Source organism: Strix aluco, chromosome 12 (assembly GCF_031877795.1).
Source record: "Strix aluco isolate bStrAlu1 chromosome 12, bStrAlu1.hap1, whole genome shotgun sequence".
NCBI classification, from domain to species: domain Eukaryota; kingdom Metazoa; phylum Chordata; class Aves; order Strigiformes; family Strigidae; genus Strix; species Strix aluco.
In genome coordinates, this window is record NC_133942.1 from 12,329,316 (window position 1) to 12,470,748 (window position 141,433).

The 141,433-nt window shown below is 48.9% G+C and overlaps 4 protein-coding genes across 18 annotated transcripts; all 4 read right to left on the reverse strand.

The window, feature by feature from the left end:
• Positions 1–21,930: 21,930 nt before the first annotated feature.
• KIF23 (kinesin family member 23) lies at positions 21,931–39,837 on the reverse strand. Of its 7 annotated transcripts, XM_074837497.1 has the most exons (24): positions 39,728–39,837; positions 39,549–39,618; positions 39,252–39,380; positions 37,752–37,857; positions 36,462–36,598; positions 35,675–35,784; positions 34,920–35,090; positions 33,931–33,972; positions 33,392–33,504; positions 33,122–33,243; positions 32,479–32,581; positions 32,086–32,165; positions 31,876–31,995; positions 31,213–31,372; positions 30,531–30,698; positions 30,141–30,298; positions 29,587–29,760; positions 28,727–28,915; positions 28,049–28,351; positions 25,956–26,186; positions 24,822–24,904; positions 24,467–24,548; positions 24,280–24,350; positions 21,931–22,724 (listed from the first exon to the last, which is right to left on the reverse strand). In XM_074837497.1, exons 1-24 carry the CDS (start codon positions 39,736–39,738, stop codon positions 22,709–22,711), a joined length of 2,949 nt encoding a protein of 982 aa, XP_074693598.1. In that variant the 5' UTR covers positions 39,739–39,837; the 3' UTR covers positions 21,931–22,708. The 7 variants fall into 7 exon arrangements, 6 of the variants coding, with proteins under 6 accessions (XP_074693598.1, XP_074693599.1, XP_074693601.1 ...); XM_074837498.1 differs by lacking the exon at positions 33,931–33,972; XM_074837500.1 differs by lacking the exon at positions 28,049–28,351.
• A 1,037-nt stretch (positions 39,838–40,874) lies between these two features.
• PAQR5 (progestin and adipoQ receptor family member 5) lies at positions 40,875–56,241 on the reverse strand. Of its 4 annotated transcripts, none has more exons than XM_074837419.1 (9): positions 55,908–56,241; positions 53,514–53,567; positions 52,892–53,105; positions 52,514–52,641; positions 52,166–52,371; positions 51,435–51,561; positions 46,019–46,115; positions 45,384–45,525; positions 40,875–44,564 (listed from the first exon to the last, which is right to left on the reverse strand). In XM_074837419.1, exons 3-9 carry the CDS (start codon positions 52,940–52,942, stop codon positions 44,317–44,319), a joined length of 999 nt encoding a protein of 332 aa, XP_074693520.1. In that variant the 5' UTR covers positions 52,943–53,105; positions 53,514–53,567; positions 55,908–56,241; the 3' UTR covers positions 40,875–44,316. The 4 variants fall into 4 exon arrangements, with proteins under 4 accessions (XP_074693520.1, XP_074693523.1, XP_074693522.1 ...); XM_074837422.1 differs by lacking the exon at positions 55,908–56,241 and adding an exon at positions 55,336–55,355; XM_074837421.1 differs by lacking the exon at positions 55,908–56,241 and adding an exon at positions 53,861–53,889.
• Positions 56,242–64,715: 8,474 nt separating this feature from the next.
• GLCE (glucuronic acid epimerase) lies at positions 64,716–120,309 on the reverse strand. Of its 6 annotated transcripts, none has more exons than XM_074837412.1 (5): positions 120,232–120,309; positions 102,207–102,306; positions 75,653–76,215; positions 71,659–71,904; positions 64,716–68,603 (listed from the first exon to the last, which is right to left on the reverse strand). In XM_074837412.1, exons 3-5 carry the CDS (start codon positions 76,200–76,202, stop codon positions 67,579–67,581), a joined length of 1,821 nt encoding a protein of 606 aa, XP_074693513.1. In that variant the 5' UTR covers positions 76,203–76,215; positions 102,207–102,306; positions 120,232–120,309; the 3' UTR covers positions 64,716–67,578. The 6 variants fall into 6 exon arrangements, with proteins under 6 accessions (XP_074693513.1, XP_074693511.1, XP_074693514.1 ...); XM_074837410.1 differs by lacking the exon at positions 120,232–120,309 and adding an exon at positions 119,841–119,919; XM_074837413.1 differs by lacking the exon at positions 120,232–120,309 and adding an exon at positions 101,835–102,024 and having other exon boundaries at positions 102,207–102,513.
• Positions 120,310–129,547: 9,238 nt separating this feature from the next.
• NOX5 (NADPH oxidase 5) lies at positions 129,548–140,298 on the reverse strand. The gene is made up of 15 exons (XM_074837364.1): positions 140,179–140,298; positions 139,588–139,738; positions 138,549–138,759; positions 137,654–137,888; positions 137,019–137,172; positions 135,856–136,031; positions 135,331–135,513; positions 134,477–134,609; positions 133,271–133,413; positions 131,993–132,037; positions 131,313–131,437; positions 130,524–130,608; positions 130,245–130,344; positions 129,952–130,118; positions 129,548–129,679 (listed from the first exon to the last, which is right to left on the reverse strand). Exons 1-15 carry the CDS (start codon positions 140,296–140,298, stop codon positions 129,548–129,550), a joined length of 2,160 nt encoding a protein of 719 aa, XP_074693465.1.
• Positions 140,299–141,433: the final 1,135 nt, after the last annotated feature.

The window sequence follows — 141,433 nt, forward strand, 5'->3', positions numbered from 1 at the left end:
GGCACCAGATAACAACGTGCACATGGACCTTCAATACACTAAAGCTCGCTGGCAAATGGCCACTTTGTCCTTTGCTCTGTGAAAAGAAAGATGTGTGCAAGCAGCACGGCCAGCACCGTGGAGAGCCAAACACCACCCACCGCCAGTTTTCCCATCACGTTTTACAGCCAGATTTTTGCAGGGGAGCAGAAATAATCCCACTGCAAGTTATTGGGAAGCTTGTCTGAACCTCTTAAACTGCTTTCAAGATCACCGCTGGTGGGTAAACAGGGATAATTCACCATATTTAGCCAAACAGCTTAAAACAAACATCACAGAGAGCAGCCATCCAGTTCATAGATAAACCAAGGATGCATCCCCCTCAGGGGAACCCTGCCCAGCCACTGAGCCAGCCCTCATCACTGCCAGCCCCGAGTGCTCGCAAGCTTTAACACCCTTCGCCTGGAAGCCCTGGGCCAGCAGCCAGGCAGGGACGTGCGGTGGGAGCGGAGCTGAGCCGGCAGCAGCAGAGATGCAGGTGCATGGAGATGAAGGGGTGATGGAGATGAGAATCAGAAGGGTCCCCAAATGATTTTTCCTTCTCTTCAAAGCACTGAGGTTTCAGACATCGCTTCTTTTTGTGCAGTACAAGCAGACAGCTCCAGCCTTTCCGCCCTCGCACCCCAGCTTGATGCTGCCCACATCCCCTTCACTGCCTGTTTCGGAGCAACCCTCCTCCTGGAGCAAGCCTGGCCCCTGCAGCCAGATCAGGAGACGGGTCCTGGGCTCCCCCAGGACCATGCACCCCCAGGTCACCCCCCATCAGGCACCTGGGAGTTCTTCCTTGACAAACCCTCCTCCCAACAAAAGCTGACACTAAAAGCTTTGCTAAAATCCTTGGCCAGCTCCCAGACCACCTGTTTCTTTTTTTTTTTTTTTTCTTTTTCTGCTGGGAATTAATCCTCCCTGTTACCTGCTGTGGCCACACACAAACCCATCACAAGTGTCCTTTAGATAAGGTTGCTGCCACTTAATTAACTAATATTTGCACAGCGGCGGGAAGATGGAGGCATCTCCCTCGGCGCTAAGCATCACTATGAGGTGGGAGTTGATCCCGGCAGCGGAGGAACTGCGGGCCGCTGCCGGCACCGGTATCACCCAGGAAGGGCACAGACCCAGCGGGCTCTCCCAGCAGAAAGTCACCTACAGAAGTTACATACATCCTCTCCAGAGGCTCTGCCCAGCTGCCCTCAGCCCCAGGGGAGCCGGGGATCTTCTTTTAAAGAATAAAGGAGGCGAGAGCAGATTGAACACAGGCTGGGCGGGCTCAGCACCGCTGCTCAGTACCTACTGCATTTCCAGAGACACCTTTGGGCTCTGCCTTAGAGAAACAGCAGATGAGGAGGAGGAGGAGGATGCAGCTCAAAGGCAGGAGGATGCAGAGGGGGTTCATCTCTCAGCCACATTCCAATGCTCCCTATGGCACAAATGCTGTCAGCAGCACCGACCAGCACCGGTCCCAGTACATGGGTTAGTACTTCATTTAGGGGCTGATCCTGCAAACAGGAGAAAGAAAGGAGCAGAGGGTGGTGTCTTAAGCTCCATTGGGAAATCCCAGAAAGCTTAATGATGCTGTATTTTTTTTTTTTTTGAGCTATTGATCCATATTCCATGTTAATATAAATATAAAAATTGCCTTGACAAGATGAATCCAGCAATTTGATTTTGTATTTCTTTAGGGACTTTAATTTCTTCAGTTTAAAAATCCCTGGAGCCACTTACATTGGAAAGGACAATACAGTGAAAATAACACAAGAAATTGGACCTCAGATTTACAAAAATACAGCACTGGCTGTTCCTTCACACCAGACCATCGCTGCTGCAGCCCTCGGGTGCTTCCAGCATCCATGACAATCCCCAAGACATTTTTTTGCCTTTCCTTTCACTATTGCCACGATAACATTGCAGGCCAAAACTTGAGGAGGCTGTAAACGCTTTGGAGAAAAGCTCCTTATGGTAAGGCAATTATTAAAAATATCCATAGTATTACCCAAATTGCAGGGAAAGCAACAGAAAAAGAGACAAATGCACAGAAACCCTAAGGAACAGCAGTCACATGTCTGGAGCATGAAATAGGATGGTGAGAAATCTGGGCTTTTCTCCTGGTTTGGCCCAAAAGAGAATATTTGGGACAAACTCACCAACTCTCAGTTTGCCACGTGTATAAAGCTTTCTCGAGGGAGTCCCACTCACCGGCTGCTCCCACCTCCCACAGGGCTCACACACGCCACGGCTTCAGAGCTCGGGTCACATTCCCTGCAAAGCACCGAAGGAGCACAAAAACGCTGGTGTAAAAGTGTAATTAGGCAATTGTATTTTTAATAAGAAATTTAAAGAGTTTGCTCATGGCTATCTGGGGTGGAAAGAGCTGTGCCAAACTCCACGCTGTGGGTTTGTGCTGGGTTTCACCCCCAGTTCAGCAGGATCTTGCTCTCACTGGGAATTTCAGAGTGCTGAGCAAACGGGTCTGGTTTTGGTTTTACATAGCTGAGAGTGCTGGCATGGGGCTGCCTCCAGCAGATGCAAGCACTGGGTTAGCGAAGCCTCACTGTAATTTATGTGCTGCTTTGGGAACCCACAAACCTCGAGGGATCATGTCAAATCCACATCATCTGCCAGAGCGCCAGATCTCGCCGCTGGATCCCTGCCGGGATCGGTGCTCTCTTGTTTCCCCCTCACCCCCCCCTGCCCACCAGCTAACCCACCTCGTGGGCTGGGGTGGTTTAAGACTGATTCCTAACCATCACTGGGGAATTTCCAGGTCTTACATGAACCACACATGGATTTTTCTTTCCGTCGTTTGGGATGTTCTTTAAACCCGGTCAGCCCTTCACATGCCACTTTGTACCGGCTGCCGCAATGGAGAAGGGTTCCACGTGTCCAGCTCGCCAGCTGGGAAGTGATGGAGCTCCCAAAAACACCCCCAGGGGATCAGAGCAACTCTCCTGCTGCCCTCCCACAGCACTGTGGTGGGCAGGACATCTGCTTGGTGCAGGCTGCTGGGTTTTGGGGAGAAGCACCTCATCCCTAGGGCTCTCATGAAGATGAGGAGCCACTGCTATAACACCTGGAGCCCTGCAGCCTGACACAATTCCCTTTCCCAGGTCCCTGAGATGGTAAATCCGTGTTTATCCACACCTAGCAAACCTCTCAGGTCTCAACTCTGGCCCTGGCAACACGGGATGCAGACACTCATCCATCCCAAAAGGTGGGAGAAATTAAAACACATGCAGGTTCCCACCTCACTATGTGAAGATACGTCCTGGCCCCTGCCAGCGCAGATCTCTTTACAGTGACACTTCGCTTTGTCCGGGACTCTTGGCAGATGCAGATGGGCTCCATGTTGACACATCTGGATCCCTCTGTAGCACCTAAATGGAGATCCAAGGATAACAATGATAATTCAGCGTGGCACAGAGACGGGCTCTGGCAAATCCACCTTTTACAGCCGCTCACAGGGGGCAAAACAGGTCTGCAAGGGGGGAGAACCACCGCTCTGGGAGAACCACCAACACCCCCATTAAAGAGCAGCACCTCACACCTCAGCTGCAGTGAGGGAGCAGTGGAAAACGTGCCCTGATTTACCAGCACCTCTCCAGCATCCCACCCTTGCCAGAGGTCCTGGTGCCACCCGGGATGGGGACACGAAGCACGAGGGACAGTGCTCATGCGCTGGCTGGGTGAGTGGTTCAGGAGGCGACAGGACAAGCAGCTCCTTCTCCCTGTTGTTTGTTTTTTTTGATTGGTTTTTTTTTTTTTTTTTATAGGTTTTGCTTGTGCAAGGTGCTGGATTAGCAATGCCCAGCTCTGGATCCCCAAGGCTGGCGAGGACCAGTGACATAGTGCTGTGCTGAGTCAAGGGGGCTGGGGAGGGCAGGGCAGCCCCCCAAATCCTACCTTCCCAGCCCGTAGCTGACACCTGGCTGCAGGTGATTAGCAGAAACCATCAGCCTCATTTCATGCATTTTAGTCAGACACTGATGACTTGAGGTCACAACCCCTCACTAATGAGAGGCTTTGTGTGCCTGACCGATGCCCTGAAGCAATTAGTCCCTCACAATGCTTATTATTTCTATATGAAACGGATGCTGCATGAGTTTTCTTACTTTTGGCAGAATTTCCTCCCTGTAAAGTAAATAAGTGTGGAGGTATTTACCAAAAGCATTCCTGAGTGCTGTGTCCCCAGCTGGGCCACAGCAGAGCATTGAAGAAGACGCAGCATCACTCGGCCACAGCTGAGCCAGGACACCTGTCTTTCTTCCCTGAAAGCCCTGGTTTTCAGCCCAAACCCCACGAGTGGGAGCAGCCACGGAGCCTGCAAGCTCTCTGTCAGGGATGGGGCGAGAGCAGCACAGGAGAGTTATAACCCAAACGGCAATTAGTTATCTCCTTAGGCAGGCTGTGCTTTGCCAGCACTTCTGGTCATCTCTAACCTTCAGCTAAAACACTGCAATATCTATTTATAAGACCAAGGCACTGTAAAAACCTAAATTCAAGCCCTGGAGCAGCTCAGCCAAGTCAACCACTGAATGCATTAACACCTCCCTCGCAGCCAGACCACACAAACCCAGGCTGGCAGCCTCTCCCCAGCCCACAACGTGCCGACCGCACGCACCACCCGAAAGGCCATGCTGGCTGCAAATGGCCCCTGTGGGCTGGAGGTGCAGCCCAGGAGCACCCCAAGGAGCCCCACACGCCCTCCAGAAGGGACCTGACACCAAGGGCAAAGCATGGCTCGGCAGATGCAAACCAGCCCAAGCAGGGAGGCAGCGGCTGCGGCTCCCACGCGGAGGTGTCCCTCCAAAGCTTAGCTCCCTGCAGTATTTTTTTAGCGTGGGGGCAACTTATCAGCTTGCAGTTTATAGGAGACTGCACTCCTTCAATGTCCTCTAAAGCACTTGCCTTCTGATTCGGAAGGGAGACTTGAAATAAAAATTAGAAGGCAAACAAAACCAGTGTCTCCACTTAAAAGCCCTTTAAAGGCTTGGAAATGATTAATGTGTTTAAACTATAAACTGTAGCTGTTTTAAGAGGAGATAAATACAAGATCAAGACTTCTGACTACACAAACAGTGCGAAAGCGTAAGTAAACAGCCGTGACAAGTTTAGCTCTCTCGTGGAGACGGAGTTCTGCAAAGGACACGTGTGCTCCGTGCCACTGCCAGAGGATTTAAAGAGGAAGCATCAGGCTGCCACCAAAAAGAGCACCGTGCAATTAAGCTTTTCCTCAGCTGGCTGCCCCACGTAGGGTCAGAGCCCCCTGCTCAGCCCAGGTCTGGGGGGTAGAGCAGCTGGGGATGGTTTCCAGCCAGAAGCAAGCAGAGCAGCAGTACCCCAGCTCGTTAGGAAGGTTGATGAGCCTTTGGCAGAGCAGGGCAGAGCCTGCGCGTCTGGGGGAGACGGGATGGTCAATGGACAACATGCCCAGCAACATCAGTGCACCCAGCTCAAGGCAGAACAGGTTCCTCCCCCGGCTCCCCACATTGCAATGCCAAGATTAGGGGAACTTCTGCCCAAAGAGTCACTGCTGACTGTTGCCAGCTTCTCCTTGAAAACCCTGCTCCAGATCTGTCCAGGTCTAGTTCTACTCAGCCAGGGACAAAACCAGGACCAGGGTGACAGAGGGGAGCCATCTCCTGTCTGGTGCCTCCTGCCACCATGGCAGAGACATCAGCCACGAGCCGTGGGCTGTGCCAGGCCTGGGCCAGGGCTAGAGGGCAGGAGGTAACACAGGCGGCTGGTGGCACGTCCCCTCCTTGCTGGGAGCGCGATGGCAGAGCTGTGATAGGCAAGATGCATCAGCTGGAAGGCACGGAAGCCCAGAGGAGGACTGACGGATGGGAGATGGGCAGAGGGACAGACAGAAGCCCCTGAGCAGTGCCAGAAGCACAACCTCATGTCCCCAAGAACTGGTTCGTCTGTTTTGTATCAAACAGGCACCTGAGACAGAAAAATGTGTGTGTCCCACACAGCCCTGGCAGGACCCCACTGCTCTCCTCCCCAGCCTGGTGAGCAAGAAAACTTCCCTCCAGGTTTGGCAAAATACTCTATAAGAGGAAGAAGGAAAAGAAGTAATAACAAAGTCGTTTCCACCACAGATGAGTAAAGATCCTTGAACTCCCTCCAGAAAAAGGCACCATGTCCTCCGAGGCGTCTTGCCACGCTCCGCCTGGCAGCTGGACTCCGAGCCCACACCTGGATCATCCAAATGGCCTCAGCACCAGCTCCCTTGTTGCCCATCTCATTTCCTAATGGAGAGCTGCACCCTGGCAACGTCGGGATTTACATCCTTCCCTGGGTCTGTATCCCAGCACAGAGATGCCATTTTGTCCCCAGAGCCGCTGTGCTGAGCTGCTCGCCCTCCCAGGAGCACAGAGGCAATCCTCAGTGCCCTTCCCACTACCAGATTTCCCCTTGAAATCAATTTTTCCCTTCAACATCTGAAGAACTCACCCTCTTTTTCCTGCCAGGAGAAGCACTAGAGCCGCTGCCTTTGGCACAGCCCGCGCCAGCCCCGCTGGACTGTGTTCACCACGAGCCATATCCCCATTCTCCGGTTTGTTGTGTTTTTCTCGGTGATCCAAAACAGAGCTGCAGGGACAAAGAAAAGGCACAAAACACAAAGACCACCAGACCTGAGCACAGAGAAACTCCTTTATCAGCTTTATCCTAAAGAGCAGGATGTAAAAGATGAAGAGAGCGCCCGGGCTGGGATCCTCAGTACTACTCCTTCCATGCAACCCATAGTGACATCCCAAAACGAACCCAGCGGGAAGGTTTTTGGGGAGCAGAGGATCTGTGCACGCACCCACAGATGGGGGGAAGGGGCTGACGCTGATGCCTCTTGTTCTGCAGCAGGAATAACTGGGTGAGCGTGGTGGGAAGGAGGTGACGGTTCCTTGGTGGATGGAAGGGAAGGGAAGCAAACACACATCTGAGAGGGCGGGAAGCAAAGTGATGCATTGGACTTTTCTGCTGAAAGATTCACGTTGAGTTCAATGGGCCATTTAGCAGGTAACTGTCACTTCAGACAACATGGATTATTCAGACAACAGGAGACAAGCCAGGGTAATGCTGCTCATAATCCTGTGTATGTTCAAACACTTTGACGGCTAGATAAATAGACTATTTAATTAAACCAACAAGTCATCGTTTATTTTCACATCACAATAGGTTAAATGGCTTTTTATTCCCATTTTCCATATCAACAGAGCAGACTTTTTGGTAATAAAAGCTAAACTCTAATTAACAGCTGGTGTGGTTGTACTTGGCAGCATTGTGAGTAATTCAGTACAAAGCAAACACATTTACTATAAATGGCTTTTGATTGCAGAGACCAAGGTAATGGATGTTTTGCGAGCGGGTGCCAGCTACCGCCTGGTTATTGTTTCAGAGGCGTTGTGACAGGACCAAGGACGAGGGGAGAGCGGGCATCATCCTGGCCAGGAAGGTGGGAGTGGGAAAACATCTAAATGATTTATAAACACACCCTGGGACGGTGGCAGCACCGTGGGTGCTGCTGAAACACCTCTTGGGGAAGGCAGCCAGACCCAACCCCGATAGTGGCGGGGTCTCAGGAGAAGCCCCACAGCAGGAGGATCTTGTTAAGAAATGAAAACACGAGGGGGACCAATCATCCCGGCCTGCCCACGGACACCCAGTGCTCACCCAGTGGGTAGGACCATGTCCCCCATGGCCCTGGGGTGCTCCCTATGCCCCCCAGGTGCTCCCCATCAGCTTTCTGCAGCCAGAGGAACAGCCAGGCCTGCTGCTGCAAATCAACGAATGCCACATCGGGATGGGATGTAAAATCTGCCCAGCTCATCATTTCCTATCATAACTTCTTTTTTTTTTTCCTTTTCCCCCCTCCTTTTAAATCAGCGCTGCTTTAATAAGCGGCTTCCCGCTGGTAGTGCCAGCGAGGAAGGGGCTAATGCTCTCAGCACGGGAAAATAAATGGTGTGTCAGCGGCTTCACCTGCCAGCAGCGTGATTTGCAGCGCTCCCCACACCTCCCAGCCCCGAGGTTTATCCAGGCACGCTGTCAGTCACGTCTACCCCCCTTTTAATGTTTTTCATTATTTATGCAGAAATATTGACAACAGCTTGAAGTCCCCAGCCATAAAAATTATTTAAAATCAATCCCTCTTGCTTCACTTACTGATTTCACATTTAAACGGTCTCTCTGTTGATTTAAACACCACGTCCTCATCCAGGCCTCCGTATTGATCCGCTGCTCGGACGGCGCGTGCAGGAGGGGGATTGGGACCCCCATGATTTGTGTCCCCCCCCCAAGGTAGCAGCTTCCCTATAAGATGCAAGATTTTCTCAAATTAAAACAGAGGAAACATTTCTTCAGAGATGTTATAGCAGGGATTTGACCTCCGAACCGAGATGCAGGTGTGGAGGAGAGATGGATGCTCCCCAGGGAGCCACGTGTGTGCTGCAAAATGGGGTCTGGGTCACCTCCAGAGTAGCTGCTACCTCGTTTGGGCTGGGAAGCTGGTTTGGGGGTGGATTTACTACAGCGTTGGGGAGTCAGTGCCGGTGTTTTACCACCCCTCTTACCCAAAAGCCCCTTCTCCAGCATGGCCAGTGCACTTGGCCAGCTCCAGTTGCCGGAAGGAAACTGGGAGCTGAGAAAACCAACAGCATCAGGTTAATGACTGTTTGGCTAGAGGTAAAATTATGACCCAATGGAAAGAACCAGCCTCTGCTTCCAAGAGCAGCGTGAGAGCAGAGCGGCTGTCGACCCCGCTCACTCAGGAGAGGGGGTACAGGGACGCAAAGCCCCCCCAAACCAAGGGAGCAACCCCACGGGAAGCTGCTCCCCGAGGGGCTAAGAAGGATGGGGAAACCAGGCACAGCCCGGCAGCACTTGCTTTCTGCCTCGAGTGATATTTAAGCATTGTACAAAGAGCAGGGGGGCTGGGGCTGGAGCAGGGTCTCCCCCAGGCTCTGTGCCCAGGGTTCAACCCCCCTGCACAAACACACCACGCTCACACCACCACCAGCAGCCCCCAGCTTTCAGGTATGGCAGCACTCAGATCCCCAACTCATGCAGCGGGGGGGCTCAGGCAGCATCCCGCTGGGAGCTCCTGCTGGCCTCTGCCAGGTGGTGATACCTGGAAAGCACCCAGCGTGCAGGGACTCCGCATATCACACAGGGACTTCAGCATGAGCAAATCCTTTCTCTGGAACCAAGAAACTATGCAGCGGTTTTTCCCCTTGTTTTTAAAGGCAACACATAATCTGATTATTTCGAGTGAGGCTGGTCACAGCAACAGCACAGAGCAAAAACCACAGTCTCTAAATCCCCAAAATGCTCCCTCCTGCCATTCTGCCTGCACGAGCAAACCCAGGAACAAGCAGCCCAGACAAACCCCCCCTTTCCTGCACCGAGAGCCTCCCAGCATGTTTTGACCAGCTCTGGTTTTCCTAGAGGAAACCAGAAAGCTGAGAAAACCTGCAGCAGCCGAAGGGCCGCGTTCAGCTGGAACACCACGGCGTAACCCACTGGAAACCCAGACACCATTCCCAGGGGCAGGAATGCTTTCTGGCCCCTGCCGTGACAAGGGCTGGCTGAGCAGCCAGGCAGGAGGGGAGGAACGAATCTGCCCGCTCTGAGAGCACTGGCACAGACCCAGGCGTTACTGGGGCTCCTTGGAGACCTCTCGCCGTTGCTCTCAAGCTCTTCCCCTCCACTCTTGGCACCTCAGGGAATTGTCCCACCTGCACCCTTCACCTTGGGCATCTCCCACCAGCATCTTGACATGGCCACAGGGCCACCACCCGTGTCACCCCAGGCAGGCCAGGGGGACAAGCTGCTGTCCAGACAAAACTCAGGGCTTTAGGGCACCCACCCCTGCAGAAATCTCTCCCTGCGCAGGAGGCACCCAGCTCCCACACGCTGCCTTCCAAGGCACTCGCTCTGCTCTCCAGGTGCCAGCGAGACCCTCATGGGCAGCCAGCCCTTGCTGGGAACAGGGAGTGCCCAGGAGACGCGTCCCCCTTGGAAACAACAGAAAAGTCACCTTGATGTTGAAATGGAAGCCCCAGGGGATTGTGGCACAGAGAAGCAGCTGCCTTGAGTGCACAGAGAGAGCTCTCGGAGGGGGAGTGGGTAACCTTTACAGGGAAAAAGACAAAGGTAGAAAAACAAGCGAGTTTGTGAAGCCGGTGCTACTGGCCCATCTTCCGCAGAAAGCATAGAAATTTTGGCAGCCTCACCTTAGTCTTCCTGGTCCATAGGATTAACCTGTACAGCTTTGTTAGGGTTATTTTAACGTCTAGCATGTGTTTGAGGGGAGAATACGGGACAGTTCCTCTGCCCACACATTAACAACGGAACTGGGGGAGAGGGATTTGTCTCCAACACCCACCACCAATAGCAGAAATCCTTCTGGATGTCAAACTTGAACCCTTCATGAACTTATGCACGTCTCTGATAGGCAAAGTGCTTTTGAGCAGAGCATCTTCCTCCCCATCCCCACCCCAGCAACGGGTTAGCTCAGTAAAATAACCATTTATTTTAGTTTTGGGCTGTGCACATGGGCTGGCAAGCCTGGCTCTGCAAGGGAGAATAACCGCTGGGCTCCAGGGGGTTTGCAAGAGGCTCAGCCCTGCACCAGCGCTGACAACTGCTCCGGTTGGACAGATTGCTGCACAGGCTGTTTTCTTCTGCCACCCCCCCAAAAACATGAGCTACAGGAGCACAGCACAATTCAGGACAACAAGGTGCAGATTTTCACAAAGCCCCACAAGCTGCAAAATCAGACAAAATCTTGTTTGATCCTAAAGCTCTGGTTCCCAGCGCTGAGATGGAAGCAGCTGGGTGCAGCGCACACGAACCTGGCTCGCTGGGTCGCAGGGGATGGAGCTGCTCCAGGAATCGAGGAGCCTCGTTAGGGGAGAAGAGCAGCTTTGTTGGGAAATGGATGGCAGGGCGTCGGGAGAGCCAGCCCCCGCAGCTCAGCCACTTGGCCTGCGCGCTTGCCAGAGGTAAGCGAGCCAAGAATGCAAGGGGCTGTATTAGGCTTGTCATCGTGGCCAGTGCTGGGGAGCACCACGCTGTGAGGAGCCATCACTTTTGGAAACGCTCGTTCCCAGCGAATCACATAATTACCTCGGTTGGAAAAGACCTTGAAGATCACCTAGTCCAACCATTAACCTCACACTGACAGTTCTCAACTCCACCGGATCCTTAAGCAATGTGTCAACCCTATGTCAAGAGCTATCGGGCCTCGCTTCCAGAGCTTCCCCATCTGCAGGCACCTGCCTGCACCGCCTTCACAGAGCCCTGCATGTGGGGCAGGGGGGTGCAGGGTGCAGCTAGATAACAGAGACATGTCCCCCAACCCCAGCGCAGACACCCGGAGGAGAAAGGGGTTTGTGGTCACACCAGCACAACTCATCAGCCACAGCTCTCCCAGAGCCAGACCTATATCATAACCTAAATGATACCTGCTGTACCTTACAGCTGCTGCTTGGAGGCGCAGGCTGCAGCTGCGCGGAGAGCAGAGGGCAGCTTTAAGCAAGACACCAACAGGCAGCAGCACCAACCCTCAGAGTCCCCACGAAGGGAAGCTGCTCCCTGCGACGGCGCAGGGGTGAACGGCCGCTTGGTTTTTTCTGGTTCACTCTCCAGCCTCTCGCAAGCATCTGGTGCAGTTTCTGCTGGCCTTGGAGGCTGTGCAAAGGAGGAATATGATTTTGTGTGGATTCCCCTCTTCCTGCTAAACAAGATCTTATTCCTCTTGTCACCTTTCATTTGCTCTGTTTGGTTTCAAAAACCTGCCAGGAAGAGAGTAAGGAGCTGCATTCAGGATGAATTACCCAACCTCAAAAAACACGGCGACGCTTTTAGAGCCACGTCCGCTCTGCTGATGGAGCAAGGCAAACTCAACGGTGAGGGGAAAGAAAAAAAACCACCCAACAAACCACCACCTGCATTTACTTTGTGTGACCTCTAGCTCCGACTATCGCTCACGCAGAATAAATACAGAGGGGAGAAAAAAATACCCTGTCCTAAAGCAAACAGCAAGGACAAGCTTGATGAGAGTATTTAAGCGGTTATTAGAGAGCGCTTGATTGCAAACCTTGTAGGAGCCCCACAGAGCATGTGATGTTTGTTTTACCAGCACTTAGCAGCTGTCCTGTTAAGGAAGAGAACAAAGTGTAGGTGTTATAAAGTCAATATTGTTACAAGGAGGCGTGTGACAAAGGGCCACCGAGCTGCAGTTCAGTGAAATCACGCGCTCATTGGGTTTATACAGCTTAGCTGAAGTTTATATTATTTCCCCCGAATTACTTTTCCAGATGTGTATGACATAAAAGATTAAGATCATAGCCCCAACATGATTATTTCTACTGATAAGATTAATGTGTGTGTTCGGGGTTTGTTTTTTTTTTTTTTTTTTTTATCTTAACTAGAAGATGGATTTTTTTGATTGAAACCAAAGCGTATTTTCAACTGATTTCGTATCCCCCTACGCAGCAGCCCAGCTTCAGGTGGGGAGCTGCTCTCCTCCTCCTCCTCCAATCCCACTTTTTCCCCAATCCTAAAAAATTATCCTTTAAATTGAAGTTTATCCTGTTCATTGTTGTCAAGAGATGTATTGAAAAGAGAGGCCATTGGCATCTTCTTGAATGGCTGGATTCTAAATAGCAACCTTCAGAAAAAATAAATAAAAAAAAACCAAACAAAATATTTTTTGCACCTGGATGATCAGAACATTATTAATTGCTCCTACATCCATTCCCACAGCAGACACCTCTGAGCTGCTAGTCCATAAAGTGTTTTATTTTAACACTTCCTTTTCAATTGCCAGATTTTTGGTGGCCTTTGGCAGAAACATTGAATTGCAGTAAAAAAAAAAAAAAAGCAACCTATTCACAGAAACACCCATGCCAATAAAGTGGATATTTTCCATTATGAAAATAATTCCTTCTAAAATTACGACCCAAATCACATGGAAGAAATCTGTCCCCCCCCAGGCAGGGGTCCTGCTCCCCAACTCCCCAGAGGCTGTGGGGTCCCCACCTTTAACCTGGAACCATTGCACAACACCCCGAAACAAAAAAAAGCACGGCCCATATTTCCTGCTTCCTTCACTCGAACTGCTGGGGCTGAGCCCTCTGAGTTTTATGTGTTTAAATTCTGCCCCGATGCTGCAGTCCCAGATTTGTGCTTTCAGGGGGGAGGATTAACTTTATCGATATTGCAGCTATTAACCTCTGCCTGTGAGGACACTGGAGGTAAATGAGTAACTTAATTTCTTGGGTAACAAGAAAATATACAATACTGTCACCTGGACACACAGAGAAGTGATTTTCTTTCCATATGCGAGAGTAAACACTTCTTTTTTAAACACCCTAGGTTTTTTTTTTAAAGGAACTTCCCAGTTTGCAAGTTTTCACATTTTTATTAGGCTGTACATCCATCAGGGGCTTGGCCTCCACTTCAGAGCCATGCTTTCTAATCCATAACTTATTTTTTCTCTTTATAAAACCAAAGGTGTCAAACCCAGACCTTGAGAGGAAGGTGGAAATCCAGGCTTGAATCCTAATACCATAGCCTGACCTCTTCGTCTGTATTTTGCACCTCTGGAAATACCATCAGCTAAACCCTGCTCTTCCACTAAGCACCATTTAAAGATGAAACTATCTATAGGCTTGGCCTAAATACCACGAAGGTTTTTGCAATACCTGCACTGTCTGGTGGGGTGGAGTCATCCCACCGACATCCTCTGCATGTGCATCTGACAGTCTGAGCCTCTCTGAGTAGCAGCAAAGAAACCCCAGCCCCAGAAATGGATCATTTTGGCCTCGTCAGCCCCAGAAATGGATCATTTTGGCCTCGTCAGCCCCAGAAATGGATCATTTTGGCCTCGTCAGCCCCAGAAATGGATCATTTTGGCCTCGTCTGGGTTTTGCTGCATTTTCCTACTGAGTCGGTCTCCCCCTGGCTCTGCAAATAGCAGCTCTGCCTTGTTTATAAAGGCAATGTTGACATTTTGTTATAAACGGTAATGTCAATTTGATAAAGTTAATTACTTATTATTTGGAATCTCATTTGCATAGAAGGTTGAATTAATTAAAAAGCAGAACTTGTGTTTAAACAAGAGGTGTCAGAAGCAGCTGTGGGGTTTGGGAGCAGGCTGGCCGGGCACGGGCAGCTCCCCACGCCCGTGGGCTCGGTGGGGTGTGCTCCAGCCCTGCTGTCAGGGGGTTTAACAACACAGCAGATGAAAGTATTAACGTGCCAGAGCTAAGAATTCCCGATGCAATAATGCATTCGGATAGTCCAAGCTCAAGTAAATATTTACTTTGTCTTATTTTTCAACTGAATTTCTTAAGGCGGCTGAGGAATTGCGCTTTCCAGCTCTGCTCTGGTTTCAAGTCTACAGCAAAACACCCTTCCTGCTCATGCTAATTTTCATATCATTATTACATTTCAAATACTTTTATTATTGCAGCATTTATTTTTGGGTTTTTTTGCACTGGTTCATTCCAATGGCATTTCTTCTAAACCTGGGAAACTCAAACCCTTACAGAAGGCCCACCCTGCCAAGCGTCCTCCTCGATTTCCAGCCACCAGTCATCCCTCCATCCAACAGCCCTGAAAATATTCAAACCAGTTGATTTTAGTGTATCCCATGCAGGAAAGCCCCTAATCCAGAACCAAATCCACATGCGCTCACCTTCCTCTCTTTATCTAGAGACAAACCCACATTTCCTAGCGAATGCATTTTCTTCCTAAACCCTCTGTGCTGCTCAGGTACCGTTAAAGTCCGCAGTGCATCCACCAAAACGCTGCTTAACACCCGCCTCTCCTCCCGTGGCTGCCTGGGGATAGTCTGGGGGATTCCAGCTGGAGGATACAACATAAAATGGGAGTAGCAAAGCCCCAAACCCACCACCAAATAGCAGGCACCCTCTCCAAAACTCACCGGGCACCTTGGCAGGACCCAGCCAAGGCACCCATGCCCTGGGCTCCAGCCCGGTGCCCCCCCCAGGTCCTTCCTCCCCTTCCTCCCAAGAGGGAGGAGCTGGTCCCCCCCGGACTGGGAGCAGGGGAGGAAGGAGGTAACAAAGCCCTGATGCTTTTTACAGACATAGCTTTTTGTAGCTTCACGCCCAGATCCTCTCACCTCATAGCATTTAGTCTGTAGCTTGCTGGAACACACGCAGGTGAGCGGTGGGTAGCAGTCACTTTAACGGGATAAATACTGCACGATAAATACACGTGTAAGGCCTAACAACCAATTAGTGCAAAACAACCACACTTAGTTAGGCATATTCCAATCAGAAAAAAGCTGCTGAAAGGGAGTCTGAGCTGGTTTTAAGGTGGAGCGTAGCAGGGAGAAGGTACGAGATGCTTCACAGCATCACCCCCGTGGCCAGAGCCTGGCCAGGGACCCAAAGGAGGACGACGCTTGTCCAGGGACCCCCAGCTTCTCCTCCAGCTGCCCACAGGAGAGGTTTTCCCTTTTCCTTCTCTCTCCTTGTTCCACTCCTCACCCCAAGGAACATCCGACCTGATGGGTGCTGTCATTCATGCTTAGTGCCTCAAAGCTTGTCACCCTTCTTCAGAGCATTTCCAACACCCTCATTAACTACCCCCAATAATTTTCTAGCTCTCCTTCAAATGCCACAGCCCCTGGGGGCAGGGGTGCAACCCCCTCGGCTGCCCCACAGGCTCGGGAAGGGGGAAGCACAGCGAGGGGCTGCCACAGGACCCCAAGTTCCCCTCCACTCCCCTTGCCAGCAGTTGCCAGGACTCAGATCAGCACAAGGGAAAGGCTAAGCCAAGCCCAAGGAGCTAACAAATGGTTTCAAAACATTTCCAAGTACAGCAGAAGGGTTAGTTCCCTTCGCATCACAGTAGGAGATGAGATTTACTAGGCCAAGCTGATGTTACTTACTATACGTGTTCTCTGTAAAGGTTAAAGCTCTGTGAGCCAATACGGGTTTAGGGGCTTCGTCATGACCCGCTGCTCCACATGCTCATTTAATTTAATTTCTCTGGCTTTTGTCTGCAGAACACCTTCTACCCCTTTCAACAGTAAGGAGCCAAAAGCCCAAAGCTAATATTTATGCCTTAGATCTCCTTGATGATGCAATCTAGTAACAAATCACTACTTAAATAATCCAGCCATTTAATCATCCAGAAATGTGTAGAAATAAGAGGATTAGCCTTCTATCCCAGGGAATTGTATTTTACAGGCTCTAGGTTTTTTCCTAATAAAACAACAAGAGCAGCTCATGGTATTCTAAAAATAAATCCAAGTATCCAAAGCTCCAGAACAACCGAGCTGGTAGGGCAGGAGGAGGCTTCTCCACTACCAGCTAACACTCCTTGCTCGCTAATTAAAGAGTTTTCATCTGAACCACGGGTTAAATGATGTGTTTAACTCTTGCACATCCAGTCTCAGGGAGCCAACGTGAACTCTTAGCAAGGGCAAAGTGGGAACCAGCCTTTCCTTGGGAGCTAACTGGGGGTGATCCAGCTGTGCCAGCGCTATCCCTGCCTCTCAATAGCGGCTCTAGCCAAGGCAAAGGACAAAATTCTTCCCTCCAGAAAACAACTATTGCTCCCCAGCACCACCCGAGCACCCTTTTACTCATCTTTTTATAGGCACTTTGTCCACAAAGCTGACTATAATCAGAGACAATGTAATTTTAGCATGTGGGTGGATTATTTTTAACAGCATCTGAACTCAACATAAATCATGGCAGACATTGGAGACAAATGCTATTTCTGGGGAGCAGGGAGCAGCTCGTTGGCAAAGATCATTACTTAGATGTCATTCAGGTCCTGCCTGGAGAAGGATGGCCACCAGCACTGCGGGGATCTCTGCACATAAACATCTGCCCTGTTTACGAGGCAGGATAAAGCCCCGTCCTTGGGACGCAGGCGCTGCCGCGTCGTCACAGACACCAGCCGTTTTTCCACACCAGCTGCCCTCCGCAGTAAGATCAATGCTTTTGCCTGAATTGGTAAGGTTCAAGGTGATTTTCATCATCTGCAAGGCCTGGGAGGCTGCTCCCAGCATCACCCCCACGCAACACCACCCCACTCTGCCAACAGGCTTTGCCATGTGCTCGTGGTTCAGCCGCTGCCGCGATTTTGTGAGGGTTCCTCGCGCCCGCCAGGATTATCGCTTCGAATTCTTCACGCTGTGCCGTGAACAGCGAGCCTCACGCAAGAAAAACAACTCCAATTTTAATTCCTTTGGGCAATCTAAATCTTATTGCTGCAAACTCTTAAAGAGTCAGCTTAGCCAGCCCCTAAGCACTGCTCACAGAGCATCAGCATGGATGTAGCTGGGGGGAGGCAGAGGCCACCCCTCCCCAGGCCAGCCAGCTCTGCCTGCACCCCTGAGCCACAATTCAGGCCACACACACTCTGCAATAATCGGGGTTGGACATGAGAGAGGAGACCACAAAAGGGAGTGGGAAATAGAAAACTATTCACTGCGAGAAAGTGTGTTAAAGGGAAAATAATCACTAAAAAGGTGAGCGTATCCCAAGCATCCCCCAGCGGCTGCTCTCTGAGCCCAGGCTGCATTTTGGGGGATGCGTCATTCAGAGCTGAATTCCTGCATCCCTGTTACACACCGAGCAATGTCTGACAGACAGGGCTGCAGCAGAGCTCAAGAGTTAAACCAAGATACCTCTTGGTATGCTCTGCCTCCATCACCGAGCGAGGCCAAGGCGGCAGCACCAGCCTCTGCCCACTGCCAGCACAGCCCGCAGCCCTCGGGCAGCATCGCTCGGCACTGCCAGCCAAAGCCGAGACGTTCTGCAACAACTTCGAAGCAAAAAGTTGACATCCACCCCAGCCAGCCTCCATTACCCAAAGCCAGTCGGGTTTTTTTAGCCACGTCTTTGATCCCTTCTCTGCAAATAGCTTCCACCAGGCAACATGGGAGGATCTGGAGCCCGCCGGTGCCCGCCGGCGCGGCCAGGCTGGGAACAGCTGTAGCCACTCGGGTCAGGGTCGGAGCATGTCAGCATGCAAGTGTGAAGCACGCACAGGAGCTGCCAGGTCCAAAAGCAAACAGGCTCCTCCGTATCAGCTTTTTCCTCCCCTGCTCTCTGGCAGCCCGCCCAGCGCACAGCCTGGGTTCAGCCAGAACGTTTTTCACAGCAGCAGAGTGCAGGCACCTTTTTTTTTTTTTTTTTTCCTTTTTGCAAAGCACTTGGCAAGAAGAGCAAGCAGGCTAGCGAGGTAGGCAATAAAACCCCGTTAACTTCTCTGGGAAGAGTTCAGCTAATCCTACAGGCTTCTGGTACTTCCATCCCTCACACTGATTCACTGCCGTGGAGGGGCAGGATACGACGTGGAAGAAGATTGGTGTCCTGAACTCTCGTACCCTATCTCGACCCGTTTTTAAGGGCAGATTTTGGAACTGCTGCAGTCCAAGAACAGCTCTGCTCCAGCTCACCATGTCTACAATTTCAGGGTTGAGCCTGCATATTATTCTTCTGCTTTTCATTACTCAGCAGAGGCTGCAGCCAGTTAATGCCAAGAACATCCAAGCACCACAGGCAACAGAGTCCAGAGCCTTCACCTTTTGCCAGTAGGAAACTCTGACGCTTTGGAACTGGCAGGAAGATCGGGCAGCGTTAGCTGCAGACTTCAGCCCGTTGTGGTAGGAATTTGTTACCTCAAAAGGTAAACACAAATTCAGTTTGGTATTCCTGACAAACGCTAGCTCGCTAAGGAGCTAAAGGACAAGCAAAGTGATCAAGATTCTCTCTGACACCAGGCTTGCTCACAGAGCAGGGTATCCACCACTCGTCAGCTCTCTTCCAGAAAGCAGCAGCTGACTGGAAGTGCTGAAATTTTGTAGGCTTCCAGCTACATGAACCAGCAATCACAGAAACGAGCCTCAGAACAAAGGCACTGAAGAGCTGTTTTCACCAGCAGGCTACAAGCCTTTGCAAAATAGCATGATGCGTTATGCTGGAGCACGGTACGATCCCGCTGGCCGACAGGACTGGCAGAAACAAGAAGGACCTGCAGCAAACCCCGTTTAAATGAAGAAAAGCAATAATCACGTAGCTTGTCGCGCCTTTACATCATACGGGTTGCTTTGTTTCCATGTATAACCGAGTTCTCCTCAGCAACAGGTTCAAACATCCCACCAGGGAGGTGAGGGGGCAGCTGCCTCTCCCAGGCACAGAGCAAACAGATCCTGAGCAAACATTCCTGCTGCTGACAGCGAGACCCCAACGTGCCCTCGGGTTTAGAGCCCCCGCTCTAGAAACCGCCCCAGCCCAATAAATTTGCTCTATTATTGAGCAATAAAAAATTCAGGGCTAGCCCCCCCCTTCTAAAAGCTCGCCTGCTTGAAGCTTGAACTCTGAGTTACTCCACAGGTTACTACCTTCGGGGAAGCGTTAGCTGCTATCAGTGCAAAGCTCAAGGGAAAAATAAAGGAAGGTATAAAGACACTACAAAGAAAAAAAACCCTGAGTTTCCAAAGATGAAAATTTTTCCCCAAAGCCCACTTGCTTCAAAAAGGGTTTTCCATCCTCGCTGACAGCAGACTGGCAGGAGGCAGCTGTGACCGACGTCAAGCGGGTGGCCTCGTGCAGCTCCTTCCCAGAGGAGCCGTGGCACAGGCAGCCCTCCTACTGCGCGCTGCTGTTTGTTTTAACGCTTCCCACTGAATGTCAACGGAGACTAAAGAACGACAAGTACACAGAGATACCCACAATAAATGCCAGACCTTGTTAGCTGAGTAAATTGTGTGCTTAGCTGAGTCTTAGAGGAGTCTTTGCAGAGTAAACACTGCCAGTACTATGCGGGCAAGTAAATATGCGAAGAAGACGCAAATACACCAAGAAGGGCTTCAGAGGAATGTGATCGGGTGGTGCCCAACACAGCTCTGCTGATGGAAAAGCCTTGTTAGACCCAGGCTAGGAAACAGCCTGATGGGCACGCTGAGCTCCTCCCACCATTGCTGCTGTAAGGGTCCCCAATGTCTTCTCCTCCCTCGAGCTACCAGGCTGTAACCTCACCCGCAAAGGGCCCAAGGCCCCATCCAAGTCCCGTTTCTTTCCAAACACAGACCTGGGGCAGCTTGCAAAGCTCCTTCTTGCTCAGTAGGTTCCAATCTTCAGTTCTCTATGGCGCCCATCCTGGGAGGCAATAACAGCATTTGAGTAATTAAAGATGTAACTGGTTAAGACAGGAGGTAGGAGCAGGAGGGTTGTGTTGGCTGCAGAGGCAATGACTAGTCAAGACTTCAAGCTGAGAAGAGGTGCCCAGCCTTCACCCTGCCCCTCAATTCTGCTCAGAGGCACCTGCAGCACAGTTCGCTCCATGACAGACCTCGAGGGCAGTGGAGGCACATGAAAAACAAGTCACCAACTCGAGACAAGTTGTTACCATGCTGCCACCCCCCTCACAGAACCAGCAAGGACAGATCTCCTCCTTAGCAGGGCCTTATCTTTGCGCTTTTGATTAACCCTTATAATAAAGTGGCTACAGCAACAGTTTGTGTTTAACAGCTTTCTCCTCCAAAATAAGGTATTTCCAAGCAAAGCTCTTGCAAAACATTACACTTCAAAACAGAACTAGGCAAGGACTGAGATAAAAACACTTTGGCCGCCTGTCCTTTGCCACCAGCAATATGAAAATCAGCATTTTGAGAGCCAACTCAGACGCTTTTCACATCGTTTTTGGAGTGACCCAAAGCCACATTCTGTAGCTAGATATTTTTCCTTTACAAAGCCCTGAATATCCGTTTCTCATGTCTCCCTCCCCAGGTTTCCCCAGTAACACTTTCAATATGACACACGCCCATGACAGGATGAATCCAAATCAAAGAGAGAACATGTTTGACAGCTTGCACATCATTAATAGTAGATTAATTATTTTAGTGTATGCAAAGGAGGCGATTTAAATGCCAGAAATAGAAGCATGGGCCTTATTTAAGCTTATTTTGTTATTTCTGCTGGCTGCCCTTCCTATCCCTAACCCCCATGGGGTAGCAGCAAAAGGCAGGAAGATGGGTGGCCGAGGGGAGCCCCCTGAGCGGCTCAGGGGTCTCCCAAGACTCGGGGAGGGGGGTGGGAAGGAGGAATTCCCTGCCTCAGGCAGCACAGCGCCTGCCGCCCTGCAGCAGGGCCGCGGGGAGGGACCCAGCGCCAGCCCTGACGGCTATTTCACACCATCTAGTGGCATCAGCTCACCATGCCGCTCCAGCAGCGTGGCCGCTCACCGGGGCTTGGAGGATTTTTTGTTTCCCAGGCCAAGGCAAAAGCCTCTGAAACCATCAAGCGGCACTGCCTGCTCCAGAGTAAGCATGCTCTGCCCCAGGCCTTCTGAGCGTGCTCGAGTCTGCTCTCAGCTAGGCGAACGCTAAGGCTTGCCAGAGCTTTCTGCTCCAGCTGTGGGCCAGGACCTGTGCAAAAGATGGTGTTTCTTTACAATATAAGCCTTTTCATGGACCACCTGAAAAAAAATTGGGTTATACCAGCTACAGGCACCCATACTGGTCCCTTTTTTCCTTAAAAAAAAATTTAAAAGGTATCCCCTAGGCATTATAAAAAAAATGTTTTTTAAACTTAGTCACAAAAGCTTTTTCTTATGCTGGAAAAAGCTCAAAGCTTCAACATCTTTTAACGATGCAGTCAGTCACTCAAAATGAAACCAACTGCCCTCAAAATCAACTGGCAGACACGAAGATAAGCTTGTCCAAAACACTGCCTTGGGATCCAAGTAGACTCCTTGGTTTAAACTTCAGAAGTATCCTAAAAGGTGCATTCATTCACAGCTCCTTGCACAGGACACAGCCAAGATGTTATGGCGCTTACCTTAGTTTCTGTAGCTGAGCATACCCTTAAGTAACAAGAACACAGTTTGTCAGAGTCATTGAATAAAAAAAAGTATTTATTTTAACATATTTGCAGAGCCACACACATAGAGTTGTCACCACATCTGTGAGCAAATTACCTTTTTACCCCATATCTACACATGTAAAACATTTATTTACTTGCACTACAAAATAAAGTAGGTCTGATGTCAAGTCACCATTACTCTTCACATCAGTATTCTTGCTTCGTTACTATGAAGGTTTGAAGATTGAAATGTTTTCACAAGCTGATTTGCATATTAAATAAAAGGTAATTCTTTCAAGAAGAAATCCATATTACCAAGCTGTTGCTAGTTATAATAAAATATGAAATGGCATAGAAACACTCTTAAAGTGCGTTACTGCATCTAAATAAATAGCAGCATTGATGCCTCTTCAAAACAGAGGACCTGACAAGGAAGGGATAGTGACTAGAATAGAAGTATTTTGCACTATAAAAAGAAAAAGCTGAAAAAAATACACAAGGCGAAAGCCTTGTCTCATTAGTCTATAAAGATACAGCTTAATAACAAGGGCTTCATACACACGGGACAGAAGGTGTCCTGCAGCTGCCCAGGGGACACAGCAGCAGAACCCCTCTACACCTACTGAAAATATACACACCACAGACATGCTTCTTTGGGATCACAAGAAATAGCTCCCATTTAACCACTGCCTAGTACAGGCCATTTGAAAAATATAGAGCTTGTAGTGATAACAAAGCAGTTTTTATCGAGTTTATCACTGGCATCAGTCTGATAAAAATCAAGAGCATTCCAACGCAGTAGTATGTTAAGTTCATGGCTTTCTTCGCCTAAAAAAGAAAAAAGCCACAAACAACTTTCAGATTTTACACAGCAGTTTTCCTTAGCAGCAGCAGAATAGGTAAATAGGCTATTGACTGTATACATAAGTCTCACATACCTCCTATGCTAAAAATGCAACAATTAACACAACTATAGAGCTTATTTATCAAGAAACACTTGTATTTTGCTTTTTTTTAGACAGCCGTGAGTGTAAAACAAAGTTTTATTTAAATTATTTAATAAATTAAGATAAATACAAGTTCCAACCCAATACACAGGCAAACTAAACGATTTACTACAATATCACAAGGCTGTAGGAAGGCTGCAAGTAACAGCAGCCACCTTGAGCAGGTCCCAGTTACTAAGAGATGTAATAAAGTGTATGAAAGGCACATATTTGTCATCTTATCTGAAAGGGGGATTACTGATTTCAGACACTCTCCAAAACACCCTTCCACCATAGTTCTAAACTCTCTGGATTCCAAATGCAGTAAGTTTAGCTGATTTTGGCTTCATAGAAACCTCTGTACCTCTCCAGCCCTCTCCTGCCTATAAACATGTCTTGCAAAACTGCAAATTTTCTTCCCCTGAGCTGAACAGGTGACTTCCACAGCACCGCCAGCACCTACAAGAGGCCAAATCTGGATACTGAATTCTGTTCTGCAAGACCTAGTTTAACAAAACTTTCTTATCTGAAGCATATCTTTTGTCAGTGAAGTGTTTTGTTAGATGTGGGTGCTCAGGTGTTGGGTACGAGCCTTACAAACCGCTGGATCATTTGGACTTTTTGCTAAAAATTGGGCCTTCTGCTTTGGTAAGCTTGCATTTATGTGTGCAACCACCACTGATCCCACCACGTTAAAGAGTGATGAGACAGCCCTGAAGAATTCAGACTGTTATCTGTGCACTGGAAGGAGAGGAGCTTCTTCTAGCATGACTAGAGCCCTTGCTTCCTTACAGGTGCCTTGACAATTACACAGCAGGTAGCAGCTGGAATAGGAGCTACATTCAAGTATATCATTAGGTATATCCCACAGTTTCCTCCTCCCTAAACTATACTGAAATGAATACTAAGGTATTTGTAATCTTTTTTAGATTCAGTTTATCTAAAGATATAAAAATGAATCTATTTTACTGCATCAGCACCTGCTAAAGGCTGGGGGTGGGGAGAAGAGGGATAGAGCTTCGTACTTTGTCACTGCCATCCCTAACCCAATGCCACTCTGGACCTGCCAGGCATCCTAGTTCCCAGTTTTTTTTACAGCCAAGAGAGCACAAGATCCAACCTGACATTTTGCTCGCTGCACCAAACACCAGTTTTACCCAGAAGACAAGTTAATAATTCTGCTTAGAGTCCACTACAGATCTACCCTGTCACCAGTTTCCCACACTGACTAGGCCTGCTTATCTTTCAAGAGGTATGCGCCTCAAACCTACAGAAGAAAGGGCAGCAAGGGCAAGGGGGGGGGGGAAAAAAAAAAAAAAAAAAAAAAAGAGTTCTTGCTTCAGATGTACCAAGGAAGACAATGCGACACCCCAGCTACAAAGGGGAAATGCACTTACTTGGGCTGAGCATGATGCTGATACCCAGGTCCAAGAGCCGATCCCGCCCTCATCTCCACGGCCACAGAACACTGAGAAGACACAGAAGGTCAGTCTCTACTGCTCACCCCCACCCAGCCATCAGCACTACCCCAACTCTCAGCCAGATCCAGCACAAGATGGCCCCTTTCTTCCTTTTTTAGCTTACTCTGGTTTCTACATCAGTCCATTCCGAGTCTGCAGCACCCTCGGGTGGGTCAGCATTGGAAGGTGATGATCTTCGCTTTCGACTGAAAGAGGAGTATGGGGAAAAAGAGTTACAAGCCTCACCTAGTTTGGCAGATTCTCACACACAAGAGAATACATTTTATACTTTCTAAATAAATACTTTGCTCTGAGCAGCCTTAAAAGCAGCTATAGTATCTATAAGCCTCTCTGAGTTACTTTTATACAATTTCAAGTTAGATGCAACTTCCTGTTCAATCCTCTGGACCAGAAGCACGCACTGTTGGAGTTACGTATCTCCCACAGCGTCAGAACCTAAAATTAAGACCACAACTCACCCAGTTGGAGATTCTTGCTTCAGAGTTTCAATCTCTGTGAACTGAACAGCCTGTCCACCACCCCTGGTTTTGAAAACATCACCCTGGAAACCAAAAGCAGTTAACAAGGCACGGTCATGAGGTCAGATGGCTACAGCACAGGTTTTCACATGAAAACTTAAGTGCTTACAACAGCCCTTTCCTTGCAGGTTAATAGCCAGCAAGAACATGTGCACAAATACACTCCCCCCCATTATATATCTTCCCTTACGACACACAGGACAGTAAAGAGCGAACACCATCTACCCTGCTGCTCAGGGAGATACCCCCAGAGCAGTCACTGCCACGACAAAGATTTCTGCGTGTGATTAAGTAATGCTGCAGAAATCACATCATGAGCTTAGTTTCATTAGTTCTATCCCACAGCACGAACAGGTTCTGTTGTCAGCTTTGCAAGACTTTGCTTTTGGAACTGTCGCTGGAACCTACAAGGTTATCTTACAGGAGTGAGAGCTTTTTTAAAACTAAAAAAAAGAAAAAAAGCAATATTGGAAGGCCCGTGACTGTAGGAAAAAAGAATCAAAAGCTTCTTGCTACAAATTACAAAGAGCTCTCAATTTGCCTTGGGTGAGTACAGTCAGCGTTCTGGGACACAAGCACTGCAAGTGTTCAAAGCTGAGGCTGTCTCACCAATTTGTTTGGCAGTTGACTACTAGAAATTATGTCCTGGAGCATTTGAGCATCCATCACTGCAGCAAGCTTACTCATACCACTAGTGGAAATCAAATAACATCACTCCGACAAGACTGACTCCACGAGATTAGCTGCAGCCGCCAGTCTAAGGAACTTTCACTACAAATGGATTATTGCATTTTACTAGAGGAAAAAAAAACTTAATTACTTTCAAGGAAAACGGTGACTGAGATAAACAAGCTTGTAACGGTTTGTATGAAGTAATGACAAAGTTCAGGAAAAGTATTTTCAGACTCTAAAAAGCTCCCTCGAATCCAACTGCATAAGTTTCAAATTTAATCTCTTAGCAGACCAAGTCAAACGTACCCTTTCGCTAGCCAGCACGCCCGCAGCACAAGCACACAGCCAGAAATAGGTTCTGACAGGGTTATCACAAGTTTACAACGAAGGCGTTTGCTTTACCTTAATGAGTTTCGTTTCAATCTCCCCATCAGAGGCTAGCTCCTGGTGCGTCAGCATATACTTGTCACACTTAGCTAGTGCCTTTTCGCTTGCGGCCGCTACCGTGATGGCGTGGGGGACGTGCGGCTGCATGACTGTCTCAGTGGGCAGGTTAGAAGGTGGTTTGTGATCCACCCACCTCTCCCCAGCTGAGCGTGACCGTCGGTGTCTAAGGCGAACCGGAGGCGCGTTCTGATCAGAGCGGAAGAGAATCAGGAGAAATCAGCACACAGTAAATCTCTCAGAGGGTATCATTAGCAGAAGTGAACTTTGCCGGTCTGGTTAAGATGTGTTTGTACGAAGCTCAAAACGTCAGTTCCTAAAGCGCTTCCAGAGCGCATCCCGAAAGGCACCATTACCAGGAGCCTTGCATAAAATTATTAATGAATTATTTGCGTGCCAATTCCTGTTTCTTGTAAATTTTAGTTAAGTGTTATCCAATCTGTTGCATTCCCCACCTAGAAAAGTTTCCTCAAGGAGGATTTCTTTGTTGAGTAATCCTCCTCCCACGTTTCCAAATCAAAACAGATTGCTGCAAACATATTAACCAACCAGAAAGATAAATTTATGTTTCCATAGATGCATTCATGAACCAAACCACATTTTTTGAGGTAGCAAAGCAAGCAGACTGAGTATGGATTTCCAACACCTCTAAAGGGTACAAGGCCTCATAACACATCTGAGTAGCTAGCACAGAGGAAGCTAGTGCTATCACTTCTGAACCCAGCTGTTGGAAATCCACAAGAAATCATTCAGGTTCATGTGGTTTTTTATTATGAACATGAACATTATTGCCAGTTGCTCAGGAAAATCAGAATATTCTGGAAACTTGTTTAAAAACCTGGGTCTCTTCAAGACCTTTGGGCTTTTGGAAGAGTATTTGTAGACTCTCTTTGTTCCACTGACGCACTAATTTTAGAGGCCTCTGAATCATGGTGAGGTTACATAACCCAGGCCCATGAACGCAAAGCCCATCCACTGTATTTTCAGGCAAAAGGCATCAATCAGGATTTCTCTGACCAACAGACACGTGACTGGCTGTACCCTTTACAGATAAACCTCTTACACAAGTCTAAAGCACCTCTTAAAAATTAAACATATAGAGGGAAATGGGGCTTTCAGCAAAAATCTTCCATTAAAATAAAAGAAAGAATTTCAACACTTTCTTCTCCCCCTTTTGGTGGGCAGGTACTTATTTCTGTTGATGGTTTTTTGAAACAATTCTGCCAAGGTGCCTTAGAAGTTACGTTCTAAGGAGAAGGCGTGCTACTACTGGCCACATTTTACTGTGGCAGAGACCACATCCCTTACTCTGCTGACCGTGGCTCATCTATTAAGCATGTCGCTGACTTCAGAGGTGACAAAAATTTTGAGAACACTCTCAAAAAATGACCCATACCCTGATAAACTTCCTTCCTCTCCAGAAGCTCTCTCAAGAGGCCGGGGTTATAGAATTCTCTCCGATTTACCTGAGCCACTGCGACAGCGCTATAACGTGACAGACACCACCGATACAAGCATTTGCACGCATCAGTTCAGTGAAAAAAAAAGTCTCCCACCTGTAGGCAAAGCCCCCAGCTTTAATGCAGATGTGAAAATTAGGGAAGACTATTCTAAGAGAGTTAAAGTCAAGCCACACAAGCGAGATTTCCAGCAGATATTTGCAGACGTGGCTCACAAAACCACCTTTTAAGCTGCCCAGACAGACTATGGTACATTGCAGGCTGCAAGATAGATTTGAGGAGACAGACACAAGTTAAAACACAAGGACATTCACAGCTAGAGAAAGAGTCTAGCTAGTTCAGAGGTCGTTACAAGTGCTATCTACACGCCAGCAAGAAATACACACGCTGCTTTTAAGGAGTTTCTAAATGTCAAGAAGTCAGAGAATGAACAGCGAGACTCAATTTGGACACAGTACTGTCCTACAAGAAACACATTTTGGGGCAAACTCCAATCTATGTTAGGTGTGCTCAGTGTAAGAGAAGTCGTAATGAGCTTTTGAGCCAGACTAAGCAACACTACGTTTAGCTTTTGACAGGAGCAGCACTAACCCTGCAGCATTGATCCTCTTCTATTTCTAGCTCATCTCTACGCTTGGAAACCTCAACGACTCCAGTCCAGCACATCCCTCGCCTTCTGTCTGAGGTGTTACAGCCTCTACTTTGTCCTGGTTCTTGTTGTCTACTCCTTGCATTAGGAGTGCCACTGGTAGGCTTGTGCGAAGGGGTTTTCTGCTCCCATTCCATAACACAGGATGCCACAGAAATGCTGCTACAAGAATTAGAACGTCTGTGCCCCTGCGGGTTGCTCGCAAGCTGCTGGCTGTTAGGGACCTGAGTAAAGTTACTAGAAGGCTAGAGAGAACGGGAAAGAAGTTAGTGAACACACAGAACTGTCAATTCATAAGGCAATAAAACAACGAATACTGACAATGTGCAGAGTGCCAATTCAGCTATTCAAGCTCATGGTTTTGGAGAGGTATTGTGTTGCAGTGACGGCATTAAGGATCAGGTATTCTTCCAATACAAGTAGCGTTAGAAGGTAGGAGCATGAAAAAAGAGCACTGATAAATACAACTGGAGACAAAGATTTCAAAGCAAGTTTAAGTTATCCAAATTCTGTGCTTGGGAACTATTTTCTAGCCACTAAAACAGACGTGGCCCACACTTTAATTCCTTCTTATAAATGTGCTTTTCCTTATATCAAGAAGCGTTTTAGAGGCAACTTACAGGTACTGGTGGAGGAGACACTGATCTCTGAACAGGCTTCTCTCGGTCTCTCTCTCGTGAAGGCCTCTCTGGCTTCTCTGACTTTTCATTTTTTGGTTCAGTAACAATGGCCTTCAGTTGCTTCAGTTTTTCATCTTTCACCCAAAGTTTGTTCTGCATCTCCAGCTGCTTTGCTGCTACACGACGCTCCTAGAGACAAGCGAGGAAGCATGAAGCACCTCACACAAAAGCACAAGTAGTTGTGCTGAGAGTTTGAAGGGAATTACATATCCACATGGAATGAAAGTCTTCCCTACTGAGATACAAGCTATTGGAAATAATGACATATGGAGCTAAAGAAAGACTTTCCAGATTATGAATCAGCACCATGTTCAATGCCATCATCATTTTGCTTCCTGAATTATGACAAATGGGAGCACGTCAAACTGTAGTTCTATCAAGGGTCCTGCAATAGTAACAGTTAATCCTTCAGATTTCCTTTCCTTATTGCTTGTCAAGTGCAGAGCTGAGCAAGATATTACATGAGAAAAAGCGGAAAAGCCTGACATCAGGCTTCTACTGACAACCAACAGAACAAGAGAACCACTCCTCAGAGTGCCCCAAACCCAAAAGGACAAATTCTAGATATTGAAATGAAGTGACACAGTGTTTAAGAGAGCTGCTCCAAAATTCCTTGAGGAATTTATCTTATCATACCATATTTATAAAAGTTCAAAAAGTCTCTGTTCAAGTCCATAAAGCCAAGCACATCTCCATTCTTAATGCTACCACCATATAAAAATCCCCCACAAAAACAAACCCCCAGCTCCCCCCAGCATTGCTCCGCTACATATGTCCAATAAATAGGGCACTGTACTTACACACTCCTTCTCCCATTTCATGGTTGTTTCTGCCACCATGCCTTGCAACCGTGCCTCCAACCTACGCTTGTCAGAAGCCTGACGTTGCAACTTCTGGCTCTTGTTTTCTAGTTCTTGCTGAAGATTACGCTTGTCTTCTTCATAAATTACTGCAGTTTTCTCTAAAATGTCAATCTGGAGGAAGAGAGGAAGGACTGGGCTATGCTTCTTAGAAGCACAACCCTCTAAGCCCCTAATTGCTAGTTATATTTGATTGTTAGCATCTACTAGATTATATTAGCTGTTGTACAAATACTCAGAGAAACAGTCCACACTCCAAAAAAGTTTCAGAGACTTTACAACTTTCTTATAAGTTGCCCATCTTAACATATTTAGAAAAACCTCACCTCATAAGAAAGCAAAAAAGCTAAAAGTGTTCAAAGTTCCTCACAAAATAACTTTTAATCTTGTTTCTAACATCCACCTCGCAAGCAACTTCTGATATCAAGAAGCTTGCCAAATGGTACGTAGAAAATGCATCTTGTGCTTAGCTTTAGACAATGAAAAAAACTGACCTTGAATTCCAAAGTTTTAATTTTCTTCTCCAGGCGTTCTAGCTCCATTTTCTGTCCTGATATTGTTTTCTCTTTTTCGGACAGTTTTCCTTGAATATAGTTTTCCTTGGATATAACACTGGAGTCAAATTCTTGCAGCATTGTTTTAAATGCAAGCACTGCAAGAGAATCAATATATTTTTATCTTCTCACCATATCTCCATAATATCAAAAGCAGGTCTGTTTTCCTCCTACCAATTTAACACTACCAGCTATTTCATTACCTTGAAAAAGGTTTTTTAAACAATCAATCTAGACCAGATACTTATTTCATGTTGGTACAGAAGAGATCCCTTAAGTAGCAATAAGGGCGCCAAAAATCTAGTTCCACATCGATGTTCAAATTCTTACCGTTTTTGGCAAACTCCTCTGACAACATTTGTCGTAGTTTATGGCGTTTTTCCAGGACTTCAATAAGCTTTGGAAGTGTTTGATCATCATTAACATCCAATAGCTCACATGAAGGCAGTGGAGGAAAGTTCTGCAAAAACATTTCTGAAACAGATTGCTCTTCTGTTTCTGCAAGATTTAAAGCCAAGAAAGTCTGTCAGCAAGCTACAGAACAGGAAAAATTCCATTTGACAATGCACAGCCACAGATCATTCATTCCACAGTACATGAAGCAGACAGAACTTAAGAATAATTAATGAGAACTAGAAGTTTTCAGAAGAGATGACAGTGTGGAGAGAAGATTAAATGTGACATTCTCGATTCATTGCTTTATCATACCTCCAGGCAACTTTTGATTTCTAAAGTAGGCCCTAAGCATACAAAAACATCAAAGTACCCTCCTCAGCACAATTTCCTTTCAGGAGCTGCAATAATGAGACCATGAATTCAACTCATCACCAGTAACAAAGAATTATTTTGTGACTTGCACAGTAACTGGGTTTAGCACTGCAGGATGAAGAGAGCAGCACCTATTGCAGACAGTTCAGTGAAGTTCCTTCTGCACTTTCACGGCTCAAATAGTTTGTTCTAAAATAGCCTTCAGCTCCTAACAGTAGAAACTACCTGACGTTCTAGCTTTTACCTCCATTTATTGGGCCACCCCGCATCTCCAGCCTCCGCGAGAGCTCCTCTCTGAAGGCCTGGTTCCGGAGGCGCCGTCCCGGTGTCAGGCCGCAGAGCGGTCTGTCCACAGGTCTCGCGACTTCAACCTCCTGGGTCATCTCTGCAAAGCGCATGACTTGCTACAAAAGAACAAAACCAAGCTTAGCAACAAAACTAACCAATGTAAGTTCGAAAGGGATATTTTAAGGTCAATAGAAGTATTAGAGGAGACATTATCAAGCTATAATCTCAAGTAGATCCCAGCTAGCTAGCGTGTGCTTCTGAAGCGATCCAGAAACCTTCAGAAACGCCTTCCCGACCGCAGCCCCCAAGGAACGACTGTGCAGCCAGCTGAAGTTTTTGCAAGTACCATCATAGTAGGGATTAAGCACCTAAACACGGTTATTTGGACTTCTGTAGATAAGAGAAATATTTCCTATTTTACAAGCAAATAGCGGTTCTCATTTTTAAGAGGAAAAATAAGACTTCGAGGGCATATTTGCCCTGCAATATTATATTTGATTACCTGAAGTGCCCAAACAACAAAAAATATTATTTCTCTCATCTACCAAACAAGTACAAGAATTCAGTGATAAACATGAAAGAAGAGTAGAAGGGGAGGCAAGATCTGCAAGGAAGTTACCAAGCTTTCCTCGTAGTCCTCAGCTTTAGGATTAACACACACAATCATACGCACTTTTCCTTCACCATCAAAATAGTTCTTGAAGAGATGAGTCAGTTTGGAATCTCTGTACGGAACCATCTTAAAATAAAGGACATGAAAGATCTAGTAAGCTTTCATTACACCAAATCATCATCAGATCAAAAGATAATTAGATAATGGGTGGCATACCTTATTTGTTCCATACATCTGGTTTTCCCGCAGAATTTCAATACATGTTCTTAATGTCATTAGTGACTGATTAATATTACCTTAAAAAAGAAAACACAAAACTCTAAGCAGCCATTTGGATCGTGTTCCCAAATTATTTAGCAGTTTACTTAGGAATAAATTGCCTGGACCTAAGTTATATTTGTTACAGATAACTGCTATAATTAACTGAAGTTTCAGAATAAGTGCTAGGAAGACCTTCTGGTTTCCAGACTGGAGGATTTGAGGTCGTCAAATCAGAACATCATAACAGAACACTTCAAACCTTCCCATGATGTCTTTACTAGGAGACAAGACTAACACGAGCATAAATTGGCACCTAAAATTACCAGACTGTCCGAAGCTGGTACATACCTGCTTCTCGCAGCCTGTTCCCTTCAGCTTTTGTTCTATTAGTCCTTTCACTTCCAGCCAGATCAACTAAAGACAGCTGGCTTAAAGTGATCTGTTCTTTCTCCTATTAAAGAAAACAAAATTACACTAGGTTGATGATTAGCTCTATATTCCTTCTAACAGGGTGGGGGGAACACCCCACGCCCCCAAACCTAAACCAGCATGCACACTTAAAAAGAATGTGTTGCGCCTTTAAAGTCTGAGGGTGTTTTACAGCCCTTAGTGCAAGCAGCTGTGCACCACTACCTTTTCTTGTGAAAAAGTTCAGCAGAGCCCTTCTGTCTCAGGCCACAAGATAGATATAACCACCGTGCTCATTCAAATCCTCAAAGTTTTAGATTAAGGTTTTGTTCAAAAGAAGCAGAAGTAAAAAACAAAGGAATAACCAGCTTCGTGCTCCATTTTAACGCTCTACTTTCATTACAAAAAGGAGACAAATTCTGTCAAAGACTCAAAATTTAATTTTAATTTCCTTCAAAATGGAATTGCTACCGCTCAAGACACAGTAACTGTTTTGGTAGGCCACGCTCCAAGGTTCACCACCTTTTCTAACACTCTATTCACACCCTGCAGTTCTCCTTTAGGAGCCCGCCCCGGAATTCACCTGCAGCACGTTATCTCCATCTGCATCCAGGGGGGCCTGAGCCAACTTGATAATAAAGACACTGTGAGAGCGACTGGATTCTCGGTTCAGCTGAGTGTTTGCAATGCGCCTCTTCTTTTGACCTGTTTAGAAGAACAAAAACAATCCCTCCAAAAACCTCTTTCATTTAACAGACTCACCACCTGGCAAAGCCAATTCTGTGTTCAGCATGATAGTGTAAAGGCTGACACATCTGTACTGAATTTACAAAGTTATATTTTAAAGATTTACCTCTCCAAAACACTTCAAAAGCTTCTTCTGTAGATTTCACCTCTACTTCTGTGCATCCTGTGACATACATGTTGTGATTCTGGTCCTCACGAAGGATTTTGGATTGTGGAGGTCTTAAGAACAGGGAGGAAATAAAACAAAAAACCACTAAATTTGAGTGGAGTTTTATGTACAATGCACTGTCATGCAAATTCTCTTTTGTTTAACTACAAAATTCAGACTGAATATGTCAATTATCCATACAGCAGATGGAAGAGGAAATACAAGTACATGGACACACATTCAGCCAAGATTAGTTACACTTCAGCTACTGCTTTAATTTAGAAGCTACGTTTAATTGCAATTCTTACTGAAAATCATGGGTTTGGATGGCAGCTATTGTTTTTCTACATGCATACAGAAGCAAGATGGCTTCAACAGCATTCTATATTCGCTAGTAAAGCAAGAAGAGATAGGGAGTCAGTCTGAGTTTATTTTCTGCTTCTACTAAAAGAAAATTTCACTTTCCAGTATTGGGAATAATATGCGTATGCACATACATAAAGTCACCATTTCGCACAGGAGTGTTGCAATTGTTCCACCTAGCAAAAAAACAGGGTTAAAAAAATATTAAGTCATTCAGCTTGTGTCTAAAAATCTTTCCACATATAATACACTGTAGCTTCCATAAACAGAAATAATCCAAAATTCTTTGTAGGCTGATTTTTGGACATAAGCACAATACTAACCAAATTATTTTATTCTTCTTTAAAAAGCATTCGCAGACACTCAAACCCTTTTCAAATCAGTACCCTGGAGACAGCTCTTGCTGTTTCAGAGACATAGCATGTTTTGCTCTAGTTAGCCTTTGTTAATCAGCCAACTCTTTAATTAACACATGTACCGATGGACAAGCATAGGGTTTTCTTTAATGGATTTCAAATTTTTTAAAAAAATTATTCAATGTTTAATTTGCAGACTGTTTTTTCTGACAGTCTCAAGACTTACTCATTGTAGACATCAGCTAAGTACCCTTCTTTCCAAAAAATACCCAGAATTTCATTTATGAGACAATTAGTTTCTGTTTTTATGAAAATTACTGACATCAAGTCAAATAATATGCAAACTTGCACTAACTGTAAAGCAACTTTTGCCCAATACACTGTTTCCAGGGAAAAATGTGTCAGCCACTGAAGGGCTGACTTCAAGCTGCAGTCTCCTGCTAGGAACTGTCCTCACAGAACAGCGTGAACAGACTTAAATCCCAGTGGGATACAACACACTGCCTAACAAATTAAATATTTGCTTATTAATCCCCCATTATAATGAGGAAGGGAGCACCAAGTCTTAGCAGCAACAGAACAACTATCAGTACTCGGCACACAAACACTATTGTCTGGACTCCTTTGCCATCACCTTTTTCTCACGATTTTTTTCAAGTGATTCCCATGAATTGAGCTAGACTCGCCAAGACTGCAGCTACAAAGACATATTGTAGTTCTCAGAGAAGCATAATTGAAGTAGGAGTAATAGTTTTCATAAAACTAACTTTGGTTTTATAGGCTCAAAGGGAGCTTCCTCCAAGAGGTCATATATGTAGTTGTTGTAGATCTCAATATAGGAGACAAAGACACCGTAGACATTATCTTCATCAACTTCTTCCACTTTGCAGTGATCTTGCACATTGATCATATCAGCAAATTCTGGATCTATTTGTCGCCTGTTGAACAGACAATAAGGGATTGTAGTGGAGTATCCACAGCCAGCTAACATGTCAGACAGCGACTCTACAGTTAACCAGCAAATCTACTGACAGGGAGCGTGATCTGAGTACGGGAGTGCTCACACTAGCAGCTACTGACAACACACCCAGTCACATTAGATTAAAAAAAGCACTCTGAAAAGTTTTAAGCACATAAACTTTCACCCGACACTGCTGTACTCAGCTGCAGGAAGAAATGCCTCACAAAATTCCCAGTCAACATTTCTATCCTCCATTCAGCAATCTCAATGTTTTGCAAGATATCCCCAAGTTTAACTTGACGGTATTCCTACCCAGCAAAGTCACAGCATTTGACTGGTTAATGGTGAAAATAGACTTCTGTTGCCTGATTCTAAGTCTTCTAATCAAAATACTTAATTATGCAATTGCTCAAACCACATAAAATATATTAACTTTCCATTAGTATTTTTCTTTCATTTTTTCAAGTGAAGGATAAAGAGACCAAGGTAAGTCAAAACCACAAGAACAGAGTAACATTTCCATTAACTGAATTCATTCTGCGTGTTACAATAGTTACTTACTTGCCAGATGGAGTTTTTGGAACAGGCATGGCATCTCTTTTCTGGCGCTCTAATAGAGCATCTACTTCACACTGAACATCCACACCGTTCTTGTCATCAAGCTTAAAAACCTGAGCAATGAGTATGTTTAGACAATATAATGACAAACACTAGAGAACATAAGGCGTTGGCCAGCAAAACAAATTATTTGATCAAGCTGTCTAGCAACCAGCAAATACCATGCCCCTCACTAACACTCGATCTGCTTGCTAATGAGAAGTAGATTTGACAGAAAACAGATATTTCTAAAATAGCTATATTTCATAAAAGCTCCCAAGCTAGCATGATAACAAGGAAAAGATTTCCAGTATTATTTCAAATATATTTAGATACCAAAAAATCCAGAGATGCTTGACCACAAGAAAAGCCTCACATCGCGTCCTATATTACTTTAGATATAGTTTCCTGTGGCTTTTGTATCTTGTGGCAGGGTTTCATTCCACAACGCAGAAAGCTTCCTCTTTCCTTTTTTACTGTTTTAAAGAAGTTAATTAAAGAATGAGCGACAATTATAGGAATAGCCAGACCATACATCTTGTGCCTGTGCCTGTGCTAGCTACTACACCTCCCTCCTTGGCCCTGCTCTTCAGACCTCATGGGAATGAGGGGTTTTTTGGCTGGTTTTCTTATTAAAGTGCTCCAGTCATGTGTCTAGACAGGATATACACACTTTGAACAGAACATTTTCTCTAGAGTTTTTAGGCTGTTACAAGCAGCGACATGAAGAATTCAGTGCCAAACTACTCACAAATCGCTTGGCCTGGAATGGGCCTATGCTGTTGAAGATCATATCCAAACACCGTGGGAGAAGTCCTCCATCACCTGGAGATCCTGTCATGGTGTGTGTTTTCCCGCTTCCGGTCACACCATAGGTAAAAAGAAGACCTAGGAGGGACAGGAAAGTTATGTAATGCTTGTAAGTTACACTTGCTGTCCCAAAAACCAGCTCAGTTCTAATCACAGGCCCTGCCTTTCCCAGGGCAAATGTATTCAGAAAGAATAATAACTCCTTTTGAACAGTTAACTGTAAACTATTCCAGCCCATCAAAAGCCACTGTCAAAACTAGAAGGGCAACAAAGCTGGTGCAGGGTCTGGAACACAGGTCTGATGGGGAGCGGCTGAGGGAACTGGGGGGGTTTAGTCTGGAGAAGAGGAGGCTGAGGGGAGACCTCATCGCCCTCTACAACTCCCTGAAAGAAGGGTGCAGAGAGGGGGGGATGAGTCTCTTGAGCCAAGGAACAAGCGCCAGGACAAGAGGGAATGGCCTCAAGCTGCGCCAGGGCAGGGTTAGACTGGCTCTTAGGAAGTATTTCTTTCCAGAAGGGGGTGTTGGGCGTTGGAATGGGCTGCCCAGGGCAGGGCTGGAGTCCCCATCCCTGGAGGGGTTTAAGAGTCGGGTTGACCCAGCGCTGAGGGATCTGGTGGAGTTGAGAACGGTCAGTGTGAGGTTAATGGTTGGACTGGATGATCTTCAAGGGCTTTTCCAACTGAGATGATTCTGTGAACTAGTGTTTACATCTCTCACTGCCAGCCACTTCACCTACAGCTGACAGGAGCTACCATCCCCCTGGAGAAGGGTGCATTTGGAAGCCAAAACAGAAGGAAGTCACTAAGTCTCAGGGGCAGAGGTCTGAGTTGTTATGCTGGTTACTGAGGGGTCTGACATAAGCCAGATACTTCAAGGACCAGCACCGTGATATCAAACCATGTCCAGGAGATCAAGCCCTACAAACTGCTTTCTGTGGTCAATCTTTAGGTGGATAAGTCATGCCTTTCCACAGGAAAAAAAAGCTTCTCCAGTTAATGGTGTACAAAAAAATTAGACCTTGACACATGTAACATGCAGGTCATAACAAAGGCCAGTAGTTAGAAGGGATGAAAGGCAGGAACAGCTTCCAAGGTTGTTGGAACAGCTGCTCTCATTGCACACAAGGTACGCATGGTTTTACCCAGACAAGCTAAGAAACCTTGAGACATGTAACAAGAAACTGCATGGTAGGTGTACAGAAAAGAGGGAGAGAAAAAGTACTCGTTTACCATTTTTCCCACGAATGAGGTCTTCTACTAGAGGTTTAGCCACCACGTCAAAAAGCTCCTTCTGAACAACAAGGGTGCCAAACACTTCTTTAAAAGAATACTGCGTCTGAAGAAAAAAAGATATACCATTCTAAACCTTGAGTTTCCCTGTCCAGAAGTTCCTTGCTTCAGAACTTACTCTGGTAAGATGGTGGAAAGCAGCTCTAAGATTCTACTTCAGGATTACACCAGTGTTTGAACATGGGCACTTGCCCCAGTGTAACTATTCTAAGAACAAGATTTGCACAATGAAGAGCAGTGACTGTCTCATTTTTGCAGAGCTTAAGTCCAGAAATAACCAGAAGGATCACAAAGCCTGGCATCCCAGCGACTAGAGAATCTCACAATTTACAGCTTCAAGCTCAAATTTCTGTTTGAGCTCCCACCATAATCTACCCAAGCACTGAGCAAAGGAGCACCCACAACGGCCAAAGTTGTTCCAGCATTTAATCATTTTGTTTTAAGCTTGTGTCTTTTTCCCAGTCTAGACTCATTCTCCAGTCACAGGTTTTCAGTACACTGTTGTTGTTGATTCTGGTCACTTTTCAAAACACCTGGTTAGGTAAATATTTAACCTTTAAGTTTTTGAGCAAAAGTTTGTTTACCAAAATCTTAATTAATCTTTGCCTATTTTATTTAAGCCTTTAAAGAGCACTTTATGTACTTCCTATAAGAATTTCCCATACTAAAATTGGAAACAAAGTATTCTACACCCCAATTAACTTTTTTTTTTCCTTAGAAACAGCATGACCTTGTCTCATTTTGAGTTACACCACTGTATTGGGAACCTGCACTTAACTGTTTCACTATGAAATCATAGTCAGTGCTACAAAACTCTGGCTCCTTGTTCTGTACACCTGATCTAAACTCTCCTTTTCCAGAAAACATTTGTATTGATCAAGTAACAATGTGAACTGCTCTGTGACCTGCTATCTACTTTTCTGCACTTCAGGACATTTCACCACTTTGTGTACATAATCTACAGCTTCACCCCTGCCCTCCCTATTCTATAAATAAGGAAACGTGGCTTTACATCCAACTTAAGTTTGGGATGAATCAACCGTTAATACACTTGTGTCTGGTTTAGCTTAAAGCTGGTTTCTTTCAATTCCTACATGAAAAAGTCCTTCAAGCAGTCTAAATATTTACCTGCTTTGCTTTTGTTCCTTTTACCCTCCTCCTCCACCCTACAGAAGCAACCTTTTTGTATATAGAGAATATATTTAATGGCTAAGGAAATGGTGCATTTTTGCTCTAGATGGTTTTCTGGGTTTGAGAACTCGCTTTTCTAAAAGCACAAGCTGCCGACTTGCATGCTGCACGCCACACCGCAAACCAACGGAAAACATCAACAGCCAGGAAAAGGACCTCGGCCCCCAATACCAGGCAGCCCCTTCAGCCCAGCACAGCCCCAAGGCGGAGGGCAAAGGCGCGGATCTGCCGCCCCCTGCAAGCCGTTACCTCCCGGTACTCCCCGTTGCGGAATATCCTGTATCCCTCAGGCGGGTGGATCTGCACCGTGGTCTCGTTGATCACCTCGATGCAGCACTCCTGGTCCGGCCGGCTGAGCGGCCGCACCCTGCAGTACACCTGGGGAGGGTGGGGGGACACACACAGGGCCCGTCAGCCCTCAGAGCAGCCCCGAAGGGAGGCAACGGGCCCGGGCCCGGGCCCGGGCCCGGGCCCAGCCCCACCGGGCCCCCTCCCCCCCCGGTGCCTCCCGCCCACCTCGGCCGGGCCTGGCGGCCCCGCACTCACCCCCACGGGATCCTTCAGGCTGGGGTTGGACGGTTTCTTCAGCGCCGGCCTCCGCGGCGTCTTGGCCCTACTGCGAGGAGGAGGAGGAGGCGTGAGGGGCGGCCCCGCAACACCGGCCCAGGCGGGCCCAGGCGCAGGCGGACCCCGCGGCCGGATCAGGGGGTTGGGGAGTGACTTACGCCGCCTTCATGTCGCGGGAAGGCCGCAGCAGGCGGAGCTGACCTGTCGCGATCGAGGCAGTCGCAGTCACCACCGCCGGGGGCTTCGCGCTGTCTCCAACCGGCGGCCCCGCGCGCTCGCTTGAGATTCAAATCGAACCAATCAGCGCCCGCGGCCCCGCACGCGTCACCGCGCAGCGCGTGCGCCTTACGTAACCGCGACACCGCCCGCTAACCGCCCCCCCCCGGGCACGTGGCGGGGGGGGGCCGCGAGCGTTGCCATGGCGACGTTACGGGCGCGGCCTGGAGCCGCGGGCGCCCCCTGCTGGGCCCGGTGGACCCGCGGCCGCCCGCGGCGGGGAGGAGGCGGCGGGGGGGGGGGCCGGGCCCCGTCACCGCGGGCCCAGGGCCCCGGAGGCCTCGTTGCGGCCTGCAGCGATCCCCGGGGCCGGGCCGGGGGAGCTCCCGCCTGGGTGGGCCCAGAGCTGGGCCTGGAGGCCGGAACCAGGCCCAGCCTCAGGGAAATGGCAGAAGCCACCGAGCCGAAGGCTCTGGGAGCCCCAGAGGGGAGCAGGAAACTGCCCCGCCACACCCCGCCTTCACACCCCGGGGCGGCTGGGCCACCAGCTTGAGTGGGGACGGAGACAAGATGTCGCCCGGGCTTCAGGCCAAGCCATGGGAGCCTCTCCCTGGCAGGCTGCCTGGCCTGTGTCTTGTCTTGTAATTGCCTGTTTTATCTGCTTAGTGTAAATAAAAGTTGGGGTTTAGGAAGAGGGGTGTAATCCAGCAAATTATGTAATGCCAGGCCCTCCCTGTGGCTAAACCACTACCTGCCTGGAGGTAAATCAGTTAATTCCTAGCCTGTAGGAAATGCTTCACGGTGGAAAACAAAGCTTAAAATGTGAAGTTAAGACACACATAAAAAACCTGGCCAAACAAGGCCACTGAAAGACCTAACTTCCTGATGAAGAAACGCACTTCTATTTTGAATGGGGAGACTGGGGTAAAGGATGAAGTAACTTGAGTTTTAACCCTGGGCAGCAGCTCTAAAGGCCTCCAGTGGCTTGAACTCAATCTCTCTTACACCACAGACTTCTCAGTTTTAGTGCAAGTTAACTAAATCAAGTAAGCTTACCCACTTAAGGAAAAAAAAGAAAATCCAAAGAAATCCCAACAAGCTGTCTTTTATTTTTCACTGTGACCGCTATCAGCAGATGTCAGTCTCCTGGTCCAACCTTCACTTCTTAAACAGTGTTTTAAAACACATTGAAACATGCACATTTCTTAATGATCTTGAGAATACCACCAGTCAAAATTGAACTCCCGGAGCAGAACCAGAGCCCCACACGCAGTCCCACCGTCACACCATGACTGTCCTTGCCCTGCACCCTAAAACTGATAAGATGGGGCTGCCACCCTCAAAACCAAATGGAATTCCCAGAACCCTGAGAACTAACGGATAAAAGTGCCTGAAGCTGCACTTCCCACAGCAAAAAACCTCTGCTCACGCATCTGCTGACTGCCACGGCAGCATCTTGCTTCTCGTGGATCCCAGACCGCTTAGGACTTAATAAATTAAACCCAGCATACAGATACCTGCCTGGAAAACGATACACGCAGGATGGATGAGAGCACAATTCACTCTCATCACAGGAGGAAAGGGGGTTTAACAAGCAAGATAACAATTCGCACAGCAGAACCTTTCCCAAGACTGAAGGTGCAGCAAGCCCGACGACAACACCCGCCTCGCCCGGGGGGGTGTTCCAGAAGACACTCCTAGCTCCTGCTACAATCACATTTATACCCTCATTCCAGCTCATTTAAATCCACCGTGTGCGTTATACTCTGGAAAAAAGACGCGCATCTTTTGAATTAAGTTATTCAGGAATATTCAGGTCCACCTTTTACCTTAACCCAAAGGAACTCAGCAGACCTAAAACTCTGCTGTATCTGCGTAGCTCATCAGCACAGTAAACTCTGCTCGGCTGAAGGGCAGATGACGGATGTTCTCTGGGATTTGGTCATAAAGGTAGTAGTTTTGTTTGGGATTTGCTTTGGGTTGGGCAGAGACACACAACAAAACATGTTCCAACAAATAAATGTCCTGTATTATTTACTCGTAACAGTTTGACACAGATTTTTTATTTCTTTATGTGAATAAAATTTAGTACGTTGAATAGATTTCTGGAGGCCTATCTCCAACTGAAGAAGAAATCTAGCTGACCTGGGCTGCTTCAAGATCAAACATTCACTTGCTTAGTGTATAAAGTATGTGCCAGAGAAAGGGTCCATGCCAAGGCGTTGCAGGATCCAGAGGGATTATGGTAGTGTATCATACTACCATACTTTTTTATTGTTATAGTGTGTAATACTACTACTGTTATATTTTTAATGTAGTTTTCCTAAAAATAATTTCACCTAAAGAGGATAAGAGGACTTCCCAAATTCAAAAGTTAAACAACCAAGAAAAAACGTATGACTCACGTAAATTTTACAGACTCTTCAATCATGTCTTGCACGCAGAGCCAGATTCCTTTCCGGTCACCCGAGTACAGAAGGTAAATAAGCTTTGCAATTATTAGCAATTATCTCTGAAGTGATTAATTTTCACAGGCGGTATTTTTATGAAACTATACAAATCAGGTTAGCATATATCAGAGCGATAGTTATATTAGTTTTCTCTTTTAATGAAATAAAACTGTTGAATAAACAATTCTGTTCCAGTGCTTATAAATATTAATATAAATCTTGGTCAGCTTTCAAAAGAAAGCTATTTTTCAAAAGATTTATTTGTCCCATAATATATTTAATGAGCCGTTGTATTGTCACTCAAAAGTGCATCAATTATACCTTGATAGAGGCAATTATACACAAAACAAATTATACACCCGTATGATTATCAAGAAGCTTGATAATATTCCCTAGCAGTAATCTTTGCATCGCGTGTTCCTGCACCTCCTGCGCGGCGTGAGATAAATCCAACGTGACAACCTCCGTTGCTGGAGCCACCAGCAGAGCTCTCTCCCCGTGGGCTGCCTCCCCCTTGCCCTGGACCTCTCCCCAGCACTCTCCACTTCTGCCTGTAAAATCCAGATGTGGCAGCAAAGGAGAGCAAGGAGCAAGAGCCAGATCACAGGGCTGTTGCTGGGTGAGCAGAGGTCTAACTCTGGAAATGCGTTCAAATTACACGTTTGGATCCCCCCGTGCGTGATCAGCTCAGCTGCTCTAAATCCTGCCTTTCATCCGACAGCACTCACGTCCCTACGCTGTACAGACTCCCACTTATTGCTCAACTGATGTTTTATTCTCCCCAGACACCCTCATCCTATCCGCTCAGGAAAAGAAAAACATTCTTCTATGCATGTGGGACCAGAAACTAGAGAGTTCAGAGGCGATGGCTCTACCATCAGTCACACCGTCAGACCAAGGGGCTGTCTAGCCCAGTATCCTGCCTCCAGAAACACCCAGGAGAGGATGCTTCATGAGAGGATATCTCACAAATTTCTCAGCCATTACCCTTAACAAGGTGACAAACACCTTTTTTGAGCAGCGCGGCTTCACGCCCATGTTAAACAGCACAAAACAGTGCTCCTAAGGAAGTCCATGTCATCACCTCGTGGGTGCAGGTATTTCTTCCTGTGGTCACGTTTGATGCCACAAATGAGGTCAGAGAAGGGGCCCGGCTGCGAGCACGGGACGGAGGTGACGGGTGCAAGGAGGGAGGGACGGTGCCCCCCGTGCTCTGGGCCTGGGGCTGCGTCAGCCACTGGGCCATTGCATCGCCTGCACGGGAGGGAGCTCAGCTCTCCCATGCAAACTCAATCCCCAGGACTTACCTAGGCACTGGAATTGGACAAAAAAAAAAAAAAAAGCTATTCTGGAGGAACATCCCATGGAGAGTTCTTCTAGAATAACTCTTTCTGGGTAATGATTAAAAATACCTGAATTTAAAATGTAGGCAAACTAGTCTCTCTCAATCCCAGATCTGTCAGGCACTTGGGTTTAGCGTAAGGCTGTGTAACACGGATAATTGAGGTTTTAATCTCCAAAATAATGCCACTTTTCAAGGTGAAAACCTTAGTTAGGGAGCCTCTGGGGGAACCCTTGCTCGTGCCTTCGCCAAGCCATCTTGGCTATCGGTCTAAACTGATGACAAGGACATCTGTGTCACCAGATGACCAGTGTTATCCACGTTCACTTGCCTCCCCGATTCCTCCCTAAGGCAAAGCTGATGAATGCCTATTGCTTTGGAAAGTATTAGCACTTATCTCCCTTTTACAGAAAAAAGTTAAGATTATTTTAAATATTTCTCGTGATGAACTAGCAACTTGATTAAAAGCGTTTCATAATCTGTTCCCAGCTTTAAAGCTATATGTACAAAAACCAGTGCAATACGTTTTGCTCTTGAGAAAATGTTGAATTTTCTCAGAGAGCGTAGGAAAATAAACTCCTCCTCATCCATACCATACCATACCATACCATACCATACCATACCATACCATACCATACCATACCATACCATACCATACCATACCATACCATACCATACCATACCATACCGTTTCGGGTCTCTCCCGTGGAGCAGCATAAACACTATCTAGACCCGAAGCCTAATACCCGTGGGGTTTTTCTCTCTGCAGAGGCTCTGGCATGAAGCGCAGGGACACGGAGCAGAGCCCAATGACAGCCAGGCTCACGGCCATGCCGATGCCCATCGCCCCGAGGGTCTGGAGGGAGGAGGGAAGCAGCGAGGGGGGCAGGAGCTGGTCATGGCGCTCGGCCATGTCCATCGTGATGGCCTCCATCTGGAAGTGCGTGCCGATGATCCCGCAGACGTGGAAAACTTGGTGGCTGTGCCCTGCAACAAAGCCAAAAGGCTCAGCAGACCTTCTGCATAGCATCCATTGCCTCCGGGCAATCACATTTTTAAATATTTATTCTACTAATTTCTGTGGCTTTTATTGCTGTGCCACCAGAACGCAGAGATCTTCCTTTCCAAAACAGCTGGCTGTAATGGAAGTGAATTCCCCGCTGCTGCGGTCCTGGCACACGCGAGGTGCTGAGGAGCACTGTGCTCATGCACAGCGTGCTGGGGAGAGCAGGGGAAACCCCGATGCTTGCGCCAGGGCAGGGTTAGACTAGATATTAGGAAGCATTTCTTTGCAGAAGGGGTTGTTGGGCGTTGGAATGGGCTGCCCAGGGCAGGGGTGGAGTCCCCATCCCTGGAGGGGTTTAGGAGTCGGGTTGACCCAGCGCTGAGGGATCTGGTGGAGTTGAGAACGGTCAGTGTGAGGGTCATGGAGCCATTGGACTGGAGGATCTTCAAGGGCTTTTTCAACCCAGATGATTCTGTGATTCTGTGACTGCCAATCCAGTCTCCTTGGTGGCTGCTGTGACATGGCGCTGTGAAGCACCGCTGTGCTACAGGTGAGGTTTTTTCCATGAGAAATGAGTGCTCTGTGGTCACAAAACCCTCTGTGAAACATTTTGGAAACAGCATGCTTCTGGAGCTGTTCCCACTTCACCTAGGCAGGACTGCTGTATCTCAAACGTAAAACTACATTTCCAATTTCCAGCAGGGAATATATTATAACCCCTGGGAGTCACCCATGCATTAACGTGCTTTCTTCCTGAAAATAATGAGAAAACAATGCCAGCTCACCCTTTTGGCACTTACCAATATAATCAAAGTGTCCTGGCGCAAGTCTCTCTGGCAGATGGCTCGCGAAGATGAAGCAAGTGAGGAAGGCAAAGGCGGTGTGCTTGTAGTGGAGCAGGATGGCAGCCTCCGTGCAGCTCTCCGCCGCGCACAGGTAGAACTGCAGCAGCAGAGACGTGTCCGCACAGGGAAGGAAAGAGGGGAACAACATGTTTCTAAAGGAGGCAAATCTGTTCCCTGAGCCCCCAGCGTCTCTGCCTGCCCATCACCCGACACCGGCGCTGCAGGACCCAGGGCTGTCGCCTCCATTTTGTGCAAATCCCAGTCCTGCACCTCCTGTCCTTACACCTCACTGCAGCAAAATTCCCACCCTGCTCCAGTTTAGGAACTGGAAAACTTGCAGCTTTCAAAAGCAGTAACTTTCCAGCATGGGCAAAGTTTGAGCGTGGCGCTTTGAAGTGGAAGGAATCTGCCTATCAATAGGTGCAGGAAAAAATAACCACATCTTTTCCTGCCGGAGTTTGTTTTCCTTGAAACAAAAAAAAAAAAGCGGCATATTTTCCCAAATATTTTCAGACTAAGATGAAGCAGCTGATATTTCCAACCCTGCAGCAAGCAAATGTCTTGGTGCCGTGAAGACAGGCTGTGCGTACCCTGTAGAAGAGAGGGATGCTGTCGAAGAGGTACGGGTACACGAAGGCCAGGGTGCGGGAAGCCTTGCTGAACCGGGGCCGCTCTGCCTCCAGAAACCTAGAAGAAAACACAGAAGATATTTCCCATGGCCCAGCACGGCCCATGAGGCCAATGTCAGCGCTGGAGTAGTTTGCTGGGGGCTGTGAATTACAGTGTTTTGGCTGCACCTACAGCCTCCCACGGACAACTCCGAATTCAGCCAGAGCAGGTGCGGGTTTTCCCTGCTGAGAGTTTGAAATTTGTGACCACCCTCAGCTCCCGTGGCTGCACTTCCCTGGCTGAACCCTGAGCTGGGCAAGGAAGGATTTAGGGGCCACCCTCCCCTCTTCTTCTCTTGTATCAGCAATAGCGTGGCCAGCAGGGACAGGGAAGGGATCTTACCCCTGTACTCAGCACCGGTGAGGCCGCACCTTGATGACTGGGTTCAGTTTTGGGCCCCTCACTCCAAAAAGGCCATTGAATGACTCGAGCATGTCCAGAGAAGGGCAACGAAGCTGGTGCAGGGTCTGGAGCACAGGTCTGATGGGGAGCGGCTGAGGGAACTGGGGGGGTTTAGTCTGGAGAAGAGGAGGCTGAGGGGAGACCTCATCGCCCTCTACAACTCCCTGAAAGGAGGGTGCAGAGAGGGGGGGATGAGTCTCTTGAACCAAGTAACAAGCGCCAGGACAAGAGGGAATGGCCTCAAGCTGCGCCAGGGCAGGGTTAGACTGGCTCTTAGGAAGTATTTCTTTCCAGAAGGGGGTGTTGGGCGTTGGAATGGGCTGCCCAGGGCAGGGGTGGAGTCCCCATCCCTGGAGGGGTTTAAGAGTCGGGTTGACCCAGCGCTGAGGGATCTGGTGGAGTTGAGAACGGTCAGTGTGAGGTTAATGGTTGGACTGGATGATCTTCAAGGGCTTTTCCAACCCAGATGATTCTGTGATTCTACGCTCGGGCTCTCACAGGTGCATTTCTGCAGCTCTGAAAACAATCTTTTTTACACTGTCCTTGCGTGGCTGATTTTGCTTTTTTACCATTGCTTATTAGCCATTACCTGTCAGCAGCTAGGAACAGAGCTGCTTTTTGAACAGCTGCTGCCCCTGCAATTGTTTTTAACTGAGTTTTCACTCTTGGTTTTGAATCCAAGCTTTCTGAGCACAGCAATCAGGGAGAACACATCTGCCTTGGCTTGGAAGGCTTTGTAGGTAGCGCGGCATTCAGGCTGTGATCGACACTGTTTGTTAATTAAGCTGTATTGCAGCTTATGTCTGAAATGCATGAAATGGCCCAGCATCCTTCTTTTTTACATCCTGCCGAGACTTTGCGATTGTCATTTCAGAGAATGCGTGGAGAGAGTTACTGAAATCACAAACTAAATTAATTAAACAAGTTACTTTTTAACAACATCACCGTTATAATGGAAGAAGCAGCCTGCTGGTGATAATCATACCATGTATGAGGAGAAAAGTGTATGTCTGGACAGGGAATAATATTCTGCAGTTTGTTCCCCAGGAAATCACGCTGCTGAAATGTAGGACATACTTCATAGCTGAAATCACAGAATAATTGACCACCCAGGTCCCCCCAAAAAAACCTTTTGAAAACCCAGAGCTGGGTCCTGAGCCCTCTGCTGAGCCCCACGCCTTCTCCTGCCACATGGGGAGAACAACTCAAATGAACCCTGGAGACGGAGAGCACGGGGGAGCCTCAGAGACACCCAGCAGCACCCTGCCTGCAGAGACTGGCACGGTCAATGCTCACCCCACACCAAGCCCTGCCCCTCCGGCCATGGGGGCAGGTGGGGGGGCAGCAGGGTGGGCGTCAGGATGCTCCCTACCACAGGGAGGGCTCCAGCCGTGAGTCCATCACCCTGCCTCCTGCCACAGCCGTGGGAGCTCCAGACCAGGAACAGAAGACCTCTCCCTCCGATCCCTCCCTGCTGGGAAAGACCAACTTTTGTAGGGTTTTAGCCCAATGTGGAAACAGGGAGACTAATTTAAGCAGAATTACAGCAGACCTGCCTGCAAAGCAGAAGGGCTCTATCAATACGACCCAAAATATGGGTTGAAACTCTGACAATTCAACACCTGCTCATGAGCCACTAACTGCACAAGGGCTTTCATCTTGCTCCCCCTCAGTTTGGCCTGCCACCATGGCTTGTGGCTTGCTCCAAAGACATCACAACGATGCTGAAGATGCCTCCTGCTCTGTTTTCTCCTGAATTTCTGCATGATTGCTGCTGTATTTTCCTACCGTGGTGTCCCCCACCCAGGGCTGTGCTCCTGTTCCTGCTCACCCACTGCTGCTGGGTGCTGTGCTCACCCTCACCCCACATCTTCCCACTCCTTCAGCCACATACCAATCCAACCTGAGCAGATCTGCTGCCAAAATAGAGCCCCTGTATCACAGCCTGGGTGCCTGGTAACTTGGGGACAGCGTCCTAGTCACAGAGGACAGCGTGAGAGGTAGCAGAGCTCAAGTGTACTCTGTTCTCATCCTGAAAAGCCCGTACAGGTTTTTCTGCTTTCACGGGTACGTCTGCAGGGAGATGCCAGATCCTCCAGCATGAAAAAACCTTTTGTGCAGCTGCTCATCCTGTGCTGGGGGAGGAATGCAGTTGGACGCTCTCCATTTCAGGGTGCAAGGTTTTTTTAGCGTCACATAAAGGATAAACACACCTATTTCAGTCCGTCTGCAAGTGTTTCCCTGTTTGGCAATTCCATGTTCCTAGGGCACAGGATGCAAAAACCAACCAAACAAAAATTCTTACTGTTGACTCATCAACCAGCCGTCTAGGATTGGGAAATTTTCCTGAGAAGTTGATGAAATTTGGTGCAGCAGCTTAGCAAAAGCCCTTTCTTCAGACACCCCGCTGCAAGTCGCTGCCTTCGTCACATCGCTGCATCCTCCTCTGCATCAACCCGTACTCCCGCTGACCTTCACGGGGTGGCTGCCGGAGGCTGAGCCGCTATGTTGGGCCCCGGTGCAGCAGCTCAGCCAGGCTCAGGAGCTCTTCCCTCCTCTGAACCTCTCCGAAATGGCCGGCATGCTGCTCGCCCCTCTCTCCCCGAGTCACCTCAGTCCCTGGCAGTGCCATGTGCACCCAGGGCCACCGGCAGCCGCGGGCCCTCCCAGCTCCTCGAGGCAGCCCTGCCCAGGGCGCGGTGCCAGTGCCGAGCCCTCGGTGAGCCAGGCAGGAGCGGGAGTGCCCGGGCAGCTCCCTTCCAAGCTCGGTAGCATCACCTCCCCTTGCACAACTGGGTTTCGGCTCCGTTCCCGTTCAACCCTTCCGCCTCGGAGGGACCTTTTGGCTGCTGTGACTCAGCCGAGGGTGACGCTGAGGCAAATGCCATCAGTGAGCAGCACCCTGTGGTAGGAAATGGGGGTGGTCCAGGCACTGGGGGCCTCGGGGGGACCTCCCCCATCCCCAACCCGCCCGGCACAAGCCACTTCCACAAGCCAGGGAAGCACCATGGCCGAGGCAGGTGCAAAACCAGTTTCCCCACGCAGCTGAGATGCTGCCACACCTGAGGCGTGCGGAGGGGTACGGGGCGAGAGCAGCAGCCACCGCAGGGATGCTGGCAGCCTGGCGTGCCAGGGCACTGGCCCTGTGGCTACTGCAAGTCCCAGCCGTGAGCCGGCACACGCGGCGGGGGGGCTCCTCTCACCACCGTGGGAGAAACCAGCAGCACTGCTGGCCCACACTGGTGTGGTGTATTCAGGACTCCTGCTCAGCCAGGGATGTTTTGTTGATTTTTTTTTTTATTTTTAAGCCTACATTCGATGGATTTCCTACTTCTCTAATGGAAATTACTGAGACAACAGGAATTGCTATTCTATCCCATAGCAATAGTTGCATGTTTTTCACATAACTGTACTTACAGTTCTGTAGTAGAGATAGGCTGACAATTAAATTTTCAGATCAAGAATTTTTTTAAACAATCCGAATTAAGCTGGAACTGATCTCAAGTTGCTGATATTTCTTAAGTGTTATCTTCAAGTGGTAAGTACTAAGATTAGCACATGGTCAGTGAACTTCATTTGCTAAGCCCATCTAATGAGACAATAAAGAGACGCACAAGACAAAATAAGAGGGGGGAAAGAGACAAAAAGAAAGAGAAAGAAATGAAGAATATAAGGAAAAAATACCAAGTCCCAACTGGCATCATCCACCGAGAGAGATCCTTGAGTTTGCAGCACTGCTCAGTGATACCAAGGACAGATCTTCCACCCCAGGGAGTTACTCCAGTGTGTAACCCACACACCAAAAGGTGAGTAAATCCTCCCATACTCAACACACACTTAAATAAGGCAAATTTGCAGGATCTGTAAGGAATATCGAGCGCTTAGTGCTCTCCCTCTCGGGAGACACTGAGCTGCATCCTACCCTGCAGCAGCCCCTCTCTTACAGCCGGGCACCCTGATTTCATCCTGCCAGGGCGTGGGAGCGTTTTCCTCTCTGCCGAGGCAGCAGCACGGACACACAGCCCTGTGCCGGGGCGGGTCCTGGGCAGGGAAAGGCCCCCCGGGGTTATGTGATGCTGTGACAAGCCAAAGACACCCCAAAATACAAAGACACCCTAAAACAGAAGGAAGGAGTAACGCCAAACGATTCTTCACGCTGCTTGAGGACACGGGAATTGTACGTTTCGCAAAGCAAACTGCTTGTCCTCGCAGCGAGACATGAGTGCTTTACAAATGCAGCCTTCGGGGAGGTATCTACCATGAATTAAATCCAAACCAGTCCAGCTGAAGATCTAGTGTGGCGTGGAGTGCTGGAAATCAGCCGAGCAGTTTAGACATTTTGAGTTATTCCAAACAAATCGTCTAATGCCGCTCAGGAACAAAATACTGTGCACGCAATGCTGCCCATGCTTTAAAAATTATGCAACCAGCTGTGAGGATGCTGAGCTTCCTCCTCCGCAAATCTGTTGTACGCACGTAGAAATGCACACGTAGGAACACACACGTAAACACACACACACACACAAATACACACATGCACACACACAGCACGTGCTTTTGGCAGGACCATGCTCACGTTTAAACATGCTTAAATGTTAGGGGCCCTGGAGCCCCCCTCCTTTTTTTCAGGTTATGTTAGAAAAACAACAGGCCAGGCAAGGTGCTGGAGGTAGATATCTTCCTGCCAGGCACGCGCTGTACAAAATCACCTCTTCAACTTTCACAAATTAACACTACAATTGTTTTGCATTTTTGATCATCAGACTCTCCTAGCGCCCACATGCAACATGTTTCCTAAACCAAAAGTCCTTTTCTTCCCCTTCCTGAGCTTAAGGCTCATACTGTTACAGTACGGCCTGTAATTGAAAAGCTTCATTCATAAAACTAATTAATGATTCTGCTGTAGCAGCCACGGCAGATAAAGCAGCAGCTTACCTGGAATAGCAGGACAGACTGGTGCTAACGACAGTGTTCAGCACGGCGACGGGGACATAACAGTGGTGGAAGGGGCTGTTGAGCCATTCCGCAGGGAAGACGTATGCCGAGTATGCCAGCGCCGACCCTGCAAGCACAGGAGGTGCCCAGTTGGCGCCAGGCCCCGCTGGGAGCCTCCTCTTCCTCCTGGGTGCAGCCATGAATCGGCGCTCGGGCGCTCTTGGGAGAGGAGCTGTGAGTTGAGGTGAAGGAGCAGCCGAGTAGCTCAGGGGAGCAGGAGGCAGACGCCCCAACTGCCAACTTCTGCAGACACCCTTCCGTGAGGAGCTGGTGACGTGCAAAGACCTCGGCTGCTCCTGTTTCCCCCGCAGCAAGGCACCACCAGTTTCACTGACAGCATTTCTCCTTAATGTGCTTTGTTTTTTAACTTATTCTATTTACTACAAATCCCAAAGTGTGTCATGCAGCCAGGCCTCCATCCCAGGGCTGCCCCATACGAAACCCAGCCCCAAATTATTATTTGTGGCAGTGTCAGAGATGCTTCACAGTCCCTCCCGAGCACCGGGCTGCAGGGAGGAGGAAGAGGAGGAGTGGAGCGACTCCAGGATGTCGTTGCTTGTCCCGTCTGAGCACCAGGGGCTCGGCCCCATCCCTGATACCTCCCTGTGCCCCCAGAGGAGCGCTGGGGACTGGCATCCCAATGAAACCTCCGCAGAGGTGCCCGCCCTTACCCAAGCTGTACATGCTGAGAGCCGCATAGTCGAAGAAGTAGCAGATGTGCCGGGCGTGGGTGGACATGGTGCTGAAGGTGTGGGCGCAGCTGGAGGCGAGGGGGTAGATGCAGCAGGTCAGCAGGTAGGCAAGGAGGGGCCAGGCATGAGGGTCCTCCCGGCCCCCCGGCCCCTGCAGCTGCCCCACCAGGGTCCACACAAAGTACCTGCGAGGAGGAGGAGGGTGAGCGTCGCACCCTGGGGTGCCCTCTTCTCCCACCCTTCCCACCCCCCGTGCCCTCTTCTCCCACCACAGCGACCCACCGCCTCCTCCCATGGACACTGAAGGCACAAGGGCATGGTACCTACCAGGCAGGCACAAAATGCGTCCAGATATTTAGGGTCTCGTTCGTCATTTGGAAGACGCTGAGGAGACAATCTGCTGCCGAGCTCCGGGGGGGGCGATACCCGAAGAGGATCCCCTGCTCCTGGTACCCCTGCAAGGCAAGGACTGGCACTGGGGGCAGGCAGAGGAGGAGGAAGGACAAGTCGGAGGAGAAGGAAGGAAGGTTGCCCATGATTCAGGACCCAGGACCCTGCTGTGAGGACAGAGCTGTGCCCCCCCTGCCCCGTGGGACTGAGCACTGCCCCAGAGGGGGGATAGTCATCCCAGCATGCTGCTCCCGCTTGTCACCTCCCCAAACCCCACTGAGCCTCAGGTGTAGGGAAGAAAAACTCCTCTCTGACCTTGGGCACTTGGTTGATGCTGAGCAGCCGGGGTAACTTGAGGCTCAGCATCGCGTGCGTCGGGGCTCCGGCTCCGAAGGATGTTTTTGGCTCGGGACGAGCCCTGGTGGTGCCTCACACCCAGCCTGGCTGCATCTAACACCCCGCAGGGGAAGTGAGGGGATGGGGACGGGACTGTCCCGTGATGGCCGAAGTGATGCTCAGGACAGGCAGCCTGGGGAAGACAAGGATTCATGGGGACGTGGCACAGTGTCCCAAACCCACATGTGACAAACGTTTCCGGGGGGGCTCCCATGGGATGGGGAGGGGAGACGGCATCTGTTGCTGCAGGGGATGTTGGGATCCCTCCCTCCCATCCACACCCCGAAGGGGCAAGGTGAGAAGGACAGCGTGTCCCTGTCCCCACCGCCCAGAGGGACTGAACCTCCCTGTTGTCACCCCAACAGAGCCAGGGGGATGCAGGAACAGCACCCATATCTCCGGAGCACCTCAAGGTCACACAGAAAGCCCCGGACACAGGCTGGGGGGCTGCAGGGTGCAGGCAGGTCCCCTCGGGGAGGATACAGTGTCCCCGTGGAACATTCCAGTGCCATGGTGCAGCCCCAACATCTCCATCTCTTACCTGCCGACGGCTTTGGCAGCGCCGCCTCTCCTCTGCTCCGCCTCCACCTCCGGTCTGTGAAATAAAGGTGAAAAAAATAAAATTATCCTCTCCTGCAAGGGACCGCCTGGCCCAGGGGAAGCCGGGCGAGAAGGGAGCCCGAGGCTGGGCTTGTGAGCTCAGCCTCCTGAGAGGCCGAGAGTGGCTCCAGCCATCCCACCACGTCCCACTGGGACACACCAAGCTTCAGCCGTCAGCACGCCTTGCCCAGGACTTGCCAGTCCCGAATAAACTCCCCTGCGGCCCTTTCCTGGCTGCTGGTATTGCCCTTCATCTGCCCCTGCTCCTCCTCCCCGCCCATACTCTACCTCTCAGCATGGCCCAGCAGCTCCGGTGCCGACACGGGCAAAACACCGTGGGGAGTGCCCGGAGAGAGGGAGGTGGCTGGGAGGTGGTTAGCAGGAGGGAAAAAATTAACGAGGCAAGAGAGCAATAAACCCAACATAAAATAAAATTGGAAAGGCCTTTAGTTAAAGATTAGACTTGAATCGGGAGCTTTTCCTTGGGTGTTGTGCTACAGGTGTGCTGCCCCAAAGCTACACTCAGCCTGCAGCCCCCCAGGATCCCCCCAGGATCCCCCCGGTATTCCCACACTGCTCCATGGTGGAAAAGGGACCTGAACCTTGCGGTGGCCTCCAGAGCCTCCAGACCCAGCTGCAGGGCAGGGAGTGAGGGCAGGGGGTGAGGGCAGGGAGTGAAGGCAGGGGTGAGGGCAGGGAGTGAGGACAGGGAATGAAGGCAGGGTATGAGGAGAGGGAGTGAAGGCAGGGGGTGAGGGCAGGGAGTGAAGGCAGGGAGTGAGGGCACGGGGTGAGGGCAGGGAGCAAGGGCAGGGGGTAAGGGCAGGGAGCGAGGGCTGCCGTTGGTTGTTTGCATGCTCCAGAAATCAAGGGCAGCCTGGCCCCACGCACTGCCCTCGCCTGCCCCCGCCAAACGCCTGATACAAACACAGACGAGGGTGACGACGCGACGGGGCACAACCCATCTCCCCTATCCCAGTGAAGCCGAGGAAGCCGCCCGGGCTCTTCCCAACAGGGTGCGGGAGCCCCGGTTTGCAAAGAGCCGTTGTACGGGTGCCCTGATCCCGGTGCTCTCTGCACCCAGGAAAACTGTGTCTGACACAGGGACCCCGGCCCCCACGCACCTCGCACCCCTCTGCCTCCGCAGCAGCACCCGGGCAGCCCCGGGCCTGGGCTTACCCAAGAACTTGTATTTTTTAAGAGCAAAATGAGTCACTGGAGCTGCGGGGTGCAGCAGCAGCCCAGGCACACCCTGCGGTCCCGTGTTTTCCTCCTTCTTTGGCTGATTTTTTCCACCCGGGGAGCGGCACTGAGGGATGGGGGCACATCGCAACCACGGCCGCTGCGAACAGCAGCTGACAGACTCTGCAGGGTCACCCAGCTGGCTGCAAACACACTTCTTCCTCCTCCTCCTCCTCCTCCTCATCCCCCACGGCCACACACCAAGCCCCGGGGGGACGTCAGGCACCGCAGGCTGCAGGTCCAGCCCCGGGAGCCTTTTTTTTTGCCAAGTTCACCCGGGGAAGGTTCCTGCCTGGCACCGGTTTTCCCTGTCAAAGGCTGCGGTTTGTCACTGGCGAGAGGAGCCCTGACACATCCCCCGTCACCCCATCACCCTCCGGACTTGGCTGCAGTGAGCGCGGAGTGTGGCTGCAGCAGCTCTCCCACGGCACAAGCTCTCCCCACCAAACCCCAGCCCGTGTCTTTCAACTGAGAGAAAAAAAAATTTAGCTGTTAATTATTAACTTTCACGACTTTCTTACGGCGGCGCAAGGAGAGCGACTCGTTGAAGGGTACAGCTAGTGGCCGGGCTGCTCTGAGCGCTCGGCACCGGCGTCAGCAGCGCAGGACATGCCAAGACCTTTTCCAGCAGAACAACAGAGGCTTTGTAGGAGGTTGTTGTTGCTGCGGGTGGCTGCTGGTATCTGCTGGGGATCGCAGACGAGCAGGCAGCTCTGAGCACACACATAAGCTTAAGGCTTTCCGATCGTCAGCGCGTCTCAGGCACGTGTTTGAGCCCTTTGCCAGCCCTAGCGCTTTCACCCATCCTCCTCGGGGCACGGCCGCCTCTCGGTGCCCCATCCCGCTCTTAAAGCGCAGCTGAGTGAAATTTCCATAAATTCTGCGAACGACCAGCGCGGCCACAAGCTGCTGGTGCCGTCGGAGGGCAGGGAAAAGCCCCGCGCCGCCGGCCCCTGGCACACGCAGCTCCTTCCACCTTCGTCTTCTGGCAGGCGAGCTCACACCCTGCAAACCCTCGGCCTCCCCGGGGCAGCGTGAAAAGCAGCAAAAACGATTGAGAAAGGGAGCAAAAAGCAGAGCAGCCGGTACTTACGGCGCTGCTCCCGGGAGCGGGGCTGGGTCGGATGCTGCGTTATCGCCGGCGCTGGCTCCGGGCGACCGCGTTACTCATCTGTGTACAAACACAGCCCACATGGCTGAGCCACGCTGGAAGCCTGGCCGGGGCGTAGGCAGCCGAGGGAGCGGGCTGGGGCAGGTTTGCCAAAGCCGGCAGCCCGGCAGGAAGGACAAGGGAGGATTTGCCAAAAGCCCGACGCGCTGCCAGCACCCGGCGGGATGGTCCCCGCACCCCGGCTGGGCTCGGGAGGGGGAAGGACGCGGAGGAGGTCAGCCCCGCCGGCTGCTTGCCCAGATTAGGAGCAAATTAATTCTGGCTCGTCTTTTAGTAGAACAGGAAAAAGGCAGCAAAATAAAACCGGAAATAACTGTGGCCAAACGCTCTCAGATTGTGCTCTGGATTAGCTTCAGCCGGGCTGCAAGGAAGTGGAATAAGGGCAGGAAAAAATATTAACTCACAGACCTCCCTGTGCATCTTCAGCTCCCAGGTCCCTCTGCTTTAGCACCGGAAAACACCCGAAACTTGTTTAACTGTCTCCAAGGTCACTGTAAAGTTAAAACCCTCCTGTAGATGAAGCGGGAGCTGCTCCCAAACTGGAGGTTTCTTACATCATTCCTGGATGGTTGGAGGATCACAGCTGGCCGGGCAACGGGGTCCCCTTGGCCACCAGCTCTCTCCACGCCTGCCCAGCTGCAGAACCCAGTGCGTTTCCCCTTCTCCTCCCCAACAAAGCCTCTGGTGTTACTGCAGCCGTTGGTAACGCATTTCACAATATTTGAATCGAGCGGCGGATTGAGGAGTGCGAGTGGCTGGGGAGGGACGCGCGGGTGTCGCTGCTGGGTTATTAAGGAGGTGGAAGAACTAGAGCCAGGCGTAACGCCCAGCTCGCAGGTTGTGGGGAGAAGCAATAAGGGACATCTGAAATCAGGGCTGGTGAACATGCGGCAGCATTTTAACGGCGAGGGAAAGTCTCTTGATAGCCATTTTGGGGGGGGTAAGCGCGTTAACCCTCCCCTGCCAGCACCACAGCTTTCCCCTCAGGCGGCGGCAGCTCCCCGAGGCAGCCATGGGGATTTGCACCAGTAACAGGTTCCTTAAGGAAGCGACCCCCATACAAAGAGCTACATCCCAGCAGCCAAACCCTGAACCCCACGGCCATGACCTCTGCTACCGTGAAACTCATCCCCGCAGCAACCAGGAGCACGGGGGCTGAGCCGGGGATGCGTGTGCCAGCAAAAGCCAATGCTCACACTCTGTCGGGAGCCCACGCAGGTCTTGGTTTATAAACAGCCTTTTCATTTGGGTGAAGAAGGTAAAGGCATCCCCGGGCAGTACAAGGAAGGCGATTTCATCACAGTGCTGCTGGGAGGAGGAGCTGATGTCGGGGATAACCGGGCGCCTCTGGGTCACCCGCTGCTCCTGCAGCGTTTTCCCCCACTTTGCCAGCAAATTGGCACAAAATTAGGATTTGTTTTGTGGGCACGGCCACGCTGGGCACAGGCACGTCTGCATCCAGCTGTGGGGCCGGGGCCAGCTCGGCTCCTGGGGGAGACTGTCACTGACTTCATCACCCCGTGGCCCCCATCCTCGCAGGGCCACGGGCCAGGGGAGCGGTGAGCGGGAGGCAAACGCTGCCTCCCTGCCTGCCCCACGCTTTTGGCACTGAGTGTGTGTTTTAAACCATCTCCTGGGCTTTTTTTCCCTTCAAATCATTGCCCGCCAGAGACCAAGATGCAGATTTACTCTACTTACCCCCTCGCCTGCCCGGGTTTATGAGCTGCAGCCAGTCAAATGAGCTGGAAAGGGTAAAGTCTGCTGCTGCACTGTAATAAAACCATGAAAAACCTTAAAATGACTCCTGATTGTTTTTATATGAGCATTGACACAAACCCATCAAATAATCCAGCCGCATTTATTTGCACTGGTGGCTCGTGCACCAGCAGCAGCTCTGCCTGGCAGCAGCAGAGAAGGGATCTTATGCCCGAGGACTTTGACCCTGCTCTGGGCACTACCTGCAGCCCCAGGCAGGACTTTCTTCCCAGCACCGTGCCCACGTAGGGGCATCCTGGGAACCCTCGTGTTTCCAAACCAGCGTTTCCAGCACGTGCAAAGGCCGTGCCAGCCCCGTGGTGCCTCCCGTGCCACGAGTGGGAACTTTCCAGCACTGAAGAGCTGAACCCCAGCCACGTTTTTTTGCAGCAAAATAGGAACTGACCTGAAATACAACTGTGGGAGCAGGATATCCCCAGGGTCTGGAAACCAGCAGCGAGCATGAACCGGCCGAGAACTTCTGCTGGCTCTTGTTCTTGGGGTGAAAGCGCTTGGAAAAGGCACTTGCAGAGGGGAAGCTCCCAGCTGCCTCCTGAGTCACCGTGCTCTGGGTAAAGGCCTTGCCGGGAGACGGGGTGCTGCTGGACGCCCCACACCTTCAGCGAAGGTCTCTGCAGCCCCCAAATCGCGTGGCATTAACGCATGAGTGGGACGTCCAGCCCTGCAGTGCGGCAGCTTAAATGGGGCAGCTGGAGATGCTGGGCTCAGCCCCCCCCGAGCGCCCTCCCCGAGCCTCACCGCTGGCAAGTGTTTGCCAAGAGCTGGCCAGGATCCATCCTGGTGGCATCAAGCTCCGCTCCAGCCCACAGCAAGGGTCCGCCACAGCCCAGCTCCCCAGCACTGCACTTTTACCGAGGGTGTTAAAAGCCAGAGAGGATGAAAAATTTAAAAATCGTTATTTAAGTGTTGGCCAGATCCTGCTGCTCTGCTCCAGCATTAATGGGGACGGTGTGAGCGGAGCGCAGCTGGGCAGAGGGAGCCCCGCTGATCTGGGGGAGTCCCAGTGGCTCTCAGGGCGTGCTGGGGGCAAGGGGCACCCATGGGAGAGCCCCAGACAGGGCACCCAGGGCAGGTTTTGGGGGGCCCAGCAGGAAAGTGCTGAGACCTGGGGGGTGAGCAGTGCCAGGGGGGACATCCTGCAGCTTGGGGACAGGGACTCACACAGCCCTTGCGCATCATCTGGCCCCCGGACACAACCCTGTACAGATGTGCACACTGGCCCCAGATGTGCACACTGGCCCCAGATGTGCGTCCCCATGCACCCCAGATGGGCATACACATCCAGATGTGTGCATCTGCCCCAGATGTGCACACCCACATCCATCCTCCAGATGTGCGCACCCACCCCAGCCATGCACAGCCACCCCAAATGTGCGCATCCACCCCAGATGTGCACATCCATCCTCCAGATGTGCACCCCACCCCAGCTGTGGTGCCCCCAGATGTGCAAACCACACCCCAGATGCGCACAACAATCCAGATGTGCACACCAGCCCCAGCTGTGCAGCCCCCCCAGCTGTGCACACCCGCCCCTGCAGATGTTCCCACTCACCTCCTGGGCCTGCACCCCACAGGTGTGCCCCTGCACCCCCCTGCAGACGTGACCCCCCCAGCCTGGGCCCTTTCTGGGGACTGCCGGTGTCCCCCACACATGGGAGTGGAGATGTGGCCGTGCCGTGGGTGCTAGCGCTCAGCCCTCTCCCAGCTGCCCCCCCCACGCCCTTGCCAGCACTGCACACTCTGGTTTAATCACTCCCTGGTTTTTATTTGCCTTCAAACTGGGCAGCAGGAGCGTAAAGGTGCCTTTTCCTGGCTGGCCGTACCCCAGAACACGGTCTGCGTTTGCTGAGCCGCGGACAAACATCCACCCTCACCAAAAACAAATTACTCAGTGGGAGCTGTGGGGCCCAACGTTGCACCCGGAGCTGCCCATAACACCCCGCCAGCCTGGGTAAAGCCATGACCGGCTGCCCAGCCCCCCAGCACCCCCAGGAAGCTGCAGGCTGAGCCCAGCTTTTAGGCTGAGCCCAACTTTCAGGCCAGCTCAGAGCACCCGGGGTGGGCAGAGTCCGACCCTCGCAAGGCTGTGCAGGGGCTGCGCTCCCACCGCCCAGCTCTGCCCCGGTCTGATGGCCGCGTGCTCCCGAGCAACTATTTCTTCTGCCTTTTTATAATTCTTTAAAATTAACTGGAAAATCCACGCACAGACTTTCCCAAAATTTCTGTTGAGGGGTGAAGACCAAGCGTGAGAAGGGCTCCCCACACCCCAGAAGCGTCCAAGCCTGTGACAGCCGCAGCATGGGGGGACCGAGGAGCAGCCCTGGCCCCCGCGGCCAGCAGGAGCTGGGGGTTGGGCTCGGCCCACAGTTGCCCCCAGAGCCAGGAGCCAGCCCGGGCAGAGACAAACCCCTGGGATCTCTCCCCCTTCCTCTGCCCAAAGCCTGGTTGTGGCCCCATCATCCCCCACCACCCCTGGGCGACGGAGCCAGCCCCTGCGCTGGATCTGGGGCGGTCGCCGTGGCCAGAGGGAGCCCAGTGTCCCCTTGTCCTCGCCATGGGGACCTCGTCCAGGCAGCGCCAGCTCGTCCCCCCCCTCCTGGGCTGGTGACCCAGGCAGAAGCCACCAGCCACAGGACTCCCCAAGCAGTCTCTGAATCCCACGGCATCGTGGCGGAGCCGCTCACGGGAGGTGCAAAGAAAAAGCTGGTGAATATTTAATTTAGCCCTAAGCCTGAACGTTTAATTACGCACGTTTAATTCTTCGCCGGGTTATTTACGCTCTACTGCAAGCGCCGCCTCTTCAGAGCCCCCCCGCGGCCCCCGCGGGGCCTGATCCTGCTGCACCCAGCGTGGAGCTCAGCACGTGTGGGTGCCCACGGGGGGACGAGGGCTCCTGGCCACAACCTCTGCCTGCGCCGCGACAGTGGGGCCACGGCGCAAACGCCACCATGGAACAATCGAGAAGGTGACAACTGCGGAATAGGAACACGGCGGTTTGTTCTGTTGGCCCCGGGTTGTTTTTTTCTTCCCATAAAAGGGAGTTTGTTGCCCGTAAAGTCAGTTGTTGTGAGCTGGGGCGGTTCTAAATGAAGACCGTGGGTTGTTCCAGACCGTGGGCTGGTGCGCAGCGACGTGGAGCCAAGCTGGTGATGGGTCCTGCTGGCAGAATTGCAAAATGTCTGAAGGTGATGCGGGGGCTGCAGTGTCCCGTGGCCCCTGGGGCCATGAAAACTTCACAGAAATCACTGCAAAGAGCAGGGTGGGGTGGGGAAAAGGTGGCGGCCATTGCGACCCGCTTCGGCAATGGGCAGGGAAAGGCGGGGTGAGAGGGACCAGGGGCTTCGCTATGGGATGGGGTCGCTCCAGCACTCAAAAAAAAAAAAAAATCTGAACACTTTAGAAAATTTTCAATTCATAAGAAAATGAAAATTAGCATCAGCAGCAGCTCCTCATCAGGGTGTGAGCAGAGAACCCCCTGCTAACGCCTTTGAGACCACCCCCCTCTGCCCTCGTCTCCTGGCCACCTCCGCCGCAAGATGCTGGGGGGTTGTGGCGGGGGGGGGGGGGGGGGGGTGTCCCCGGGGGTCACCGCCAAGCCCAGGAGGTACCTGTGGAGCAGCTCTGGCTTCGCTCCGGCGTTCCTTCCCCTCCAGCATCCCCACGTCTGGAAAGCGATGGGGGGAGCGCTGAGGTGGCCAAGCCTGGATGGAAAAAAAAGGCAGAGTCTGGCCAAAATCACCAGCCTGGCCCATCCCAAGGGGGGGCAAGTGGGACCTTCTGCCCTCTTAGCCCCCGCACGCAGCCAGCCCCGGCTGCTGACACAGCCCAGCTCATGCAACACATTTCTGGCTCCAACCCGTCTTAATTAATATTTTTAATTACAAAATGAAGATGCTGACACGTTCTGCTTACAGGGCATGCGAGATGGGGGAAGGTGCCGGCGCTGACCGTGCTGTTAAGTGTTCAGAGGACGTTGGGGTACGGCAGCTGGGACGCTGCGGGGAGGGAAGCGGGTGCTGAGGAGGAGCCAAACCCTCCACGGGGAAAATCACCCGGAAAGTTCTTCCTCACACCCTCCTCCTCCTCACTTCCCCAGAGCTTCAGGTGCAGCTGGATGCCGCTCCGCCCCAGCCGGGCCCAGCGCATTACAGGCAGCAAGACTCAGTATTAATATTTAATTCTCTCTCTTAAGCGGCTCAGCCCCGGGTTAAGCGCCCAGCAGCCGGCCCCGGGCAGAGGGAAATGGCATTTACCGCCAGCTGCTTCTGCTGACATTTGATTGTTCAAACAAGGCCCAGAGAAAACAAAAAGCTACAGTGGAAGATCAGAGCGTTTAATAAGATCCAGCCAAGTCCCGCGAGCGCTTAGGATAAAGACGGGATTTCACTAAAAAGGCTTCTTTATCATCAAATTAATGGGTTAGTATTCCCCACCCAAGTGATGCCATGTGGATTTTCTTTTTTTCCCCCTCCCAGTCATGGGCTTTGCAGAATTAAGTCTTTTTAGATGCTTCCTGCACACAAGCGTCTGAAGGTGCCGCTCGGTGCTCGGCGCCTGCACAAGCCTCTCCCTGAGCATCCTCAGAGCCTCTTTCCACACCCAGAAAGGTTGGGCCAAGGTTTCGCTTGCAAACAGGTGCCTGGGCCTGAGAAACGTGTCCGTGCAGCGTTTGTGTCTCCCAGTATGGTTGAAGAAGCCGCTGCCACCTCCGCTGTGCGGGGAAGCCGCTCCGTGCTCTCCTATTTCCACCTCAGGGTGAGAGAAAGCCATGGAACCACGATGAATCCACACAGAAGGGAGGGCCTTAAGGCAATGGCAGCACTTAAGCTCAGTGAGTCAAGCAGCCTGGGCTTATAAATGGGGAAAACTTCTTTTAGAGCAGCAGACAGAGGGGCACCAGGAGGCACACGAGGCGAGGGATGGAGCCACAGCGGGATGGTGCAGAAGGGAGGCTGTATGTGGAGCATTTTTCCCACTAGAAAATACTATTAATCTAGACTAAACTAGAAAAACAACCAAAAAAACCGACAGAGAGACACCTCACCTTCACCCCCACCAAGAGCATGACCTGGTACCAGCATCTGCACACACCGGGGGCAAGAGCAGAACCTCAAGTGCTGGAGGCCAGGCCAGCACTCGTGTTTCTTCTCAGACTCGGCACCAAAAGCGTGACCTCGCTGCAATTCGCCGTCAAATATTTGACGCTGTCGCCTCAGGGACAGCAGCAGCGAGCCCCCGGCACCCGGTTGTCCATGGCCACCAAAGTCTGTTGAGAAATAAAGTGCCGTTGGTGCACTCAACAGCACGAGGGCCCGCCAAGAGCCTTGGCGACGCCTTGGAAGGAGCAGGAACTCCTCTACGCCATGGGTGAGCAAACAGCAGACACAGAGTTGGTCCTGGCAGGTGCAAATCCCTTCCCGAGCAAGGCAGGTCCGCACGCTTGTCTTCTTCAAGATGGGAAACGCGTGACTACCTGAAGGGAGGGTGCAGAGAGGGGGGGATGAGTCTCTTGAACCAAGGAACAAGCGACAGGACAAGAGGGAATGGCCTCAAGCTGCGCCAGGGCAGGGTTAGACTGGCTCTTAGGAAGTATTTCTTTGCAGAAGGGGTTGTTGGGCGTTGGAATGGGCTGCCCAGGGCAGGGGTGGAGTCCCCATCCCTGGAGGGGTTTATGAGTCGGGTTGACCCAGCGCTGAGGGATCTGGTGGAGTTGAGAACGGTCAGTGTGAGGTTAATGGTTGGACTGGATGATCTTCAAGGGCTTTTCCAACTGAGATGATTCTGGGATTCTGAGAGCAGGAACCCTCTGCTCGTTAGTGGTTATTACTGGTGCTCCAGCCTGTTCATCTTCAGTCCAACCCCTCAGCAAGTTGCTGGGAGACACAAATTCCACAAGATGAGCTCTTAAAATATTTGGTGTCCTCAAGGTTGGAGCCGGTGAGCGCCTGGATGTCTTTCAACATTTGCACTTCGCCGTTGCAAAACTCCACCTTGTTGAATAGGCTGAAACGCCAAGTGCTTGGCATTTAAATAGCTCCTGCTGTTTTTGGAAGAGATTAGTAAAGTATAGAAGCAGCTATTTAACATTCAGGAAGCGCAACGCATACATGGGAGTTATCAGTCACTCCAGGCAGATGGTTAATGTATCTCCTTTCACCACAAACTGAGCAGCAAACATTCAAACTCATCACCAAGACAACATATTTAAATCCACTTCTATTTTCAATTCATACGTTTTTAACAAACTGCTAAGTAATGAAAAATCAATATTTTCACCCAAGCAGGTGGGAGACGGTCCTGAAGTTCTGCCCGGCTGCGGAAGACACGCTCTGGGTGTTTCAGGAATGCAAAATTATTTATGACCAAGTCAAACGTGGCATCCTGGGTGCAGGTCACGTTTATGGCCAAGGAGGCACCGACTTCCCAGTGACCAGCTCCGATTTACCGGCACTTCCACCAGGGTGGGAAGCACCACTTCAGGCACGGAGTGATCTCAGTCCCAATTTTGGGGGAGAATTTTGATGGGACTTGTATCTTTTTAGCTGAAAACAGGACTTAAGAGAGTGGGGTGCTTCTTGCACATCACAGGCAACCTCAGCTGACCACCCGTCGTCTCTGTTAGGATATTTTTTAGTGACTGATCAGTTAAAATTGTTATTTAACAGAAATCACTCAAAACAAGATGCATTTAGCAGAAATAACTCAACCAGCAATATACTGCGTGAACTTGACTTGAGCAGACAGAGAATATAGATCTGTGGTCCTTACCTCAAATCAGCAAACTCTTTAACTGCTGAAAAAAAAATAACGTTTTCCATCTTACTTAGAATAAAACCCTTCCTCAATACCCTAAAAGGAGACATCTCAAAACCACTACGATGATGCTCATCAGGGCTCACCTGTAACCGTACGTAGGGCTGAAGGTACGGACTGGAATAAATAAAATGCTCCACGTTTGTCTTAAGATAAAAAAATTTATTTTACAGTCTTATAAAGCAGCTTTACATTAAGCACAAACGTTGATCCATTTACTTTGTATATAAACATAGTAGAACCTTTCCCACTGCAAAAAGTCATGTCTTGCTGTATATAAAACTAACATGTGCACATTGTGCTTAAACTGCAAAGTCTGTACAGCTTTACAAAGGACTACCCTTTACAAGAGCATCCTGTAAACAATTTATTGCATATTTAACACATGGTGTCTATCCCACATGTAGGAAAAAAAAAATGTAGAAAAAATAAAGTACAATTACAAGGTGAATGAAAATAGCAGCTTTCAGTGAATGTCTTGCACAATGGCCGAGAGAAACAGCGCTGCCACACTTGGACAGTTGTGCTTGTGTGTCACTGGTTTGCATACACCCATGCGCACTACGCTTCCGATGAAGTCTATGTACAGTAAACCCCATGGAAAAATGAAACAGGTCTTAGTCCCTAAGACCTTTGTCAGTTTGAAGACTGAAAACAAACAAACAAGCCCCAACTTAAAGTGAATTCAATGAAGTTATGGGCACCGATGTCCACTAATCCTCTTCCTCTGCACAACTCAATCAAAAAAGAGTAACAGGAGAAACCCCACCCTCGCTCCCTTCGGTTCTACCACCCCTGACGGTGGTTGGTTTAAGTTACATGTGTGCTAAGGCCAACAAAAACACGACGGAGATGTTAAGGATAAGGTTGGTCTGACAGGATCGACTCCCTTGGCACGGCCAACCTACGCTTCTGAGCTCACCTATCTAACAGCTGCCGGGCTGACTCTCACAAAGCATGGAAAGATCAGCACCACTGCAATTTTTCAGCTGGAATTAAGAAAAAAAAAAAAAGAAGAAATTGTGGCCTCCGTAAGGCACCGATACCATCTCTTCTTGAGCAGTAGACCCAAAGAGTCTCTCTAGATTCTCCAAATCCAAAATGGGCAAAAGATGGAGGAAGCATGCAGGAGAAAGATGTTTCTGCGTTTGCAGTAAGGACCAGTCGTTTGTAAAGGAAGCATATTTTTCTGGGTTGCACGTGGGTGTGCGCACGCACGCGTGTGTGTATACGCACGTACGTAAAAAAAAAATTCACCTCTGATACCTTTGGTATTGAAATTTCTCCTGTGACATCCACTTCTCGTATTAATTGATATGATCGTAGCATGCGTTCGCAAAGATCAAGTAATTAAAAGTTGTTTCAAACATCTGCGAGAAAAAGCATCAAAAATAAAGGAAAAAAAAAAATCAAGATGTATATTGTCCTTGTGCCCAGCCTTTTTGTGATTTGAATGAATTCTGTCCTCAGTATGAACATCTTAAGCTTAACCCCCACCTACATGTACAACATGTAACAGGATCAGTGGAAAAACCCCAAAGCTGACACACGTCCTTCCCCCGCCGGGAGCTTTCGAGCCCAAGACTCTTCCAGCAAACACCAGCACCCCCCAACATTGCTGATAACCCGGTGTTTGCTACGCTACCGAACAAAACACCCCTGATCTAACGGTGCCATCGGTTGGGTTTACTCTTCTGGATCAACCAGGAGGCTACAGGCCGAGGAGGCGGAGGAACAGTGGGTGTAAAGGACGGATAAATAGGAAAAAGAAACCGCCTGGTTTCGTCTGCGTTACAACAGTCTGGTGAAAGCGTTTGGGTTCGCACGCGTGTGTTCGGTTATTGCACGGGTTCCCCTGCTCGCCTGGCAGAGCCACGAAGACAAAGCATGCCCAAGAAGCCAGCGCTGGAGATGTAACGACCCCTTACACTATGAGTAAGACAGCAGGCAGAGGTGAAACTTGGTATTAAAGCACAGGTGGAGCTGGAAAGCCTTCTGGGGTAATTTTAATTTTTAAAATGCTTGATATACTCGAGCAGGTTAAAAATTAAAATCACCATAGGAAAACCTTAATTAATTCCAATTGAATTTCCTGCGTGTTACTCAAAATTAACCCCACGTCGCACTCAGGAATTCAAGACAAGTCTCCCAAAGCATGAACTTGCCAAAGCACAGTGAAACCTCTCGGATGTAATTAAAAAATACTGTACAAAAAAATCAGGCTCCACGATAACAGACTCCAGTTACCAGGGAGGAGGCAACACCAGCAAACCTGACGGGCGATGGTAAATTTGGCTTTATAAAAGGGGGTGGCGTGGTTGCAGGTTTTGTGCGAGCCCCACCGAGTTGTGCTTACGTGACATGACTGCGAAGCCCGCACGCTGTCTGCGTGTCTTCCGTCCACGCGTCTGTAAAGAAACCATACAGCTAAAGGAGCTCCGTATAGAGAATTGGGGAAAAAAAAAAAAGTGTATTTTTCATCCCAAAAAAAGAATCTGTCTTAAAAAAAACAAACAAACAAAACACCTTTAAAAAGACACACTGTCCACTACCCAGGCTACAAGTAAATACACATTTACGGCGTTACACCACATGATCTGTTACGCTGTTCCAACATATACACATATAACTCCATTTTAAAAGAGGCCACAGACTAACTTTTCAGGCAAGTGCTGGACTTTAGAGACCTGTATGGCTTCTGCAAATATTTTCCTACAAAAAGGAAAAAAAAACCAACAAAAAAACCCAAAAAAACGTCCCCGAACTCAGGAGCAGAAAGGGGTTTTTCTTCGTGCGGATAGTTTTGCTGCGGAGCACTAAGGACAGATGAAGTTCCCAAATCCTACCCATCAGACCCAAATGTTTCCACGCTGGAATGCAATGATTTCAGGAGACCAGTTTTAAGGATCACTTCTTTGAAACAGTCCATAAAAAAAATTTAGGATACGACCTTTGAAAGCGTACCTCTGCGAGGCGGCAGGAGCAAGGGGTTTGGTTGGAAGCTCTAGTTGTGCTTTGCCCGGCCACCTCGCAGGTAGCTCTTCCACCTCTTGACAAACTCTTTGAAGATGGGTGACTCGTCTATGGTGCTGAGGAGCTGGAGCTGGTTGATGTGGGTGGTGTGATAGTCCCAGCGGGCCAGGTTGGGAGCGGTGCCGAGCATGAAGTGCCGAAGGTCGTAGATGGTCCCTGAGCCGGTGTCGTAGAGGGGAAGCATGGCCTTCAGGGACTCCATGCCCCGCTCGTAGAGGACCCGCGCCTCCTTTCCCAGCTTCTCCCCGGCCGTTTCTTTTAAGTCATACAGCCCGATTAAGGAGTACATGAAACCATTGAGCACGAAGGAGCTGGGCGAGGTCGGGTACTCCTCGTACCAGTCGTGCCGGTTCATGAAGACGGCCTTCACCCCACGCTGCTCCGAGGGCAGCTTGTAGGGTGCCGTCGCCCGCAGAGCCGAGCTGAGGAACGCGTGGTCCTTCGTCAGCAGGTACGCCCGCACCAGTGTCGAGATGGCCTGTCCTTGCGCCATGGCTGAGTACCAGCCCGGGTCCAAGGACTTAAAACCTTCCCCTAATTTCCTCGTCACCATGATGGGCCAGCCCCCTCTCTCATCCTGGTTCCTCACCAGCCAGTTGCTGGCAGCAAAAAAAGCTGCCATGTGAGCGGTGGCCGAGATGGTGACGTTATCAAGGAAGCCTCTTCCCTTCGCTACCAGTCTCACCACTCTCTTGGGCATGATTTTGGTTTGCTTCACGGCTTTTGTGTTCGAGAGGCCGACGCCTTTCCGCAGGTCGGTGACCAGGTCTCTGGTGAGGGTGCTCCAGCCAGTCCTGGGACCAATGCCGTAGTAGATGTCTCGGTCCTTAAAAGCGATGAGCTGGGTGTTGGAGACGTAGTGCACGGTGAAGAGCTGGTTCTTCTCCGTTGTCTCGAGAACCACAGAAACGCTCCCGTTCGTTACGAATTTGAGATCGAAAGAAATAATAAAATCTCGGGTGTTCCCAAGCTGCAGAGATACCCCCTCAGTATTTTCTGCAAAACAAACCAAAAAAAGCTCTGTTCAGTGGTAAAGCACTCATTTCTCTGAAGCATTCAAGCTACAGAGCACAGCTTCCAGAGGTAAACCCTCTTACCAGGCAGGATCCAAAAGCTCTTACGGCAGCCCATCAATAATTCAATCGCTCTTTCCGTGCACAATCATATATTATTTAATTAAGCATAAAAGTAAATCCGTGAGCGAAGGCCGACTCCCGTTGCACCGGGGAGAACTCGCTGGCATCTTACATTAAGGCACTGCAGCACTTTGCTGCAGAGCAGAAGTGCCAGGGCCTCGATCGATGGCTTTATCAGATGCTTCTGGTACCTGATCGATGGAGGAGCACAACAGACACCACAACCAACAACCAACCAACCAGCCTTTTGTTCCAAACCAAAAATTGCACTTGGCAGAAAAGACACCGAAAACGTGGTGCTGCTCGAGCAGTGGCATTTCTGAACAAAGCTCTGCTTTCAGCAGGAAAAAGCCGGGAGTGCCGAGAAGCAGGTATTTAGGATCCCCCTGCGATTACTATTTAAATCTGCCACTTTTTTCATTCCCAGCCTGACAGTTCCAAAAACCAGTGTGCTGATTAGTTTAGCAGGGGAAAAAAAAGAATATAGAAAGACTAACGTGCTAAAGTATTTATTAACTGCTCCATGGGCAAACCTTGTTTAATTAAAAAAATTTTTAAATAAAGCTCCTAGGCAATGTCACATAATAAAATCCAGGCTAGATTTTAAAATGTAAAATCAACTTCTCCTCAAAAAAGCCTATAGTAGAAGATCAAAGGGCTAATTAGTTTGTAAGGCTGTGTGCAAATCCTGTAGCTTTGAAAGCACGGAGGGATGATAAACACTTAAAGACAGTCATCTGAAAGGGCTTTCCACAGGATAAAATTCTCTCACGCGAGGCACTTGTTTCCTTTCTGCTACGTCTGGGTGTGTGAAATACCCAATCAACGTTTCTCCGTGGAAGCACCGAGTTCGGGTCAGCTTTTGCTGCCCAGCAGAGGCTATTCCCCAACTCCCAAACTGATCTGTGGCATTTTGCAACGTCTCCTGCTGTAAGGTGCCATTGTACACTTTACAGTACCATTATTTTGACTGAATGTCATGTTTTCCTGTCTTTTAAAGTAAAAGTTTCACTCCTTTGAGTTTTGGAGATCAGCATCTGCTTCGGGAGAAGAAACCGAGCGCTTTGTTACACAACATTTTGTTCCTATGAAAAAATCTAATTAAAAAACCCCGCTCGCAATTCCTGTCAAGTAAGTTTTATGGTTCCTCATAAATAAATGCCTGTGTGATAACGAAGTGAATTATAGTAGAGGAGGGGAGAGAAAAAAAGAGTTTTAAGAAGCGAAGGAGAACTAAAGGCTGCCTGTTGTTGGCACAGCTTTAAGCGCCTGTAAATCCATTACTTAAGGCCATCTCAGCCGAGTGGATGCACACCACGGCCTTCGAGCCCCGCAGATTACTCCGCCGTCAATAAAGGATGAGGAGAGAATACATAACAGATCTTTTAGCCTTTCCCCTCCCGGTATTTATCTACTACAAAGACACAAGAGTGTTCGACAATTTTTTTCCCTAGAGACCCAGGCCTAAGGTGCCAACTGAAAATTACTTCATTGTCTTTTTAAGTAATGGACTCATTAATTCTAATGGGTATTGATTGAGGAAAAATACATTACGTCCTTATTAATGAGCCTGTCCTAGCACAAAGGAAACTCCTGCATGAAATAATGAATTTCCCTGCTAAGTACAAAACAGAACACAGTAAATTGAAGAGACGGCAACAAAATGCATCTTGCAATCTGCAGGTGAAGGTGAGTGCCCGTATGCAGCCCCAGACCTTCACCATCCTCCCCAGCCCTCTGCAAATACCTGTGCAGCTGCTCCCTCTTCTCCCTCTTGCTGCCTTGGGCAAGGCAACGTGGGTTAGCCAGAACTAAGATTCCCAAATTTTGCAAAAATACTTGCATCCCAATGAAGAGAGAGATCCCAGGTCCAAGCGCAGAGCTGCACGTGCTATGCTTGCTCCCGGCTGAAAATAGACCTTATCTATCATCTGTCAACATCTGCTTATCACACGTCAGCGCCATTTCCCAGGCTTCATAACTGGTTCCATCTTTTTTTTTTTTTGCTTCTATTTTGAGACAGAAGCTGAAAGGCTCAGGAAACGTGACTGTAGCTTCTCATTGCCCTCCACGCATACATCTACTCATTTTTTCATTAAAATAATGTTGAAAAAAACAGTGATGGAGAGAAAACAGGAGAAAAGAAAATCTTCAGACGTAGAGAAACGAGACGACGTTCTCAGGTGAGGTCTTAAGGATAGGAAGTCATGCAGGAGAAATGAAAACACATGAATCCTGGCTTGTATCAGCAATAGTGTGGCCAGCAGGGACAGGGAAGGGATCTTACCCCTGGACTTGGCACTGGTGAGGCCGCCCCTCGATTCCTGGGTTCAGTTTTGGGCCCCTCACTCCAAAAAGGACATTGAATGACTTGAACGTGTCCAGAGAAGGGCAACGAAGCTGGTGCAGGGTCTGGAGCACAGGTCTGATGGGGAGCGGCTGAGGGAACTGAGGGGGTTTAGTCTGGAGAAGAGGAGGCTGAGGGGAGACCTCATTGCTCTCTACAACTCCCTGAAAGGAGGGTGCAGAGAGGGGGGATGAGTCTCTTGAACCAAGGAACAAGCGATAGGACAAGAGGGAATGGCCTCAAGCTGCGCCAGGGCAGGGTCAGACTGGCTCTTAGGAAGTATTTCTTTCCAGAAGGGGTTGTTGGGCGTTGGAATGGGCTGCCCAGGGCAGGGGTGGAGTCCCCATCCCTGGAGGGGTTTAAGAGTCGGGTTGACCCAGCGCTGAGGGATCTGGTGGAGTTGAGAACGGTCAGTGTGAGGTTAATGGTTGGACTGGATGATCCTCAAGGGTTTTTCCAACCGAGACGGTTCTGTGATTCTGTGAATCCCAGCAAGTTCAAGCTCCCCGATACCATCTGTGCCCACTAATGGACATGGCCTAGCTGCCACTCATTTAGGATAACCCACCTGGAGCAACAAACTGTTTGACACTCGTGAACTTGGCTTTATCAGAGACTGTGGACAGAGAGCAGCCTTTGGGCACCGTCCAGTCCGCGGACCTGCTGGTTTTGTCCTTCTCTTCAGCCGTTTCGTACACCTCGATATGGGGGGGTTTCTCCGTCAGGTTTTTACTGTAGTGACTCAACCCGTACTGTGCGATCTGGATGGGGTAGAAATAGCCTTGAGGTCCCCACTGCGTGGACAACGGCACACCTATGGGAGAGGAAGAAAAGGAGTATTTTAATTGGTACATTTTCAAAAAACCAGCGGTTTCAGCCCTGCACGTTCCTCCTCCTTACCCCATCACTCCTTCACTTCTAGCAAATGGTATTTCTAGGCTCCAACATTAGCTAGACTCGAGGAAAATCCTGCTAGAGGAGTGAATTGCTCCCATTTACATGGAGATCTGTGACTAGTCAAAACCAAGCAGATTTGAGTGGCAGAAGTCCTTATCATGGTCTTCCATACTAATTGTTTACTGAAGCATCATACTTATTTTAAAATAATACATTTAAAATGCCCTAACAGATTTTTTCCCCCTACCCCAGAGACCACTAAATCTCCAAACGATGTTACATCTAACACAATCCCTTTAAGGCCACATAAATCTTTGCAAATTCAGTGTATACGTTATTACTAGATTTTGGGAAGAGTTATTTGATGCTAAAAGAGCAATTTACCCAGCATCTACAAATCTGCTCCAATTACCTTGGCTCCCCTAAGAGCATTACAAGCGCAGCCTGAAGGGATGCCTGGGGAAGCCAGCCAAGCTCTCCATGCAGTGCCAGCAGAATACGCCCCAGTTCTTCCACCCAAAGCTGTCCCTTGTCCTTAGAGCTACTGCTCCAGCCCGGCCACCCCTGGGATTAACCCTCAACACATGACTCGCTGTCCCAAAAGCCGGTAGCCTCGCAGGAGAGCACACTTCTCACTCTTAATTTAGGGTTAGGATGATTTTAGATTGAAAAGTCTGCACAGATCAGAAGAACCTCCTGGAGCACCAGCTCTTTAGAGGATTCAAAGCAGGAAGACCATGGAGTGCATCTTCCGTAGCCTGACGCATTAAATTTCACATGCAAAACCCATCGAATGAGCTCAGACAATGTCATGTAGCCGTGTTGGATAAAAATCTTCCACCCTCAGACAATGTCATGTAGCCGTGTTGGATAAAAATCTTCCACCCTCTGTTACGATCGTTAGCAGAGAACACCCTGCCGCGCCCCGGGCTCTCCTCTGCTTGCCCTTCACCAGCTCCCAGGAGCTGCAGCCTCGGGGTTTGGGTGGAAAAACCCTCGTGCCAAAAACTGCCTATTGCATCACTGGTTGGGGGGAAATGCGAACAAACTGGGTGGAGGAGATTTATTTATACACGTACCTCCAGACGCAAGCAAGCACAGGTTTCAGATAGGGATAAACCCAGGATTCTCCTGAAGTCCTGAATTTTACTTGGGACAAATTCCCACCCTCTAAATATGAATCCAAAGTGGGAATAGACCACTAGGACCCTCTTACAGGAAACCAGGGATATTTAGCACTGCAAACCTTTGCATGCGCATCAGAAAAGAAGAAAGATGAAAACAAACAAGTTGGCATTTGCACCATTTTCCCCCTTGGCAACGTCAAGCTCAGAAACCAATTTCTTCTGAAATCTGGTATAATGAAAAGATTACTTAAACTGAACATAAAAAGATACATTTTCATACATATTTTGATGCTTTGTGTTACTAATAAATATTACCGATGAAGATGTGATGGCTTACTGCTGCCTAAAGAGAAAACCATCATGGGAGATATTTAAATACCACGTATTATCTCAACTCGCGGAAGCCAGCTCGTTCATTAACGCTAAGCATTTTCAGTTAAGGGTGCATTCACTGAGACTGAAAGATGCAAAAAAAGAGATCTGCTATAAGAGCTTTACTTGAAATTTATACAAGTTGACAAGATTAAATTCTCCAGGTCATAGGACATAACAACACATTAACCTTGCAGAAAGGGAGAAGGTGAAAATATAACACGAGGCTTTTTTCCATCATGCAGCAATATGAGAATCTCTAGGGCTGGAATGATGCAAGGCAAGAGCCTAAAGCTGTCTGAGAACATGTTTTAATATTAAAACCCCTTCCCTACAAACTACAACTATTTCTCTTCTCCGACCTGTTTGCTGGATGCCAATAACTCTATCACCTTTACAAAACCCACGCCCTGGCACCACGTTTCATAGTGACAGCTCCTAAATCACACGCTGCAAAACAAGCAAGGTTTATAGAAAAATAACCACATTGTCGAGCGTTAAACTTGCTGCTCTCTCAAGGCTTAAGTCATGAGCAGCTACGCACAGCACCCTGTGTCCCCAGCATGCACATCTGGCAAGGCAAGAGGCTGCAGAATCTGTCCTGGGTCTCAGTTAGATCTTACTGAATTTCAGGTTTTTGCTGAAGAACCTCACAAGACCTGCGGAGTCCAGCTGCAAGGGGCATCTTGCACATCTTCCACATTTCACACAAAAACTGGTGGGGCTCCAAGACCCAGGTCCGAGCCCACCCCCCAACAACAAAAGCAGCACCCACAGCTATTATTCATATTCACAAGCTGCATTTAATCAGCAACAACTGTACCAAAGAGAAAGGAAAGGCAACTCCTCATCCTCCCACAGTGGGTGTAAACCCTGAGCAGGACAACGCTCACACGTAGTCATGTGTAGCTACCAGGATGCATTTGCACCCTGGGGAAAGCTCTGAGTTTCAGAGCCCTGTTTTGCTTCCTCAGTAGATGGAACAAGAATGAGAGTTTAAAACAAATAATAAAAATGTGAGAGTAACCTTAAAACCAAAACCAACTGACATACCCTATGCATTTGTTTATGTGAATCCTTTACAGACAAATTAACTGCAAGACAGGCCAGCTTTCTGCAGTGACCGTATCATGGGAAGAGCTCACATCGACACAGCAGAGCATCACTGAGCTGCATGAAAATTAATGTATTTTATTCCTTAAGTGAAAGTTGGTCATTAATTTATGAGAGGTCACAGTGTCACATTCCATAACAGTTTTATAAAGTCATTAATTTTTTAATATGAAGCTCGACAAGACTTTTCTGCGATCAAATCTTTGCTGAGACGCTGGAAGACCTTGCGTACTAATTACTGATTGCACGGTTTAGCAAAAGTGCAAATTGGAAAGGTTTTACCATGTATTAATTTTACCCAGGGACACTTCAGTGGCTGGAGAGCTTTTTGACCACCCTCCAGCAGTTCTCCAAAACCTCCTCACCCTGCTGCGGGTGGAAGCACCTTTCGCAGGACAAGGCGAGGTGACGTCCTGCCTGCCCTGGGCACGGCAACACCGATTTACCCGGACCCATGCGCAGGACGAGCTTTAGCAAGAGCTAATCCCACGCAAGAGCTTAAATCCTCCCTGCTTGCTCTGGAGCAGCCCAGCAGGGAGGGTTTGACTGCTGTGTCTCCAGCACCGCAAGGAGATGGGGTATTGTTAAAGCTGAAGACAAATATCCGATGTTTAAGCCACCTGTGAGTGGCCAGGCTGTTCCATAGGTGCTGGCAGTGCCGTCTGGCTCAGAGTGTGGGGCTGTATCTGTGCCCACAGGGAAGCAGGAGCCTTCTCAGACAGCAGGGCCAGGCTCCTTTTAATTTAATTTTATATTTTAAAATAATTTTAGCTCCCCGACAGAGATGACAAGCGTCAACAACAATGCCAAAACCTGACAGCAGCGCTGTAAGAGAAGTGTCCCGACACCTCCAGAGTTTGCTGTAACCAGTAAAACCAGAGATGCAGGACGGGAGCAGGTAAACCTGGTACAAAGCAGAGACTGCGCTTGATTTCCCAGAGTAAGTGGGTTTTATCGACACTATCACGACAAAATTAAGATCACTTAGCATCTCAAATGATGGCAGCAACTTTTAAGAAGCATTTCAACTATTAAAAATAAAATAACACAAACCTTCAACACCACTTATGCACTTCACTCTGTCTCGAACCTCTACGTTGTAGCCCTCAAAGGACATGAAGACCCCGTCGGGGTGGTAAGGTGCTCGCTGTGTGTATACTTTGGAGTAGCTATGAGAGAATTCAAACCTGTCATAACCATCGTACTGAGCAATTTTCCCATAAACCTCAAAGTATTTCTCTACCCAGCTGAACGGCAGGAAGACCTCGTTGCCTTCCCTCCTCCCTTTAATGGTGTGCTCATCATTGATCAAACAGTCAATCTCCTCGTACTTCAGCCCCGGGGCTTTGTTGCTGTTGAAGGCTCCCGCGATGGGGGGAGCCTTCTGCTGCTCCTGGGGCGATGCCTCCTCGCTCTGCTGCCGGGCCAGGTCGCTCTCGGAGGCGGCGGCAGCTCCTCGGCGTTCGGGGCCGGCGAGGCTGCGGGGGAACGGGCCGGCTCTGTCAGAGGAGCATCGGTTCCAGAGCAGCACCATCACCAGCGTGAAGAGGGCGCAGATGATGATCAGAGTCTTGTAGTTGACCCGAGCTGCCAAGCAACGCATATTCACACCATACCTGCAAAAAAAAAAAAAAGAGAGGGGAGAGGATTTTAAGAAGTGGTGCTTACAGCAGGAGCTGGTGGTTCTGCTAATTGGGAGCCCCAGAGGGGCTGGTTCAGCAGGAGCATCGCCACACGCACACCATGACGGTGCTCGGTGCGACGGGGACAGGCAGGGACACCTAGAAGAAAATTTGGCTTTTTCCAGCTCTCCCTGAGCAACAAGATCAAACATACCAAGTCGTGATTCGCCTCCCCGCTGTGACAACAGATCGTTGCACCAAATGCAAAGGATGCAAAGAAACGGCCTCTAAATAAAACGGTTGATGTTAATGAGATGCTCGGCAGCCACCGGCAATCAACGAACACACTCTCACCGGCCTCAGCGCACAAGGGGAAGACAAATCCTCAGCAGAATATAACCGCCACCTACCCAGCACCGTGAAAAAGGGATTTCCAACAAAACAGCCCTATAATCAAAACCTGAAGCCTAGAGATAGTCACAGTTCACACAGCTGAAATCACTGAGATACCTACACAGAAAGGGATGGCTATTTTTGGCCTTTTTTTTGGTTGTTGTTTTTTAAAGCACAGGCTCTCTGAGAAGAAACTCAGTGTTCAAGGCTGGATCGATTCTTGACATTACTGCACCTCAAATGCACTTTTAAAACAATGGTGTGTATGAGGAGGAGCAAGCAGACTAGTAACAGAGGACTTCACAGCTGGAGCCCGGGTGGGGACGGGGCCAGCGGAGCCTCCAGAAGCAGTGAAGGAGGGACTGGGAAAGGTCAGGTCTGCCCCCGGGGACAGGACCTCCACGGACACACTCCGGGGCTCACGTGTCCTGGTCCCCCAGGAGAAGGCAGAAACTATGTAAAGTCTCTCTCGGGATTTTATTTTTTTCCTGCTCCATGAAGCATGCTCCAACGCCACCGTTACAGCCCCAACAGGGAGCAAGGCTGAGCAGCATGAAAATAAATCCCGAAATTGAAGCGATTCAAGCACATTTGCTCAGAAGACCCTGCTTTTGCTGAGGAATGAAGTCCTTCAAACAAATGACATGTGCATTTTTCAAATGCGCAAGAATATTTAAGATACACTTCATAAAATCCTTATTAAACCAAAGTTTAATTTCATCTCCCTAGTAAGCCGCAGCACCCGAGCTGCTGAGTTGAGTTTTAAAGCCGTTGCTTAATTGCAGCCCCATCTGACAGCCCTGGGGGCCGCTCGGCAGAGAGCCGGGGGGCTCATGCAGCGCCGGGGGTGCCGGGATGGCCCATGGTGACCTCAACAAGGTGCTACAGATATTGCTGATATTCTGCTGAGAGGCAAGAGTTAACCACACAGCAATTAAAAGGAGTTTCACCTCAAGTTTTACACCCCCTGTTTTAAATGGAAATAATCAATTATCTCTCACCAGTTTTATGTTGCCATACTGTAAGCACCATCTGGTCATTTAAAACTGGACTTTAAAAGATAAGTGTCTTATTTTCTGAAAGCCCAGTTTACTACAAGCTTTTAGAGAACATAAATTTATATATAATTGTATTTTTATGGAAATGCTAACAGAAGAATAAATCCAATTTTCTGCATCAGCAGATAATTTTTAGTGATGATGCTTTCAGGATGACCTCAACAAATACGCTCTGCTCTTTTTACACAAAGGGATAATTCACTTTTAAATATGGAATGACATCTCTGACACACTTCACCCCTACCTATAAAACTCAAAATTAATTAAGCCATCTAGATTACCAAGGGATGGGGAGAGAGGGAAGGGGAAACACCATCACCATACTTTTTACATCCCTATTACCCCACACCCGTTACTCCGTGGTTTTAAACAGGCGCCATAGCTGTGAAAAGGTCTTGGCTATGCCATTAGAAACAGATTTTATTTTATTTTGGTTCTGCTGCTGTGGACAGTAAAGATTTTGGAGCAGTGCAAAGCATTTCCTGCGCTCACCTTGCAGCTCCAGGGAAGAGCAGGAGATGCTGCAGGTTGTGTCCAGCCGCAACCGCGGCTTCCTGGCAACACTGTTGACATGTTTAGTTTTTATGAACTATAAATGAACTGAAGGGGGCTCAAAAAGAAAAAAAGTGGAGTTTTCAGAGAACCATCGCATTAAGTTTCACTAGTCACTGAAAAAGTCTGGAAATATCAGTGCAGGAGAAAGAGGCTTATTACACATTAAATGGATAGATGGATTTTTATTCAACTGCAGAAAAAAAGAATTCAGAATTTCAACAGTAAAAGGAGGTAATTTAAACCCACAAAGAGACTGTGTTAAATTGGTTTATTCCCTTGCTGCTCTTATGAAAAGGATTTCATCATACCATACTTAAAAGATTTAAGGAGTACAACATGGGAAAGTAGTTTTAAGTTATGAAGTAATACATTCACAAGATCCACGTGTGTTTTCTCCTCATTTTGCTGGATGACATACCTGACCTCTCTGAGGCTCTGCACCAAAATATTTCCTACCTAACTTTTAAGGCATAGGCTGTTTATCATAAAAGTTGATCCTTATCCCTCAAGTAATACTGGAGCTACAGGTTTTAAAGGGTAAATACTTCTCTAAAGTCTGGCTAAAATGCCTTTAATTCCTATGCTGAATTACTGGGCTACAGAAACAGCTGCAGCAGAGCGATGCGCTGCTGTTATTTACAGCTGGGATCGACCCCCACAGTGGCCTACAGCAACGCAAATAATCTATAAATTAATACTTGTTTAGCTCTACACTGTTTATGCTTACATAGCTGATGTACAAATCATTATATAAATTCTAATTAATATGCAATGAATAGCATTTCTTACAGAGTGAATAACTGGTCTCAAATGTATCCCAAAACAGGGGTACGATTAGAGAAACTTATTTTGCCAAGTGAGGTGTTAAGGCTTCCAAGGCACTGTTTTTAATATAAAGAACAACAGGGTTAAATAAAACAAAATCTTGATACTGCTGCTTTATTAATGATGCCTAGAAAAAGGACAAATCTTGGTATTCCGTGCTGTGAATTAGTAATCCAGTCCCAGTTGCGTATCTGCAAATGACAGATTCAGTTCTGGTACTCAGTTCTTACATAAAGCCGAGTTATTCGCATTCTAAAAATATATGTGTCTCTCTCTCTCTCTTAGGAAGTCTCTTACAAGACAGGGTTTTTTGATCTGCAAAACTGTGTTGAATATATTAAAAGTCAGAATTTCTCTGAAGTCCAGACTACTGCCAGGTTTCTGTGTACTCGGCCTGGGAACCATCCTGGTGCTTCACTCGCCGTTGCTCAGCTTCAAAGCCTGGGACAAAGATGGGAGGCTCCTCTCTTGGACACAACCATCTGTTTAGGCCATTTGTAAATCCAGCAGGCAACACTGTGGTGTTTTTGTGCACAGTTGTGTTTGTAAGTGATACTCTCCAGCACAGGAAAACCTTGGGGTATTTTCTAGGCGGGAAGACGCAGCCCCCTGTGCTGGGCAGCACCGTCTGTGCCTCCTGGGATGGGGGAAAAGAAGGATTCACTCTGAAAAACAATTCTGCTTTCCTAGTCTTGACCGATGTGATGTGGTAAATTCAAGTTGGTGTGGAAGCAACCTGCAGCCCCCTTGGGCTGGCCATCCCAATCTTGTTTCAGAAAGTGAGATTTAGCGTCGGCCCAGTGAGGGCGGTTCCTCTCCGGTCCCTCCTCGTGTGTCTGGCTTGCCACAGCCTGAACGTATTTCCAGTGGAACGGGAAGATTCTGCTGTGAGGAGGAGCCTGAAGCAGTGACACGGTCCTGCTGCCCAGAGGCCTTCTGAGAAAACACATCTTCAGGTGTTTCTCAGGTCTCACTGACATTGAGTTAAAAAAGACTATTAAAAAGTGGCACGTGCTGGCACCGGACACAACAGTTGGCGTAAGGGCTGATGCATTTTACCCAGGCTAGAGGCGAGAATTAAAGCTTTCCCACAGCTCCCATCTGCGCAGGTTACCAGTGGCACTGCATGACAGTGACAGAGGGATGAATGCAGACAGGAATACTGCTGCTGACCACATGCTTTTATTTATTTTTAACCATCGTGCCCGTTTAACCTGGGTGACACAGATACAAACTGCTCTTTCAGATAAGCACACGATACAAGCTGCTGGTGGCTGTCTTTTTTTTTTTTTTTTTTTGCTCACGTTGCATGGATCAGCTTTTAATAAACCAGATCAATGATTCTCCAACCAACAGAGATGACACGCGTTTAACTTGCATTAAAAGCCCTGGAGGATGCATCACGTGCAGCAAGAGCCCAGCTTCCATGGTTCTGCAACCACCCTATGAGCACGAGCAAAGAGCACAAAGTGTTTTAAGCTCGTTAAAAATACTAGGCATCTTCTTGTTAACCAAGAAACCACATCACAAAGTGCATTTCCCAAGAACAGGTCGGTTGGCAGCAAGTTAAAGCATTCGCATTTAAATTCTCTGTGGTTAAACAATAATCAAAAGTAAGTTGCCTGCTGAGTCTCAGAGGTCTCCAAATAGTCTAACACACCAGCTCGGTGTTTGCTTGGTAGGAAGAAAAACAGTATTTTTACTTAAGATCAGGGATTTCTGCTGAATAGCGATAAGCTACCTATTTACTTTGAAGCCTCTATGCCAGACTAAGCTATTTAGTACAGAGAAAAAAAACCACCTGAACAGTGACTGCTAATCTGAGATATGTTAAACTTAGTATTTAAAGAAAAGATACACCACACAATTTAACAAAATCAAGCAACAAGACCAGAACTTCAATATATACCCAGACCTAAAAGTTATACTCAATTACACACAAGCCTCAGACAGAAATTTTTTCCCCATTTCCTGTTTTTGACACACAGCAAAATACTATTTAGGCTAGTCATTACAATGTTATATAATAGAAAAAACAAAGAACTCAGGAATTGTTTTCAATAACTGTGGAAAATTCTTTTTGATAACTGTAATGACATCAAAATTTCAGATCCTTTGCCAAAGCTTACTTATGTCTTAAAATGTGATATTTATAAATCGTCTCACTTCCCCACAGCTCCACATTTCCCAAATGTTTTACCTGCGTCCTCAATCTGCTCATGTTGGCTCCTTGGACTTACTTTCTATTATCTGCTTCATAATGCATTTTTTTCTCTGCTACTCATATAAACTAACACTGTTCTGCAAAACACTGGACCTGGAGGTGTTATGCATTGAGGAAAGCCATTAAAAATATTCTGGCAATACGTACAATTTATCAGAATGCTAACCTGGGCAAGCTGGTTTCAGCAGACAAGCCTAGCTTCTAATATTTTATTTATACTTGATTTGCACAGAGCCTGTATTCAGTGAGTATTTTAATACATAGCGCAATGTCAAGATTGCTTGTTTTTTCCTTAACTGCTAGGAAACACAAGACTGTACAAACAGAAATGACTGTATCTACCACAACTGAATCTAGATTACCAGCCCCTCCACCGGCTCTTTAGCACAGATTTACTGTCTAATCCTCACCGCTTCCAGTGCTCCATCTGTGGATGATTAGACAGAGAGGATCTAAAATATAAAGTGAAGAAGCAGTATCCAGCAGCTTATCCTACAGTTTTCCAGCCCAACTACAGCCTAGTACAGTTTTATTTGTATCAACACATCTCCTATTAAACATCAGCAAAGTCTGTGGCTATCTAACAGTTAATTCAAAAAGTCAAAGTCCTTTTCTGTGGATACTGATGTTATCATTTCTTATTAGAAACTGAGATTTGCATCTAATTTCAGCACTGGGCGCTTTCAGTGCTGGTATCCATGCAGCTACACAGTTTGCAAGGTTTTCAAACAGGTTTAGCTGCTGCCTTGAGACACGTAGGGAGTGAGAGCAGCCCACCCTCGCCCCGGGATCGCCATCTTCTCCCGCCCTCTGGACAGACAGACGTTTCTCTGCACGTGAGACAGTTAACCCAGGTTTGAGCAAACTATTTCCCTACACGGGAGCAGGATTTTAGTGACTCACAGACCTCTGACCGTCATGCAATCAGGAATGTTTTATGATCTAAAATTGGAAAAAAATATTGTAAAATTGAAAAAAAAAACCCCAACCAACTTACGCACTTCATTACAGTAAAGTGGTCAAGTTGCTTCAAGGCTCGACAAGGCCCTGGATAATCTAGTCTAAGCCCTGCTTTCAACAGGAGGTGGGGCTAGATGATCTCCAGACGTCCCCTGCAACCTTGACTTTTCTCTGAATCCATAGTAAGAGGCACAACTTTAAGAAGGCACATTGATGTAGTCAACAGAACACACCAATCTGGTTATGGCTGGTCCTACACAGCCAACACTGCTCTTTCTTCTCAACTCCTGCATGCTTTGAAAAGTATTCATCTGCCTGTATTTAAAAAAAAAAAAAAATCAAGTACAGCTCAAAAAGTAATTGTAATCTAAACTAGATAGAAAAAAATATTTTTTTTTTCTAAGATGTTAGGGGGATCCTCACTTGTCCTGCACTGCAAACGATGGCTTTATCCGTGTTTCTTTGCACAACTGCTCGGCCCAGCCACTGCCCTCAGGCACCAAAGAGACTATCAAGGTGCCTTTGTTTTTCTAGCAAGTCTAGTATAGAATATCACTACAAAACTTTAAAGATATAGTTACTTGTGTATCATACTTCTATGCCATATCAAGAAAACCAGTTAGTAGGGACTTGCTGCTGTAATTCTGAGCCCATTTACTGTACAGTCTAATAAATCTTCTTGCTTTCCAGAGGGATTAAGCTATTAAAACCCTCACTAATGGCACAAACAATAACTCCAAAATCTAGCTGCTGCTTACGGAGGCATTACACTGCCTCTTCCCAAGCTATCAAATATTATATTGTTACTATGCAGATAAATGAAGCAAAACATAAAACCATTTCATCAGTCTGCCTTGTACTTAGGCTTTGAAAGCAATGCCTGAGCAAGTCTCAAGACGGCAGCATTAAGGGCTGTAAGAAGCCTCTCAGGAGGAGCCTTGCGATATGATTTCAGGGAGCTGGGCTCTCTCTTGGGGCAGGGAAGCCCAGCCCACCGCATCGCTGGTTTGGCAGCACCCCCCGTCCCTTTTTCTGTAGCGGTACTGTGGACGGCACAAGCGACGGCTGTGACTTGTCTCTCCTGGATACCCCAATTCAGCCCCTTTTCAGTTGTCTCCACCTTTGTGAGCGCGTACCCCACCGCCGAGGGAACGCTGCTGGGAGGGGAGCGGGGCAGCACACGCAGCCATCGCCTTGGGCTGCTGCAGGGATCGGGTGGAGGGCTGAGGAGCTCCCAGCAAACCCCCCAGCGAGTTGGGTGAGGTGCAGCAGCTTTAAGCAGTAACTGAACTGTCGGTTCTGCTTTCCAGCAACCCAGGGACCTACGGGGAAAAATAACTGCACCTGCCAACTGTATTTAACTTACAGGCGCCAGCACGGGTCTGTGCTCGGATTGCACTGCCAGGCACAGGCGTTAGAGCTGCCCGTTTTTCCGCTCAGCAACACATCATTACCTTCTTAGAACAATGTAAACCACATCTTTCTAACTATTTGTCTTCATGAAGTAAAAATACAACAAACCAAACAGGGGAAGCCCCATACGCCTTTTTCTTGACAGTGCTGTTTGGTGAGGTGTGATGAGTGGACCATCCAGAAAGGTCTCACTGGGGGTTAATTGTTCAGAGCAAACAAAAACCCATCTAAATAAGACAACTGCAGGCAGCAGTCACTGCTTTGTAGACATAGACATATCATCTACTCCTTCCCACCGTGCAGCCTGGCTGGCAAGAACAAGTAATTGGATCGTTTTGTTCCTCTGGATCATTAGCAACTTCCTCCTAACAAGGCATCTGATCACAGTCCTGAAGAGAAAGCAGACTTCACATCAAGGAAGTTAAGAGTAAGCACACGTCCCTCCTCACAGCCCTCTCCCGAAGCTCCCAGCTCCCTCCGCGCAGCAGCTGGCGGGCCCTGGGGTGCTGGGAAGCCAGGGGTGATGCTTCGGCCTCTCCAACCGAGGAGGGTACAGCAGAGGCACCGCAGGGGAGGACAACCAGCATTCAAACTACTCGGATCCTCAGCTGCAGTGAGTACAAGCAATCTGAAAGGTTCCTCAGAGCATAATTTGGCCAATTATTTACATTAATTTACACATGGTTTTACCGATGTGAAACAACACCATTTTTGTCCTTAAAAAACAGCCTCCGCGGTATCTCTGTTACCAGCTTCTCCAATCCTGCAGTCTCCGTACAGGTCACATTTAATCATCAGCGCTGGCAACTATTACATTATCGTGTCAGCTCCTATTTGTTAGTGACTTATTAAAAAAGATAAGCATTTTATACTGATGACAGACAATGGCAATGGCTATAAAACCCCATCCCCACTGGGCTCTGGCAGCAGCTCTCTCGCATACGTGTGCTACGGAAGCACGGGCACCTGCTCTGCCTGAACAGCACTGTGGTTTTCTCTGCAAGTGTTTGCCTTTCCCAAAATATAAGCATCTGAGCTCAGAAGTTATTTTTGTCCGAAAGTTACTTTAACTGCTTATTGGAATGAGCGTGATACAGAACATTTAACAGCTACAGTTACAGCTGTGATCCTCACAACACATCATACCCCAAACACCCACGTACCAGCTCTGTTAGGCAGGATAATTGTGAAAATGTGTTAACATATAAAGTGTACACATATTTTTGGCAGCACTACCTCTAACGGACTGATATGTTGATTTATATCCCAAGACAAGTTTGCTGACAGTACCTGCTAGCTGCTTAAACCATTCTAACCTTCATCTTAAAGGTGGGAAGGTATTTTACATTTAAGCCACAGTCAAAGAATAGTCAAATCACATGAAAAAGGAAGATAACACATCTAAACAGTCACATAGTAGCTCTCTGAGTAGCTGGATAATGCTCAGACAGGTATTGAAGGGAAGGCGTGAGTGTCCCAAGGTACGTGCTGTGGGGGACAGAGGGGACAGGAGTGCCCAGTCCCTGCCACCCCAGCCGCGTGCTGCCTGGCAGCTCAGATCTGAGCTTTCTGCTGGCAGCCAGCATGTAAGGCCAAATTCCTTCAATGCACGGACCGATCCAGTACAGCGGCAGTAATTTAAATTTTGATTGTACCGCTGGAGAGAGGATAAGCCACATAACTCATGGTCTATTTAGCCCTAAAAAGTCAGAACATATCTACTTTGGAAATCCTTTTCTGCAGCTCAACGTTACGCACGTACATCTTTAGGTTGGTAACAGAAAAATAAAAAGCATAGTTTTCCCCTCCTGCTTCCCTTTTCACAGCATGGTGAACAGCTATCAAACCTACACACCTGGAGTAAAGTTTCAAGGGTCTTTTAGAGAAGAAAAACACCTGCTTTTCAAGACACAGATACATAATTCCAGGCTGGATTTAGGAATTGTACAAAAAACCCCAGTGTTTAAGGTGCACAGACCACAGCAACGCAGGACAAAGCATCTAGCCATGCATCATGAGGTTATATATCTTTGCATATCTATAGCTTATAGCAACAGAACGGAAATAAAAACATCAACCCTGTGCTTAAACAAAGCAGCTTTAACAAAACAAAAGCGCCATGTCTTCTTTCACCCAGCCTGATATTATTGCCCACTTCAGGACAAGCTTTGCATGTCACACAGGGCTACCCCGATCTGGTTGTGGGTCCCTTACTGGCTGCTTACCAGTCTCTGCTGAAAACATAGACTGCATGAACTAAAACGCAAAGCCTGAAGCTTGGTTTCCATCAGTTTTGAAGAGAGGGCAAGCTCAAAAGCACCCCTCTCCGCCTGGCTGCCGGTGCAGAGCATCGCTGCTGCTGATTGCGCAAGCGGGTGTGTTTTCCCTGAAAATTAATGGCAAGTGAACGCATAACCTAGGATCAAAATGACATTTTTCACTATCGCTTTACATTCTACTGGCTTCTCAGAAATCCTTGAAAGTTGTCTCATGCAGTCACGTACACATTAGCAACTATATTCTGCAGCTAAATTCTTTCACCAAATGACATGACACCGAGCCAGCTCGCAGTTAAGCTCTCCATTTCCTTTGCTTTCCTAATGAATTGGGAAATAATGGCTGTAAGCATCGTGCAGCCAAAGCAACACTAGCTTCCTTCGTTCTGAAAAGCCGTGTTTATCTGTTTTTCTCTCAGCATATGCTCCAGGAGACCTTTTACATGAACAGCAAAGGCAAATCTTTTACCCCGGTGCCAACAGAGGCAGCACAGCTCAGTGACCCCGACCACGTAAGACCCGGTGACTCTTCTTGCTGCCCAGAAAGCCCCAAGTTCTCTTTGTGCTTTTCATTTCTTCCCTACCAAGTTCCCTCTAGGAGTTTCCACTAAAAAATCCCGATTATTTAGAACATCATCATTTTTTTCCTGCTGTTAAGCAGCCTGATACACAATACACATTTTAGAGGGAAAGACGGAGGGGTGTTTTCTTTCCTGACAGGGTTTCACGGACAGTAACAGAGCGGACAGAGATGCAGGCACTTCTGCTGCCAACTCATTACAACACCTACAAGAATTCAATACAAAGTGTGCTCCAAATTACAGCTTGGACAGCTGGCAAGTATTTGGCGTGCCTGCTCGCATGCAGCCTTCAAATAAAAATAGAAGAACCCTTCTAGTCTGAACAGTGCCACCATTTAAAAGGAGTGGGCACAAGACTTTGGAGAGTTTGCAAACCTTGCCCTAAAAATTACACCGTTCCTATCAAGCAGATGAACTTGGCAGACACGATCCACCCTCTTCACCAGAGCATGTTTTCGTTTAGCAATCGCTAGTGAGCTTCGTGTAATTTCTGCAGTTACTCATAACTTACCTTCCAGTAAGTGATGGATGCACATTCTGCAAACGACAGTGCTGCAAGAGCCAGCGTCAGAGCAGTCAATGCATTAGCAGTTCCCTCGCGCCCTGCTTCTAAGCGCTCCCCTGAAACCCCAGATCTCTGGGAAGCCCCAACCCCCCCCCCCCCCGGTTTTAGTTCACTGAATTTTACAGTTCATTACTGGCGTAAAGCATTCACAACCATACTCTTACATACTACTCTGAAGGCTTTTTCTTTCACTATGCAAAAAGCAGAGGTTAAGGAAGTAACACTGCTTATAGCAGAGAAATAAAATCTGGTTTAAGTTAGAGGAACTGGCTAAAAATGCCGCATTTTTCTTGCTTAGCAAAACCCTGGCGCTCTGTACTGATGGTTCTACAGTAACTGGTGGTAGTTATTCAACGGCAGAATTTTCAGCTAAATTCTGCTGTTTCACCAACTATTTCTAAAGAGAACAACCTGGACAATAAGCAATGCTGCTCAAACACTTTGTTAAAGGGATTTTGCTGGGAAATTTTGAAGCTTTGATTACAGTTGCTTTCACAGATATTTTCTCATGGTGTTCACTTCAAAAAAATCCCACTGAAAATACTTTTCCTCAAAGTACATCATATAATATATTAGTGAACCTCAATATTGGCAAACACAAGCTAAGCAGCAACATAAAGCATAAAGTTTTCCACACGTGATGGTTTGAACAAGAAATAGAGAAGGCAGAGACCTCGGCGACGGCCACCTCTGGGCTTTACAGCCTGGCTTAGACATGGCCTGGCTGTGTAAACCGACGCCGACGGGCACCAGGAGCGTCCGGCTGATGCGGAAATAAAGCAGTGCCTGTGCACGGCCCTGCTTCTCAACTGCTGCTGCCTGAGGATCAGTACACGAAAATATACGCACCAGGTAACGCGTCGAAGCTGCAGATAACGGGGAACAGCGTCGAAGCAGAAGAGCGAACACCCAGCAGCAGTGTTTCCGATCCACGAGACTTCTATTTCTGGGGAGAGGTGCTGAGTTTCCTTCCCTAATCCTTCAAATCAAGCTCAGTCTGGCACTTCATTCTCCAAGTAACAGTCTGTCCCAGCAGAGTTTATGTTTAGACTCTGGCATTAACCCTGGCAAATGTGTTTGGAAACCTTCTGTTTCTAGATTTTTTCCATATTCAGCACGCCAGAGATTACTCGGAGGCAGCAGCGCTGGGTACTGGGGAGACCAAGATAACGTACAAATCCTGTTTTTATTGAAGTTCACCACAAAGGCTGAGCTAGCTTTCACATCAGGCACAATAGTAACTTTAATTCTGTTTTTTAGAATACAGCCCATGAATGCATACAGGCATGTAATAAGGCCTAAAATAGAGATATCCTTTTATTTTACCTTTTTTCATCCTACTTTTCAGCTCCTTAGAAGAGTTGATGAAAAAGGAGGGCAGAACAAAATTAGAAGCGATATAAAAGCATGCTGAAAGCGACTTGATAGCAAACTGCTTTGGCCCTGAATTATTTTGTATAGCTATGACAGTGAATTATCTAAGTACAGGAGGCGATTACTATTAAACATCCAATAGACAAAAAGAATTACCAGTGAAAGGAAAGGTCAGGACGACTGCTGAGAAGAGATAAAACGTTTTCAGAGAAGATTTCTCTCTTCAGGAAGACACACAGGTCAGTAAAGTGCAAAGAACTGTTGTTGCATGGGGAGAGATGGAGTATTTTTGTCCATGGCTCCTGTTTTCTGCTGATTTCCGAGATTCTTTGGTTCTTTGCTTCCAACAAAACTGGAATGCGTACCTACAATTATTACAGCCTTGTACGCCCAACACAGAACGTAACGCAGGCTTGGCAGGATTTATAGCTTTAAAATTCTAGCAAACAAAATCTAATTTGAAGTTGATCAGTCGAAACAGCTTTTCTTTGTAAGGAAACAGAATTGCAAAATCTTCAGACTTCTTATTCAGGGGGACCAGAGCCACAATGCAGGATCAGAGATCAAATGCAGGGACCTGGCTGGGGGATACCACATGCCTATCTATTCTCCAGCTCTGCTCGGAAAGGCCACATCTAAGTTTAAATAGTTTTGCCAGCTGGAGCAAACAACAGACTTCATTCTTAAAGACAGCAGGAAATACCAGACTTTAAAATTCTGCTGTAGTGCCAAATTCTTCATTTTTGTGACTTTTTTATGCCTATCCCTACTTGAAAATAAATTCACATTTTGTAAGCGTTCTACCCCAATATTTTAAGCATCAGGATCTCAGTTCTTCTAATATTTATAGACAGGAGTATCTCCTCCACGATTTAAACCCACACTTTTAAAACTAAAACCAAAACAAGCCTAAGCAGCCACTCCACCCCACCAGGAACGAGTCCCAGAGGCGGGTACGATCTGCCCAAGAGCAGCAACACCGAGTTGCATCAAACTAGATGAACATGGAGGCATTTTCACAGGCAAGGCAGGGACGGACGCTGCGCATGAGCCGCTGCTCCAGCCGGTGGGTGCAGAAGGGCCCTGGGAAGCGACCGCTCCTGGAGATCACCAGCTAAAGCAGCGAGTGGAAGGGCACAGAGCAGCGTCTGCGGGACTTTTCTGCTTCTGTTGAATGTTTTTCACTAACAGTAATTATTGTCTCTATCATCCTGTATATCTGCAAAGCTTGGAAAACATGAAGAACGGTGGAAAATAGGATGCTTAATAAACTAAGTGGTCTGGAAAAGAAAAATTCAACAAATGCAAGTTATTTAGACTGGACTAACCAACTGCACAATGAGAAGACAGAAGTTGTCCCACTAAACAGGATGGGTTTGGGGTTTTGTTTGTTTGGTTGGTTTTTTTAAAGTACCTAGAGGTTATACTGCATTGCAAATTAAACTCTAGCAGGCTCTCGTGACAAAAATCACCACGGGATGGGTATAGGTATGGAAGTGGCTTACAGGCTGCAGGACATGAAGCAACCCCTGTGCTCTGCTCAGCATTTCTGGAGATGCAGCCAGAGCCCTGACCTGCTCCGGGTACCGCTCCAGCACATGGGGGGTTCATGGGGCAGCAGCAGGGACAGATCCACAGCACCGCTTTGCAAAGGCACGTTCCCAGCACCCTCATCAAGGCCAGGCATCATCATTCCACATCTCTACAGACACAGGCTCTGCTCCCCTGTTTGCATATCAAAACCAGTTGTTATAATCAGACAATGTTGTTTGGGTTGTTTGTTTGGGGTTTTTTTGACTATTTATGTCATTTCCTGGAGCAGTTGATTTAATTTCATGCCAGTCTAATGGGACTTCAGCAAGTTTAAGTGGTTTGTCCTTAGGAGAGGCAGCCTTACAGAAGTGTGTGCATGCATCCCCTCCAGAAACTCCTTTTTTCATGTCATTCACTAGTAAAGAGGTAATAATTGTATTGAAATAAGAAAAAAAAAAAAAAGATTATTTCACTGTGCTTTACAACCTTTAGAAACAGTTAATGGAGGATAGATGTTACAATAATGGCTCTATTCAGTTTGTCTAACAGCTTAAAGTGGAAGCTGTAAAGTATCAGTTTGTACTGTGGCAAAAAAGGTCTGCACACATTCTGGTGGCTACATCTTCCCAGTTTGTGTTTTAGAATTTAGGTTAACTCAGGCTTAAACTAACAAAAAAGTCCTAACGATCAATTAAACTCTCGCTTTCAAAGCAAGTCTCCCTTCTCTAGCTCAACCTCAGGACACAGTAATTCAATCCTGAAAAAGAAAAGAGTATCATCCTTTCAAGATAAAAAAGGCAAAAAAATGTTCGACTTAAACTGGATATCCTGGAACATAAGAAGTGGAAGTGAACAAGCAGTTCCCAAGGTGTCAAATATTTTTCTGCTGGTCTGTCTCTGGACATTAAGCCTAGGACTTGCCCTGCTAGCTCGTGGATGTCACATACCTATTTCTCATTTTTGTGGGAGCACAACAGAGTCGGATTTTGCTATCTCCTGCCACCTTCTCCTAATTATGAGAGGGACCACTCTGCTTCTGTGGGGATGAGGTGGGTTTGGGTTTTGCTCTCCCAGGTGACAGCCCTCAGGGGGTTCAGGAGATGGTTGCAACAAGGGGATGGATTGTTCCTGCAATGTGCAGAGAGCGAGGACGCCCAGCAGCGTGCGGACAGCCCTCCCGGGGGGTGCCCAGGGCAGGAGGCCATGCACCCTCCCACGCACCGGACCTTGAGCCTCGGAGGGAGCTGGAGGCACAGCTGCACTGAGCTGCTTCTCACAGGCTAGAAAAAAAAACAGATGAAATGGCTCCAAACTCCTTGGATTCACAATAGATTCAGGAGATGAGGCTTGCGTCATTTCCATTCGGATAGAATAGGCTTTTGATAAAGTTTATTTGCAGAAGGCGGCTCTTCGCCCACATGCAAAATCCTTGGTTTGCTATGAAAGATTGAGCAGCTTCTCGATGAAGTTTGCACAGTCCCTCCCATCACACCCTGGCTCGCTGGGCACTAACCATAACGAGTCCTGGCACCCCAGAAATTGTGAACTTACACAAATATCCTGATTATACACAACCCTTCTTCCTTATGGAACTCTGTTCTCCATTAGCCTTGTAACTAAGACTCCTCCCTACTTCCACCTCAATAATTAGGGGACTGAAGATGTCTTGACTGCAGTTTCTCATAGTCAGAAAAGAAAAGAATTTACAAAGAGACAATGCTCAGCTCCAAATGCAGATTTACAGTCAACGTTAATCCAGAGGGAGTCTCTAACCATCTCCTTTGGCTCCACTTCTCAAGATAGATTTTAGCTGTTCTTCCTGTTGCAACACACCAAATAATAATCTTATAACAGGATACTCGCTATTCTTTTAGAAGCGGCACTCAAATTTCTTCAACCTCCAAGCAGCCCACAGAATAGAAAGCTGCAACCCGAACTTATTGCTCTTGACAACATAATCTTTCTGCTTGGGATCAGTCTCATGCAAAAAAACCCCAGAGTCAACCATAGTGTCTAGCAATATCGTTAAACAAAAGACATGGACAACAGATACTTCCTGTGTTTCAAGGGAAATAACTGGCAGTGGAATAACCTCGATCCTAACAAGCACAGACTGACTTTGGTCTGCGGCTACACGATGGTTTCTATTTCCTCTACAGGCTCTTAGTTTGATTGGATTAACTTTAGCTGCAGGCCCTCCAGCAGTACTCCCAGTTGGATTTTCACATTAAAAAATGTGAGAAGGAGCTTTTGGAGCTGCTGTTGGGCTGGGATTGTGGGGCTTAATACCTTCAGTGCTATCAGGAGAGACTAAACATCATGCAGCCATCGAGTAAAGACTCTCGTGCTCAAGGATGCTGTGATGCCCCTACAGCAACGATGTCATTTTTAAACTATTTCAGTATACAAGCAGCTGCTGTCAATAAATTCTCCTAACTCACTCTCCTCCCTAAACGCTTCTGAACGTCCCAGATTAGCTGAGCTCAAGACCTAGCTGCATGTGATGCTTTTGGATCACATTTGCACCCATCCAAACCCTTGCGCCTATCACACTATTATCACCTGGCATGTGCAGCTCACCCCAGGATCAGTAACCTGATGCTGGATCTCCTCTGCTTTTTAAAATATCACATATTATAAAAAGACGGGTAGTTGGGGAGAAAACTACTGTCTCCTTCAGCCCAAAATACCATTTCACTGGGAGCAGGATCACGCTCAGCGATGCTCTGCCCTTTTTCCCAGGCCAAGCAGGCAGTTTGTTTTAAGAAGAGCTGTATAACAGAAAAAACCCTCAAGGAAATCAGCACACATTTTTTAATCTTTGACTCTTCAGCTCTATTTATTGTAGACTTTTTATTGGCTTGCAGCTTGCCATGCAAGTTAATCAAAACGCTGTGGGATTCTGGTGGAGACATGGTTACGGGAACAGATCAATTTTACCACCATGGACTGCAGATGTGCCCAACTTCAGCTAAGCATCTTCGCTTCCTGACTTTTCTCTGCACTACCTCCCAAGCCCAACATTTTTTTTTCTTCTAGTCTCTTCTTGCATCTTATTTTACACAAATTAACCTACCGGACTTAAGGAAGAACACAATTTCACTTCTGGATTGCAGATTTTTACCACGTGCCTGTAGGACAGTCCCTGCCTGAAGCCTGCAAGCAGTTCCCCCGTACCAGCGGGGAATCGAGGTGTCGGCCACACCAAGAGAACTGGTATTCCAGCTGAAATCCAGGCAGGCACCGGCCCAGAGCAGCTGCACACCAAGTCCTCCTAACTCCCTGTCAGTAAGGCAGGAGAGTTAAATTAGACCTCAATACTTACACCGAATATTTGGTGTAGCCCCATTTAAATCAGCAAAGATGCATTCAACACCCTCATGAAATTTTCACAGAAGCTGCACAATGTAAACCCTCAGAATCCCAAGATTTACCTACTACCTCTTACAGAATTCCATTTATGAAAAAACAGCTATTAACATGAAACAAGCAGGGTAAAGGCAGTTCTCTTATTCAGTTCTTTTCCTGCAAAAAGAAGCCACAATTCCCTCCATCTCCCCCCGGCACTTCAGGGGAAAGGGAACGATTTGCAATAGATGTGTGGTCTTTGATCACTGGTCTGAGACTGAATCTAATGGACTGTAAACTACCAACCTCTCCCATGTCAATAAATGATGTACAAATATGTATTCGTACAAACACGTATAATGCATTGGGACAGCAAGTCAGAACTGGCAAGAAAATATTCTCCTCTTTCCCAAACAGGTTAAATCATCACCACTTCGTGCACCCGCTCCTGTTGCTAAAAGAAACTCGGTTTTGTGGTTTACCTGTTTTTTCCAACGCAAGTTCTGTTCTGCAGAAGTAGGAGTTGATTCTCCTATTTTAAATAAACTGCTGTGAAACATCAACAAGCCCAATGCCTCCTCTCCCCCGCAAAGGTGGGCAGCATCGCTACCACGAGCTTAATAGCAAGGAGGATTTCAAAGAAGGAACAAACAGGAAGGATGACAGCACTTAGTTATTTTGGGGAGAAGCAAAGCAAACTTCAAGAAGCTTTAAGAACAGCCTAAAATTTAAGTAAGGCCAGTATCATTCAGAATTCCTTCAGTACGAAGTATCTCCAAAACGATCAGCACATGCAAAAATTCTATTTGCAAGCAAAAATCCCCAAGCCAACCCCAAACCTTTTCACAACCATTCTGAAGATAAACCCAATTCCAAGCACGCTCCTACGCTTCACTCCAGATCTGCGCCCTTGACCTTCCAAAATGTGACTTGTAGCCAGTGAGGTGTCTATGACTAAACTGATGTTTGTTTGTTTGTTTTTCCCAAACCCACACATTTTCCAATGGCAAAAAGTGTTGTCTTAAGACACTGGGGCAGAAACTTAAAACACACAGAAGATATTCTCCACAGCAAAGACAAGTTACAAATACTTAACAGAATCCACTGACACAGGAAGGCTGCCAAGCAGTCCAGTTACACGAGCACCAACCTTCTCCCTCCTCTCCACACCGTCTGCTCTAAACCATGAAACACGCAACTCATTGACAGAGGAACAGGGAAGAAGAGGAGAGGAGTCAATTAAATATTCCCTCCTGATCTGAACTACTTTTATTCAGTTTTCCTAGAAGACCTTTTATTATCAAAGCAAGAAAAAGCACATTTTGCAGCAGTAGTTCAAGCGCTCATCTAAATACAAACTGCACTACTTCTACCTATTTTTACATTATTATAAATATCTGGTTTTGCTGCACAGATTTTAGAAAAAGAGAGTAGTTCCAGTTTTAAACTGGCAGTAGAATATTTTAGTATCTTGTTTCAACCCTCTGATGATAATGTTTTATGTTAACTCCTGCTGGTTCACAAAACAACTAGCACTATTTGCTATTACAGAACAGCAAAAGTTAGAGATGTTCAGGTCATCAGAAGATACTCTAGAGACCAGAAGTCTCTAACTATTCTGCAAACAGTCAGAGAGGTTAAATGTTGAGTGTTTCAAGATTTGAATAGCTTTGCCTCTTTGGAGGAAGAGCTTTTACCAAAATGAAAATATCTTTACCAAAAAGATAAGAAAATATAAACTGTTTAACCTCAGCTAAATCTATTCAGAGTGAAGCCTCCAGCACTCAACAGGCTTAAGGAAATCTCCACTTGATGAAAATTCACTCAGCAGGTTCCCTTTTAGAGACTTTATGAGCATCCTCGTAGTTCAGACACTCAGCTCAGTTCCCCAGATAGGAAATTCAGACGAGGGTATTTGGAAACAGCACGAGCTGACCTCAAAACCTTACTCTCCAACGAATGCAGAGAGGAAAACTTCAGTACTTGAGAAGAGTGACCACAGTGAAAGTCAGCTTGCACAGCACCAGTTTATCCCGGTTCCCAGCTCTTCAACTTGCAAGATGATGAACACAGGAAATACAGAGAAAGAAGGAGAACAAGCACGAAGGGAGGAGAGCTTTATCAATCTGTCTATATACAAACATAACGATTGCTTTATAGACAAGTTATGTCTATCCGACAATGAGGTCATTAATCTAATGAAAATATATCAAGAAAAATGTGTTGAGACTGAAAACGACACTGTACCTCATCATTAATCCTGACCATATAACACCGCTACAGGCAAAAGAACTATTACGATGAAGACACTTAAATCACTCTACAGATGGAACTCATCACACCCCTGTAAAAATGGTTTATTAGCAATACACTTCAAAGCATTATCTGAAATTTTATCACAAGTTATTTAGTATGTATTTAATATCTGTTGTGGCTTTATTGTTGCATCTTAGTTACTTTTAAAAGTTTGTACTATTAATGATAGGTCTGCCACTGACAAATGGAGCATTGCAAGCATAATTTACTCACAAGTGGGTTCTTTGTGGGGAGTTTTTTCTTTTGAGCAACTGGCAGTGGCATTGCCAAAAAATTCTGCAAACATGCAAAGATCCAGTTAGCAATTAAGCATTAACAATAGTTTCGCTGATTATACTGTTTATGCAGAACACATTCAGCAATATGCATTGCAGCAAGAGACCGCATATACAGACGGGATAAAGTGATTCATAGCGTTTCTGTGCTAGCAGCTTTGCTGAAAATTTAAATAAAAAGAATTTTCAAAGTAAACATTTTAAGCAGAAACGTAAGCATTTAGTATTCTATGCATATACAAGCATTTCTATTTTACGCATTATAAGCATTTCTATTCTATGCATTATAAGCATTGACTAATAATGCAAATAGAGCGTTTTTGACTTCTTTCCTAGCCTCGCCGATAATTTTCAGAAAAGACGGTGCCTGGAAGATACCAAGTAAAGGCACGTAAAGCTAAAACTACTGGTTATTCTGCTCTTTGCATTGCTGACACCACCGGCTGCCGGGCATGACACAAAGCGGGTGGGTTCCTGGTGGTGCAGAGGAGAAGCCATCACCGCAGTCTGCCCACCCCAGCGTCCGGCCAGAGGCAGCCAGGGCTGCGGGCTGCCGCGCCGTCGCTCCGCCACGGAAAACACGTGGATCGGTATAAAATTTGTTAACTGCGACCATCAAGACGTGTAAGCAGACTAACTCCGTTAATGTAAGCTACTGCAGAGCAATGAGTTTGATCCAAAAGCATTTCCATTTTAGCTGGAGCAAGCATGCGTTACAGGAAGGGCGTTTGTAAGGGTTAACGGTGTTAGATGGATGCGAAGACAAAGTATTTACTTGTGAGCAAGATGTACAAAACGCCATTAGCAAAGCTGCCAGAGAGAATGCTAATGCCACCTTCCTCTCAAAGAAATTGTCAGTGGCTGTATCTTCCTATTCAAGTGGTTGCTAGTTCTCGAGAGTCACTTCCAGAAGACAGGGGAAATGCAATTACGGAAAATAGCGATATCTTTGTCAAAAAACAGCAAGCAATTAAATCTCCCCTACACACGGAAACATGTATTAAAGCTAATTATTGTACATCGGTCAATGTAATTGCAACTCAAATGCAGCATGGTCCATGTAATTAGTTGGCACTAATGGAAACCTCACAATGCAACAAATGTACTGAAACACTCTGCGTCGAGAGTATTTCCTCGCAGTATCAGGAAGTTGTGCTACTTCTGTTGTCAAATTTAAGGAGCACTTTGCCAGAGAGAAGACGGATGGATATCCCCCCTCACCTCCCCCAACAGCAACACCTGAAGTCACTGAGGTCCTCACACCTAAAGGAAGCTGCCCGGGACCTGCTGCTAGAGGCTGCAGCACGAGCTACTCTCAATATCTTGATTTGGGCACATCGGGTTACGAACAAGGCTATCAAAGCTGAAACACACAAGCAAAAAATATTTTGTTTTCCCTTTTGCTATTCTTGTTAGCTCAGCTTCCTTTTGTTCCGTTAGGTATAACCCTCACCGTTGAGAAACTGCTTACGCAACACCGAGATACTCTCGGAGAGGGCACGGCAACATTTCCGAGCCTTCAGCTGGCTACTGGGCCAGTTCCACTTTGATTTATACCGCTTGGCGATGCTCAGAGACACTCTGCCAAAGCGGGAAGATGAAGGAAGATTTGCGGCTGCAGCGAGTCCTGTCAGGACACCCAGGGCATTATTAACTCCTCAGGCAATGAGAAGACAGTGGTAGAATTTAACAACCATCTCTGCTGAGCCTGGTACCTGCTAAAGCATGAGAAGAACCACATGCTTACAAAAGAGCACACTACAAATCCCAAAATGTTGGGCAGAAAACAAACACTATTTTGTTGCAAGTTTCACAGAATTAGAAATAGTTAATCATTAAGTGATTTTACCCCTCCTGTCAGGTGCATTTCTCCAAGAAAAAAAACTAGTTTCACCTTCTGTGAAGGACACAGTGAAAGACCAGTTTTTGACTGCAATGGCAGATTTTTCTCCAATGACAGGGGACTTGTACTAGGCTGGGTGCAGCACGTAACGGTGCTCAGCTGGGCAAATAAAGGCTAGCATGTGCCCGGTGTCATCTCAGTGACCATCAGATGTATACTACCCTACAAGCCATGTCTGCAAGCAAACAGCACGAGAGATACTTTATAGGAGAAATGCTGAATTTACCAGAAAAATTCTTTGTTAGGCAAGTTTTCCTCAGAGCAAATGGCCAACACTCTCCTTTGTAAAGGCTGATTATTTGCAGGCTCCAAGAGCTGTAAGCCAGTTTAACATTTTGTCTGGTTTTGGTTTAGTTACAGATACCTGCCTGGTTTCTCAGTGGTTTTGAGCTTGTAATCCAACTTCACTGCTTATCCACCAGTAATACGCTCTAGCCTAACAAATGAGTGGTTTAACACACATTTAGGGTCTTATTTCAAGTAGGTACAAATTAACCAAACCACCTTTTTGCCATCTGCTTGGAGAAACAAATTCCCACATTAAGGTAATAAAATATGGTGATGTGACATTTCCAGGGTAGCTACAGAAAGGCGTGCTTGGGCACAGCCCCCGAAACACAGCCCATCTCACCTCCGCAGGGAAATGACACAAAATACACTGAGCTTGTGGAAATTTCCAAACAGAAGCTGGTCCTTTGGAGAAGAAAAAAAAAAAACAACCAACAAATCAAACAAAAAAACCACCCCGCTGGGGAAGCAGCGCTGGATGTGCCAATCTAGACTCTATCACGATCATAAAATACGGAGGAGGAAGGGAAAGCTTATGCATCTGTTTCCAGCAAGGGAACTAGGTCACTCGAGAAGCAATTAGCAGGCTCGCTGTGACGATCTCCTTCCACTCAGCCATGGTGCATCAGATCCCAGAAGCACCAGGATGGTCACAGGACTGAAACACCCCCCTTGTTTGAGAGGAGCTCAGAACAACCGTCTGAAACAACAGTTTTTCAGATGCTGCTAGTTAAAAGTTAGCTGAAGGCTGAATTAACACAAAGCAGAAATATAAACCAAAAAGCTGAAAGCTCCTCTGCAGTCTGAAGGCCACCTGCGTTTTACTGGGGTCTGATACAGCTGATCTTCAACTTCAGCAGGTGTGCCACAGATGCACAGACCCGGTTATTTAAGTATATGACAGATCAAGCGACCTATAAAGACTTCATCCTAATTATTACAGCTGAACAGTTACCACTGAAGCACAAGTAGAATAAGAAACCATCACAGAATTATTACAGAAAAAGCTAATTTAACAGCCAGATCTGGAAACATTAACTGAGGCCATCAGCAAAGATGAGAAGACTTCACAGAAGGGCATCAGCCTCCAAAAATAATCTAGAAGGCCCTTGCTGCTTTGGAAAGGGAATATTCACCTGGAGATGTTACATGAAAGACAGACTGATGGAAAACTCAAAGACATGACCTGGTATCCACGGGCATATTTACCACGAGGGTGCAGGCAGCGGGTTGCTCCTGCCGGTAGTAACCTGGGTTGCTCCTGCCGGTAGTAACCTGGCACCTCTAGTAGCAAGTGAGACAAGTGACACACAGACAAAACATTCTGTTTTCACCAATGTTCTAAAAGTTTCTTTAAGAAGTTGTACCTGCACAGCCCCACACCCTCCACTGCCAGGAACAAAGTATTCTCCTAAAGTTTCTGTCCAACAGCTGTTCAATATTCAAGCATACAAATAAAATTAATACTAACCTATTTTCTTCTGGATGCTACAGGCATCATCTAGAAATTCAAAGCATTCATTCTTTATTCTTTTCCAACCCCACTGACAGCCTATAAATTATTACTTCATATTGCAGGGCATCCAGAGGCTCCAGCCAGAGTCAAAGCAATGCACTAGAAGAGAGACACTGGCTCCAGAAAGCTTCTCAGTCCTGGTCTATCCAAATACCCTTTTAGCAGATGCTAAACCGCTCCCTGTTTGTATAAAATAAACTGTTCAGTCTATGTCAACAGCTTCTCTGCTGCTGTTCCCCCTGGCAGATTAATTATCAGTCCACCCAGATCTTCGCCTTCACCATATTAAATGATGCAATGTCACTTAAAACATATTAAATACAGCAATATACCAAACTTGAAGATCTGAATAATTCATGAAGGTAAAAAAAAGGTCTACACAAAGCTAGGAAATTCTGCAAACATCATTCTTTCATCTACCACCCTCCCCCGTATTTTTTTAAACCAATACTGAACTTCGGGGCAATTAATATCCGATACAGTTCTAACAGCAGCAAAATAATTTTTAGCATCTCCTTCAAACCACTGTTTCATACCATCCATCACTTACAGGAAAACACGATCAAGACTGGAGTCTATGAATAACTCTGCTTCTTCTCCAGGATTCAATCTAGACTGCTTCTAAATATGTATAATGCCTAGACTACATTAACACATTAAAGCTTTGTAGATTGCCATCAGTGCTTCTGCGGCTTAATTTCATCTGTCCCTCACAATTCAGATCTTCAACTACTTTCATCCTAAAGAAAAAAAAAAATCACTTCACTTTAAATATAAAAACTCATGATGCTCACATAAGCAGATTGCTAAGCATGTTTAAGAGGATATATATTTAAAACCTGGCAGCAAAACTTTATTCCCCTACTAAACAGGAGTATTCTCTTGGATTCTATTGCCTCAATGTTAATAAAAAGCATATTCTACGATCAGTTGAGCTTGAAAAAGTCTGGGAAGGATGATGAGTTTGACAAGTCAAACAATTCAGGAGTAGACTTGGAGAATACAGCAAGCGATAGAAGGGTGAACATTTTAAGCAACTGTTAAAAAACCCACCACAAGGGATTCAGCGTGTTTGTTTTTTACTCCAGCTGCACAAAGGATAGAAAGGCACAGTGCAGTAACACAAAATGGATGCTTTTTTGCAAACACCACCTCAATTTCCAAACGAGTTTGTCCAGTTAAAAATTCTTTTCCTACTTCTGACTGGGGGTTTTAATTGCTAACACAGATGCTCTTTTCTGCTCATTCAAAAGTAATGAGAGAATTTCAAACATTCTGTGCCCGAGACAGTCCTGCTGCACAAAGTAATTGGAAATGACAGATCACATACACCAGTGCAGGCTTGACGTTTGTACATCGAGTTCTGAAATAAACCTCGGCAGATTCACAGAAGTACTCACCCCAAGCTGAACAAATTCAGCAGCAAAGGCCTGAAAAATAAAACTTACCAATTTCAGATTAAGCACAGAAGAGCAGCATGTATTAATTATTGGGCAGAAGTTTAAAGTTTCCTTTAATCATTTTGAAATGCTTTGAAATCACTTGTCTGGTATAGCAGCTCCAAAAGAGCTTTTATCTTTCAGCTGTAACACAGGAGGCACACTGGAAACCCCAGACGAGATTGTCTACCTTCCAGTTTTGGCATCTCTTTTTGAATTCGGTTTCCTAAGGTTGTGCACAGCAAGATAAACATTTTCTTTACCAGTTTGTGGTGCAAGTACAAAAAATTAATCACTAAATTTAACATGAGGAGAAACTTCACTTAAAAATTAGTCACGGAAAGCCAAGCTTTAGTTTAGTACGTGTATTTTATATAGTAGCCCAAAGCCTCTCTGCAAGTACAACAGGTTAAAAATCCTGCCTCTTCTGTGCTGCCCAGCTCATGCTTACAGCATGGATAATTATATACAACATACAAAAGAAGGTAATTAACATACTTCTCACATAAAAACAAACAGCTAGGCTAATAGCATGCAGACCTGTTCTCATGCACCACCTTACCGGGAATAATTCACCATTGATACTTACAAGCACTCACACTGGAGTAATTTATGGATACCATGGTAACATAACTACAGCTCACCAAGTCTCACCTTTCATGAAATTCATGCAAGTACTACCTCTCCAAAGTGAGATTTTTTTCCACATCTCCACCCTATTTCCCCCCCTCCCCACCCAGCATCCTTCAGAAGTGACCAGAGCTTACTTACCGTCCAAACGAGGAAAAATAAAAACCTCTGAAAATGAGGTTTTAGGCACGACCAGCCCTTCAGCTGTACAACAAAACCAACCAGCTCATCTCTGCCCGAGCAGCACAAACAAGCTGGTGGAGTCCTCGCGCTAGGCAGCCTGCTTCCCTTCCTCTGGGCAGGCTGCGCCCGCTTACTGCCAGGACACCTCCTGTAAACACACAGCCATATGCCTTCTGCAGCTGCGAGTTATTAAATTGGATGGATGTTAACCATTTAGGCATCGACAGCAGGCTAAACATTTTAAACACATTACAGAAACTCCAGCCCGAGAGTTAACCGAATACAGACATTTATTAGGCAGGGAACAGGGAGAATCTGCTCCTTTCTTACCTTAAGCAAAGGGAGGTCTCTGAATTCTAATGCATCTCAGATTTTTCAACTTCAAAAATGTATCAGGTGGTGATTTAAAGTGATTTCCCTCTCAGATTTCCTACAGGGGAGATGTGGAGAGAAAAAAAAAAAAAAAAAGGAAAAATTGAAGTACTTAAGGATCTGCAACAGCCATCGGAGTTGAATTTTTTCCCCTCTATCTGTAAAAATCCTCTTATTCAGTCCTGTCTGCTCTTAAGACAGCACTGCTGACGAATTTCAAGGCTCAGCTCTTGACATGCAGAATCACTGAAGGATCAAGAGCATAAATGTCACTTCCTCTAGGCAGCACATCAACTGCAAAGGAGCCTAATCTGCTCTCCCCACCACAATCCTACCCAATTGAAGAGTAAATCCTGACATCTGCCTCATGCAGAGCTTTCATTAAACGTTTCTGAAGAATTCCAATTTAAAGCCCCTATCTAAAGGATCCCAGTTTTAGCTAAACCATTATGTAGTTTGACTCAAGAAACTGCGCAAGTGGAAGAATATAAACTGAAAAGCTAATAAAACAGAAGTCAAAGACTAACCTTGAAACAAATTACAGCTGGCTACATCTGAACGGTAGCAGAGGCTTGGAATTATTAAATGAGCTTCAGAAGAGATTTAACTAACCAAATTCCACTGCAATGCTTTATTTATGGTATGTGTGCCGGGCCCAGAGTATTTGCTAAGGTTTTTCCATCTCCTATATTGCTTTTGCATATTTCCTAATCAAATCCAACAGGTACAAACCCTGTGGAAGCTGGAAGAATATTTTTGTTTGACAGTATTTCCTAATGCAGTGGCCTAAAGTTCCTTAAAATAGAAATCAGGTGCCATGAACACAACATCCTAAATACATGCTACACGGGGATTAAACAGAAATCAGGACACCAGCATCGACTTGAAACACCATATAATTAACTCCTAAAATGGCATTTTAATGGTCTCTGCCCTTCCTCAACTTGGCAATAGCGTGTATAATTACTCTCTTATTAGCTCTCTGCATCCTTCCCTCGCATTCCCAATTTAAAATTAAACAAAAACTCTTCTGTTGGAGTTTGCCTTGAAGAAGTCTTGTTTTAAAAGGATTACCCGTCGCTAAAAGCAAACTGGATTCCATAAAAGGAGGCTTATTCATGCACTTCAAGTCTATTTCTTTAGGTATCCAATACATACCTGGATCATTTAAAAATCTATTTGAATTTTCTTACTGAATTAGCTCAATAAAGTAAATTTTATCGCCCATTAAAATTTATGCCAACGCAACTTGAGCCTGCACGGTATTTCTTCCTATAATCCTCTTGCTGGAGGCTCAATTTAATAAACAAAGGCAGCTCTAATAATTCAAATCTTACTTTCAAAGATGTGATGTGCCTGTCAGAAGCTTTCTGCAACATAGTCAGTACATTTCTTCAGTCTCTCTCCAAGGCTTTGCATACGTTTAAGCCTGCGTCTTGCCTTTTGAATGCTGATAACTACTGTGTTTCTTTTCTCTCCTTTAAAGGATTAAACGCAACCACAGAGACATTTTTATTAGTGCATCATGCACCATTAAATTGTCAGCTTGTCTTCCACGATTCTCTTTAAAAAAAAATAAATACGTGGCCTTGAAAACATCTTCACAACAAAATACTCATTTTCTTGGCACTTATTTATAAACTGAAGCAAACAAAGCCAAAATCCAACCACCAAAGCACCACATGTATTCTCCTTACAGCCAGGTTGCAGAAGACGAGAACCACTCTACACACAACATGTATTTTTAAAGACTGCGCAGTATGTTCACATAACATCGACCAGAAAGCCCTTGGCTTGGCTCCCCAGGAGATTTATTTTTATTATTTAAGAGTTCACCCTACCGCCTTCAAGAGGGAAGGCGAGAACTCCCTCATTTAGCGCTCTGGTCATATGGGAACACTCCCAGAGAAGAAATACAAGTTTTTAACAGAAGAAAACTGGTATTTTCATCCAAGACAGTCCTCCATGCACAAAGGATGGTGCCAACACACGTGCTAAGTGTCCCATGCCGAGAAGATGACAGTTTAGGATTCCCTGCAGTTACTTCCTAAGGACACTCAGGATTTTTAACACCTCCATTATTTTTTGTCAATATTTCTACCTGGGAGTGAATTGCCTCTTTTTCATAGACTGCAGCTTCCTTCTCTCAAACTCTAACTACCACTGAAGGTGCCTAAAATTTCCTTCAACAGGGCTGTGCCTTGGCACAATTTTCAACAAGCCTTGCAGCCCTAACATGAGAAAAAACAGCCAGCACTACAGAAATTCAGTTCTTGCCCAAATCAAACCCATCTAGAGGCTTCTGCCCATACACATCTTTTGTGTCTCACTACCAAGTTTTAAAAGTAACCAGCGTGTTTGATATGTTTGACTTTAGAAGGCACAAGACCCATTGACACTTTAGATTTGCACATTCTTTTTGTTTTCCAGCGTGGGCAGCAGAAATATCCCTGCCTCTCTTTATCGAGAAGAATTCCTCTCTAAAATACTGGTAAAATTCTAGAAACTGTTGCGGTCCTGTTCAACACTGATGCAGAGACCAGTGCTGGGCAAAGATCCCTTTGCTCCCTGCTGTCCCCAGCTGGGCAGGACCGCGCAGGTTTGTTACAACAGGTCAGCAGAGAATAAACAAGGAGCATCCCTGCAACAGCTTGGACACAGTCAGGAGAGTCAATCTGGCCAAGTTATGTTCCTGCCTGCTCCTGGCTTGCAGAAAGAACAGCTGCAGAGCCTGGAAATAAACCCAGGAGATTGCCTGAAGGCTGAGCACGAAGCAGCCAAGCAGGTGCGTTGCCCCCGTTTCTGTCGCAAGGCGAGAGGCAGCTCATGCCAACAGCTTGCACCGGGGGCTAGACGAGGGCATCGCTCCAACAGCGAAGAAATCCCTGCGGGTACCTTCAGGAGAGGGATGGAGATCCTGACGCAGTCAGACACTCAGCCAGCTCCACAAGGACTGCGGTAGGTGGAGATTGAGAGGACAGAAACTCAGCAGGAGAAGGTGCAAGTGACACTTAACGCTGCCCCGAGGGATGGAGAGCGGCTGTTTTCTGTTCAGAGGAACCCAAAGCCACATTGGAAGCAGCAGCCCAACATGCTGGCTTCTTCAGGAGGCACCTCGGCAGAAAATCAGTTGACTTGCAGGTTGAATTCACATACACACAGTTGCACATTTTCCAAGAGCTTTTACGAATACATGCGAAAAATGAAAGATTTCTAACCATGCAAGTTTTTGCTCTCTGGTCCAAGTCATCTGCTTCATTTTAAGCCTTGCTCCACTCAGCTTCACTTCTCCAAACTCAGCTTCAGCGCTGAAACAAAGCTTTGGATTCCTTTTGTTATATTTCTGAAATTATAGTGATTGCAGCACAGTTTGGTAAGTCATTAATACATGTACTGAGCGATTAGAAGCCTTTGCCTGCAACCTGCAATTTCAGCACAACCACAGCAGTGTTATCAGATAATGTGTTAATAACCTGCTGTGTCTAAATACGGCGTTCCAGCGATAGGCATGTGCTGGTTTCAAAACGACAAAACAAATAGCCAAGCACACAGATTTTACACAATCAATTCCAAACTCCTGACTGAAGATGAAATCGTGTTTCTAGATATGAGCTAACGCTTTATAAAACACTGCGGGAATGCAGTACCCTAAACCACAATTAAAACAGCAAGGACTTGCTATGCTTTTATTTACTTTTTTTTTCTTAATTAAAAAAAAGAAAAAAGAAAAAAGACCTACTTGTAACTGCCCACAGCTTGCCTTAGGGGGTACAGCCTTTCCAGTAGCAGGGTAAGGCTGGACAACAGCGTAACTCCAGCTTTGTACAAAGTTTTAAGATGTTCCCTGGAGGCAATCTCACATAGAAAACCAAGACTCTTCCATCTTTAATAGTGAAAGTTTCGACTAGGCAAAGCTAACAGGGGGGACAGGCTAATGAAAGCTAGAGAGCGGACAGGTACTCAGCCTCACCAGGAAGGACTTGCAATAGGAGAAGCAAGAGGATTTTGTCCTAAGGCTGTCAGGATACAGCCCAAAGAGATGGTCCAATCATATTGCTCTCATGAATCCACAAAAATAAGATTTTCTCCTCATGCCCAGATAGGAGGATTTTATCTCTTTCCTATTAAACAGAACAGTAAGATCTCATATTTTACTTTGGTGATCTATAAAACAGAATTTGTTGTTTCTAAAACCCAAGATTATCAGGAGAAAAAAAAAAATCTCTACTCCGCTTCCAGCTGTTGCACATTTCTGACAGAGCCACGTCTACAGGCACAGGCAGGACCCACAATTCCATCTCTGCTCTGAGTTTTAGCATTTTCCCATCTGAGTCAAGAATCTGAGAGGTTCAAGTTACATCTGACCTGGCCATAAACCCCCAAAATCTGAAATTTCTACTCTCATACAATATCAATACAGCTCCTCTAAACGTGTCGTGCCCATCCTTCGAGACAGAGATGGATGTTTTTTCCGTAACCTGGGGTTTCTGTCACCTCCCAGCTGCACAGAACAGTGGTATGGACAGTCAGAGCAGCAATAAGGAAGCTGCAACCTGAGGTCTCAGCTAAGATGCCAAAGGCCAGCAAAGACTCCGGACTTTAAGGTTATGTATCAGCCTGCTAGGAGAGGGCAGAGAAGAGACACAGGCACAGCAGCCTGCTTTCAGTGCGCTGAACACACCAAGTTTCACACCGACATTTGTCATTTATTAAGAGTGCTTTTCAATTTAAATAAGGTGGTTAAAGTGATAGCACCCAATTAACTGCTCAGTAGGAGGACGGCATTAATATTCATGAAACATTCAAAGCAGACGTGGGATTTGTAATTGTCTGAACCCACACACAACAAAGCTGCACTAACACTGTACCATTCCCCCTAAAAAATATTTTTTTAAAAAAATCAATATTCATTTCAGAAGCTGATTTGGGTTCCATTCTGATTTTTGCCCATTTAAACACCAGTGTTCAGCTTTACTCAACTCTGTTCCTGGTGAGAAGGGAATTTTTGGTCTCATAGAAAGAGGAACCAGCCTGACTCACACCTACGGTGTTAAACCCGACTAACCCAGGCACTGGCTGTTACACCAAGTCCCTCAATTTGAGCCAGCAAGGCAGTAAAACCGTCCCTCCCAACTGCTGCCATTCCAGTGTTCAGTCCCAACACGGCTGGTTTTTTCCAACTGCAACGCACTGCAAAATGGTTATTTAGAGTACAAAAAAAAAAGGTGCCCATTTAAGATTGATCTTGTCCTACAAGGTGGGGGTTCTGTTGAGCTACAGAAAACAGGATTACCAAAAATATGCTCAAACTAAATTATTTTGGAGGCAGTTCTGAAAGGCCCTGCCTTGCCTCTCATCACTGAAGGGGAGCAGGAGCTCCTGCAGCTCCCAGTGCAGGGGAAACCTCCGCTGAACCGCGGCAGCTTTACGAGCTTCGCTCTTGCAGCTACGTCGGTTTTACTGGCGTCTCGTTTTCCATCCTCATCGGCCTCGCGAGGCTCCCCCGGGCAGCCCCAGCCAGCAGGAAAAGGGGGTGCCAGGGGCTCTGCGCAGGCCGCTGCTCCCCATCTAGACAAATGTTAAGCTCGCAGTGCAGAATACGGGAATAATAATTCTTCTAAAGCACGTCCATCCCTGGCAGGAAGGGAGCGAGTGCCAGCAGAGGGCACTCGGATGCCAGGAGAGGACAGGCTGGCTGCCAGGCCGCACCCGGGGTGGGAGGGGCTGGCAAAAAGCTGCTTTTCAAACCGCCAACCTGTGGCAAGTGGGGTCCCCTCGGGATCAGTATTGGGCCCAGCGCTGTTTAACAGCTTTGTCAGTGATCTGGATGGTGGGATCAGTGCATCCGGAGGAAGTTTGTTGATGATACCAAAGCAAGTGGGGACGTGGACGCTTGGGAAGCCCTGACTGGGCTGGCGGAGGGGGCTAATAAGAACCTTCTGAAGTTCAACAAGGACAAGTGGAAGGTCCTGAACTTGGGAAAACATCACCCAGGAGTGCAGTCCAGGCAGGGATCTACCCAGCCGGGGAGCAGCTCAGGGGACAGTGGTGCTGGTGAGCACCAAGCTCAGTACGAGTGTGTTGCAGCAGCACAGCAAGCCCACGGGGTGCATCACTAGCAGAGATAAAGGAGTCATCATCCCACTCTGCTCGGCGCTCGTCAGGCCACACCTGGAATCCTGTGTTCAGTTTTGGTCCCCGCTATGCAAAAAAGATGTGGCCAGGCTGGAGAGGGCCCAGAGAAGGGCCACAAAGGTGATCAGGGGACTGGGCAGGCACGTGAGGAAAGGCTGAGAGATTGGGTTTGTTCAGCCTTGAGAAGAGAAGGCTTCAGGGAGAACTTATCACCATGTTCCAGTATTTAAAGGGTGGCTACAAAGGAGATGGAGATTCCCTTTTACAAGGAGTCCCATGGAAAAGACGAGGGGTGATGGTACAAGTTACTCCTGGGGACATTCCCAGTGGACACAAGAGGAAAATGTTCCACACTGAGAACAATCAGCCACTGGAATAATCTCCCCAGCAGTGGATTCCCCAAAACTGAACACTTTTAAGATTCAGCTGGACAGGGGGGCTGGGCCGGCTTGTCTAGGCCAGGCTTTTGCCAGAAAGGTTGGACCAGCTGATCCTTGAGGCCCCTTCCAACCTGCTATTCTGTGATTATATGAAACCCACCCTGCATGGGGACGGCTCTGCCAACATCTCCATGGCCCGGGAGAGATGAGTTTTGCCTTTAGTCCTCAAGCAGTTGCAAATGCAACATGTTTGATCCAAGTCTAATTTCAGACTCTTCCAGCCACAGCAAAACACCTCTGCTGCCAACTCCTGTTTTGAAGGGTCTCTGCAATCCCGCACACTGGACACGGGCGGGTTTGCTTTGACAGCAAAGACCAGAAAATAAGAAACTCCACTCCAGTCCCCAAGGAATCCTTTCACTTTGGGAAACTGTTTAAGGAGAAATGTGCAGTACTGTCAGCCATGCCAGCTGTTAAAATAATGAGAAAGCAGTGTCACAAGTCAAGCCAAGTGTCTTGTTAGGTATTTTTTACGCCGCAACATTTCACAAAGCTTAAATCTTTGTGGAGAAGTGGACAACTTTAGAGCAGCAAAATTTGAAATTCACTGTCAAGTAGGCAGGGAACTTGTTAACAATCCCATGAGTATTAAAACGCAGTGCATCATAAGTCATATCTCAGCAAGATAACCTCCATTTGCTCAAATGGAAACGGAATGTGAGGACTGAAACTGGTAGGACCAGTTCCAGTTGTAGTCATTTAGGGAAGAAAAAGGAAGTTTTATTGGTCAATGGTCCTTCTGGAGCAAGAAATATTTTACCACAGAGTATTACAGATGGTCATTTTAAAATAGTTGTCACAGCAAGGATTAAGCCTATAGGCAGTTACAGCATAGAGCCCCACGCAAATGCAATAAGCTGTGCCCAGTATAGAATATGTGAGTTGAGAATTGCACCCTATATAACCCATGTCAGGGAAAATACAACAGTATGGGAAAAGGGGCAGATTCATAAATGTATTTTTTTCATTTATGTAGGTTAAACTCATAGGTAAGACAGGTTTTTAGAATCACACAGGTGGGTTTAAGGCCAAATCAGAATGTGTCACTGACAAGAGTCTGCAAAACCAAAACCCTGTGTGCTTCTCCACCATCACAAGAACATGCACCTTGCCAGCACTATACCCCCAGCAAGCGCTGAGAGAGTAAACCTGAGTGTCCAGGGCTTTCCAGGCACTGAACAGAGCAACTTTTGACCTCCTGGTACTGTGCCCTTTTTATAAACATACATGTCAGGAGATGAGGCAATTTAGTGTCAGTGAAATGCAGCATCACCTTAAGTCTTCTGAACATGAAAAACAGCCATCAAAATGTGGCGGTTCTGCAAGTGATCTGTAAGCTTTCATTTTCCCAAGACACAATAAAAAAAAAAAAATAATAAATGTATTTAGGTAAGAGACTTGAGAATTATATCTTTAAAAAGGTGAGAACCTGATAAATCTCACTCCTGCAAGAAAGCCAATTTCTGCAAATAGCTAAAAAACGTGTCACAATTATGCATTACCATAGAGCCTGCAGTGTTGTGGCAGGTCATTTGCATATCTATTACTCTATAAATTTTACAGTCCACAAATACCAAGAATACTGTTACTGAACGCCGATGCCAAGACTTGCCTTTCTAAGAAAACTCAGAACTGTGCAAAATCCTTCGTCTGAAGCATAACATTCACTGCTGGTATTTACTGTCATTCTCAGCTCTGTGACCCATTCGGCTTAAAGTTTAAGAACAAATTCACCTTTTATATATGTAATACTTCTGTAAGATATAAGGCACCAAATATTTACTTCTAAATGTAGTTTAAAGATCAAATATGAGTTTAAGGACTAGATGTGTACTGTAACCAACTTTCTCCACGTTATACCAACAGGGATGCATAACCTCCTGTCCAGAGCAGTAATATACTACACATTCAGTGACAAAAAAGCCCTCCATTGGAACATCTTGTGGAAATAAGACCCGTGACTATTGAGGAAAGCATCTGGCAGACATTAAATCCAAAAGCACACCTTTCCTCCCATCTGTCCATTCTCACCTCTCAGCAAAGTGCTGATCCTACTCCTACCAATGAGTGGTCAAAGGTTTTGATACTGCACAGCAAAAGTGTGTGTGTGTGCATAGAAGGTGACTTCCCTACCCAAGGTAAGCAAATATACACCTTTCAGTAACTGCAGAGGGTTAAACGCCAAGGCTTGAGTGTACCTCCCCTCTTTTTTCCCGGTGCGACATTATTTTGTATATTATGCAAAGGAGTCCAACTGTTGCATTAAGTTTTTCATAATTCTTCAGTTTTCGTGATAACATAACAGAAACAGTTCTTTTAAAAGTCTAATTCCCGTCAGGCTTAATATGAACATTCTCCGAGAGTGCTGTTCATGCTTAAAAACAGGCATTAAACAGCTAAAACATTTGATGTTTGGAAACAAAGTTACCCATCTGCCAAGGGTTTTGGAAGCATTACATACCACGAAGGATTTTCCTGTTCTAAAACCATTTCATGTTAAAGAAAAATCTCCAGACGTGCAAAGCTTAAAGCTTAAAAATAATCCTTTCCACTCACTTCTAGTTCTCCCTTGCAAAAGCATTTGTTTACTGTGGAGCACCAGTTTTCCGCTGCAAACAGCCATCCATCGCACAAGACCGAGTATTTAGACCTACCTTACCTCTATGAAATAATGGCGTTTATAAATTTATCATAACACTTAAAAATCTACACAATAATGGCATTTATAAATTAATCATAACACTTAAAAATAACTGACCTACTTTGCTTGGCCACCTAGGATTCACCGCGCGCAAGCATCCAAGCTACGAATTACCCCCGTGCCGCTGGAAGCGCGACGGTACTGCGCATCAAGCTGAGATTTCACAGCAAGATGCTGCCCAACGTGGGCCGTGAGTGTGCTCAGCCGCCTTCAAAATGCTGCTGCAGGGGGTTGCCAAGCCTCCCAGCGGGAAGCTCTGGTTACCTCCGTCAAGTTTCCTCAAAAAAAGCGCGACAGCCCGGCTGACCCCCGCATCGGCGGCACACTCTTACGCACCAGAGGTACTCGAAGCTTTGGCTACAGAGCAGGGATTTGCAGAAAGCTTGTTGTCTGCTGAGGGATGCACTGAAAATAGCTTAAAAAAAAAAAAGATAAAGAACACATCCCTTGGTTGCAATGCACCCATGAGGCTTCTAAGCAGAGCGGCTGGAAGGTGAGCCCAAGAGCGGGTTGCAGGGAGCACCCAGGTCACAGGGTGCACAGGGTCAGAAATAGCCCCATGCTGGCAAGGCCACAGGCCTCAAGAAGCATTTTTGCAAGCTAAAGGGCAACGGGACATCTGTAACACCACACACTGAGTGCTGGGGGTCCTGGGCTGTCTGGGCTGTGGAGGTGATCAAATTCTTACCCTTTTCTAATCCTAAAACCCTGCTGGCTTTAATTACTGCTAACATATGGCTGAGCAGGATGAAGCTGTTCCTCCCACCTACCCAAAAGCAAGTAGCTTTTCTGACAGTTTAACTTCCTGGGAAATTCAGATTTTTCTGGAAGAATACTCAGTGCATGAAAAACAGAGCAAAACCCACTAACATGTGGAAGAAGGTGGCTGTCATCATACAAAGCATGCAGATCTCCGACACCTCGGTTGTGGGACGGGCACATAATAGAGATTTTATCTAAATTCACCTTCTGTATGGCAGCTCCAGTGCAAATTTGTCATGTGGGCAAGGGAAAAACCCACTTTGTTTCACATTGTACAGGTTTTGAGGTGCACAACTCTAAGAAGAGACTAAAAAAAAATAAATCACAACTGCAATTATACTCAGCATCTTCCCTGCTCTTCCACAGATGCCTCATCCTTCATTTTCCTCATCTGTAGAGCAACCCTAGTGCTGTTCATGTTGTTCATTACATTTTTATTATCAATGAGTAGAAAACCTCGCAAGCCATGGGAAAGTTATTTCCAGCAGTTTGTTTCTGTGGTTGGGAGAGCCAGCAGCACCAAAGCAAACCCTGGCCACGCACCCGCGGGGACAGGAGGCTGCCGGGTGCGCACAGCCAGCCCTGCCTGCGCGTGTATTTTCCTCTGGAGTACAACCAGACGGTTTGAGTACAACCAGACGCATCACCAAAGCGCTTGCCTTCTCTGCAGTATGAAGTATGTGATCTGTTTTGGTTTCTCAGCTACCTGGAGAAACAGTATATAAAAAAAAAAAACACCAAACAAAAAAACCCCACATTGAGAAAATTACTTCTCCCTTACTGCAGCAGAAGATGCTCTGATTCCATTTGTTGACATTTATCATTAGGAAGAGAGACATCTGAAAGCCCTGCTAGGAGAGGAAAGCTTCTTAGGGTTTTTAAGAAAGCCTACATTAAACAGCAGGGATGGCAAGAGCCGATTAGTCCTTGAGATACACAGTACAGTTAACACAATTTTATTTTTTTTTAAAAAAGAATTTAACAAAATCAGCTAAGACAACATAATCAGCAGCCTTCTGTACCCAACTTTGTATTCAGGTACCTTTTTAACAGGAGAGCTTGATGAATAAATAGGTCATGAAGTCATAGCTCTATTTTCCCAAAATCAAAGTCAACATTTTTAACAATATATCCTAAAGAAGAGAATTTCTGCTTATCAAAAAGCAGAAGTGTAAATCAAACAGGCACAGACCCAAAAAAAAGTATTTTCAAACGCCCCTCTACTTCCAACCACAAGCCAGAATCCTGTTTTTCAGAGTACACTGATTTGACAGAGGCTTCTGCAGAGATATGACATCTTGTCTCTCTAAAGTCTTGAGACACTCAGCAACTAAACCCATCCAGGTCAGCTCACTACCTCTGCTCTGCTCGCTTATGACAACTGGTTGCAATTGCAAACCATGCTCTTAAACAGTCAGCTCAATAAGCAATTTAAGAATTAATCCTTGTATCTCTTCAAATGCTGCTTAAAACAAATCATTACAAAGAAAATTAAGCCAGCAGCCTTCCATTATCTCCGATTCAGTCAAAACAGTATGTAGCCATCTCCTGTAATATCAAACTACAGAAGGCAATCCAACAGCTTTTCAGGGAAAATATGAATTAAAAAAAAAAAAGTAAAATTCAATATTGTGTGAAGGTTACCTGACTGGATAGCCTTCAGGTCCATTTAAACAACTCAATTCTATCTAAAAATGTGGCAAATACCACAAGTATTCCAAAATGAAAAGGAGATACCAGCCGTCCAGGTTAGGTAGCCCACAGATCCAAAAGCTTCAGGCACTTTGTGGGAATGTATCCCACTGTAAGCAACAAGAACTGCACTGTTGGGCGTGATTTTTAAAGCTGATTTCCTTGCCACAGCTGCCTTTGCAGCCTTGTAGCCGAGCTAACGGGCTGTTAACGAAGCATGGTTGACATTCACCCATTTCGACTGACTGATAGAAACAATTTTTTATTTCTTCAATCGTTTTTTGCAGGAATTAATTGGTATCTTTTGGTATTGAGAAGATTCCTATGGGAAATTCAAATATCATTAAATATAATAAATGGTAAAATAAGCTCGTTCTGTTCAGATTTAGACTCCCTTTTTTCTGTAAGAGAAGGAAAACAGCAAAAATACTTCTTCAGGACAACCCCACCCAGGAAAAAAACAGGGAACTCATTCCACTTTCAACATGGAGACCAAATTTTAAAAGGAACAAAACTGCCTTGTCAAGCACCAGACACACTTACTGAAGGTGAGATCAACCAAGATTGAGAAGTACAAATAAATATCCCAAGTTTTCACCTCCAAGGGAAGCCCCACGGCCTCAACGGCTTGAAGAGCTCCTGATCAGTTGCTTTTGTTTCAAAGCTTTCTGGAATTTCCTGCATACCTTAATGCAATTAAAAAGAGGAAAAGACACACACCAACAGCCCCATTTCCCGTGCTAGACCAGCCTGGGGACACTAGCAAACTTGCCTGTTCAGAAGGCTTCTCACTGAAACACACAGCCTAAACTAAACTCACAAGCACCCTACAAGGGACACAGAAAAAGTTCTAATACTCTGGAATACACTTCACTTTTCATGCCAAGAAGCAGGACAGAAAACACTGAGCTTGAATGAAGCCACTTCAGAAGCTAAGCCAAGTGTTGATCTTCCCATATGTGGTGGGAACTAGGAAGGTTAAGTGCTCTACCACCAAGTCAAGCTCATTTTATGCTCAGTCACTTCAGCTCTGTTCTTACCTTGCTTTTTTGTGGGTTTATGCATTACCCCTAAACCCTAGCAAACGCAGGCCAGCACCACTCCCATTTGCAGGGCACGTGCTGAACCATGATGCCTCCCCAGCACCTTCTCCGGGGAACATCCAGGAACATTGGACCCTGCCAGACACGGAGACCCTTTGCTCGAGCGAGCTTCGTTAGGCAGGCTTTGCTCCTCAATCCAAATCATCTCTGCACCTCTCAGTCTGGATCCAAACTACATGCACGCTTGCTGAAATTTAAAAATATCACCTGCTATTTTACATAGTCTTAAACTAATATTGCCGTGGAAAGCCCATTTGAAAAGAACCTTAATCAAATAGAAACCTTACTGTTCTCAACCTCACCAAGGTCATTTTAAAGCACAAGCTAAATGGGTTTTGGGGGTTGGGGTTTTTTTTTTTCCTGAGTGGCTAACCTTACTGCTTAGCATTTACAGCTGCTTCAGAAAATTCCGTTAAGGTTTTTATAATAATGAAACAGGGAATCTATCATTCCTGAAAGAGCTGAGATTCAGTGCTCCAAAGTCTCTATCTGTATGGTAGATACTGCACGGGCAGCAACATGGGTATTCCCTGAACATCTTAATTTCCAAAGGCGCGACTTCAGACAACAATAAATTCTAACTCCTGAAAACATGGCCAAACCAATTTATTTTGTGATCAACAAGCTACATGTAATCAAGAGTCTGTAAATCAGATTTTATAAAGTGACACCAGCCAACTGGTTCCCATATCAGGGGACACCAGCTGATCTTTAACTCTATAATACAAGCAATATAAATGAGGAAAAAAGAAAAGGTGGCATACTCAAGATAAGACACTAATTAAAAGCTCATTTCCTTTGGAATTAGCAGCGAGCTTTCTTTAGAAGGATCTCATTACCATGCATTTTATCTGTCACCTCCAATATTTCAAATTCATATTAACATTTAAAACACAGCTGAGAAGCTATGTGTGGTCTGCAAGTAAACTTTGTTAAATATTAGCTAGATCCTTGCAAAGTCTTTCTATCCTGCCGCAGGTTTGCACAATGCTTCACCCAGATTAAAAGCAAGTGCCGAGGCTCACCTGTGGCTCTGGCAGCAAGTACAGCACAAAGTTCTGCGGCGAGGAGGGATTAAAAAGCCAGCAGCCCGCTCATCACACACAGAGGACATGCCACGTTCCAGCGCCAACAAGACACCTTGAAGGAGCAGGAAGCAAAAAGGCTGCCAAGAGATGAGATGAGGTGAAAAAACAGAAGCAAAAGCTGCAAGCGTGGAGCACGGGGCGGGGAGTCAAGAAAATAGCGAGTGCTGATAGGAAAGCAAATTTACATTTCGTTCTAGAAATGCTAAGTGAAAATCCAGCGTAACTACAGAAAAACTAAAGTTGCACTAGGCTTATTTACATGGGCAAACAGACCCCAGATACAAACGTTTATTCCCCAAATTTTATTTAGGAGCATCAGAATTTTATCATTAGGGGAAAAAAATGAAAATCACAAAATGGCAATACTGTAAAAGGGGAACATCTTCCGACATTTTAGGTCTGCAGCACAAGGCTAAACTGATGAGTCAACTTGCTTTGAAAACCAGCAGAAATTAGATCTTAAAGTTTTGACTGCGGCTCAGACATGAAAGCTAGTTCATTAAAAACATACCCAAATACTAAAATAATCCGTTTAAGAAACACCACAAGTAGATGCCTTTTAATCTTATGGCTCAGTTAAACGTTCAGGGAAAGAGAGCTACTTTAAAGGTAACCTCAGTGAAATCCAACTTCTTATTTCCCTTTTCTTACCGAAGGAGTAGAGAGCCTGGACAGGCAGAAAGAAGAAAACCACCAAAGACCATTAGGCAAAAAGACCACAAAGCAGCAGTTTTGAGTATCACCTGCTCATGTTACAGTGGTATCTCAATCAACCATTGCCACTCCTGCCAGATATTATTTTGGGGGGCTTTTGTGGTGGGGTTTGTATTTTTTGGGTTTGTTGGGTTTTTTTGTTTTGTTTTTGTTTTTTTACACATTTCACCTATTTCTCCGAAGGAGTCACCCAAGACCTCTTGTTTTCTGCAGCATGTGCACTAGCCAGTGACTAGCACACCTCTTGTTTTTCCTGCTGGAGCAGCACTATAGACTCAGCATTACAAACGGGAGCGCTATTGTTAAAGAATCAATTGGACAATGAAAGAGCTAAGGACACTTGTCTTACAGAAAATTACTGTCAAATGCTGCCAGACCCAGCTTTCCCTCTTTCTGGGCCACCAGCCAGATACTAATCATTTCAGGCCCCTACTAATTTTTAGCTGTGTAACACGCTGCAGGATACAAAAGGGCCAGCTTCGTCCAGGCTGTGCTTTAGGATTCTTTTATTGATTATTAAAAAAAAAGAAATAGCTACCATCCCAAATGCAGACAGTGCCATTATTACCTCATGAAAAGTTAAAGGACTTCCCAAGGCACCACCTGAAGGGACACGTGCCAGTATCTCCTTAGTCTTCCTGCCTTATTAGAGCACAATGGCAAAAGCCATTCCACAAGCTGGGCGCACAAAATAGTCGTAGAAGTTACGCTGTATCTTGGTAAGAAGGGATTCACTTTTTTAAAAAGGTACAAAGAGCACCTGGATAACCGAGATACCTTTGACCACAATTATATTCTTCGATCACCAGCTGTGTCAGAAGGGTTAGCAGTTCATGGAAGTGAAAACAATGTCTTTAAATAAACAGAGTGCAATATTTCATCCAGATTTCACAACTATGCCAAAGAACATTTCAGTGGGGCAAGATGCCTCTACAAATATTAAATATTGTTCAGGCTTGTTACAACTGGCCAAGTTTAGAGGCGCGTAACGTCCTTAAAAACCTTTCTTGCTTGGCCAGCTCTAACTAGGAGAACTATTAACTACTGGCAACTCCTGTGTCTAATGGAACAAGCCAAAAGGCTCAAGTTCCTAATAGTCAAAAGAATGAAAAAAAAACCCAAACGCCCACACTTTTTGGGCTGCACTCCCCCAAAGCCAACAAGCATCATGTGGAAGAACTGGAAGATCACACTCCTGTGCGTACACTGATCCTCCTCCACTGCCTGGGAAGCTGTGAGGCATTTGCCTTTGCAACATTAAAATTTTGCTTAAAGGCAGAATATATTAGCTAAAACTTTGCATCATAATACTACTATCATGCATCCTTCTTGTGCATCTCAAAATGGGCAGAAGCAGAACAGCCCACAGACGCTCAAATCTATCTACAACTACAGCATAAGCCCTGCTCATCTGTGTTCTCGTGACTTTGCCTTAAAATAAAATTGTCCAAAACCTGTTTCGTTATGAGACATCGTCCACAGTTTCATGCACAAGGTCTGTAGCAGCTGACCTGCATGTTTTATTCTAAAGGAAGCCAGAGTATATATGATCCTGGAAGGTAGTGTCCTCATTATCTGAATACTCACCTGCACTCCTTCTAGCACCTACAAAAAGCATGGATATTATTTTCATTTTCCCCTTCCACAGAGCACGTTGATCAGGTTTTCTCCTCTTCATGCTGTTCAAGTGGGTGTGAATTCCAGAAGGCAAGATGAAGCGCACATATAAGCCCCCCCTTCTTTGAATTAAGTCCTATTAAGGAAGGTGACTGTTCCCATACTCACGTACCTCCAGCACAAACCCACTTCGCTGCAGCCTTCCTAACAAAGCTGATTTCCTCTCGGGACACTCGCTACTGCACTCTCTTGGAGCACGCAGCAATCCCCCACGTAAATGAGTTTACAGGTGGCTGTTACTTCACTGATTCCAGAAGCATCAGGAAACCTGCTGTTTGCTGGTACAGAAGCAGTGTCAGTTTGACAAAGTCTGACGCACCTTAAGCTCCCAGAGAATAATTAAAGAATAAGAAAGTATTCCGAGTTGAGTTTAGCTTTATGGACACCTCACTAAGCACCTCAGCCTTACTACGAGTGCTTCATGTTGGTTTTGTTACACCTCGATGTCTCAGGTACAGACACAAATGCATGAACAACACCTTAAGGAGGAAAAGAGCAGGAACAACCCAACATCCGACCGGGCCACTTCAGCATCTCCCTAGATATTTATTCAGACAAGCTGCCTGAGCGGTGCACCGGGAGCCAACCTCTGACAATATTCACCCCCATCTCGCTCAGCAGAAGCTTAGTTGCACTACGGGATTAAACACGGTTCCTTATCAACCTCCAAGCCTACCCAGATACACAACCCCCACCGCATCTCCCCAGGTGACACCCCCGTTACGCTGCTGAGGCAAAGGAGGCAGCTTTGCCTCCCCTCGAAGAAACACACCCGGTTTTACCAGTACTGGGAGGCCTCAATTAGCGCAATTACCCCTTCCAGAGTTGGGTTCACCTTGAATTGGAGATTTTCCAGGCAGGACTGACAGCACTGGAATCCCACTGGGTGGAAAACAGAAGGGCTGCTCCGCGTATTCCTGCAAACCACTGCCCTTATTCCTGCGTTTTCCTTACCCAGAGAAATCCCAAACCTCCCAACTTGGGCCGACCACGTCCAGGCACGGAGGGCGCGGGGTGAGGCCGGCTGCCCCCGGCTCCCTCCCCAGCCCACCGGGTGACACAACCCGCCGCCCAGAGAGCCCCGAGGCTGCCGTTACCGGCGACTCGCTGAGGGAAGAGGGGGCCGCGGGGGGCCCGCCTGGGGCTGAAGAGGGGGCGCGGGGCCGTGGCTCCTCCGGAGGGGCTCCAAGAGGCCTCCCGGGGGGAGGCGGAGGGGTGCCGGGCCCCCCGCGGGGCAGAGGGGTGGGCACCGAGCGGCGGGAGGCCGGGCCGGTTCCTACCTGCGGGGGCGCGGGGCCTCGCTGGCGGCGGAACCCTCAGCGCCGGGGAAGCGGGGGCGCACGGAGGGGCCGCGCCGCGCCCCGCCCTCCCGCCGCCCTGTCCAATGGGAGTGCGGAGAGGGCGGGGCGCGCCGAAGGTCTTGTCCAATGGGAGCGCGGAGGGAGGGGCGCACCGAAGGCTCTGGCCAATGGGAGCGCGCGGCGCGGGGCGCGCGGCGCGCCGTGACAGCGGCGCCGGCGGGGCGGGGAGCGGCGGGCGGGAGGGGCCGCTGCACCGGGAACACCGGGGCCGCTGCCGCCCCTCCCACCTCCCCACCCGGCAGCCCCTCACGCCGCTCCCCCTCAGCCACGGCCTCACCCCACCCCGCTCCAGCTACCGGCGCGCCCCTACCTGCGCGGTACCGCCGACATGGGGAGCGGGCGGCGGGGCCTCCCGGGAACCGGCAGCGCTCAGCGGCCTCGGCGGAACACCAGCACCGGGAGCTGGGGGGGGACGGGGGGGGGAGCGGGAGGGGGGAGCGGGTGGCCCGGCCCCGCCCCTACTTCCCGCGAGAACGGCGGGGTGGGCGGGGCCTTCAGACGGCCAATGGGGTGCGCGGGGGCGGGAGGCGGGCCTGCCGTGTGGGGAGGGCGCTGCCTATTGGCTGCGCGGCGCCACGCCCCCTTAGCCGCGCGCGCACGCGGGGCGGGGCCGCGGTGAGGGGTGGGCGGGCGCGATAGCGGCGCTGCCTCTGCTTGGGCTGTTTTTCTTTAATTAAAATAATCCGTGAGGTTTTGGGGTTTTTTTAATTAAAATTATCTGCGAGGGGTTTTTTTAATTAAAATAACCCGCGAGGGTTGTGTTTTTTTAAATTAAAATAACCGGGAAGGTTTTCAGCAACCCTGTAGCAAACGGTTTTCCTGGGGCAGGGCGGTGGGTTTCCTGCTGAGGGGCTGACACCCCTGAGCTGTGCTCTGCTGGGGCGCGGCACCTGCCTCCCCCCTCCCTGCTCTGCTTTCGGCGTGGAAAATCTGCCCATAACACCTGGTCGGTTTGCAGCTGCGCCGCGGCTTCCCAAACTACTGCAAACTTCACCTTTCGCAGATTTTCTCGTACTTCTTTTTGTCTAGTTGTCTCTCGAAGGGAAGGCAATTACCTGAAACGTGAACTAAATTTTGTCTGTTTGTATTCAGCGTGTAGAAATCCCCTCCTTAACCCTTTGCCGTGACGTTGGCCGACGTTAACTCGTGTGCCAATGTCCTCTGTGTTCTCAGGGATACCCAACTCATCTCTTCAGAAATAAAACAAGACGCCAGATTTCCCTTTAGCAGCTTTTACCTTTCGCCTGCAGCTTCTGTAAAGCTGGTTTGCTTCGTGCAAGCAGTACTTGGCCATCCGAAGGCTGGAGCCTGCCCAGATGGGGTTGGTGCAACCTTGCATGCTGCTTCTTGCAAAACCTTCGTTTGCATTGTGCAGCTTTGCCCTCGCTGCTCCTTCCCCTGGATTGACCCTCCCAGCCCGCTCCGTGCGTGGGTTGCAGGGGGATTCACCCCCACATGATCCAAACCCATCAGCCTCGGGGGCTTTTATACCCCCGCAAACTCCCCGTGCTAAAATCCAGGTTTAAGGAGCTCCAGCTGGAAATGGTGGATTGACCTTCCACAGATTTTAAATTAACCGAGTCAGAAGACACTCAGTGAGTGTCTTAATTACAGCGTTATCTTCCTCACTCATTAACAGACCCAGGAAGGTATTTACTGGAGGCGAGGACTTGGCATTGCCACGACACCTTCAGCGCTTCGCCCTGCGGTTGCAGAGCCCGGTCCTTCGGTTTTCTCCAGTGCAAATACAGGAGAGCAGCCAGTGTGCGAGGTCTGGGAAAGAAGCAGCAGCAGAAAGGGGGTGTGTGTGTCACTCGGTGCCTTACTGGGGTGCACTGAAGTAACCAAGAAGGTGTATAAGAAGTGCCGAACTGGATGCTGACCTTTGGTGATGTTGCATGAGCTGGTGAGGGTCGTGTGCTCCAGGGACCTCTCAAACGTTGGAATTCTGGTGGCTTTGCAAAGCAGGAATAGTCTTAAAAGAATTATTCCCTTAGCTTGGCCCAAAGATTGTTTCCATGGCAATAAACACACATACACACCCCACTCCTTTGTCTAAGTTATTCATTAGTCTTATTTGTCACACACCGTGAAAACAAAATCATAGGGTAAAATGCAAAGAGATTTTAAGATAATGAAAGGTTATTGCCTTCCGCTGTTCCTCTTTGTGCGCAGAGGGAGCGTGCGACCGGAGCCAGCCGCGCCGAGAAATTTCCATTGCAAATGAGATCAAAATCCCACCAATGCTTTTGCATGCTTTGGCGGATGTAAAAGGTCGAGCAGAATACATCTTTCCGCTCTCATGTAAGAAGTTCTTGCAGTGCTGTACAGGAGGTATCGTTAAATGAAAAAAAAATAAATCGGCAGTTTCCTTCATTAAAATGCGATAGTAAAAATAAGGGTCTAGGTAAAACTTCAAGGTCCTGTCCTGCCTGCCCACGCCAGCGTGGCACGTCAGCTGTCCTGGCTTGTTTTAAGTGCTGTTATGAGTCTGTCCAAAAGCAAATAGTGTCCTCAAAGTTTATTGTAAAGAAATATCACAGGTGCTCTTGTTCCAGCCCGGGAGAAGGGATTTCAGCAGAGGCCCCGTCTACTCTAATGCATTTAAATAGAGCTTAAAAGATGCGCTTCGCGTGCTAGCGTAAAAAAATTTACATTGCAATTATTATCTTGTTCCAGATTAGCTGCTGTGCCCTGCCTGCGAAATCCTTTCTTTCCACCAGCCCGATATCAAGCTCAGTTATTCTCCTTTCAGCCTCCTCCTGCACTGGGCTCTAAGCTGATGATTCATGTATTAATATGTGGTTATTAGATGACTCCTCTACCTCCACTGCTGCTATCTGTCTCTGGCAATGGAAGGAGGAAATGAATTCTTAAAACCTCAGGAACAAATAGTCCAAGCACGGAGATCAATCCTGCTCCCGCTGACGTCAGTGGAAACATTTCCATCGGCTTCAATAGGGGCAGAATTAGTCCTATATATCAGATATTAACTTGATTTATAACCTCGCAAAACTCCGTGTAGCTGAAGGGAGAAAGCTGTATCTATTAAAAATAACTCGTGGGAATTAAGTGACTGTCAAAGATATTTCTCTTTCGGGGGGTGGGGGGGGGAAACAACTCTTAGGGCTGTTGGTTGTGAACGGGGGGCTGCCCGTGATGTGGGGAGCATCCCAGCCCCCCTCAGCTGCTGCCTGTGCTGAGACCCCCAGCTCTGCAAGTGGGGGTTGTAACGAGTAACGAGTTACTGCTCTTTAATTAACAACTCCATCTCATCCATCTCTCCCCTCGAAAGCCGAGTGGGAGGGCAGCAGGGAATAGTGTGGCCGCTGATGGCCTCTCGCTCCCCCCTGACACGGGACAGTCCCCCACCCTCCTCTCTGCAGGGAATCACCCACTTTCAAAACAGTTTTTACTGCCTAAAAATACTTAATTTAATTCCGAATTTACCACTGTGGCCACACACGGTGCATTGAAGCAGCCATGCTGGGCATTAGCAAAGCGAAGCCCCAAATATCCTCTGCTTACCACGGGACAAACGCTCCCTGGGCTTGTCACCACCCCCATCCCATTGGCGATGGGGATGGGAACGGCAACAGAAGGGGCACAAAAAAGCTCCAGTGCCCTTCCAACCCCACCGCAGCACCCACCCGGCTGCAAACAACGTGGGATGGAGCCCGTATCAGCCCCTCCAGCTGCGCCCAAGGAGCGTCCAACATCTGGGTGCTGCCACCTTAATTTGCAGGACCCCCTTCATCCTCCTACACCCCATGGCCTGTCCCTGGCACCTCCTGCTCCTCAGTCCCCAGCTCCACCAGTTTGGGACCAGTTATGCTGGGGACAATGTCCCCTCCCTGTGCAAAATTTCACACCCAAACTCCCGGCTCTGGAGTGTCTCCCTGCCCTGCCAGGTAGAGGGACCAGAAAGACCCAGAATTCACCATCGGTCCTTCTTTTCCCTAATTAGAAGCCACTAGCTAATGAGATATCATCCAAGCAAAATATTAGGAGTCGCATAATAATTATATCAATGAAATCAACAACAATTTAACAGCAAAGGTTAATTACATTTATTTAAAAATCTGATAGACAAAATGATGCTCAAACAGTTGGGCAGACTAATTGAAAGCTAATGTTGCTCCTAAATTGAATTTCAAATGAATTTTACATCCATAGTTCATTTTGCTAATTTCATTCCCTGTATCCTGTAATTTGTTGGCAGTGATTGATTACTTAAGTGAATAATATCTATGTACCAGGACCACTTAGTAATAGAATATGCCAAGTGTGATCATACTGTTAATAAATACAGTTCCTTTAAGGTTTCCCTCTCTGTCTGGATTTCGGAGGGACACGGTGCCGGGGGAGCAGAGGGCTTTTGGCAGCTCTAAGCTCCTATTTTAGTTTCTTCTTAACAACAGGTTGCAAAACCCTTCCTGTGCCACCGGCAGCTGCCCCTCGCAGTCCTCCAGCAGTATTGGTACCTGGCAGCTTTTCATCCCCTCTCAAACCCTCATTTTCATTTGTCAATGGATGAAAATTTAGCTGCAGAGGGTTTGTCAGGGAATATTCTGCACGCGAGGTTCTGTGCAGCACCCAGAGCCAGCCCTCTCCAACCTGAAACCCAGCGCCCAGCCCTGGCCTGGTGCCCCCTGCGTACCCCTGGCACCCCAACACTGAGACGTGGTGGCCCGAGGCTCAACCACCCCTCGAGACCCCATCAACGGGGGGCAAACGCAGCGGAGCCCCGACAAGCACTGCCGCCTCTTCTCGGCATCTCTGAAGCATCCGCTGCTGCGAGATGAATGCAATTATGTCTTAATAAAATTTTAATACAGGGAATTATGCACTTTGCATCCAACCAACAATTAGCTGTTGCTATGCTACAGCCAGAGTGTAATCACAATAATGAAGCCAGCCAAGGGAAGGCATTAATCAGGAGGTATATCATTAGCCAACCTCACCCCCTGCCTCCCCAGCTCCTGATTCAGAGCCTCCTGTTGCTTTCACATGAAAAACAACCCCAAAACAAAGCGAACCCCAGGTTTGGAGGGAGCAGCCCGTCTCTGGGCACCGTTTCCTATCCCTGCCGTGGCTTGGTTTGGCCAAGGAGCCGAAGCGGTCTGTACCCCACTGCTCCAGCGCCGAAACCGCGTGAGCAGCAGCAATCCCCCCTCCCCAACTTCCACATCTTTTGATCATTTATTCCTCGGATCCAAAGGAAACATCCGACGAACCGGAGATGTGGGGGAAAATGGCAGCTGACAGAGCTTCTGCGGATGGAATGGGAAGAAATTCATTAATTTTTCATCGCCATAGCTGGGACGTGAGCAGCTCAGTATTCATCATGTCAGCAGTGACCTTGATGCTGCCTCCAGCCCCCCTTGGAGAGCGTTTCCCCACCATCTGCTGAGCATCCGCCTGCCCTCCTGCCCACCAGCGATGGAAAACATCCCGGGGTGGGAGTGAGTGCAGGCAGGCGGGTACCGCTGCGCAGGCAGGGAGCAGGCAGCTGAAAGCCTGCAAGACACTTGCACACTCCGGGGCAGCCAAACTACCTCCTGCAACGTGCACCCCTCCGGCATGTTGCAAGCCCTGAAACAAGAGGAGCAACCAAATTCCTCCCAACGAACCACACGCCCAACTGCAAGAGGCCAGCGGGGTGTGCGCTGGCGGGCAGCTTGCCAGTTGCAGAGTGGCCCCACTGGACGCCTCGGTGTCCCCAAACACCAACGCCTTCCTCTAAAGGGAAACTAAAAATCAAAGCCCACCCAGCTTGTGAGACCCTCCTACCCTTCGAAAGCACGGCTACGTGCTTCCCATCAGGGTGGTGTCCCCCTTTCTTGGGTGTTTTGCATGATTTTCCCCCCAATCCCTCTGCTTTTGGATGCCCTGGTGCCACAATGCTCAAAACGAGCTAAATTTGCTTGGGTTTTGGTTTTTTTTTTTGGAGATGCTGCAAGCATCAGAGCGCATCGGCACCCTGCAATTCAGCGGGGATGCGGAATGAAAATGATTATCAGCAGACACATAATGATTCATTCTGTTTATAATTGCTTCGAAACGTAGGGAGAGCAGGGAGATGTAATTAACTCTTCTTTATGATTGAGTGTGTTTTCCTCGGCCACGTGACGCTGCCACATACAGCCACAATTTTTTTCTGGCATCTTTGGCAATGTGAATGCGTAGATGTATGCATAGGAACGGGAGCGTGGTGGAAAGACATCCCCAAAACACCACAAGTCCCTGGGCAGTGCGGGTATTTATTTCCCTGCGAGCCCCGGGAGGCTGCAGCTGTCCCGATTTCCCCTTGGTTGTGGCGAGCAGGATCTTACATCATCCCTTGATTGAAGCAGCCCCTTAATTATGGTGTTGCTGGTAAACGGGTGCCTTGGCCCACGGCCCAGGGGATCAGCCCATGGGTCTGGGGTCACATCCAGGCTCCATTTCACAGCGTGGATCTCTAGCAAATACCCCGCAGGGGTTTGGTGTCTTTGGCTGAAGCTTGGAAGGGACACGGAGCCGCGATGGGGAGCACAGAGCTGAGGAGGGTTTGCAGAGCGGGCGGAAGGTGGGGAACACGTCACCAGAAGGATGCAGTGGGATGAGGAGGAAAGGGGAGCCCCTCTCCCCCGCTGCCACCGGAGGAGCTCAGTTCAGCGAGCTGCCCGACATTTCCATCCCACCGCTCATCGAGGAGGCACGAAGCCCACATTAGCCAGGGTTAAGAAAAATGTGACACTTGACTTTGGGATCTTCACCCCGTGCTGCGTGTTCATGGGGCGCCAAGAGTTCGCTGCTGCCTCTCCATCCATCACGCGTCAGCCCGGGACGTCACCCAGAGGGGATCATTACCCAGCCCATCTATCACGCTGTCTGAAGGAGATTCAGCCATAGAATTTATGTCATGGCTCCACGTCAAATGATTTCTCCTCCCCGGCTCCAGATTTCGCCGTATCGCCGGAGCCGATTGCGCAGCCCCGCATCAGCCACTGATTCAGGCTCAGTGAGAAGGTCGGTGCTCCCTGTGCCGGCAGCTCAGGGGGGAAGTAGATGGACACCACGGCCCAGGGGGTCCTGCCATCACCCCAGTGAGCTCCCCACCCCCCTGCAGCTCATCTGCCCTGTTGCCTCATGCAGGAGGGGCTGCGGCAGGGCCTCTCTGGGGTTGCAAGAGAAACAAGAGCAGGAAGGTGCATGTCCCAGTTTCAGGGGGTTTCTGCCTCGCTCAGGCCATGCCTAGAGAAGGCAGCGGAGTGGCAGCTCCTGGCACTGGGGACAAGGGGGCACCATCCTGGGCCTCCCATGGTGCTGAGGCTTCCCATGGCCAGGACAGGGCTTTTCTGGGGGAAACAAGTGCTCACAGGCAAACGTAGAGGCAAAACAAGGAGCACTGGATGCAATGATCCAGGATGGGGGTGGATGCTGTGGTGGGCCCGGGAAGGCAGCGGGGTTCTGCTGCCCAGTAGCTGATGCCTGCAAGCAGTTGGTGCTGCAAATTGAGGCGTATAACAATTAGTGATAAGAGAAGCGTCCCATTATACCTTCAGTGGTCATGTTGTACCCAGTTGTGTATACCTGGAAGTCTCAAAGCGGGGAATATTAAGAAATTCTTTTACCACACAATGTTTAACTTTGTATTTAACAAGGCCTGAGTGATTAAAATGTACAGAGAAGATATCCTAACCTTGAGAACAGATACACCTGGGAGAAATGCTCAACCAAGGTGGATAAAAAAGAACAGCTTGGCCGGACGACAGAGTTGGGAAACATCCATGAAGAAGAAATTGTCCTCAAAAGACTGTGACCAGAAAAGAGAAAAAGAAGTAGGGGGGTAACTCCCCAAACGACCACCCAAGACCCCTGTGTGTGAGTAGTGTAGTTTTGCAATGCCAGCATGATGTAAATGTAGTAGATAGGCAAAAAGATGGAGACTTCCTGGAAACTATGTGAATATTCACGTCTTTAAGGTATATAAAGGATGGACTTTTGGTTTAGTGTGTGCATGTTAGCTGGAGTGATCCCCCGTGCATCCAGCACTGCGATGCAGAACGCCTGCCTTCGAAAACTTCAGACTGAGCCTCAGAGGGTTCTTCTGAGACTGAATTTACAGTAACAGTTCGAGCACCAAATCCCGGCCAAAATGGCCCCAGCAAGGAGGAGGGAGGGAGCAGGAGGGAAGCAAAGCAGTGGACGGGGCGAGTGCCAAGGGGCAGGGCAGCACCACTCTGTAGCCCAGGGCATGCTGAGTGCCACGCCAGCCCTGCTCGCCCCTCCAGTAGCCACCCCAATTGGCACCCATCCTGCACAGCGTGATGGCCCAGCGACCGCGAGGTGCAGGGTGCTGGATGCTCCCCTCCACCACAAGCTCCCACCGCACCGAGGGGTGCGATCCTGCCCCGCAGCACGGCTGGGTGCTCAGCACCTTCCCGGGACGCAGGTCCTGGGGTGTGGGTCCCCCAGCACCCCTGTTGCACCCCGTCGTGCTGGCACCGGGCCACTCCTCCAGCTCTCGCTGAGACTTCGCTTTCCCCACGGGCACCTTTCCCACCAGCCGAGTGTCCCATCGACATTAATCTTTCCTTTTTATTTTTTTTTTTTTCCCCACACACAAAAGCACCCGTGTACGGCACAGGTGGGCCATAAAAGACCGTGTAAATCAGCAAAAGCAGCGTCACACCAGCATTTTTGAACAGCGATGGGTCCCTGCAGGCCACTGCTGCTCCCAGCCAGGCGCGGGGGCACCCCGAGACCCCCCATCCCACCAGCCATCCCGAGGTGAGGGGGGCTGTTCTGAGCCCCCTCTCCACCTCCAAAATATCAATTTTCCTGGTGCAAAAAACAGTCCAAAAGTCCTTCTGCGCTGCAAAACGGGGCTGGGATGGAATGGGGAGGTGCTGCCAAATTATTTGTATTTGCAGAAAAAGGTTCGGGGGCCTCTGAAGAGGAGCAGCTGGAGGTGCTGGGGCTCCGCCGGGGTGCGGGCCCGGTCAGGGGGGGCCAGGCTAGCTCAGCCCTGGCCCCGGGCGGCTGCCACGGCCCTGGTTGCCGAGTCTGCAGTGCCCTCCTGTGGGCACCGCTCCGCGGGTGCAGGGCCCGTAGTCGTCCGTCCCCCCTCAAAAACCCTGCAAGGTGGTTCAGGACCCGTCCCCCCCCCTCCCAAAGCCCTACAAGGTGGTTCAGGACCCGTCCCCATCACCCCAAAAACCTTCAAGGTGAGGGAGGACCCGCCCCCCACCCCAAAACCCTGCAAAGTGGTTCAGGAACCGTCCTCCCGCCCCAAAACCCTGCAAGGTGAGGGAGGACCTGTTCTCCCATCCCAAAACCCTGTAAAGGTGGTTCAGGATCTGTCCACCCCACCCCAAAGTGCTCTGGGATGCTGGTTCTTCCCCCTCAAACCCCCTGCACAGATGCGCCAGGACCCCCGGACCTTGTCCCCTCCACCCCAAAGCCCCACGGCCCAGCTCAGCCCCTTCCCCTCCCTCTGCATCCCCCCACAGCCCCCCAGCTCTGAGGGTGTGCAGCAGGATGCAGCCACCGGAGCCCATCACCCCGCACCAGGGCTGGGGGTTGGGGGGGGGGCAGGCGGGGGAGCAGGCAGGGGGGCGAGGGTGTTTTCTTGATGCTTAGAAGTTTTCTTTGAAGAAGCGGAAGCCGAAGCGCTCGCAGTGCACCCTGATGACTTTGGCGAGCGCCGGTGAGCCGCAGAAGAAGACCTGGACTTTCCCTCTCTTCTCCTCCGCCACCTTCCCGAATACCTGCGGGACAGGGGATGAGGAGGGGGGGCACAGCCCGCTCCCACCCCAGCGGCAGCCAGATCCCTGCCTGCTCTGGTCCCTGCCCGCAACTCGGTCTCCCCCTGCACCCCACAGCGCTTGCTTTCCCACGGGAGGGAGTAGCTGTCCTGAATCTGGACATCCCAGCGCACCCTCCCACTCTGAAATGGGTTGTGGCCCCTCCCAAAGAGCAGGTTTGAGGAGCACAGCTCCCTTTGTGTGTGTGATTTTGGGGGGAGGGGGGAAGCCCTCACCTTGATCCAGTCAGGGCGGCCAGGCTGGGTCCTGGTCCGCAGTCCCGTGATCGAGTCCCTGTGCTCCTTGGTGGCCAGCAGGTCCAGGGCCATCTGTAGCCCGATGGCCTTCATGTCGTTCTTGCTGAGGGCCGACGTCATGTACATATGCATCTCCAAAAACCGCCCTGGGGGTTCAAGGGGAGCCCGGCTGCAGACAGGGGGGGTGGTCCAGCCCCTCACTGTACCCGCTCGGGTCCGGTCAGGCTCTGCTGTGGGGCAATGGGGGGGTCAGGGGGGTGCCCCCCGCTCACCTCCCGGCTCCTGCTCAGCCTGCTCCATCTCCAGCTTGGTTAACAGGCTGATGAACCACTCAAAGTGCTTCTGGTCCCGGTTTATCCAGATAAAATCAACCTGGAAAGGCCACAGTGGCCGCGGTGTTGGAGCTGTGGGCCAAATCCAGCCACCCACCTCCCCAGACCTCCCGGAGGGGGAGGGATGCTTGCGGTCTCTCCCCCCTCACCCCCCCAGGAGCCTGCAGCCCATCCCCAGGGTAAATCTTGGTCCCGCAGCCTCCCTCCGCCTACTCCCACCTTTCGGAGCATCATCTCCTCGTCCCGCAGGTCCTCGCACCACGAGTAGTGGCAGCTGGGGCAGCTCTGCTTTCGCCGGCGGTACCTGCGTGGGCAGACGCAGCCCTGCCTGCCCCTCTGCCCGCAGCCCTCGGACCCCAGCAGACCTTTGCAGGACCGCCCCAAGCACCCGTTCTCCCCCCAGCTCTGGAAAAACATCCCAGGGTGGGAGCGAGTGCAGGCAGGTGGGTACCGCTGAGCAGGCAGGGAGCAGGCAGGGAGCAGGCAGCTGAAAGCCTGCAAGACGCTTGCACACTCCGGGGCAGCGAAACTACCTCCTGCAACGTGCACCCCTCCAGCACGTTGCAAGCCCTGAAACAAGAGGAGCAACCAAATTCCTCCACACCTGACTGCAAGAGGCCAGCGGGGTGTGCACGCCAGCGGGCAGCTGGACACCTCAGTGTCCCCAAACACCAACGCCTTCCTCTAAAGGAAAACTAAAAATCAAAGCCCACCCGGATTGCGAGATCCTCCTCCCCTTTGAAAGCATGGCTGTGTGCTTCCCATCAGGGTGGTGTCTCCCTTTCTTGGATGTTTTGGAGCAGAAACTCCCAGGGACACCGTGGGAGCACCCAGCTGTGGCCGTTCATTGCAAGTCCCGGGATTGGAAGTGAGAAGAGCCAATGCAGAGGCATTGAGGACGTGTCTACTGCGGCAGACATCACATCTTGTGCCTCCCAAAGCCACATCGGGGCTTGTTTTGGGCTCCATCGGAACGGCCACAGCCTGAGCTGCCACAGCAGCACCAACCTGTGCATGATGCTCTGCAAAATGGAGGCGAAGGGGGTGATGCCAATGCCCGCGCCGATGAGCACGGCGTGCTCCGAGGTGAAGATCCGCCGTGTTGGGGTCCCGTAGGGGCCATCGATGTAGCACTAGGAGAGATGAGAAACTCAGGGAGAGATCCAGCAACCCCAGGGTGCTCAATGCTTTGGCTGCGGAGAGGAGCAGGGTTTGTGCGCAAGGTGGGCTGCAGAGCCCAGACAGAGCGTGGGGTCTGGTGTGGGAGTTTTGTGGGAGTAAAGGAAGAGGAGGATGGGGTGGGCAGGAGCATGATGGCCTCTGGCAGCGCAGGGTTTGCATCAGCCCCATCGGGACCCTCCGTGCACATGGGGTGGCCAGGGACACACGTGGAGTGACCAGGCACACATGTGGGGTGACTGGGGACACGTGGCATGGCTGGGGACACGTCTGGGGTGGCCAGGGACACATGTGGGGTGGCTGGGGACATGCATGGGGCAACTGGGCATACACACGGGGTGACCAGGCACATGTGCAGGGCAACTAGGCACATGTCTGGGGTAGCCAGGGATACATGTGGGGCAACTGGGCACACACGTGAGGTGACCAGGCATATGTGTGGGTCTCCCCGGGGGATGCCAAGCACAGCCCATCTCACTGGAGCCAAGAAGGCCAGAGGCGTCCCTCACCTTGATGCTGCAGAGCTGATGAGTCTCCCCCAGCCCAGCAGAGACCTGTGAGGTGAAGAGAGCAGCGACCATCTCCTCCCCACCCCTGACCTGCCCTGACAGCTCACGCTGGACCTGCTTGTTCCCCAGGTTTGGTTTTGGGGTGACTTTTTCCAGCTGGGTTGATCCAGGCTGCACACACGCTGCTTGAGCCAAGCCCAGCGCTGTGCCCGCACCTCTGGTGGGACACACCAGGAATGTGTCACCTGATAACGTTATCTGTGTCGTAATCAGTTTGAGTATTGATTAAAAAGGCAAATATCCAAATCCCGGCACAAACTGGGGGGTGAATAAGAGGTTTCCAAGGACCACTCGGGAGGTGGGAGTGGGGAACCTCTGCTCACCAGGGGACAGATTAAAGGGTAAGGGCACCGGGGAGAGAAACTCATTAAAAGTGGTGCATGTAAATTCGTTATCTGCAAGGGCTGCTCCTCCAGCCCAGACAGAATCAATATCCTGAAACCTTTTCATGTCGGGGGATAAAAGCTGCTAACGGTGGCTCTCAGCATCCTGGCATTGCCATGATTTATATCTGAGAAGTTTCTTTTTTTTAAAAGAGCTTTTTTTACAAGCTTTGGCCCACTTGGGATGGAAGCGACGCTTCCCCTCCTTTCTCCAGGATGGTTCTCTGGCCATTGCTGTGGTGATGAAAGCAGAGACACCCTCCCCTCCCCACCCCGCTGCCCCTCGGGGAGCGCAGGGAGCTCAGCGGTGCTGGGCAAGGGTGGGAGATGGTGCTCACCCTCTCTGCCGGCGGGTCCTCCTCTCCAGGGACAGCAGCTCCAGCAGCTCTGTACGACGTCAGCTGAATGGCTCCGTCCCTGCCAGTGGCCACGGCCCCCCACTCCAAGCCAGCCTGGCTGCAGAGACCCTCCTGGAAGCCAAAGGCCAAAGAATCCCTGGTTAGGATGCCCACAGGCACCTGGTGTCCCATCCCTCAGGGCCACATGGCCTCAGCAGAGCTTCCAAGGCCACACCAGCACCTCGCAGGGAACGTGCACCATGAGCGATACCCCAGCACCCAGCTGAAAACCAGGGTGAGTCCGGGGGGAGCTGCTCAGCAGAGAGTGTCCAGCCTGGACCTGGCCTCGCTTCTGGGCTTTTTTGGAGCTGGCCAGAGCCCTCTGCACATGCCAGATGAGGCCATCAGCATGAGGAAATCCATGGGGTCATTGCAGGGGGATCCTCAGTTTGGCAAAGCCATCGCCTCGCCAAAACCTGAGTCCAGTCCGCACCAACCTGCACCCAGCGCCGGCATCTCTTCTCCCTCAGGCTCCTGCTGAGCGGTTTCTGCTCTGGGCCAGGCGATTCGGGCTGCTGGAAGTATTCATACAGCTTGTTGGTCCACTGGCCCAGCGACCTGATGTGCAGCCAGAGGGTCTCTGCGGGATGAAGCAGAGCAGTGGGTGGGCATCCTACGTCAAGACCCGCTCCGCAGCCCCAGCACCATGGGCTCTGCAGCGCGCAGCTCCAGCCCCAGGGACCCAGCAGCAATCACCGCCGATGTCCTTCACACCAGGCTTGCAGTAGGGCACTGGGCTTGCTCTGATAGCTGGGTGAAGCCCAAATCCCCAAATCTTGGGCACCTGTGGGGCTGGGCAGTGCATTTGGGTAGCATTTGGTCCCCACGCCTTGCTTGAAATAACCTGAGTATGTGATTTTAGACAGAATTTATGTGCCGGTGGAGATGGAGGTAGGTGAGTTGAGGCATGTGTTGTGGCCAGGAGGGACAGGGAAGGGATCTTACCCCTGGACTTGGCACTGGTGAGGCTGCACCTCAATTCCTGTGTCCAGTTTTGGGCCCCTCACCCCAAAAAGGCCATTGAATGACTCGAGCGTGTCCAGAGAAGGGCAACGAAGCTGGTGCAGGGTCTGGAGCACAGGTCTGATGGGGAGTGGCTGAGGGAACTGGGGGGGTTTAGTCTGGAGAAGAGGAGGCTGAGGGGAGACCTCATCGCCCTCTACAACTCCCTGAAAGGAGGGTGCAGAGAGGGGGGGATGAGTCTCTTGAACCAAGGAACAAGCAACAGGACGAGGGAATGGCCTCAAGCTGCGCCAGGGCAGGGTTAGACTGGCTCTTAGGAAGTATTTCTTTCCAGAAGGGGGTGTTGGGCGTTGGAATGGGCTGCCCAGGGCAGGGGTGGAGTCCCCATCCCTGGAGGGGTTTAAGAGTCGGGTTGACCCAGCGCTGAGGGATCTGGTGGAGTTGAGAACGGTCAGTGTGAGATTAATGGTTGGACTGGATGATCTTCAAGGGCTTTTCCAACCGAGATGATTCTGGGATTCTGTGAAGACACGCTGCCCTGCTCCACGGGCATGGACACCTCTTTGCGTGACCCTCAGAGGGTACCCAGCTGCCCTGACGGGGCTCGTGCAACGCAAAACATCACCCCAGCGATGCAAAACACCCCAGTGATGCAAAATGAGTGACGGATTGGCAGTCACCTTGCTGCTCGGGGGCGCTGCTGATGGTGAAGGGGTGCCACTCATAGCTGGCGATGGCCGGGATGTTCAGGTAGACGTAGTCTCCGGGCTTGTAGCGGAAAAACTGCGGCCTCTCGATCACGAGGTGAGTCACCTGGGGAAAAGGGAGAAGCTGGGAGCAGCCAGCGGGCACCTCACGCTGGTCGGTCTCCGCTGGGTGGTTTCCCCGCAGCCCACGAGCACCCAGGTTTGTGCCTCCCCTTTTGAGCACAGCCAGGAGAAGACAGACTTACAGCTTCGACCTGAGAGAGATTTATTCTCCTATTTGCTGCCCAGCTTCTCTACCAAACAAAAATCTCATTCAGTACTGGGCTCAAACAATAATTTTTTCAAAGAAATTAAGAGTCAAAGTGGTTTTCATTTTGTCTCCAGTTGTTGTATGAGTTTAAATTTTTTTTTACTTGAAAAATAGGCAAAAATTTGAAATTAAATAATGGCTTGAAAATTTAAAAATTGCTGCCACCTCTTGCTGCAAACATTCACCAGCAGAGCCCAAAGCAACCCAAACCTGCATCTTTTCGGTATAAGCTGTTGATTGTCCCTGTCCCTCCCACGCATGGCTGGGGGAGCACCCCCCTTCCAGATGTGCAAACACATCGGGGCCATCCCCCCCCTTCCATGTCCCCCATCCCTCCCCCTGCGTCCTATAACCAGAGCCGTCACTTGCAAAGTGCTTTTCCCCAAACTGCAAAATGCTTTACAGATATTAAAGGTATTTCTGAGCACTGCAGCATCTTTTCTCTGGCTCTCAAAAGAGGAGAGCATCAGGAGGGAGGTGGGAAGGGGTACAGAGACCCCCCCGGGCAGGTGCTGACCTTGGAGGGGAGCAGGTTGACCTCCACAATGCGCAGCCCCCCAGCACGCCGCCAAGCCAAGCCGAGCACCTTCTCCATCACAAAGAGGCAGCCAGGAACAGCAAACCACTTCCAGAAGTGGGGGCCGTGGAGGATGAGGAGGGTCCAGATGAAGATGTAGGAGAGGTGGGTCCAGTAGAAGACCTGCGGTCAGAAAGAGGGTGCCGGGGGGGGGCTCAGTGTGAACCAAAACTGGTGGAGCCAAGCGGTGCTTCGTGGCGAGGCTGTGCCGGGGCATCCCCACAGGCAAAGGCAACCCAAAGGATGGAGAAAAGCACAGAAACCCTAATACTGCAAGTCTGAGGAGTGGGGGGGTATGCAAGGGAGGTATTGGGGGGCACCGCACCGGCTCAGGAGCTCTCCCCCACCCATGGGGCAGCACCCAGATGGGCACTCCCCTGCCAGACCCTCGCCCCGCTCCCCCCCACTCCCCAAACCAGAGCAGCTTTGGCACCGTTGGGGTGACCCCGCTCTGGCAGGACCCACCTCGAAGTGGCCGCTCCGTCGGACGCAGGGGCTGGAGAAGGCCAGCATGGTGGCCAGCAGCGCCTGGAGGGCCAGTCCCGTCTGCGAAGCCGTGCCCCCCAGGCCCCCCACGCCGGGCCGGGCCCGCAGGAGGTACTCGGCGAGGCCGTGGCACCCATCCTGCCGTGCCAGCCTGCCTGGGCACACGCACCGTCACAGCGGGGCACCCGCAGCACCCACCCGCACACACCCAGATTTCTGCTGCGCTCACCAAACTCTTCCCTATTTTTTTTTTTTTTTTAAACTAAAAAGCAGACGTTTTGGAAAACATTTGGATTTGTCTTTTCCTGAGCCCGTTTTCGGACTCAGCGTCATGGCAAGGGGCGGGGGGGGGGGGGTGCATTTTGCACGAGGTGGGGGTAGTACGAGCCGACGTGCTCCCCCGATGCAGGGGGGTCCGGCCCTGGCACCCCGCCGTGGGGCGAGGGGGGCCGCGGGGCGCAGGGCTGTGTGGTTGCGGGGCACAGAGCCCACTGGGGAGCTGCGGGGGGGAGCGTGGGAGCCCTTCTCTGCCCGGCTGGGATGCCGCTAGAGGGGGATAACAGACAGCAACACAGACTGCGCGGCACCCAACGAACCCTCCGGCTGCCTGCACCCTGCCTGCGGCCTCGCAGTTCCCCCCCCACCGGGCATGTGCACCCCGCTCCAGACCTTACATCCCACTCCCGGGACATCTGCATCCTTTCTGGACATAAGCATCCCGTTCCCCCGTCCCCCCCCCCCCCCCCCCCCCGGACATCTGCATCCCCCCCAGGACATGAGCATCCCCTCCCTGAGATATCTGCATCTCCCCAGGACATCTGTATTCCTCCTGGACATGAGCATCCTCCCTGGGACATCTGCATCCCCTCCTTGGGACATGAGCAACCCCCCAGGACACCTGTATCCCCCCCCCGGGGCTCAGGCCCGGCCCCCGCAGCTTTGCAGCAGTGCTGCACTTTCTGCCAAGCCAAAGCCATGTTGCGGGTGAAGCCCCCACCACCGAGGGGCATTTTCTGCCCCAGCAGAGGGACAGGAAGGGGGGAACCCACCCCAGGGGTTGCCGGGGTGCGTTAGAGCGGGTGTCACCCCAGATAAACCCACAGCAGCTGAAGGGTCTCCCCAGCCCGGGAGCTGCTACTTACTGAAGTTGGCAACGTGGGCGCCTGTGTGAACGGCTGCCAGCACCAGCACCACGTACCCCACGAGCTGGTGGAAAACAATGTGCTGGTCCAGTGGCAAAACCTTGGCAATGGGGGTAGCGCGCAGCCAGGTCAGGCACCTCCGCAGCATCAGCACCTCCGGGAGAGGGATAGTCGGGGATGCCGGGGGGCAATTGGAGATGTAGAGGGGCAATTGGAGATGTTGGGGGGACAATCAGAGATGTTGGGGGGCAACTGGAGATGTTGAGGGGTAATCGGAGATGTAGAGGGGCAGTTGGAGGTCTTGGGGGGGACAGTTGGAGATGTAGGGGGGCAATCAAAGATGTTTGCTGGGGGGCTCAGTCAGGGGCTGGTCCCCTGGGGCTCCAGAGCCAGCTCCCTGCTAGTACAGGGTGTCACAGCCCGGAGAGCACCCAGAGGCCGAAATCAAGGAGCTAGCTGCAGGGTGCCACAAGCGCCCTCGTGCGCCAGAGCTCACCACCTCCCTGACCCCTTATTTCCATCGAATTCATCAGAGGTGACAGCCCAGTCCCACAACGTGACTCTAAACACCCCGGGTGTGTGTCCGTCCCCCGTCCCCCCCCCAGCTCAGCACCCTCCCGGGGCCCGGCACTCACTGCCAGGAGGGCACAGTTGAAGTTGAGGCACTGCCCACAGCCCCGGGCCACGGCCACCCACCCGCCGAGGCCGGCATGCCACAGGGCGCCCAGAGCAAAGAGCAGCAGGTTGAGGCCGGCGTAGCCCCCCAGGCAGGCGAGCTTGCCACGGTGGTTGTGCCAGTAGGTCCGGGTCAGGTGCCGTGGCCGGCGGCTCCTTGCTGGGGGCATCGGGGGCTTCAGCCAGCTTGCTGCGCTGGGGGCAAAGGCACCCGGTGGCTACTTGCCCGGAGAAAGGGGGAAGCTGGGCCCGTCCTGCAGCCGGGCTGGCACCCAGCTCTGTATACAAGCCCTGCACCCAGCGTGGCATCATCCTGTACCCATCCCAGCACCATCCCTGCACCCAAGAGCTGCACCCATCATCCCTGCATCCATCCCAGCATCATCCTGCACCCATTCCAGCACCCATCACCCCTGCACCCATCCCAACACCATCCTTGCACCCATCCCTGCATCTGAGCCCTGCACCCAGTGTGGCATCACCCCTGTACCCATCCCTGCACCTGAGTGCTGCACCCATCATCCCTGCACCCAGTGTGGCATCATCCTGCACCCATCCCAGCACCATCCCTGCACCCATTACCCCTGCACCCATCATCCCTGTATCCAAGCCCTGCACCCACCTCAACACCATCCTTGCACCCATCCCAGCACCCATCCCTGCATCCCGCACAGCACCATAAGGTGCTTGAGTTGCCCCCAGTGCTAGCCAAGAACCTCATCGCCTGGGCACCCCATGAGAGCCTTAACGAGACCATAAACCCCATGGTTTTTCCTCCATGAGGGAGAAAAAAAGGTGCTTGCAAGGGAATCCGCAGCCCCTGGGGATGCCGGAGGGACCCGCCGGGGCAACTACCTGATGGTCAGGTTCTCCATGACCTCCGGGAAACCCTCCAACTCCTCCTTGAGCTCCTCGAAAGTGATGGAGCCGCTGCGGTCCTTGTCGGCAGCCTCGAAGAGCGCCAGGGTGAGATCTGCCAGTCGCTCCTCGGGCAGGGCGATCGCGCTCTCCCGCAGGCACCACCCCAGCACCACGCGCAGCTCGTCCGGGTCGATGGAGCCACTGCCTGCGAGCAGGAACCACAGCAGGTCGGAGCCCGGGCTCCCCAGATGCCGGCGCGCCCTGACAACCCCACGGTTTCACCTTCATCTTGCACCTTTAATCCAGAAGTTGCCTCCCTTCCTCACCTGTGGGATCTGCCCAGCCAGAGCAGGACCGGGTCACTCCTTGTAAACCCCAAAACTCATGGATTTTAAAATAAAAGTGACCTAACGGGCAGTTTACCTGCAGCTGCGGCGGCGTCGCTCGCTGGTGAAGCGATGCAGATGCACTTACCTGGCAGCTGGGCAAAGAGCAAACCAGACAGGTGAGAGGCTGGGCCCTCAGTTCTTCGGCCAATTTTTTATGCCCAAGCAGGTCAGAGCAGGAAAAGCAGCTCAAGAAGAGCTTTGCTTTTGTTATTTCCAGCTTTCCCAGCCAAAGGATGAAGATGAGAGAGCACCGGGATTCACAGATACCAGCAGGATTGACATATTTGATATTTGAGTGGAATGGTGACGGCTCCTCTCCGCGGCCAAGGGTGAAAGTGCTTCGTGGGAAATCCTGATGTGTGGCCGGTTTAATTGCTGGTTTTCAGATGGATTTTTGATGTTTACAGCGTGGGACAAAGGCAGCGGCGTTATGCCAGACACACATTTACCTTTCATGAAGCTCCAGCAGCGAGGACCCACCTACCCTGACACCCAGCTGCACTTAACCTACGAGGGGACGTGACGCCAGCACCGAAGCCCAACGGTGATGCCCACGCAGCAATGCTCAGCAGAGAGCCGTGCTGCCTTGCAAATCAGAGCTTTGGTCAAAAAATTACAAATGAATCTATTTTTTGTCATCTTACCATCCACATCATAAACCTGGAAGAGGAACCTCAGCTTGTCCATCTCATTCCCGTGCATGAGCAGGCTCAGGGCTTTCAGCAGCTCCTCCAAACTAATGGTCCCACTCCCATCCGCGTCAAACAGCGCGAAGAACCTCTCGGCGAAGAAGGACTGCGGGGAGGGGGACAAACGCGCTCACACGGCGGTGGGATGCTCTCCACCGGCCGAGTCGCTATGCTGCAAACACAGCTCTTGCCACCGGCAACGCGAATCGCCCGGCAAAAGCTGAAAGTCACGGGGACGGCCCAAAAATGGGAGAGAGGAATAAATGCTTGAGGTTTTTTTGGCAGGGGTGTGTTGGCACCACAGCTGGAGGGAGCCCTGGGGACACAGGACGGGGTGGCAGGCAGCTGAGAGGGAATATTCACTGGGAATAGCCAAGGGTGTTCAAAGAAGAGTGAAAATCCAATTGATTTTCCATTTTGGGCTAGGTTTCTCTCTCTCTCGCACATATCATCATGCAATTCTGTTTTTAAGCTTAATTTTCTCTAGGTACACTAAGAAGCCACAGCTGCCCAGAGGAGGGGACCCCGCGCCAGCGCTGCGCTCACCTCCTTCACTTGCAGGGCTGTTTTGAACTCTTCCAAGTTGATTTCTTTGTCGTCCCCCGCGATGCTCCCGAACTGCTTCGTCACCCACCGCAGCCACTCGGCGTCCTCGGCCGTGCTCATGGTGCGGGAACCTGCAGCAGCCCCAAGTAACCCCCCCCTGTAGCCTTCAAAATCTGCTTTTTTACTGTTCCTGCCATGTTTTCACCACTGCAGAGAAAAGGGGCGGCTGCTCTCATCCCTCACCTGAGCTGGGTCCCAGCAGCAGCTGCCCCGGGCTGAGCCAGGATTTGGGCAGCGGTGATGACACAAGTCTGAGGAGGAAATTCCCGCGTACTGAAGAAACGAGCTGCCGAGTCCTATTTGTACTTGCCGCGCTACTGAATGCCACCGCAAAGGCGCTGGAGGTGATATTAGTACTAATAAAGGTGACTCCTTCCTTCTCGACCTTTCTTCCCACAGCAAGTCAGAAGATGCAGCTGTTTGAGCCACCCCTGCACGCCCCGTGTGAGACTCGTGGTTGCTTTTATGGCCCAAAATTAGCAAGTTCTGACACACAAGATGGTAAAAGCTGATGCGTTTGCAGAGAGAGGGGTTGGGCTGCCCCCGCGAAGCATATGGCACCTCTCTGGTCTTGCTGTGCCCTTGCAGGAGCAAAACCTCTGCGCAGGGGCTGCGTGGCTGATGGCCAAAAGGAAGAAAAAACCCCTCGTAAAAATAATCAGCAGCTGCAGGTGGACCACAGGGCTCGCAGGGCCACCCTGACCTGCCAGCTGCCGCCGGAGCAGAGCATCCGGGGGATCACGGCCCAGGGCCTGGCATCATGTGCCCGCTCCCCTCCTGGAGCCGGAGCTGCCGGCTCAGCCCCATGGGGCTGTGGAGAAAGGTCGGCCGGGTTCCAGTGTGGCTTCCCAGCAGCCCCGCACAGGCTCCTTCCCTTCCACCTCCCGCTCTCACGCGTGGGGTTAACCAGGAACAGCGGGTGCAAGTCCCTGGGCTGTCCCTGTCCCTTGAATCACCTGAGCGGGAGCAGCGTCACACACCACAGCGTGTGCTCAGCGAGGCCAAACTTCATCCCAGGATTTCTCTAACTTTTAAGAGCTTGGTTTTACAGACTGAACCGTTCCCAGAGCCTTCCAGCTCCCAGTGACGGGAGGTGGCGAGCTGGGATGAAGGAGGGTGGCAGCACCAAGATGCTCTGGGGTTTCCCTTTGCCAACAAAACCAGAGCAGGGAGATGGGAAACTGCTCCCACAGGC

What these genes read in the sequence shown, in the direction of transcription:
- KIF23 (XM_074837497.1), bottom strand. An exon ending in TTAAAACTTTGGAATTCAAG is followed by an intron (nt 29,761 to 30,140) that starts GTCAGTTTTTTT and finishes CTCTTCCTCCAG; the next exon opens with ATTGACATTTTAGAGAAAAC. An exon ending in TTGAAACGAAACTCATTAAG is followed by an intron (nt 24,905 to 25,955) that starts GTAAAGCAAACG and finishes TTTGGTTTCCAG; the next exon opens with GGTGATGTTTTCAAAACCAG.
- PAQR5 (XM_074837419.1), bottom strand. Translation starts at nt 52,942, where the DNA reads ATGCTGAGCCTCAAGTTACCCCGGCTGCTCAGCATCAACCAAGTGCCC. An exon ending in GCATCAACCAAGTGCCCAAG is followed by an intron (nt 52,642 to 52,891) that starts GTCAGAGAGGAG and finishes CTTGCCTTGCAG; the next exon opens with GGGTACCAGGAGCAGGGGAT. An exon ending in GCATCCCTCTCTTCTACAGG is followed by an intron (nt 45,526 to 46,018) that starts GTACGCACAGCC and finishes CTGCTGCTGCAG; the next exon opens with TTCTACCTGTGCGCGGCGGA.
- GLCE (XM_074837409.1), bottom strand. Translation starts at nt 120,251, where the DNA reads ATGTCGGCGGTACCGCGCAG. An exon ending in ATGTCGGCGGTACCGCGCAG is followed by an intron (nt 76,216 to 120,231) that starts GTAGGGGCGCGC and finishes TTTTTTTTGCAG; the next exon opens with GTATGGTGTGAATATGCGTT. An exon ending in CAAACAGTTTGTTGCTCCAG is followed by an intron (nt 68,604 to 71,658) that starts GTGGGTTATCCT and finishes TTTGTTTTGCAG; the next exon opens with AAAATACTGAGGGGGTATCT.
- NOX5 (XM_074837364.1), bottom strand. Translation starts at nt 140,298, where the DNA reads ATGAGCACGGCCGAGGACGCCGAGTGGCTGCGGTGGGTGACGAAGCAG. An exon ending in CCAGGTTTATGATGTGGATG is followed by an intron (nt 138,760 to 139,587) that starts GTAAGATGACAA and finishes TCCTGCTCGCAG; the next exon opens with GCAGTGGCTCCATCGACCCG. An exon ending in CAGCGCCCCCGAGCAGCAAG is followed by an intron (nt 133,414 to 134,476) that starts GTGACTGCCAAT and finishes TTCATCCCGCAG; the next exon opens with AGACCCTCTGGCTGCACATC.